This window comes from Taudactylus pleione, unplaced genomic scaffold (genome assembly GCF_031769625.1).
Source record: "Taudactylus pleione unplaced genomic scaffold, aTauple2 ptg000061l, whole genome shotgun sequence".
Classification (NCBI taxonomy): domain Eukaryota; kingdom Metazoa; phylum Chordata; class Amphibia; order Anura; family Myobatrachidae; genus Taudactylus; species Taudactylus pleione.
The window spans coordinates 16,748,716-16,892,894 of record NW_028284463.1 but is presented as its reverse complement, the minus strand read 5'-3'; the positions used below and the strand labels follow the sequence as shown (position 1 = coordinate 16,892,894).

The following is a 144,179-nucleotide window of genomic DNA, read 5'->3' as shown; positions in this document are numbered from 1 at the left end:
CTCACTGTGTCATGGCTGCCTCCTTTGAGCTCTACACCAGAAGCCCCCCTCACTGTGCTCATGGCTGCCTCCTATGGGCCCTACACCATCAGCCCTCCTCACTGTGCTCATTGCTGCCTCCTGGGCGCTCTACACCAGCAGCCCTCCTCACTGTGCTCACGGCTGCCTCCTATGGGCACTGTACACCAGCAGCCCTCCTCACTGTGCTTATGGCTGCTCCTATGGGCTATATTCCATCAGCCCTTCTCACTGTGCACATGGCTGCCTCCTATGGGCTCTATTCCTTCAGCCCTCCTCACTGTGCTCCTGTCTGCCTCCTATGGGCTCTATTCCATCAGCCTTTCTCACTGTGCTCATGGCTGCCTCCTATGGACCATACACCAGCAGCCCTCCTCACTGTGCTCATGGCTGCCTACTATGGGCCCTACACCAGCAGCCCTCCTCACTGTGCTCATGGCTGCCTTCTATGGGCCCTACACCAGCAGCCCCCCTCACTGTGCTCATGGCTGCCTCCTATGGGCCCTACACTGTCAGCCCTCCTCACTGTGCTCATGACTGCCTCCTGGGCGCTCTACACCTGCAGCCCTCCTCACTGTGCTCATGGCTGCCTCCCATTGGCCCTACACCAGCAGCCCTCCTCACTGTGCTCATGGCTGCCTCCCATTGGCCCTATACCAGCAGCCCTCCTCACTGTGCTCATGGCTTCCTCCTATGGGCTCTATTCCATCAGCCCTTCTCACTGTGCTTATGGTTGCCTCCTATGGACCTTACACCAGCAGCCCTCCTCACTGTGCTCATGGCTGCCTCCTATGGGCCCTACACCAGCAGCCCTCCTCACTGTGCCCATGGCTGCCTCTTATGGGCCCTACACCAGCAGTTTTCCTCACTGTGCTCATGGCTGCCTCCTATGGGCCCTACACCAGCAGCCCCCCTCACTGTGCTCATGGTTGCCTCCTTTGGGCCCTACACCAGCAGCCCGCCTCACTGTGCTCATGACTGCCTCCTATGGGCCCTACACCAGCAGCCCCCCTCACTGTGCTCATGGCTGCCTCCTATGGGCTCTACACAATCAGCCCTCCTCACTGTGCTCATGGCTGCCTCCTATGGGCCCTACACCATCAGTCAGCCCTCCTCACTGTGCTCATGGCTGCCTCCTATGGGCTCTACACCAGCAGCCCTCACTGTGTTCATGGCTGCCTCCTATGGGCTCTACACTAGCAGCCCTCCTCACTGTGCTCATGGCTGCTTCCTATGGGCTATACACTAGCGGCTCTCCTCACTGTGCTCATTGCTGCCTCCTATGGTCTCTACACTAGCAGCCCTCCTCACTGTGCTCATGGCTGCCTCCTATGGTCTCTACACTAGCAGCCCTCCTCACTGTGCTCATGGCTGCCTCCTATGGGCCCTACACCAGCAGTTTTCCTCACTGTGCTCATGGCTGCCTCCTGGATGCTCTACACCATCAGCCTCCTCACTGTGCTCATGGCTGCCTCCCATTGGCCCTACACCAGCAGCCCTCCTCACTGTGCTCATGGCTTCCTCCTATGGGCTCTATTCCATCAGCCCTTCTCACTGTGCTTATGGTTGCCTCCTATGGACCTTACACCAGCAGCCCTCCTCACTGTGCTCATGGCTGCCTCCTATGGGCCCTACACCAGCAGCCCTCCTCACTGTGCTCATGGCTGCCTCTTATGGGCCCTACACCAGCAGTTTTCCTCACTGTGCTCATGGCTGCCTCCTATGGGCCCTACACCAGCAGCCCCCCTCACTGTGCTCATGGTTGCCTCCTTTGGGCCCTACACCAGCAGCCCGCCTCACTGTGCTCATGACTGCCTCCTATGGGCCCTACACCAGCAGCCCCCCTCACTGTGCTCATGGCTGCCTCCTATGGGCTCTACACAATCAGCCCTCCTCACTGTGCTCATGGCTGCCTCCTATGGGCCCTACACCATCAGTCAGCCCTCCTCACTGTGCTCATGGCTGCCTCCTATGGGCTCTACACCAGCAGCCCTCACTGTGTTCATGGCTGCCTCCTATGGGCTCTACACTAGCAGCCCTCCTCACTGTGCTCATGGCTGCTTCCTATGGGCTATACACTAGCGGCTCTCCTCACTGTGCTTATTGCTGCCTCCTATGGTCTCTACACTAGCAGCCCTCCTCACTGTGCTCATGGCTGCCTCCTATGGTCTCTACACTAGCAGCCCTCCTCACTGTGCTCATGGCTGCCTCCTATGGGCCCTACACCAGCAGTTTTCCTCACTGTGCTCATGGCTGCCTCCTGGATGCTCTACACCATCAGCCTCCTCACTGTGTTCATAACTGCCTCCTATGGTCCCTACACCAGCAGCTCTCCTCACTGTGCTCATGGCTGCCTCCTATGGGCCCTACACCATCATCCCTCCTCACTGTGCTCATGGCTGCCTCCTATGGGCTCTATTCCATCAGCCCTCCTCACTGTGCTCATGGCTGTCTCCTATGGGCCCTACACCATCAGCTCTCCTCACTGTGCTCATGGCTGCCTCCTATGGGCTCTACACTAGCAGCCCTCCTCACTGTGCTCATGGCTGCCTCCTATGGACCCTACTCCATCAGGTCTCCTCATTGAGCTCATGGCTGCCTCCTATGGGCCCTACACCAGCAGTTTTCCTCACTGTGCTCATGGCTGCCTCCTGGATGCTCTACACCATCAGCCTCCTCACTGTGTTCATAACTGCCTCCTATGGTCCCTACACCAGCAGCCCCCCTCACTGCTCATGGCTGCCTCCTATGGGCCCTACACCATCAGCCCTCCTCACTGTGCTCATGGCTGCCTCCTGGGCGCTCTACACCAGCAGCCCTCCTCACTGTGCTCATGGCTGCCTCCCATTGGCCCTACACCAGCAGCCCTCCTCACTGTGCTCATGGCTGCCTCCTATGGGCACTGTACACAAGCAGTCCTCCTCACTGTGCTCATGGCTGCCTCCTATGGGCTCTATTCCATCAGCCCTTCTCACTGTGCAAATGGCTGCCTCCTATGGACCTTACACCAGCAGCCCTCCTCACTGTGCTCATGGCTGCCTCCTATGGGCCCTACACCAGCAGCCCTCCTCACTGTGCTCATGGCTGCCTCCTATGGGCCCTACACCAACAGTTTTCCTCACTGTGCTCATGGCTGAATCCTATGGGCCCTACACCAGCAGCCCCCCTCACTGTGCTCATGGCTGCCTCCTATGGGTCCTACACCAGCAGCCCTCCTCACTGTGCTCATGGCTGCCTCCTATGGGCCCTACACCATCAGCCCTCCTCACTGTGCTCATTGCTGCCTCCTGGGCGCTCTACACCAGCAGCCCTCCTCACTGTGCTCATGGCTGCCTCCCATTGGCCCTACACCAGCAGCCCTCCTCACTGTGCTCATGGCTGCCTCCTATGGGCTATATTCCATCAGCCCTTCTCACTGTGCACATGTCTGCCTCCTATGGGCTCTATTCCTTCAGCCCTTCTCACTGTGCTCCTGGCTGCCTCCTATGGACCTTACACCAGCAGGCCCCCTCACTGTGCTCATGGCTGCCTCCTATGGGCCCTACACCAGCAGCCCCCCTCACTGTGTCATGGCTGCCTCCTATGAGCCCTACACCTGCAGCCCTCCTCACTGTGCTCATGGCTGCCTCCTATGGGCCCTACACCAGCAGCCCCCCTCACTGTGCTCATGGCTGCCTCCTATGGGTCCTACACCAGCAGTTTTCCTCACTGTGCTCATGGCTGCCTCCTATGGGCCCTACACCAGCAGCCCCCCTCACTGTGTCATGGCTGCCTCCTATGGGCCCTACACCAGCAGCCTTCCTCACTGTGCTCATGGCTGCCTCCTATGGGCCCTACACCAGCAGCCCCCCTCACTGTGCTCATGGCTGCCTCCTATGGGCCCTACACCAGCAGCCCCCCTCACTGTGCTCTTGGCTGCCTCCTATGGGCCCTACACCAGCAGCCCCCCTCACTGTGCTCATGGCTGCCTCCTATGGGCCCTACACCAGCAGCCCCCCTCACTGTGTCATGGCTGCCTCCTATGGGCCCTACACCAGCAGCCCTCCTCACTGTGCTCATGGCTGCCTCCTATGGGCCCTACACCAGCAGCCCCCCTCACTGTGCTCATGGCTGCCTCCTATGGGCCCTACACCATCAGCCCTCCTCACTGTGCTCATGACTGCCTCCTGGGCGCTCTACACCAGCAGCCCTCCTCACTGTGCTCATGGCTGCCTCCCATTGGCCCTACACCAGCAGCCCTCCTCACTGTGCTCATGGCTGCCTCCTATGGGCACTGTACACCAGCAGCCCTCCTCACTGTGCTCATGGCTGCCTCCTATGCGCTCTATTCCATCAGCCCTTCTCACTGTGCTCATGGCTGCCTCCTATGGACCTTACACCTGCAGCCCTCCTCACTGTGCTCATGGCTGCCTCCTATGGGCCCTACACCAGCAGCCCTCCTCACTGTGCTCATGGCTGCCTCCTATGGGCCCTACACCAGCAGTTTTCCTCACTGTGCTCATGGCTGCCTCCTATGGGCTATATTCCATCAGCCCTTCTCACTGTGCACATGGCTGCCTCCTGTGGGCCCTACACCAGCAGCCCCCCTCACTGTGCTCACGGCTGCCTCCTATGGGCCCTACACCATCAGCCCTCCTCACTGTTCTCATGGCTGCCTTCTGTGCACTCAACACCAGCAGCCCTTCTCACTGTGCTCATGGCTGCCTCCTATGGACCTTACACCAGCAGCCCTCCTCACTGTGCTCATGGCTGCCTACTATGGGCCCTACACCAGCAGCCCCCCTCACTGTGTTCCTGGCTGCCTCCTATGGGCCCTACACCAGCAGCCCTCCTCACTGTGCTCATGGCTGCCTCCTATGGGCCCTACACCAACAGTTTTCCTCACTTTTCTCATGGCTGAATCCTATGGGCCCTACACCAGCAGCCCCCCTCACTGTGCTCATGGCTGCCTCCTATGGGTCCTACACCAGCAGCCCTCCTCACTGTGCTCATGGCTGCCTCCTATGGGCCCTACACCAGCAGCCCCCCTCACTGTGCTCATGGCTGCCTCCTATGGGCCCTACACCATCAGCCCTCCTCACTGTGCTCATTGCTGCCTCCTGGGCGCTCTACACCAGCAGCCCTCCTCACTGTGCTCATGGCTGCCTCCCATTGGCCCTACACCAGCAGCCCTCCTCACTGTGCTCATGGCTGCCTCCTATGGGCTATATTCCATCAGCCCTTCTCACTGTGCACATGTCTGCCTCCTATGGGCTCTATTCCTTCAGCCCTTCTCACTGTGCTCCTGGCTGCCTCCTATGGACCTTACACCAGCAGCCCTCCTCACTGTGCTCATGGCTGCCTACTATGGGCCCTACACTAGCAGCCCCCCTCACTGTGCTCATGGCTGCCTCCTATGGGCCCTACACCACTAGCCCCCCTCACTGTGTCATGGCTGCCTCCTATGGGCCCTACACCTGCAGCCCTCCTCACTGTGCTCATGGCTGCCTCCTATGGGCCCTACACCAGCAGCCCCCCTCACTGTGCTCTTGGCTGCCTCCTATGGGTCCTACACCAGCAGTTTTCCTCACTGTGCTCATGGCTGCCTCCTATGGGCCCTACACCAGCAGGCCCCCTCACTGTGTCATGGCTGCCTCCTATGGGCCCTACACCAGCAGCCCTCCTCACTGTGCTCATGGCTGCCTCCTATGGGCCCTACACCAGCAGCCCCCCTCACTGTGCTCATGGCTGCCTCCTATGGGCCCTACACCAGCAGCCCCCCTCACTGTGCTCTTGGCTGCCTCCTATGGGCCCTACACCAGCAGCCCCCCTCACTGTGCTCATGGCTGCCTCCTATGGGCCCTACACCAGCAGCCCCCCTCACTGTGTCATGGCTGCCTCCTATGGGCCCTACACCAGCAGCCCTCCTCACTGTGCTCATGGCTGCCTCCTATGGGCCCTACACCAGCAGCCCCCCTCACTGTGCTCATGGCTGCCTCCTATGGGCCCTACACCATCAGCCCTCCTCACTGTGCTCATGACTGCCTCCTGGGCGCTCTACACCAGCAGCCCTCCTCACTGTGCTCATGGCTGCCTCCCATTGGCCCTACACCAGCAGCCCTCCTCACTGTGCTCATGGCTGCCTCCTATGGGCACTGTACACCAGCAGCCCTCCTCACTGTGCTCATGGCTGCCTCCTATGCGCTCTATTCCATCAGCCCTCCTCACTGTGCTCATTGCTGCCTCCTATGCGCTCTATTCCATCAGCCCTTCTCACTGTGCTCATGGCTGCCTCCTATGGACCTTACACCAGCAGCCCTCCTCACTGTGCTCATGGCTGCCTCCTATGGGCCCTACACCAGCAGCCCTCCTCACTGTGCTCATGGCTGCCTCCTATGGGCCGTACACCAGCAGTTTTCCTCACTGTGCTCATGGCTGCCTCCTATAGGCTATAATCCATCAGCCCTTCTCACTGTGCACATGGCTGCCTCCTGTGGGCCCTACACCAGCAGCCCCCCTCACTGTGCTCACGGCTGCCTCCTATGGGCCCTACACCAGCAGCCCTTCTCACTGTGCTCATGGCTGCCTTCTGTGCACTCTACACCAGCAGCCCTTCTCACTGTGCTCATGGCTGCCTCCTATGGACCTTACACCAGCAGCCCTCCTCACTGTGCTCATGGCTGCCTACTATGGGCCCTACACCAGCAGCCCTCCTCACTGTGCTCATGGCTGCCTCCTATGGGCCCTACACCAGCAGTTTTCCTCACTGTGCTCATGGCTGCCTCCTATGGGCCCTTCACCTCCAGCCCCCCTCACTGTGTTCCTGGCTGCCTCCTATGGGCCCTACACCAGCAGCCCTCCTCACTGTGCTCATGGCTGCCTCCTATGGGCCCTAGACCAGCAGCCCCCCTCACTGTGCTCATGGCTGCCTCCTATGGGCCCTACACCAGCAGCCCCCCTCACTGTGCTCATGGCTGTATGGGCCCTACACCATCAGCCCTCCTCACTGTGCTCATGGCTGCCTCCTATGTACCCTACACCAGCAGCCCCCCTCACTGTGCTCATGGCTGCCTCCTATGGGCCCTACACCAGCAGCCCCCCTCACTGTGCTCATGGCTTCCCTACACCAGCAGCCCTCCTCACTGTGCTGATGGCTGCCTCCTATGGGCCCTACACCAGCAGCCCTCCTCACTGTGCTCATGGCTGCCTCCTGGGCACTGTACACCAGCAGCCCTCCTCACTGTGCTCATGGCTGCCTCCTATGGGCCCTACACCAGCAGCCCTCCTCACTGTGCTCATGGCTGCCTCCTATGGGCCCTACACCAGCATCCCTCCTCACTGTGCTTATGGCTGCCTCCTATGGGCCCTAGACCAGCAGCCCCCCTCACTGTGCTCATGGCTGCCTCCTATGGATCCTACACCAGCAGCCCCCCTCTGTGTGCTCATGGCTGCCTCCTATGGGCCCTACACCAGCAGCCCCCCTCTCTGTGCTCATGGCTGTATGGGCCCTACACCATCTGCCCTCCTCACTGTGCTCATGGCTGCCTGCTATGGGCCCTACACCAGCAGCCCCCCTCACTGTGCTCATTGCTTCCCTACACCAGCAGCCTTCCTCACTGTGCTGATGGCTGCCTCCTATGGGCCCTACACCAGCAGCCCTCACTGTGCTCATGGCTGCCTCCTGGGGACTGTACACCAGCAGCCCTCCTCACTGTGCTCATGGCTGCCTCCTATCGGCCCTACACCAGCAGCCCTCCTCACTGTGCTCATGGCTGCCTCCTATGGACCTTACACCAGCAGCCCTCCTCACTATGCTCATGGCTCCCTCCTGGGCACTGTACACCATCAGCCCTCCTCGCTGTGCTCATCCTGCCTCTATTAGCTCCAGAAACCGAATATAAAACCTCTTGCTGTTACCATCTATGGCGCCTGGTAGGAGAACCTGCACCACAGAGAACAAGCGGCTGATTTGTGGACATGCCGTGACTGTTATTTTAACATGTGACCTCATTATGTAATAAACTGCTATTGAATGTAAGAAGGTCTCTGCACTACTGGGCTGTGTTTTATTCCTCGTGGTCACATTAGTAATGAGAGAGGGACATATCATATAGATGAGTACGACAACCACAGAGAACATATAAAGGAGGAGGAGGAGCAGTATATTATATTGGTGGGGAAAAATATATATTACTCACTGTGGACTATAAAGGGGTTTCTTTCATGTCACTTATGAATATAATCACTAGGGTGTATTGTTCATTGTTGCATATTGTTTCCATACAAATATTACAATGTATTTACGGTCCTACCTTGTAAGGATACAGGTAATCTAGGAAGGCGCCTGTGTGGTGACAATACCTATTATCTAATTGTCATTATACGCATAGATTACAAGCACAGTGCATAGGCAAACGCAGCGGGGTTTCCGGTTGCCTGGAAACCCCCCTCCCCAGCCCACACCATGACCACAATAGAAATAGTAATATATAATTTTACTAGTGCTGCATGTGCTTCTCAGTATCACAAATTAAATAATTAACACCACCCTGTGGATCTTTTAACATACATCTGTGCACCAACTAGGAGATCTGGAAAACATGCACTGTTAGGGGTGCACTGCTATAGACCATCAATATGGTTAATTATTAATACCATGTAATAATACACTATCCAGTGCATGACGAGACCAATATGTACATATATGCCCAGGGTAGTGCTGGGTTCTTCTGCTGCTGCTCCCCCAGACTCCCGGACTTGTTCCAATGCTCTGGAATGGAGCCCACATCTGAAATAAAAACATTCAGCTCATATACAATGGCTTACTGTGATCACTGGTCCTGTATATGCTGGAATTATCATGACACCCTATACACTATGTATGACACATATTAAAGCTGGTTAAGTGCTACTTATGCCCACTTCATGGACTGGGCACACTCGCTCTAAAGTCAATCATTTGGAAACCCCCCTCTAGAAATCCTGCGTTTGCCACTGCAGTATAATACTGGAATATGAAGTATAAAACACAGTACAAATAGACAAACTCAGATCAATATATACAAAATAAGTATGGAGCAGGACTATAGGGATGTAGTCAGGATTCCGATGGTTAGTTGCCGATGGTGACAATACCGACAGCGGCATCCTGGCGGTTATAATCCCAACAGATTCCAGTGTTGAGTATTAGGGTTAGGCACTAGGGAGAGGGTTAGGGTTAGGCTGCAGGAAGGGAAGGTTAGGGTTAGACTGTAGGAGCTGTTGGTAAATGTTAAGCTGCAGGAAGGAAAGGTTTGGGAACTGATGCGGGAAGGGATGGTTACGGTAAGGTTGTGGAAGGAATGGGTTAGGGTCATGCTGCAGGATGGGAGGGTTAGGGTTAGTCTACGGGAAGGGAAGGTTAGGGTAAGGCTGTGGGAGGAGACAGGGTTAGGTTGCAGGAAGGAAAGGCTAAGATACTGTTGCGGGAGGGGATGGTTAGGGTTAGGCTGCGGGACAGGAGGTTTAGGCTGCGGGTAGGGAAGGTTAGGGTAAGGCTGTGGGAGGGGACGGTTTGGGTTCGGATGCAGAAGGGTGGATTAGGATTAGCATACTTACCAATATCCATTGGGATTTTGATCATCAGAATGCCGCTGTTGGTTTTCTGACTGTCGGCAATGTGACCGTCGGGATCTCATATCCAACCTGGACTACTGTATATAGATATATATATATATATATATATATATATATATATAAATTCAATAAAGGGTTAGTGAACAAGATAGAATAAAAATTAATATGACAGCAAGCGAGCGCCTCTCTAGCCTGGCACCTCCCTGCAGTGCATGCTGTGCTGTGTGTTTTACCCCGGCCCCCAAGAGGGAAATGTGTGTGAGGATCACAGAGAGACAGAGGGAAATGTGTGAGGATCACAGAGAGACAGAGGGAAATGTGTTAGTGTGGGGGGGGGGGGTCATTTACATAAGCAGAGGAATGTGGAAGATCACTGAGAGAAAGGGGAATATGGGGGGGATCGCTGAGAGAGAGAAGGGAATGTGGAGGGATAATTGAAACACAGAAGGGAATGTGGGGGGTTGCTGAAAGAGTGGTGAATGAGGGGGAGATTGCTGAGACAGAAAGGAATGTGGGGGATCACTGAGAGAGGGGATTGTTGAAAGGGGTATATGTGGGGGGATTGCTGAGAGAGAGAAGGGAATGTGGGGGGATCACTGAAAGAGTCGGATGAGGGGAAGATGATTGCTGATAGGGGACTATGTGGAGGGATCACACAGGGACAAAAGACTAATCGAACCATCTAGTAGCTGGTTCCCTCCGAAGTTTCCCTCAGGATGGCTTTGCCCTTCTTCTCCACGGGAGGTTTCTGTCCTCCATGAGCTCGCCTTAGGACTCCTGCGTTACGGTTTGACAGGTGTACCGCCCCAGTCAAACTCTACCTGGATCACTGACACACAGAGGGGAATGTGGGGGATCACAGAGACGGGAATATATGGAGGGATTGCTTCGAGAGATGATTGGGGGGATCGCTGAGAGAAAGAAGGGACTGTTTGTGTGTGGGGGGGGATCATAGAGAGACAGGGTATGTACGGGGATCACTGACACAGAGGGGAATGTGGGGGGATCGTTGAGAGGGAAATGTGTGGGAGGGGGGTTGCTGAGAGAGAGAATTATATAACAGCATTATAAGGTTTTATGGTGACACAAAGCAGATACACACTGAGGGCTTGATCCGGAGATGGACGCAGGGTCAGTGCCGCACGCAGTTGGCCGATGTTGTAAGTCGCATGCACCTCAGTCTCACTGCGCCTGCATCCACATCTGTTCTGCGCCTCCCTGCAGTAACCATCAGGACGCAGGCGCAGTGAGACTCCGATTCATGTGATGTACAACATCGTCCGGAATATGGATGTTAGTGGGCGTTCCTAGGTAGCTTGGCAGAGCAGCTCACACAGGACGCCATGTTCAGACTGGGAAACTGCACCTGCCATAGGGCTGATGCAAGCTTTGATGGTGCAAACGATGGTGGCGACCAATGGCGATGTCTATGGACGCACCGAGACGGATTTGCACAGCTGAAAGTTGGCATCTCACTTTGATCAGAATTGGTCGCATCATTAGCATAAAGATCGTCAAATGTCCCTGCTAAAAATGAAACACTTGCAAATTTGCGCCAATATACACGCAGGTAGACGGTCTCAAGTCTTTCATACCTTCTTGGCTGTTAAATCTGATTACATTTGGTTACAAATGTAAGCAAATAAAAAAAAACACTGTGAACAGTGTGCGTCCCGCTATATTTGCAATTTCATGCATTGTTGAACGGGGTAATATTACTTTGTGGTGATAAAAGCTGAATCCATCACCGTGGATATATATATATATATATATATTTATATACAGCTGGGCCGCTGATTAATGTTATGACTGTGACTGACAGTTCTATAAAGGTTCTGCAGAAAAAAAAACAGACTTCCTGATAATATTAATAGTTTTCACCAACCCTGGTATTCAGGGGGAGGGGGACGTCAGAGCCAAATATTACTTTGTCCACAATCTATAATGGACCAGAGAAGGAACATGAAGGGTCAGATTAACAACCGTCACTTTGGTTTAGTAAATGTCACTAACGTCACAATATAACAGGACTGATAACAGCGTTGGGGTTTCAGTTGTCAGTCTCTAGCTTTTGACAGGTGGGGAAGTTTGCTGAGGCCTGGAGGGTGGCCGGGAGCACAAGAGGAGGGGGCTGAAAGGTCAGATAAAATCTGCAATTGGTCAATTGCATCTAATAGTCATGCCATTAGGTGCACATACAGAAAGAACAAACCAAGACAATGCCAGGAGCATCTGCTAATACTATATGTGTATATACACCAATCAGCCATAACATTAAAACCATCTGCCTAATACTGCGCAGGTCCCTCTCATGCCACCAGTAAAGTTCTGAACCCACGAGGCATGGACTCCACAAGACCTCTGAAGGTTCCCTGTGGTATCTGTCACCAAGATGTTAGCAGCAGATCCTTTAAGTCCTGTAAGTTGCGTAGTTTGGCCTCCATGGCTTGGGGCTTGCTTTACCAGCACATCCCACAGATGCTCCATCGGACAGAGATCTGGGGAATTTGGAGGCCAAGTCAACACCTTGAACTCCTTGTTCCTCAAATTATTCCTGAACAATGGCCCTGATTCAGAGCCGGACGCTCTGACCAGAGCACTCGCTCTGAATCAGGGCCCACCTCCATTAAAATGGAGCATCCTCCTGGACGCTCGTATAGCTGTGGGTCACCACCCACAGCATATACGAGCGTCCAACAAGATGGTCGCGATGGTCTTGAAAATCGCGACCATCGCACTTGCGAGTGAAACCCTGTGGTCGGGTTTCTCAACCGCAAGGCCAGGAGTGATTTTGGCTCTATCAGAGCCAAAATCACTCCCACTGACATCACTAGTGATGTCAGTGGGGCCGGCTTCAGACGGTAGGCGTTCCCATAGGAACGCCTCCGTCTGGCAGGCACGCCCACCAAAGGGGGTGTGCTGTCAATCAACATCGACAGCACGCCCCCTTTGGTGTGAGACCCGGAGCGATGGAAAGTCCTTCGCTCGCCGGGTCTCGCGCATGCGCACGACGGAGCTCCCTCTGTTGTGCTCATGTGCAGTGGGGAACATCGACCCACTTGCGAGCGTACTGTCACTCGCGAGTGGGTCTGAATGACCCCCAATATTTGCAGTGTGGCCGGGCACATTATCCTGCTGAAAGAGGCCACTGCCATCAGAGAATTCCACTGCCATGAAGAGGTGCACTTGGTCTGAAGGTAGGTGGTACGTATCAAAGTAATATCCACATGAATGACAGGATCCATGTTTTCCCAGCAAAACATTGCCCAGAGCATCACACTGCCTCTGCCAGCTTGCCTTCTTCCCATAATGCATCCTGGTGCCAGGTCAATGACGCACATGCATATACACGGTTGCCCAAATTATGTAAAAGAAAATGTGATTTATCAGACTAGGCCACCATCTACCATTGCTCCATTATTCAGTTCTGACGCCCACGTGCCCATTGTAGGTCAGCATGGGCACTCATCTTGTCTTAGCTCTTACAGCCTGTGCATTCATTAATACAAATTATGACACAGTATTAGATTGCTTTGGGTGAGTCTTCTCATTACACCATCTCCTGGCAGGGCAGCCAAGCTGCAATAAAAATTACAACTTTTATAATGTTATACGAGATAAATAAAGCTCTACCTGTATGTGTCCTTATCTGTATATATGTACTGCCTTAAGAAATCTCATGTGTGACCAGATAAATGTATACAAAGTGGGAGGAATACCTGAGTTCATAAAACCAGTATTTACAGTATAACAGGGCCGGATTGCCCATCTGGCAAATACCCGATGGGCCAGTGGTCCAGCGTTAAACCCTGGCTGAGCTGCTTCACCTCCCGGCGCTTTGCTCAGCCAGGATACTGACAGACAGGGGAGTGGCGCGAGGCCAGGCCCCCGTGGCATGCGGCACGCCCCATTGAGATGTAACTACACCCTTTTAAGGTGAGGCCACTCCCCTCTTGTGGGCAGGTGCGCGTCTGTGGCGTGCTCGCAGGGGGACTGCCAGCAGCCCCAGTTCGTCCCTGCAGTATAACACATATTTGCCTACTCTTCCAGAAGGTCCGGGAGGCTACGGATCTCAGGAGGCACTCCCAGAGGCCCTGGAAGAGTGAGCAAGAGCCATTTGCCACCCACCCGCGGCCGCCCACTTCAAGAATGAAGTGGGCAGTCCAGAAAGCCAATGACACGGTTCGTGCTATCTTGGACCTGCCCCCCTTCGCAATGCCATTAATAATTGCATTGTGTTAGGGGTGCACTGCTATAGACCATCAATAGGGTTAATTATTAATACCGTATAGTAATACACTATCCTGTGCATAAGGAGACCAATATTTTCATATACGTCCAGGGCAGTGCTAGGTTCTACTGCTCCCCCAGACTCCCAGACTTGTTCCCATGCTCTGGAATGGTGCCCACATCTGAAATAAAAACATTCAGCTCAGGCAGGGTGGCCCTACTGCCGCATATAATGGCTTACTGTGATCTCTGGTCCTGTATATGCTGGAATTATGACACAATATACTTTGTATGACACATATAATGGCTTACTGTGATCACTGGTCCTGTATATGCTGTAATTATGACACACAATATACTTTGTATGATGCATATTAAAGCTGGATAAGTGCTAATTATGTCCTTTTCATGGACTGGCCACACTCGGTCTAAAATCCAGCATTTGGAAACCCCCCTCTAGAAATCCTGCATTTTCCACTGGGTGCAGTGTCTCCATCTGACCATGGCCTCCTATGCCCGCAGCTATGCGTCTGGGAATGCAGCTGCTTGTGTAAAACGCCCGCGGCACTCTCATAACATGCCCATGTTTGGGTGAACTACTAACCACCCCCAACCACTGCCCAGGAATGCCCAGCACTTTTCCGCACCATTTCTGATAACGACCGTCCCGATCGCAACATCTCCTATGAGCGTACATGCGCAATAGGGGTTTTCAGAAACTTTCGTACATGTGAACATCGGCGTTGAGTGCGGATTGCTTGATGTGATTCAGAATCAGGCCGTGTATGAGAGAAGTTCTGAAATTGTTACATGTACAGAATAAGCACAAAAAGGAATATACCTGGCACCAATCTTGTATGAAATTAATTTAGGAAACTAAGATTTAAATTAAAGAACTTAGAATGTAGAAAGACAATCAATTTATTGCTGAGTCTGCAGCTCTCTCGTTTGGAGATCTACTCAGAAAAACCTCCTAGCCTTAAAAAGTAAAACAGAAAAAGAGAGAGAGAGCGCTGAAGTCAGCAATTAATATTCCTATTTTTAATTAGTACATTCACATATAACAAATGCCGGCCAGCAAAATACAATACAATAATTAGTTAATAATCTTCATCAAAAATTGTATACCACACAGATAAAAAAAACTCATAGAGTCAACAATAAAAAACCCCTTTATAAAATGAGGAGTAATTAAACTAAAACAAATAATAACTGTTATAAATAATTGTCTCTTTTTAGTAGTGTCTATCCAAGATTAGCCACACAAAAATTGCAACAATGTGCAAACAGCAGTTATAAAGATACTTGTGTAGCAATAAGATTCCTTTTTGTTCTAGGATGAGTTGCTACACAATATTTAGCTCCTGCTGTTTGATCTAGTGCAGAGTTTTCTAACAACACTCGTTATACGTTTGAAATAATTAAACTGTTTCACCTGAGAATCAGCTTGAAGCGGCTTGATGATTTTTATGGTGTTTGCAATATTGTTCTCATTTGTGTTTCAGATAAGCACAATGTTCAATATAAATAGACAATCAATAGTCCCATGATTTTATATATAGATAACTGTTAGGTTGTAGCGTTGCCTAAAACAGTATCGTACAAAGCTCCTGTAGTATATAGCAACTCATCCTAGAACAAAAAGGAATCTTATTGCTACACAAGTATCTCTATAACTGCTGTTTGCACATTGTTGCAATTTTTGTGTGGCTAATCTTGGATAGACACTACTAAAAAGAGACAATTATTTATAACAGTTATTATTTGTTTTAGTTTAATTACTCCTCATTTTATAAAGGGGTTTTTTATTGTTGACTCTATGAGTTTTTTTTTTATCTGTGTGGTATACAATTTTTGATGGAGATTATTAACTAATTATTATATTGTATTTTGCTGGCCGGCATTTGTTATATAAATATGAATGTACTAATTAAAAATAGGAATATTAATTGCATTTACAGAATAAGTAAATCATTATCAGATTTCATGTTAGACCAAGAATTTTTAACAGCGGAGCTGAAGCTGCTGGGTTAGGATTATCTGAGCCCCTCAGAACCCGCAGGACCCTAAGCAGCAGCCTGGGTTGCCTTATGGATGATCTGGCTATGAATCTCTATATAGGGATCAATGATTGCTGTATGGGCTGCCATTTCTCCTCCATTCACCTGTGAAATGGAGGAGGAGGGATGTAGTTAAGATAACTACAGCCGGACACTGCTGAAATCCTGGTGCCGGAATGCCACTACCCGGGCAGAAGACCGGCGCCGGAATACCGACAGTAGTAGTAGGCACTAAGGGGGCAGGGTTAGGTTTAGGCACTAATGGGGAGGGTTAGGGTGGGGGGGGGGGTTAGTGTTAAGATACAGAAAAGGAGAGTTATGGGGAGAAGGGGGATGGTTAACATACCTACAGGACTCTTGTCGGGATCCTGAGCATTGTGATGCTGCTGTCGGTATATTGACAGCTGGCGTCCCGAGTGCCGGGATTTCATACCAATTCCGATGAGAGGCGATTTTCTGTATTCTGAGTTTGCAATAAACCACAGGTTCTCAAACTCGGTCCTCAGGACCCCAAACAGTGCATGTTTTCCAGGTCTCCTCACAGAATCGCAAGTGAAATAATTAGCTCCACCTGTGGATCTTTAAAAATGTGTCAGTGAGTAATGAATACACCTGTGCAATTGCTGGATGATCTGCAAAACGTGAACTGTGTGGGGTCCTGAGGACCGAGTTTGAGAACCACTGCAATAAACCCATCCATGGTAACCTCTCCAGCTACTGTGGAACTACACATTCCAAGATGGTCTACTCCACAGGTTCTCAAACACGGACCTCAGGACCCCCAAACAGTGCATGTTTTCCATGTCTCCTCACAGAAATGATTAGCTCCACCCGTGGATCTTTTAAAATGTGTCAGTGAGTAATGAATACACCTGTGCAATTGCTGGGTGATCTGCAAAACGTGAACTGTGTGGGGTTCTGAGGACCGAGTTTGAGAACCACTGGTCTACTCTACTGGCTACGCTTGAACATATAGATACTGTGCACGTTTTAGAGGGTGCATATATCAAAAACTTGGTTGAAGGCAACTTTCCACGTTGTTAATGACCACTGCATCTCTGCTCCGGACACCCATGCACTTTATTTAATTGCATACACCTGAAAACACAGCGGAGGAACTGTACGCTTTCTGATGAATTTCAACATATTCCCATTTATTCCTGTCAACTGTAAATCAGCCGTTAAGGTTCCCTCAGTTACCCCAATAATTACAGAGCCACACAGGAGGTCTGGAGACTTGAATGGTTTGTCAGAGATTCTGCCCACAGTCTTTGTACATTTATATATCATAATATGTTCCCTGCAACTGATGAATGTTCTCCTGCAGAAAAACAAACATGTATGAAAGAGCTGTGTAATTATAGGGAAAAAAGCATAAATACAGCTCTGCATTACCGCTAACTGGCATACTGCTTGTATATAAATAACATATTTTAGTTTTCCAATTAAACCTTTCGACAGCTGCAATAGAGTTTCTCATTAAATACAGTAGCAAAGGGTGAACTTAACGCTCCCTGAAATGGGTAAACAAAATGCTTGTCCTTCCTAACGAGGGTGAATCACATCACAATCTTGTAGCTCCAAACACCATTAGAAGAGAATTTAAACTTTAAATGTGTACCTTGAATATACATCCACCAGGCACTAAATAATCAAATAACACTAACTAAAGCCTGCATATAGACTACCTGTACAACATTACAATTCATGTTAGTCCAGAATAAGTACTAAGCAGCATATATACTAGCAGTGCCTAACCATTGTTTCATAATAGCTGTGTCATTATTCATTTTATTCAGTGAAGCAGAGTGATTATTTATTTTATTCAATGACAAGTACAGTTCTTCTATTGTGGCTGACCTGGCACGTGGAGAGATAGGGAGGGAGGGAGGGGGAGAATTGCATCAGTGTGGGACACATGACAAGTAGAGCACCCACCCCGAAAGCTATTTCATCCTACAGGGTTCATCTCATAAATGCCTACCCTCCTGGAAGGTTAGGCACTTCTACCGAATTCTGGACCTGATTCAGACCTGCTAGCTAGCAAGCCATCGCTCTCTGCTGGTGATGTTTGCAAATGTGCACATGCTTCTAGTTCGCAGTGTGCGTGTGCAAACTAGTACAAGCGATCGGGATGTGCTCGCTCACCCTGCAAAGACAGCCCAGAGGAATGAGTGACAGGAGAGGCCGTTTGTGGGTGGTAACAGGGGCGGGGCAGTAGTAACGGGGGAGTGGAGTTGCGGATGCAGGCGTGTCTGTTTTTAAACACCGTTTCAGAGGCGTGCTTAATTAACAGCCAGTGTTCTAGGACACGTCACTTGCTAGAAATATACACTGAGGTGCTCGCAGTGCTTGCAGCAGGGTATAGTCAACCTCAAGCACTGCAATCGCAACCGTTGGTGCTCAATGTACCAGTGGTTTCATGCACTTCCAGGAGATGACGTACGCAAGTGGGCGTCTATAAACAAAAAGTGATCACTCGCCAAAACAAAGTGGCAGTGCTTATGATTTGCCCTGCGAGCGGCTGCCTTGATGTCACTTAGCCGAATTTTCATACGCTCGGAGCGCGCAATCGCATCTAGCGAGTGGGTCTGAATGAGCTCCTCTGTCCACTTCCTAGTGAAGTAGGCAGAGTGGGGAGAATATTAGCGGGGATCTGCAGGTCCGTGTGTTGGGGGCGGGGCCTAATGACACAATTCGGAGAATTGCTGCATTTAGCCCCACCCCCTATTTAAAATAGTGGTGAGGGGCGGGGCTTAATGATGCAATTTCAGCCAACCCACCCTCAACTCCGCCCACCTGCTTTTCCTCCCCGGGGGGACAATTTTGAAGTCGGCAAGTATGGTTCACCTTGATGTGGTGGTGGGTGAGCTCACAGGTTTAGCCAAATATACGCTAAGAACCACAATTATACTATGTTGAGAGTTTATTACCATATATCTGTTTTGACTATCAGTGTGTGCACTAGCATCTTCTTTTTACTGCTTGGCACTACAAGTCTCAGCATGGTAGCACCGCTCATGTTTAAAATGCAAGTGTCATGCAGATCGAGCGATTGTTTGCTGTTGTGCATACTTATGTATCACAGTGCACGTGCGCAAAGGCAGCTCTACAATCGCACTGCAATCACGCAGGCCATGGAGACCCATTACACAGTGATTGAGCATTTGGGGGTGTTGACGGGGGGGAGGGGTGGTTGGCGAAAATGCAGGTGTTCCTGTCCGTTTAAATGCCGTTACATGGGCGTGCATAAATTAGCCACTGTGAGTGCATATGCAGGTCTGCGTGTCATTAGAGCCCCCTAGGCTGCCGATGTCCGTCGATGTTACCGATATTTACGCGGGTATGCATCGTCACACACAGGTAAGAAGGCAGCAGTGGGCGTCTTTATGCTCGGGGTGATCTTTGCTAACATTAGCATATTTTCACTGCTGCGTTGAATATGAAATCGCGGCTATGATCGCATTAGCGCCTGTCTCTGATTCATGCCCACAGTCTCTCCCGATCGCAATTGAATCATTGAGTGTACGCTCTGTGTAACACATGCACTGTAGGGGTAACGCATGCACTGTAGGGGTTTTCAGGACTATTTGCACATGCGTAGCTGCAAATAATCGCTCAACTACGTGCATATTGGTATTGCGTGCAGTTAGAATGCACCCCTGAATCAGGCCCTTTGTGTTTAAAATTAGGGTGTGCTGTCCAGCCCCTAACACCTAATCCAAAGGTTCTCAAACTCGGTCCTCAGGAACCCACACTGTCACAGTTTCCAGGTCACCCAGCAGGAGCACAGGTGTAGTCATTACTCACTGACACATTTTAAAAGATTCACAGGTGGAACTAATTTTTGAACTTGTGATTCTGTGAGGAGACCTGGAAAACATGTACTGTTTGGGGTCCTGAGGACCGAGTTTGAGAACCTGTGGTTTATTGCAAGACTCAGAATACAGAAAACCGCCTCTCCTCGAAATCGGTATGAAATTCCGGCACACGGGATGCCCAGGGCCGGTGCTTCCATTAGGCAGAATTAGGCAGCTGCCTAGAGCGCCGGCACCTGAGAGGACGGCAGTGAGACTGTCAATACAGTAATTAGAGACATCCTTTTACTTAACATTGGTGGCTTACAGGATGCGTGGCCACCGCCCCCACACTTGTCAGCTACTGTCTGGCTGAGACTGCAGTGCAGACATGTCACAGTCTGACATGTCTGTGCACCGCGGCCAGCAGCAGCAGCAGTGCCCGGCCTCCTTCATGCTATGCAGTGCATGGTGGCAGCTCCCTCCCCCGGAACCAGCCACCAATGTGCTGCTTACTCTGCTTTTAGTGTGTTCCTTCACCCAGCCCTCCGGAGGCTCCACCCATTTATGGTCGTCTAATGGATTCCTCCCCTGCCCAGTCCCCAGCCATCTCCGTAGGATGAACCCAGGATTCCTGCAAAGACAGGTAAGTATCTGTGGAGGATGGGGGCTTTATAGTTTTATATGGGGGATTGCGTATATATTAATATTATTTGGGGGTGTACTAATGTTGCTTTAAAGGGGGGTGGGTGTATAATAATAATGTGTGGAGTGGGGGTGTAGGGCATAGTGTTATGTTGTGTGCAGGGCAACTGGGTCCGGCTACCAGCTGATGCCGTTATTATTTTATGCTCTGGGGGAGGGCGCAGTAAGGGAAGAGGCACGGGACAGCGGAGGGTGCCGAGACACCTAGCACCGGCCCTGGTCGTGTGGGTGCGTGGGGGTGTTTTGTGGAAGATGAGGAAGGGGTTATATGATATCAATGTTAACCATACTTATATACTGTGTATATATATATATATATATTGTGTGTATATTCTATATATATATATATATATATATATATATTCCAGTAGGAGGTGTGGCACTCATTGCCTATGGTAAATGATCCACCATGCAGCTACATTTCAGTGCTTTATTAATATCTGCACCAAAACGTCCCAATGTATCTGCTGCATTGTGGATCATTTACCGTAGGCCGCAAGTGCCGCCCCTCTTGTTGGAATATGTTATCTTCATGGGTGCTGGACGAAGTATTGTCATTTTCCTGTGAGTGCCAGACTTGTTGGACAAAACGTCCAGCACAAACATTTCATATCGTTTTCTGTGCGTGGTGCCCTCACAGATCAAAGTCATGCAGAGACCCCACAAGTGCGGCGCTCACATTATTCTACATTTATTTTATCAAGCCCATAGCGCTGCACTGGTGGGGTCTCTACATGATTTTGATCTGTGTGGGCATAACGCACAGAAACCTGTATGAGTGACCAAGTGATGTGGTCAGTCTCTTCTTACTGCTGTCCGCCACTTTGTCCTAACATGTAGACTCCTCCTCACCTCCAGCTAGAAATCTTACCACAGCGTTTAGCATAAGATATCCGTGTATCTGGACCACAGCTACACCAGTCAGGATCAGGGAAGAATTTTTTTTTCAAAAGTTTTTTTCAAAGTCAGGGTGGGGGATGATAGGCAAAAAAATTTGCCTAGGGCACCATGACACCTTGCACTGGCCCTGGGGATTCCAGCTGTCAATATACTGACAGCGGCATCCCGATACTCAGGATCCCGACAAGGGTCCGGTAAGTATGTTAACCGTCCCCACTTCTCCCCTTAACCCTAACCATCCTTTTCTGTATCCTAACTAACACTAACTCTCCCCCTATAACCCTCCCTGTTGGTGCCTAAACGTGACCCTCCCCCCTTAGTCCCTAACCCCCACGCCCCCCAGTGGTGCCTAACACTAACCCACCCCTGGGGGGTACCTAATCCTAACCTCCCCCTACCCTAACCCCCCCCCCCGTGCAATAGAGTAACTGCACAAAAATCTGCATTTTGCTGCAGAAATTATGGTCGTAGTCTAAATTTCTTCAAGAACATCTGTAGCAACAGTAACAATTACAGATTATAACGGAAGTAGAGACGTATCATAGCAAAAACACAATACATTTATTTTTCTTAATGAAATAAAAGATAAAGTCCAGTTATACATTTGATTTGACATGTTATACAATGCTTAAAGAAATAACAGTCTTGATGATAAAAACTATTCAAGGTGTGATAGCTGTAACTGAGGTGTAGACCAATACTATCAGATGTAATTCAATTGTTACCCAGAGTTGTGTTCCTTGTGTTCATCCAAATGGTTTTCGAACCTTTTTCCAGAACCTGCACTGATGAGACCTAGGGCCCTATTCAACATCGGGGGCCTCACAGCTGGGGAGACTTATCACCGAGCAATCCATCATTGTTCCAGTGCACGGACAGCTGCTCAGAAAAGCAGCTGTCCCCGCGGTTAGTAGCACAGGTACAGAAGTGGCTGCGCTACTTACCTGTCCCCTGTCGCTGCTGGTCACACATGCACAAAGCCGCCGGGGAGTCAGTGAGGAGGCGGTGGAGGGATCTCTTTGCATGCCCGAACTTCTTCCCATAGGAAGTAGCAGGGCAACAAGAACAAGCGCAATCTGAAGAAAATTTCAGTTTTCGGAGTATGCTGAATGTCAGGTGGTCCTAGTCGGACCCCTGATGATGAATGACCCGGTAACCTAAATATGCAGAAACTAGCGTTTCCACATGGTCACCGAGCCATTTTATGTATGATGAATAGGCCCCCTAATGAGATTGGGACAGTAGCATGCCAGCTGAAATGACAAGTGTATCTTTTTTCTGTGTCTGTCCATTAAAGACTGTGGGGTTTATATAGTAAAGAAGCAGTGTAAATGATATTACTGTTGCAGAAAGTACAGTATGCATCTAGTGTGATTATAGAAACATTATTGTGGATTTAATGGAATGTATGAGTGCTAAGGTGTTCATAGGGGAGATGAATGAAACCTTGGAGAGATAAAGCTTCTAGCTACCAATTATCTATCTAGTACAGTCTATTAATTGGCAGAAGCTGATTGGTTGCCATGGGAAACTTTTCCACTTTATCTTTCTTGAAGGTTTCATACATCTCCCCCCGATGTGAATATTGTATTGTTGTGTTTAGAACCAGTGGGTTTAATAAAGGATGTAGAGAGTATAGCGTTTGTCTTATAAAGTGTATGTTCTTAATGTGGTGTCCAGGAGTACTATTGTGGATTATATACAATGAGCAGGGAATGCAGAGTGCGTGTTTAGTGTAGTATATAGGGACGTGGGGTTAATATGTAATAAACATTTAGTTCAGTCTGGTAAGCAGGTCACTTGCAATCAGTATGGGTAATTTGCTCTATTCCATGACTGTCTGGCTAAATCTTTATTAGACTTTTGATAAATAGCCGTGGGCACTTGATTCCCTATCATTATTATGTAATTGGCTGCTGTGCATCAATAAATACGGTGCAATGCTTCTATTCATGCCTTGAGCAGCTCTCCATTTGCCTGTAATGGATGTGTTTGCCTCCTAAAGATGGAGACAAAGGGCCTGATTCAGAGGCACTCGCTATTTGCGAGCGCTCTCTCTGAATCATGGTGGATTTAAAATAAAAAAAAATCCGCCTCCAGGCCGCTCGCATAGCTGTTGGTGACCACCCACAGCTTTTGCGAGCGGCCTGGCGATGGTCGCGATTATCGGGCTTACAACGAGACCCTTGTGGTAGGGTCTTGGTTCCCGCAAGCCCGAGTGAACTTCCTGCTTTAATAGAGCAGGAAGTTCACTACTGACATCACGAATGATGTCAGTAGGGCCGCCCACAAACGGCAGGCGTTCCTACGGGAACGCCTCCATTTGACCAGCCACCCCCCTCCCCACCTACAAAACAGGGCGAGCTGTCGATCAACATCAACAGCCTCCCCGTTTTGTAGCGAGCCCCGGAGCGAGTGAAGTTCTCACTCGCTCCGGGGCTCGCGCGTGTGCACTGGCGGACCATCGACCCGCTTGCGAGCGCTGTGCACTCGCGAGCGGGTCTGACTCAGGCCCAAAGCCTAGAAATGACACATTTGTGTTTTCGTAATACAGGTCTGTAAAATGAAATCCTGCAGATTCAGCACCAGACATGCTGGACAGCTCCCAGACTACAGAGTCTATTGGCCACTTGATCTCTGGAGATTGTGGGATCTATTTAAGCAGTATTAGGAGTGGGAGACAAAGTGATAAGGTGCCAGCCAATCAGCTCCCAACTGCCATTTTTCAAACACAGTCTGTGAGATAGCAGTTAGGAGCTGATTGGCTGGTACATTATCACTTTTCACTCTGTCTCCTAACACTGCTTAGTAACTAGACCCCTGTGTGTCTAGTTGCATTCTATTACATATGTCGATTTGAAACTCGCTGGAGACTTGGTAGAAGTTCGCCAGCTTTTCAAAATTGGAGGCTATTACAATCCCCTCTGTAGACCTGATCCAGAGGTGGATGCGGCCGCGGCTGTTTCTTTTCGCAGTCGCCCCTCTGCCCCTTTCTGCAAATGCTGCTACAAAGTCCTTCCCTGGAGTACATCTGTGCGTATGAGTGTGCAAGGACGGAGACACCCACTTTGGGTGTCCATAGGCGCCGTAACACCGCCCCGGTGCATTTTTCAATGCCAGCATCGGTTGCGCCATCGAAAATTCCACCAGACTTATAGCAGGTGCAGTTTTAACATCTGAGTATGACCTCCAAAGCGAGCGATTGAGCATCTGAGTATGCAAACACATCAGCCACACGCCTGCGACACCCCAGTAATACGCCCATAAGACTGACCATCTCCAGGCGTCTGGTTATCCACCACCCGGGAACGCCCAGCACTTTTCCAAGACATCGCTGATACCGTGTGTTTTAATTGCAACAGCGCCTTTGTGCATACACCCTGTGTAACGCATGCACCGTATGAGTATTTAGGGTTGTGCGCAAGCGTGGCAGCAAATAATCAACATCCGCATCGCATGTTCCCTGATGTGATTTATCTGATATCTGGATTTACATCACAAAAACCTCCCATTACAATAAGGGTGTATAGACTTTTCCATACACTGCACGAATCTCACACTGCGCTATTCATTACTGGAGCTTTTTCCAGTTCTATACAAAATATGGAGCCGATTTTACAGATTAAATAATAATAAACATTTTCTGAATGTGAGAGCCGAGTTCTCTTAGTAAATCCTGCTGGCTTTTATTCCACTTTGTATAATTACCTTCTTTCATAGTGTGCAGCAGTATGATGTAATAAAGGACACAGACAGGCTGATCAGAGTGTAACTATATAACACCTGTGGTGACTGGGTACAAATGTCACAATTTATAAAGTGAATGTTCCAATGTATAAACTGCAATATAATTGCAAAACACATCATTCATATTGACACAATATATAACTGTAAAATTTTTTGTTTGTTTCAATGTAGATATAATTGTACTACTTTTTTTTGTTTCTAAAGGTCTCAAGGTTCAAGTGTATTGTTTTGTGCTGTTCTTTCATGCAGATAATTAAATATATCTCAGTATTATGTATGTGTAATCAGTGGCGTCCCTCGCCACGGTGACATCCGGTGCGGGGAGGGATGCCATGCCGCTGCAAAAGGGGGTGTGGCATCGGGAAGGGGCATGGCTACGCGGCCCGAACCCGGTCCCCGGCCCGTGGTTAAACTTATCAATGGGGTGGTGGGGTGTGCAGGAGGTACGGGCACGGGCAATGCCAGCTCCCTCACTGTGACAGGAGCCGTGAGCTGCACTTAATGCTACAGTGCAGCACTCGGCTCCTGTCACTGAGGGGGAGTCCGCAACTTGGTGTCACCCCTCGGCAGGTGACACCCGGGTGCGGCCCGCACCTCCTCGTGACGCCACTGTGTGTAATACTCTGTATTAATCCATGTTTTAATTCTGGGTAATGTCAGTCTTGTTACATCCATTATGTAATAGAAAAAAATAATATTTTTGTCAGGAGGAAAGATGGCTAGATTGCAGTATACAGGTTCCTTCCCTAAACTCAATCTGTAGTCTATAGGTCGGTCTTGTTGAGCAAGGAGTCAGTGTCTGGTGCCATGGGACAAAAGGCCTGATTCAGACCCGCTTGCAAACGCTATGCACTCGCAAGCGGGTCGATGGCCGGGCAGTGTGCATGCGCGAGCAAGAAATCACTCGCTCCGGGGCTCGGAACAAAACGAGGCAGCTGTCGATGTTGATCGACAGCTCGCCCCGTTTTGTAGGCGGGGAGGGGGGGTGGCTGGCCAAACTGAGGCATTCCCGAAGGAACGCCTGACATTTGAGGGCGGCCCTACTGACATCACACGTGATGTCAGTAGTGAGCTTCCTGCTCTATTAGAGCAGGAAGCTCACTGGGGCTTGCGGGAACGAGACCCTACCACAAGGGTGTCGTCGCAAGCCCGATGGTCGCAACCATTGCGACCATAACCTGGCCACTCGCAAAAGCTGTGGGTGGACACCCACAGCTTAGCGAGCGGCCAGGAGGCCGGTTTAAAAAAAAAAAAAAAAAGCGGCTGTCCAGATTCAGAGCGAGCGCTCACAAAGAGCGTCCGGCTCTGAATCAGGGCCAAAGAACGTGGGCCCCCTTTAGGAAGGGTATTTTATTGCAGGTAACTGAGCTGTCTCTGATTGGCTGTTTTTATATTGACCCCCCCCCAAGTGAGTACTTTATATTATGTCGAGTTAAAATAAGGAAATAAGGCTCACGTTGCATTTATAAAGCTTTATGTGGGAGCACGGCCAGTGCCTTGTTGCCTGTTCATTGTAACTGGTTTTGTGCACAGAGATCTAAATATGTGGAACAGAAAATACTATAAGCTGTAAAGGGTACAGACTGAGCACATCAGGAGGTGCTCTCAATTAAATGGGCACCATGGTTGGTGTAGTAGTTAGCATTAATGCCTCACAGCACTGAGGTCTTGGGTTTGATTCTCACCAAGGCTTTAACTGCGTGGAGTCTGTAATGCTTTCCCCTTGCTTGCATGGGTTTCCTACCACAATATAAAAATATACCAGTAGGTTAATTGTATTCTGAAAAAAATAAAATAAACTAGTGTGTACGTGTGTGCGTATGTGCGTATGTGGTGGGGAACATGAATTGTAAGCTCCGCTGTGGCAGGGACTGGTGTGTATGACTAAATATTCTCTGTAAAGCCCAAGTGAACTTCCTGCTCTAATAGAGCAGGAAGTTCACTACTGACATCACGAATGATGTCAGTAGGGCCGCCCAGAAACGGCAGGCGTTCCTTCGGGAACGCCTCCGTTTGTCCAGCCACCCCCCCTCCCTGCCTACAAAACGGGGCGAGCTGTCGATCAACATTGACAGCCGCCCCGTTTCGTAGCGAGCCCCGGAGCGAGTGAAGTTCTCACTCGCTCCGGGGCTCACGCACGCGCATTACTGGCCAACCATCGACCTGGTATGCGCTTGCGAGCGGGTCTGAATCAGGCCCTAGGTCATTACTTTTTTTTGGCACCCCCTTTACTCCATCTATCTACGGGCTGCAGAGACCAAACATCTGCAAAATGACTGGAACAGGAAGAATGTAAAATAGATGAAATAGGGACAGTTGTCCATGTGCAAATTTGCTGCACATCCACATGTGTCTCTAAATATGACCCATCATCTGACTCCCGACTCAGCGAGGGAGGACAGTAAAGGTTGAGCTGAACCTGTAGAACTGGGGCTTTTTGGATTTTTTTTGGGGGGGACTGAAATAATTCCACTTGTGAAAATGTTGTTAAACCTTCCATGTTGAGATCATTGTCCTCTAAGCAATGAGAGATGTGCAATATCCTTACGGCTTCCATAAGATGACTTGTTCACGGGACAGAAACTGACAGAGAAATGTAATTGTCTATGTTGTGGGAATACATCATGCTTAGAGAGGTCTCTTGGGTGGGCACAGAGCATATTCTGACAGAAGGGCTGACCTCGCTGGTGGCGTGCCTCTCACCTCTCCTCTGCTGCTGCCCTGGACAGACAGCCTTAATCAGATGTCTCTTGAAGGTGTCACTTAAGACAATGTAAATAAATGGGTTTATGCAGCTATTTGCGTAGCCAAGGCTGATCGCTACGTTGTAAGCGTACAGGAATATCACCGTAGGATCCTCTACTTTCAGGTGCACCAGCTGCAGAATATAGTACGGAGCCCAGCAAATGAAGAAGGCGGAACAAATAGTGACAGATGTCCTAGTGATCTTCTTGGAGCGGACTCGGAAATTCCTTTGGGGTAGAGGGACCACCATGCACGAGATATGCTTCTGGATCTTAATGTAGACAACGCAGATGATGAGGAGAGGGATGACGAAGGCCAAGAAGAACTGATAGAGAGTGTACCAATAAATATCAATCGACAGGTTGGGCAAAATGATGCCGCAACCGGCATTGCCATCTGGAAGTTCAATAAGTTGGGTATACATGAAGACGGGGATGATGGTGATCAGGGAACAGAGGCACAACATCAAGATGACCAGGGCTGCTGCACAGGTTGTCCTCACATACGAAGAGCGGATGGGGTGTACCGTGGCAAGGTAGCGGTCAATGGACATCGCAGTAAGGATATAGGTGCTGGCAAACTGGCTGTTGGCATCCAAAGCCGTTATGAGCGTGCACATGGTGGCACCAAAATGCCAGACTCCATTGCCCAGTAACTGGTGAATTAAAAACGGCATCCCAAGCAAGAAGAGGAGATCGGTGACCGACAGGCTCACAATGAAGATATCGGCAATGTTGTGGTTTCCCTTCGGCTTTTTGTTAATGGTGTAGATGACAATGCAGTTTCCAATAGTGCCCACCAAACATATGATGCCAAAGATGACCGGAAGGATGATGCTGTCATGGTCTTGTCTTCTACTGAACACTGCAGAGACAAAGAGCAAAATGTTTATTAACAAGGGCCTATGACCTTGATGAACTTATTATCTGATTAAATGATAGGTGCACAAAAGTGCTGTAACCCACAGCAACCAATCAGATTGTAACATTCATTTTTCTATTAGAGTTAGATAATTCAAACAGAAATCCCTTGAAAAACCGAGTTACCCTTTTTTATATACATAAATCATTGTGGCAGGCCCTGGTTTGTTTCTTCAGGCTGCTATTAATCATTTATAACTCTGCACAGCGTCATGTGATTACCATGGCAACCACAGTCACAAGGTACATGATGTAGAACGCTCCTCTGACCTATGTCTGCTTTGTGTACTGTAAAATCCGCTCCTTTCTTCTCCTCACCCCTGCCATCACATTACATGCTGAGAGCTATGAGCACCTATGTGTGACCAGCAGCCTTATTGGTTTTTTTTTTTTGCAACCTCCAGAGAGATTTTGAAAAATAGATAATGAATTGTAAGAGGATGGCTAAGATTGATGCATGCTTAAAAGGTTTGTGTGGGATTGCTGTTTTAAGGTTTGGTTGTACACGCCTTTTGGTTGCTATGGGTTACAGCAATGGTTTTGAATAGCCTTCACACCAAATATCATTAATATCCCCCGATCTATTTATTGTCTATAACTGTACACATCACAAAACCCTGTAAAGAAAATATAGATCTACTGTACAGAAATCAGGATATGTCTGTAGGCCCAATAATGTCCACTGCTGCCAAACCCACGTTTTAAAACACAATCAAAGTCACTGCTGGCAAATTAAGATTAAGAGATCAAGTTAAGAATTTAGCTTTAGTTTTGTTGGCTTGCAGTTCCTTCTCTCTGCCACTAGGTCTACCAGTGCTCTATAATCTATGGAAACCATTTTGTGGATGAAAATTAAGTATACATCACCAGTTGTAAGTTAGACCCAATATGATGAAGAGGAGAATATTAGTGAATAACAAAATAATATACTGTAAGTAAAATAAGTATTCATGATTAATCATAACCAACAATTTCAGATAAAACAACCATTTTAATGCATTTTATACATCATACTAAAGCAGAGCTATATCTGAAACAAGCAGAGGTCGGTAATATGTACTGCCTTGTGTTTCCATGGATTACAGCTCAGTTCAGTCCATCCAACCTACCAAGTCACTGACTTGCATCCATAAGTAAGCTGTAGTATTGCTCTCTTCATCATGGTCAGCAAACATTAAGACTAAAATGCCACTTTATGACAATCACATGTGTGTACATATATTTAATGTACGTGGAATTTAAAGATATCTTACATTGGGGAGTTTGTTCAATTTCAATGATATTTCATTACATTTCAGTGCTAAAATAATGCCTGGCTATAAACAGAATTTGCAAAGGTTTGATAAAATTATGAATATGATAGACAGCATGAAATTATACATTGTGCTAAAGTTTTAACATACACAGAGAAATACAATTGTATTTTCCCAAGACTGCTTGTCATATGTATTATGACATATATTAGCTGTCATCTGGATTCGTTAAAACATGCACCAGACTTTCATGTACAGTCTAGAGTCAGTGACAACTTTTCACAAGCAGAAAACAAATAGCGAGCTCACATTGATGGCTTCGTTTAGATTAATATGTGACAGCTCCTGTGACAACCACGGGGAACTTGTGTCAAACAGGATACAGTCACACGAGCTTATTAGGTGCATGCAGGTATGTAAAAAATATGTATATGTCGAAGTTATTTTATACAATACTCAAATGTGACAAAGGAACTATCACACTTTTTATGATTAAAATTCATACACAGTATGTAGTTTTTATCTCCTGACAGTGCCGACAGAATGGGATATTGTACATTGTCTCGTTCTCCAGATAATTTGAATGTTCCAATATTAAACCCCTGACAGGTACCAGGAGGGAAACATTCTTCAAAGGAAGGAAAGTATTAGAACACAAGGACATGAACTGACACTGGAGGGAGGGAGAATTCTGAGGAGAACTGACTTCACAGAAAGGGTAGTGGATATATGGAATAGCCTCCCATCAGAGGTGGTAGAACAGTATAGCAATCTAAACATAAAACAAATTTACAAATGGAAATTGCGCTCTTTCTAGGACAAAACACAATAATGCAACCTTGTATTAAAATGCCATCCAACAATGGATACTGTCCCCCAAAGAGATATCTCAAGGGAACGTGAAGAAGGAGTATTTATTTTGTCACTGAAGAAAATTGACTACAAAACACTGGAACTTTGGGGGACAGTATCCATCGTTGGATGGCATTTTAATACAAGGTTGCATTATTGTGTTTTGTCCTAGAAGGAGCGCAATTTCCATTTGTACATTTTTTTGGGGTTAAATATTCAGTGTTGGTGACACTTTCTGGAATTTTTGCTGCTCCTGGTATTCTGCGCAGAAAGGATTATATATTTGTTATAGCAATCTAACCATGCTTGGGATAGACATAAGGATGTCCTTAAAATGAGCTAAGGATCAAATAGGATTTGAGGTTACCATATAGGTAAAAAAGGGGCAGATTAGATGAGCCAAGTGGTTCTTATCTGCCATCAAACTGATATATTGGTTAGGTGTTATTGCTGGGTACACACTAAACAGATATATCTGTAGATGGAGTGATCTGCAGATATATCTGTAGATGATGGTCGTTCATACACACTGAACGGCCATCATCTTCCAGGCAGCAGCGCGTCCTACTGGCCGTGGGGGTGTGGTCAGGGGCGCATCCGCCCCCATCCCCGCGGCTGCCGCTGCATGTGTACTGGCGGTACACACCGTCCGACGGGCACCAGATATTTTGGCCAATGCACTTTTACTAGCAAGCAATCACCTGTAGTGTGTGCACTCCCAGATTTGGGGTGCAGACCTGCACTCGCCACTCCCAGCCATGGGGTGCATGAGAAAGCTTATGTGGTTAATTTTTAATTAACCTTTTGTGATCATAGCTTTCTCATGCACCCCATGTGCAAACTCGTTTATAATAACCTGTGTCAGCTGCCTTTTTGGTAGTATGACAGAAGCTATGTTTGGTGACTGTCTTGCCTTTAAAAGCCATTAGCTGGCAGGTGAGCTTTAAACCAGGTAACATTTCTTCAGTTTAAACTCTGTGATAGCAGCTACCAGGTTTCCATCAGTGTGACAGATAGTATAGGACCTGCAGAGAAGTGGGGTCCCGTGATGTGGGCTGCAGGCTTAAATGCATTGATCAATCCATGAACCAAAACCCCATTCTCAGGGGCTGAGGAGCATTAGTTGAAACAAACGTCGGGCGGCTGCAGCCGCTGCTGTAATCACCATTTATGACTTTGTGAATAGATACTTGGTCATCTATATGTGAGTGCTGGTCCTATTTTACTTTTTTCATTGCTGGGAAAAGTGAGTGTGTATATATATTTTTTTTAGGACCCTGCACCCCCTTGCTGAAATTTGAGTGCTGTCTCTTATATATACATTGAAATATCTATTGGGAATATCTGATCGGATATTAAACACCCCTGAAGAAGTCAATGTTTGACTAAACGCGTTGGTTGATAATGCAAAAGTGACCGAATGTGGGCTAACTTGCTGTTAAAGAGCTCATACTCCTGAAGGGGATGGACATCAAGTTATTAACATCTAGCCCATAGAGGCCACTCTGCATGTGTTATGTAAGATTTTTTAACTTTTTATAATAAACAATCATGAATCAAGTATACAGAAACTTCTTTTTGGGTGAACTCTGGTGTGAGGGTCTCATTGTAGAAGCAATAAGAAGAACCTTATCCACCAACTACAACAACTAAAAGAACACTGAAAGATTTAACAGGACAACTAAGCTATTGAACTATTATAAACAGTCTGTGTTGGCACACCTTAAGACGCCTTGATCCATGAAAAATGTTGGCCCTGACCTGTCAAAGGACTTAACTTGGGGAAGCAGCCTATACTAAAGAGTTGTATTGGATGTATTGAATGTTATTGAATATTTTGAGTACAATTCTACTACTATTTTTAGCACATTGCAGGTATTGCACTGTGTTATGTGTGTATATATAGATATATATGTGCTCATAAATTAGGCTACATAATCAAGATGTATCTCTTGATATCCAGCATGTGGGCCTAGATGTACCCACAAAATAAGTAACATCCACCATATCGCTTAGGAACAAAAGATCATTATTGAAGCTGCTTTGTGCCTCGTACCTCTGAGAGGTCATCGCTGCACTTTCATAAACATAAGCTTCAATTTCAACCTAATTTACCAGAAAGAGCAGCATTTATATATATATATAATTATATATATATATTTTAAACATTCACTTCTGTAAGCCCCCTGCCAGCTATGTTAGCAATATTCTCCTGTAAATTGCCTAATTAAAGCCTCTTTGAAGCGCACGTTCTGCGCGGTGGCAGCTGTACAGGAGCCGGGCGCACTGACGGGCGATGTACTACTACTGAACAGGGACCTTTTTTCATTAAATATTATTAAAGGTCAGACATCCTGAGAGGACTTTTCAGATGGTAACATCTGTCCCGCCATCGCAGCTATTTGCTTTTATAGCTTACCAGGGGCACTGTGTAACATTTCCTGATATAAATGGACGGCAATAGAAAAGCACAATGTTGTTTTATGTAAAGGTTAAACAACAATAACAACAAAAAATATATAACTTTTGATATGTGGTAAATCAGTATAGCCTATGGAGACAACTCTCCTCCTGATACGAACCATACTAAGGGGGCTATTTATCAAATAATAATTGCGTGATATTCCTTAAAAACACCAGTTTTCGGGGGATATCAGCAAATATTAAGCATCTTCGGAATGTATTATGGAGGATCCTCAATTTCCAACAGCAGCCGCAGCCCCTATAGGTTTCTATAGGGTCGGCTAGGCTGTCGGATTCACCAAGTTCTGGATTGCAAAGCCCTCTGGACTTTGGCCCTGATAGGGTAACACTATCTCCAGATGGCATTACCTTATAGTAGCTATGGACTGCTCATTTGCTACATGTTCTGTAGAGGAAGCCGGAGACTTCCTCTCCGTTGGTTCTAGGTGACGCAAGCACCGGGCGAGAATGAGCATTGGCTGCTGGGGACCTGAAACAGGAAACAGTGTGATATGCTATTACAGTAAAGTACAGCGGGTGGAGCAGCTATGCCTGGGATCCCCAGCTGTGTTACCTGTAGCCAGGGGCGTTTTAAGAGAGGAGGGGGCCCGTGTGCACTCCTCGTGCGGGGCCCCCTCCTCTCTCCCTGGTGGCTGGCAGCCGACCACCGGAGCATTAGTATACTCCGGGCACTAGAGTGTGCCCGGAGTCTAGTACGAATGCGCAGAACGCCGAAAAAATGGCCATGGCGGCCATTTTCCGGCGTTCTGTGCCTGTGCAGTAGACTCCGGGCACACTCTAGTGCCCGGAGTATACTGCGCATGTGCAGAATGCCGGAAAAATGGCCGCGGCGGCCATTTTTCCGGTGTTCTGAGCAGCAGTGACACCCGACAAGGGACCTCGGACAGGTAAGTTTAAAAAAAATATGGGTGCAGTGTGTGCGCCGCGGGGCCCCCCTGGACCCGTGTGCCCCGCACACACTGCACCCATTATAGATACGCCACTGCCTGTAGCCGTGCTGTATGTGTACTGTAGAGGCTGCTGCTCCAAGTGCAGGATGACTCCATCCGCGCAGCCCTCTTCAGTACAGCATTTTGTAATCCGTGTGAGATACAGTCTGATCGTAACGAAGCAGAAACTATACAAAATATTGTAAATCAGTGGTGAGACTACAACTCCAATCATGCTACATTGGGCCCTTTAAATCCCATTGTGGAAGTCCCAGGGGCTCCTCATTGGTTAGCTGGAAGGGGGGGGGGGGAGGTTGAGTTTTCCATTCATTAATTACAATATAATGGTGTCATCTGTTTGTGCTTGGCACTGGACACGAGCTTCATGTATCTTCATTGAGATTATTGGATTTCCCTCATCTCAGAGACATTGATCCCTGTCCTCAGATGAGTATCAATAAACAGCTGATTTGTGCACAGAATGTAGCGATATAGAATGCATCTGTCTGTATATCAGATAAGAAGCCTCTATGGATAAGACAGACTGCAATCTATTACAGGTACAGGTTGAGTCTCCCATATCCAAAATGCTTGGGACCAGGGGTATTTTGGATATCGGAATATTCCGTAGTTTGGAATATTTGCATAAAATAATTACATTTCTTGGGAATGGGACCCAAATCTAAGCACAGAATGCATTTATGTTTTATATACACCTTATACACACAGCCTGAAGGTCATTTTATACTATATTTTTAATAATTTTGTGCATCAAAAAAAGTTTGTGTACATACATGAAATTCCTTTATGTGTCATATACACCCTATACACACAGCCTGAAGGTTATTTTATACTATATTTTAATAATTTGTGCTTTAAACAAAGTTTGTGTACATTGAACCATCAGAAAGCAAAGACTCAACCTGTATTATTATGGAGTTTGTATACAGACGTAGAGTTAGGGGAAATCAGCAGAATAAAAGTCACATGTTGGCACAGCTGTCCGTATGGCAACGTGCGGGCAGCTCGGCCAGGGTAGTACATGCACCTGCTATACTGAAGGCAGCTGCAGTAGTAAAAGCACCTGGGTTACTCCAGGAGATGTGGCTGCAGAGTGACGGTAAAATGACACTACACAGCTCATACACAACATAGGGCTGGATTCAGAGATGGGCGCAGAACACATCACGGCTGCATCTTTGGGGTCACCCCCTTGGATGGTGCCATCGAGCAGATCTGCAGCGATAGATAACGCGCGGCGCCCGCCATCCACACCTCCCTATGCCCGGAAAGACTGGGGGCTGCCCAGCAGCTCCCAGTGCTGGGCAAGCTCCAAGTGTTTAGAGAAGGGTGGTGTGGGCACAAGGTCATGCTCCCTTTCACGCGGATTCATGAGGATTAACTAAGTGCCGTACCGGGTGTCACCACCCATAGTGACGCCACTGGGGCTATCTGTTGGATGAAGAGCGCTCTGCGCTTCCTCTATACATGTGAGTCACAGCCGGCAGTCTCTAGGACCTGCCATGGCTCGGTCAGAAGGTCTGATCTTCGCCATGCACTACTGTGCATGTGCAGCTTCTCAGCACATCTTCTCCGCGGCGTCCATGATGGACAGACGTGGCCTGAGACTCTCCCCAGCGTTACAGCCATACAAGGCCCCACAGGTGCCCCAAGCACCCTGTACCACCACCACTTGTCTAGAGAAGCACAGCGCCATACACCACTAAGAGCCGTATTCAATATGAGCCGAGCCACGATGCTTTTTCGCTGCCCGGACTTTCTGCCTACTTCGCCGGCGGAAAAGTATCGCGCGCGTGCACGCTTTACCCCGTATTCAATATGAAAGTACGCAAAAACGGCATCCGCCAAACTAAAACAGGCGGAGAGTCCTGTCAGATTTGGGGAAATCAGTCTGACACCCCCCAAAAGATGCTCTGACATGGGGGTTCCCTATGATACCCCCCGATTTGGCTTGCAGGAGGTATTTTGTTTTTTTAAACGAGATCAATAGCTGCTAAGTAGCGTTTTTTCAATGCATGGTGCAGAATAGTATTCAGGAGTATTTCTTTCTGAAAATAACTTATTCCAGCAAATTTGGGGTACTTGAAAATGGGGGTCTGCATATTTAAAAGTTGCTAAAGTGTAGTTGTAAAAATCATGAAAAATCCACCTGCTGCAAGCACCTGCAATCAAAAAAACACCGGGGGCATACTTGGGGACTCCCCCAGAGTCAAGTTTGCTAGTTTTTAACTTTGTACCCCAACTTTTTTTTTTGCCCCCTTTTTCAAAGTCATTTTTTGGGTGGTCCTTAAGTGTTTTTTTTATTTATTTTACACAGTTTACCTTTGGGGGACTGTCTGAAGGCTGCAGGGGGGTTCCCGCAACGTTGCACCCCAATACCCCAATTCTGCACTTTTTTCCGCCTGCTATTCAGAGGCGAAATTTTTTTGCCTGGTACATTGCATTGGCTTTCTGCCTATTACATTGCATTGGCTTTCTGACTATTACATTGCATTGGCTTTCTGCCTAGGCGGAAAGTCCTTCAAATTGAGTACGGGGTAAAACCAAAACAGGCGAAAATGATGTCACCCGCAAAAAAGTTTTGCCAAAAACACGCAAAAATGGCTTTTTCGCTCCAAATTGAATATGGGCCTAAGGCTCAGATTCCACCTGGCGCACTACAACACTCAGCATACACATTCACTCCAGGCTGCATCTAATACCCACTTATTTGGTGCCTGGTTTATCTCTGTGTCTACAGCCACCTGTATTTATGCCTGATTAATAGCCCTAAGAGGTGGTTAAGCTGTTTCACGTGTGCAATAACCACCACCAGCATCTTTGCTGCGCACTTTACCAATTCAGCACGCACCACCAGCACTCCCAGGGCTCAGATTACTGTCAAGAGCCCCAACTCTGCTAATAGGTTACGTACCATCACTGTGTTGTTATTTTAATAAAATTAATAAAGTTTTTAATATCCGTTAAAATCCAGTCATTTTTGCAATCCAAAACTCAAAATTTAGATTTAAAATCCGAATTCCGAACCGCGGATAGATCAGCACTGAACTCGGATCTGTCCGGATTCACGAAAATCGGGTGTAGCAACCGATTCGTTGTGTAGCATCCAACAGAGAGGTGAATTATTTTTATAAAATGCTGGAGGTTGCAATACATAACACCGGCTGCAGTAACAATGGTCTCATCGGTGGATATATAGCTAAAGCAGACAAAATACGTCTCTGAGTTTGCTGCAAGAAGGAATTATTACCTCTCAAATTTAATCTAACAAAATCAATATTGTTCTATTTTAAAAGTTGTCTGTGAATTTTTGTTATGAGACAAGTTTATTAAGCTGTCAGGGAGGACAAAATGGATGTTCCCCAGATCAGGAGCCGGCTATGGTTGCCACGGTTACCACACACTGCAAAGTCCCAATAATATAGCTTTTTCATAATGTAGTATAGAAATGTAATGCAGGTATTAGAGGGGTGGCCCGCACCAGTCTCCTGTTACAAGGCAACATTTGACAATCATTTCTTACTAGCTACTGTCCTAGTGGAGTCTGGAGTACTACAAACTCCATAATATAATGATAGTAACATACATAATGTGACAGAATTTCCCTCACAGCAAGCAGCCTTATTGTCAGTGGATAGAGTTTAGATGCAAAACACTGATCTCTAGTAGATGTGTTTGAAAACATTATTATGAAATATAGACTAGCTTAGATTGTCAGCAGCCATAAACCACAATAACACTGTCTTAAAGAATATCAATAACCTAGTCCCCTTAGGGAGAGCTAACTGCCTTCTTCACCTCTCTGAGTCAAGCAGGCAGCTTGGCTGCAGCAGCATATCACTTTGACTGTAGCAGCATAACTCTCAACAATACACAGTCCTTGCACTAGGGATAGTCATCGAAGGGTCCCCCATTAATAGTGACCATCGATGGCAGGAAGCTAATTGACTGGGAACCATTGTCATCAGACACTAGGGATGGCCATCGACCATCGATGATTAACAAACATTTGTGGTTAACCATCGATGTTAATTTTGTTAATTTTGACAAGGATTTTTTTAAACCTAGTTTTAGTCTTAACTATCCATTACACGATTCACTCCATGAGTGATATTGTGTAGTGTGTCCTCGTCAATGGTGTGCTCGATGTCCTTAACGACATTGAGCACACACACTGAACCATATATCGTTCAGTGCTGGCACCCTCCCTCATCCCCGAACCCCGAACATGTCCACCTAACAGACCTGTCCATGCGCGCCCGAATGAGCAACAATTGAATTGCTCGGTCGGGCGCCATCTAGTGGCCACCTGCGTGCAACACACTTGAATTCCTCCCATAGAGGTGAGGAGCAGCGTTAGCCTTTTATAGATAGATAGATAGATAGATAGATAGATAGATAGATAGATAGATAGATAGAGCACAGAAAATCAGATTAAATAGTAATTATAGCAGAAAAGAAATATGTAGTATACACAGTAGAGAAGTGTACTGACCCCCATGTTTTGGTTTTGGATCTGGATTCATCTTCAAGTTTTGATTTTGGATCTGGATTTTATTATTTTTTTAAAATGCTAAAATGTTTAAATCATGTAATTTTTGCAATCCAAAACCCAAACTTTGGATTTCAAATCCGAATTCCGAACCGTAGAAAGATCAGAACTGAGATCTGTCCGGACTCACGAAATTCAGGTGAATTCGTATTTCTGGAGAACTGAACCGCACATCTCTAATACACAGTGTTGAAAACTGGGGACGTTTCCCAAGGAAATACTTTAAAACCTGATATTGTCCCATGAAATGCTCATTATGATGCGGCCACGCCTCTAGCATACCACAGCCACGCCTCTAGCATACCACAGCCACGCCTCTAGCATACCACAGCCACGCCTCTAGCATACCACAGCCACGCCTCTAGCATACCACAGCCACGCCCCTGCCCAATTTTGAACAGGTCCAATTATGGGATATATCAGGAGACATATTAGCATGAACACGCTCTATTCTCGGCCAAGGCTAGCAAGCCCAATCTGCCTCTATGGGCGCACAGGGTTGTAAGCGTATAGAAGACGTGATATAAGATTTATTAAATGTTAGTGTATATGTAGCTTTAAGATGACTAGACGGATACAGTAAAGAAAATGCATGTCACTATTATAAGTAAAATAGTAGAAAAACAAGTTGTTTACCAGACAGCTTGGAATAGAAAATAAGCGGTATCATGGGTGGAGGCCATGGGCAGTCTAGGAAGACCAACCCAAAAGATGACCAGATGGCAGGCCAGCAAGAAGTCCCAAGAACATGCATCATAATGCACATATGCTTATCTTATCTGTAGGTCCAAGTTGTTTGTCTGTACAGTAAAGTAGCTGTGTCATGCTTGATTGTCCTATAAATAAAGCCGCGCTAGGGTCAGGTCTTTAGAACGGTCTGACTAGTGCCACGTTGTGTCCACATCGTTCTCTGAGTCTGGTTTGTTCTCCAACCGCGGTTGTCTGTCTGCTTGCTAAGTGTCGTAAGCTTCCGCTGATCCTGAACACATCGAAGGTTGTAGTACTGCGGACGGCATTACGCTGATGGGGTTCCATACCCGAATCAGAACCGGTGCACATGCCCAGCTCAAACAAATGCAAACTGTGCCAAAGCAAAAATAAATGTACGTCCATCTCTACCTCAGCCCCAAAATGGCGTCAACCTTTGGAAACTATTTTCTATAACATTGTCTCACCTACATACTATGGAATTGAGTTTATTCATCCTCCACACTGCTGTTGGCATGTTCCGGGCCTAAAAATGTTCATTATTGTCCCATTCGGGGATGAATATGTCAAATGAAACAAAGAAACGATTCACAGCCTGTGAATGATGCACAGCTGGCAATTAGCTGTAACTGTGAAAATTGCTGAAACAACATTGTACAAAATGGCCGCAAATTATCTGTATAGGTCTCATACGTGCCGGCGCTAGAACATTATTATCACCAGTCTCTACCGCCTCTACGAGGAAAGATTAACGCTTGTGTATCCATCTTGTGGCAGCCTGTTACAGGCTCATATGGCTGCAGGATAACTTTTCCACTTAAATAAGAAACCTATAGGTCAGAGGTTCCCAAACTCCAGCCCACGTTTTAAGGCTATCCGTGCTTGAGCACAGGTAACTTAATTAGTACCTCAGTCAATTTGATTTAACCATCTGGACTCAAGCATGGATATCCTTAAAACCTGGACTGTAATGGCGGAGTTTGGGATCCTCTGTTATAGGTCACTACATATGTGTACGTTTTGGGAGGAGAATGTACAGAATGTATAGAATGTTCATAATGATAAAGTTTTCCCGCCCCTGCCAGAGAGTTGCAGAAACTCAGGGCTACAATAGCAATGGGGTGGATAGGACTACAGCCCCAGGCCTCAACATAAAAATAGGCCCATTATTATGAAACCACAACACCATGATGACACCCAGCTGACCACACAGTCGGCCATAAATCATATCTATTAAACTTGTATTGCTATGTTCCTCATAAAATAGGTTAGGGAGACATTGGGGCTGATAGGGTAGGGGTGTACACGCCCACATGGCACAGACCACACCCACACAGCACTGGTCACACCCACATGCCATTGGTCACACCTCCATAGCACTGGTCACACCCACATGCCATTGGTCACACCTCCACAGGACTGGTCACAAGGCCTGATTTAGGCATGGATGCTGTAGCTTCAGCCGCTGCATCTTTGTATGCAATGGTTCTGCTACAATATTTAAAAGCCACAGGAGGCGTCTTAAGTAATAAGATGCCCACTGCCTGCTTCTCTGACCTGATGCTGCATTCAGAAACGCAGCCATTGAATCAACTGTGTGAACATTGGATTACGCAGGATGGCTGGTGTTTTTACGCTGCCGGGGCCAGTGAAGACACAGCCACTGGCCTCAGCACTCCCAGAAAGCAGGACACTTTCTGCGCGTATTTCCCCTTTAAATTTTAGACAGGGAGCTTCGGCCGCCTGCACCACACACAGCAGGGTAGCCTGCAGAGGAGAAGCACTGGCGCCGTCATGTCGCCGCGGTTGGTGCTGAACATGTGGAGTTCAGCGCCACCGGACCTAGTAAGTAAGCTTCGGCTCACTGCGACACATGTACTCCATTGAGCGTTATACCTAGTGCTTTTTCCAGATTTTATTCCCTACCACCAGTTCCTGCGCCATTGCTGGTGTCTCCCCATTTATAAATGAATCTTGGTACTAATATAAAATGTAGAAACCAACGTACAATGTAGACTTCCGACCTGGTGGATCTTATAGAAATTAAACTCCTATCCTGGTAAGTACTGTAATATAGAAAGTAAACTCAAGTACTGGTGGCTAGTGTAGAAAATACACTCCAGTTCTTGTGGCTAGTGTAGATAGTAGACAGTCCTGGTGGCTAGTGTAGAGAGTAGACTCCAGTCCTGGTGGCAAGTGTAGAAAGTAGACTCTAGTCCTGGTGCCTAGTGTAGAAAGTAGACTCTACTCCTGGTGCCTAGTGTAGAAAGTAGACTCTAGTCCTGGTGCCTAGTGTAGAAAGTAGACTCTACTCCTGGTGCCTAGTGTAGAAAATACTCTAGTCCTGGTGCCTAATGTAGAAAGTAGACTCTAGTTCTGGTGCCTAGTGTAGAAAGTAGACTCTAGTCCTGGTGGCTAGTGTAGAAAGTAGACTCTAGTCCTGGTGGCTAGTGTAGAAAGTAGACTCTAGTCCTGGTGGCTAGTGTAGAAAGTAGACTCTAGGCCTGGTGGCTAGTGTAGAAGGTAGACTCTAGTCCTGGTGGCTAGTGTAGAAGGTAGACTCTAGTCCTGGTGGCTAGTGTAGAAAGTAGACTCTAGTCCTGGTAGCTAGTGTAGAAAGCAGACTCCATATTGAATGCTCCTCCTGCTGCATAATTGATAGGTATGACTATTATTGATAATGATTGATTAGAGGTGAATGCAACCCATAAAAGTAAAAAAAAAAAGTCCCCAAAATTTCCCCAATATGACGTCATCTCCTCTTACCACCCTAAGAGCAAGCTTGTACGGCTCTCTCACTAATCCAAGCTTGATAGCACTTTTGTAGAACAGCCCCAACATTCTAAAAGAAAACTGCTTATTAAGTGCATATAAAATGAACGACAGGCATAGCAATCATAGTACCTAACAGCATCCTTTTAATTATAGTAATGATTGTTTTCAGAATACTTTTGCCTAAAGCTTGAGGGAGATATAACTAATACATCTCTTTGTTTTCCATGAAAGATTATAATTGTTTTAAAGAATAAAACCACTGGAATCCCTTTCAATATTCCCAGGTAGTGTAATGAGGCTTAGGTCTACACAGCAAGTCATACAGATAAGAGAGGCACAGCAAACAAGATATTTATCTAATCAGTTTTGTACATATTAAAATTTGTAATTAACAAGGGATTAATTAATTACATGACATTGGGGTCTGTATAACGTCTTGTTTTCACTTCCTTACAAGAAAGGCTGGTTGTTCAATTAGCTTTAGACCAAATGTGGATTACTAATGACCATATGTTGCAGCTTCCAACTTGCTCTAAAACACATAACCATAGTAAAAGAACTGCCGCACTATATTATTATAAGTCATTCAGGTACAGTTAATGCAGTATTGCAGTATCAATATTTTTGTTTATTTACATTTTTGTTTAAATTGTCTTGCTTGAATATATAAAACACCTGAAGCCTTATTGACCATACACTGCCATTTTTTAAGAACGTTATTAGAAAAAATTAAAGAACAAATCATCCAATTTTTTTATTGTGTAAATTGGATTTATGGAGCAAAACCTCACATTATTACCTGCAAAGTTTTTGGTTTAGACATAAGGACTATTTAATTTGAATAAATTAGTCCTAATTTCGTATGGGGTAATTCTTAGTACATTGGGCTTGATTCAGAGGTGGGTGTTCACAGCGATGCTGCATCTTTGGATGTAGAAGCTATGCTAACATAAACTAACGCGTCAGGAGGCATTTGATGACAAAAGACGCCTCCTGCCTTCATCGCAGATCTGAGTGATGCGTTCAAAGACCCAGAATAGGATCACCATCGCGACCATCAGTCATCGCCCATCCGGGGACAGGAAAGGAGTTGGAAGATGCAGACCCCGGTACCCATACAAAACGCTTTGCCGCGGTTTTGTAAAACGGCCCCCCGTTGCCGCCACCTCCCCGCACCCAAACTGCCGCAACATGTCAATCATGCTTCAACTGTAAGCAATCTCGCAGGAACCATTCTGCACACGTGCGCTCCCACCACCATCGGCAATGTACGCCAACAATCGGGTTTGGGTACATCTCTGAATCAGGCCATAGCTCGATCATATCCATAATGCCCAGTTGGGGATGAAATGAGATACCTCACAAATACTATGGGGCATATCTAATTAGCACCCCGTGGCTAATTGTCGTGCTGGTCGGGATTCAATTAGTGAGGATTCCTCGCGCAAGTCCCCACTGTCGAACTTTACCTCGCACCTCATGGAGGAGCGAGGTAAAAATCAGTGGAAAACCGGCCTATTCTGTCTCGCGCGAGAGGTAAAAACACACTGATGCCGCAGTTCTTGCGGAATCAGTGTGTTCACGTGTGTGAGACCCGAATTGACGGTGCATGGAAAAAGCTTAACCCCGCGCTGCGGGACTTTGGCCGGCAATTAGTCGCGAGTGAACTCCCGCGGCTAATTGGATATGCCCCTATATGTAGAGGATGAACAACATTCTTAAACACAGACTATAATGACAATTTTGACTTCAGCTATGTAAATTACCCTTCGGATGGTTACAATTTTTGATCTGAATTGTATTAGAGTATAATATCTTTCTTACAATTTCCTCTTTATTGAGATATTTGTAGATAATTTCAAGGTCACAAATATATATACGTCATACTTACCTACCTTTATAAATCTCTTCCCGGGAGAAGCCCGAGTAAAGGTGCGTACACACTGGGCGATAAAGTGGACGACTGAACGATAACGATATCGTTATCGTTCAGTCGTCCACTTTATCGTCCATTTTTAACCCCAAAAAGATGAACGATAACGACGACGCGCGTTCCTGCGGGTCGTTCGTCATTATCGTTCATCGGGCTGACATGCAGGCCAACCTGACGATCTCGTCAGGTTGCTGCATGTCAGGGAATGGGGGAGAGAGCCCGGCGCTGAACGATATCGTTAATGATATCGTTCAGCGGCTGTGCTCAATGTCATGAACGACATTGAGCACAGCCTGCCGGGGACAACACTACACGATATCGCTCAGGGAGCATATCGTGTAGTGTGTACCCACCATAAGAGAAGCAGCAGGGGGCCATTGGGGGCGGGGCCTAACGATTTGCGTCATTAAGCCCCGCCCCCTCGCGGCAAAACTGCCGTGATTGGGTCAAATTTACATAGGGGGCGGGGCCAAATGCTGTGATTCATGCAGAATCACATCTTAAGCCCCGCCCCCTTCACGGAGACCCGCGATCGCCGCTGGTATTCTCCTCATTCTGCCCACTTCACTAGGAAGTGGGCAGAATGCGGGAGAAATGCCTACCCTTCCGGGGGTGCGGGGGGTTACCCGAAAAATCGGGAGCCTCCCGCGAAAACCGGGAGGGTAGGCATGTATTATATACGTTGAATTGCACATGCCCCTGTTCAAATATATTTATCAGGTGAGGCTATTTGATTTTGGTGCTTATATGGTATGTAAGACTTGTTTTGTATTGATTGTTGTATTTTAATAAGTGTGTATAATGTATAGGATTATATAAATGAGACCATCTTATTCAATACACTATTTGGTGAATAGATTGTAGTATCTCTACATATTTAAGACTCAATTTGCAATCATGGGACAAAATGCTCAAATAATAAAACATAGCATGTCAGTAAGCATAGCGGGGATCCTACCAAAACCCAACCAGATCCATCCAACTATGCCCACATCTTTACAAAGTCTTTCCTGGTCTGTTCATCTAAATTTTTAGGAGGTGTTAAGAACATACTTGCCGACAATCAGCTCCAGGATTCCGGGAGGGAGCTGATTGTCGGCTAGCAGCGGGGGGCGGGGCCGGCTATTGGGGGCGGAGCCGGGGCCGGTCAGGTTGTTTCTCATTGGGGGTGGAGCCGGGGGCGGGACCGCACCTTCGCGTCATCGTGGCTCCGCCCCCTCTTCACAATGCCGTTATTTTCGGTGTAGTGAAGCAGGGGGCGGGGCCACGATGACGCGATTCAGCGCGAATCGCGTCACCGCCCTCCCCCCGCTGCGGGGGGTTATAGTTGTTTCAGGGGGGAGGTAGGGAGGGTCAGAGACTTCCGGGAGGCTTGCCTGCCTTTCCGGGGGGCCGGGAGCAGCACCCGAAAATCGGGAGGCTCCCGGCCAAATCGGGAGGGTAGGCAAGCCTGGTTAAGAAGGATGCCAAAAATACCACTTTCTACTTCAGGGTCCATAGGGTATCCACAGGATACCTTGGGGTATAGGTGTGACGTCAGTCGCAGGGCACCAAAGAGTTAAGCTTTCAGCCTCCCAGGATGCACTAGGTCCCCCTCCTATACCCCGCCCCCGAGCCAAGGCACCTCAGTTTAGTTTGGTGCCCGGCCGGAGTCGGGTGCACCTGTTGGAGTGGGGGCTAGAAGAGCCCCTGAAGCTTATTCTTCATGCAGCTGTGGCTGCACAACTGGATGAACAGCATGGACAGTCAGTCCTGACGTCCATGCTGTCTTCCCTACACCCCGCCGGTACCAGAACGCCGGTACTGATCCGGGGATGCTGGTGGGCGTCTGGGGTCACAGCTAGCGGTGACCCCAGATGCTCCGGACCATGGCCGGATTCAAGGGGGACAGAGGTAAGCAGCGGGGTCCCGCGGTGGGTCCCCGCTGATCACATGGTCCTAAGTCCCCAGGCAGGGGGCTCCCTGGGGACTGGCTGCAGCGTGGAGCCAGGCGACCAACCTGCGCTTCCACTACCCCCTGGGACAGCGGACCGCAGCAGAGCGGTAGCGCTGCGGCGTCCCAGGGGTTAAATGCATGCCAGGGGAGCGCGCCTTCCCTGTCTCACAGCCGGCGCCTCCCCCGCTGCACACAGCCCTCTCTGCATGCTGCCGACTGGTCCTGTGGCAGCGCTCCTCCCCCAGGCCAGCCTCCTCTCTGCTCCTCGGCGGCCATCTTCTCCAGAACGCATGGTGAACGCTGCTGGAAGCGCTGGAAGGAAGCATCGTGGTCTGGGTCCCCCCGCATACCTCTCCTCCGCTGTGGTCAGGTCTGTGTATGCAGCGCTGTGTCCTACCAGGCCCTGTGTCTGTGTAGTTGAGTGATCAGCGCTGTTAGTGCAGGAATTGTTATTTTTCTGCATTGTATGTGACTGTGCTAGCGCTGCTGCCTGTAATCTTTTCTTCTCTAAACTGTCAGCTTTATTACTGTCCCTGTTCTTACTGCTAAAGCCCTTGCGGTGCGGTGCTGCAGGGTGGTCTCTCGCCTATTTAATACTTAATTGGTGAGAGAGGTCACATACGTGGTGCCATCATGTCTGAAAGTGATTTTCCCCTCCGGCTACAGTGTACCACGTGCAAAGTACCGTTAGCGGAGGGGGAGGGTAGCGCGGAGGGCCTTTGCCGGCAGTGTTTGTCCATGGCGCGGCCTATTACGGTTACAGCACCGGTACAGGAGCCGCCCTGGGCTTGTTTCGCTCAGGCGTTAACAGCTTTAGTGGGCCAGTTAGCTCCGCAGCCCGCGTTTACTCCGATGGGTTTGTCCCAGCAGTCTGTGGTGTCGTCACCCATGCAGGGGTTCCCACGACAATTGGTGGTACCCCACAGTCTCCCTATTTCCCCGCTCCCGGGTTCTCAGGAGCCAGCGTGGGTTAACTCCCTGACGAGTTCTGTACAGCACTTGTCGGATGTGTTGCAAGGGGAGTCTGTGATGCGGTCTCATAAAAGGCCGGTGGCGTCTCTGTCCGCTCCTTATGAGGATGACGAAGGGACGTCTGATGATGGGGAGATTCTAGATCCTTACGATCAGGAACCTCTCCATACTAAGGACGCTGATGCTAAGTCCAAAGTATATATTCCTGGACTTATTCGGGCGGTCCGCACAGCCTTGGTGATTGAGGACGAAGTTCCCCCAGCGGCTAAATCTAAGTATGCCTTTTTCAAAGATGTGAAGGGCGATGCCACAGTCTTTCCTCTTTCGGGTCAGTTGGTGGACCATTTAGAGGAGGCGTGGAAACAACCTGGCAAAAGATACCAGCCGCAGAGACGCCTGGCGGTGGCTTATCCGTTCGCGGATAATTATTTTGCGAAGTGGGAATCCCCTCCACAGGTGGATTCTCACGTGACCCGTCTTGTCCGTAGTGCCACATTGCCGATGCCATCCATGTCCTCCCTTAAGGATGCTACGGACCGCAAGGTAGAAATCTGCCTGAAGTCCGCTTATTCCCTTGCAGGGGGGGCAGCACGGCCGGCTATGGCCATTTGCTGGGTTGCCAGAGCGATGGAGCGCTGGGCGGATTCATTAGAGGCTTCTTTTGAATCCGACTGTCCGGCCGATCAGGCGGAGTTGATTGGCAATCTCCGTGATTCGGCCACCTACATCAACGAGGCGGCTCTAGACATTAGTACTCTGGTGTCTAGAATTTCTTCAGCAGCGGTAGCTGCTCGTCGCACCTTGTGGCTGCGATCCTGGAAGGCGGACGCAGATTCCAAGAAAGGTCTGGAAGCGTTGCCGTTTACCGGAGAAGTTCTCTTCGGTCCGGATCTGGATAAGATTGTGGCCACGCTGGCGGCAGCCAAATCTGCCTGTCTCCCGTCGGCCGCTGCTCCTTCTGGTTCGGGACCATCGTCCTTTCGGTCATCTAGGGCCCAGGGCAGGCCCAAACCACAGTCGTTTCCTCGACAGGCTGGCCCTAAGAAATCGGTCAAGCCCCGGAAGCAGGCATGGAGTACCAGACGTCCGGCCCCCAAGCCAGATGACAAGCCTGCGGCCTGACGGTCCGGGCCTCCCTTTGGGGGATCCCAGGGTGGGAGGCCGCCTGCTACAGTTCGCCCAGTGTTGGTCGACTACTACGACAGACACTTGGGTTCTGGAGGTGGTTTCCCACGGATACGCCCTCTCCTTCCGGCACAGACCCCCGGCTCGCTTCTTCACCACGGGTCTCCCATCAGACCGGAACAAGGCTACGGAGCTGCGGAAGGTATTGCACACTATGCTCCAGGCTGGAGTTATAGTGGCGGTTCCATTCTCCCAGAGGGGCCAGGGTTTCTATTCAAATCTATTTTTGGTACAGAAACCCAATGGGTCATATCGTCCGATTCTCAACCTCAAAGCACTCAACAAGTCTTTGCGGGTCCCGAAGTTTCGGATGGAGACCCTACGGTCCATCATTCTGGCGCTGGAACCTGGGGACTACTTGGTGTCATTGGACATACAGGACGCTTACCTGCATGTCCCTATTCTTTGGCGCCATCAACAGTTCCTCAGGTTTGCAATCAGCAGCGACCACTTCCAGTTTCGGGCGTTACCTTTTGGCCTGGCAACAGCACCACGTGTTTTCACCAAGGTGATGGCGGTCATGGCGGCTTCTCTGCGGCTGCAGGGAGTCCGCATGTTGCCGTATTTGGACGACCTGTTATTGGTGGCAGGATCTCCAGAGCTCCTGTTACGCCACTTGGACCTGACCATTGCACTGCTGCAACGGCACGGCTGGCTAATCAACTGGCAGAAGTCCACTCTAATCCCGTCTCGGAGGATTCTGCATCTTGGAGCCTTATTGGACTCGGGACAGCAAAGGATCTTCGTGACGGAGGACAAGATCTCTGCTTTACAGTCAAGGGTGCGCAGTTGTCTGCACAGCCGCCGGGTGTCCTTACACTCGGCGATGAGGTTACTGGGCTCCATGGTGTCGGTGTTCGACATGGTGGAATACGCCCAGTTTCACTCCAGACCTCTGCAGCACCTGATCCTGTCCAAGTGGAACGGGCTGACTCAGTCTCTGAAGTCCCAGACGATTGTGCTCACCCAGGAGGTTCGCCTGTCCCTTACGTGGTGGTTATAGACGACCCACCTCAACAAGGGACGTCCGTTCTGGGTTCCAAATTGGGTCCTGTTGACAACGGACGCCAGTCTTCGGGGCTGGGGAGCAGTTTCGGGTCCACACTTGTTCCAGGGCAGGTGGACGCCGACAGAAGCGGAGCTTCCAATAAATATCTTGGAACTCCGTGCGGTCTTCAATGCTCTCCAGCAGGCACAGCGGTTTCTCCAGGGTCGCCCGGTGCAGGTCCAGTCGGACAACGCTACCACCGTGGCCTACATAAACAGGCAAGGAGGAACTCGCAGTCGGGCGGCTCTCGTAGAGGTCTCTCGGATCCTGGTTTGGGCGGAGCGCAATCTTCCGGCCATATCAGCGGTTTTCATCCCGGGAGTGCTCAATTAGGAGGCGGACTTTCTAAGTCGCCAGGACGTTCATCCGGGGGAATGGTCCCTGCACCCGGACGTTTTTCAACTACTGGTGGACAGGTGGGGTCTTCCAGAAATCGACCTCATGGCGTCCCGGCACAACAACAAGTTGCCGGTGTACGGGTCTCGCACAAGAGACGAAGGGGCGTCTCTGGTGGATGCTCTGTCCGTCCGGTGGACGTTCCGGTTCGCATACCTGTTCCCTCCGGTCTCCCTTCTTCCACGGGTAATCCGGAAATTCAAACAGGAAGGAGGGACGCTCCTGTTGATAGCTCCCGCGTGGCCCAGACGGCACTGGTTCTCAGACCTTCAGGATCTGTCCGTGGACATTCCTCTGCGGTTGCCGCTACGACCGGACCTTCTGTCTCAGGGTCCTTGCCTTCACCCGGACCTAACTCGGCTGTCTTTGACGGCGTGGCTGTTGAGACGGCCATGCTGAGGTCCCGGGGGTTTTCCAGCTCTGTGGTGCGTACCATGTTACGAGCTCGGAAACCGTCTTCCGCGAGGATATACCATCGCGTGTGGCATACGTTCTTCCAGTGGTGTCGACCGAGAGGTTATGCACCGCGGGAGTTTCGTCTGTCTCGGATTCTCGCCTTCCTGCAAGCGGGACTAGATCATGGGCTTCGCCTTGCTTCTTTGAAGGTACAGGTTTCGGCCCTATCTGTCTGGTTTCACCGTAGGATTGCTACAATCCCGGATGTGCGCACCTTTATGCAGGGTGTTCTCCGCATTCAGCCGCCCTTTGTTCCACCTGTGGCGCCTTGGGATTTGGCTGTGGTCCTGAGGGCTCTCCAAGGACCGCCGTTTGAACCACTGGGCTCAGTGGATCTTAAATGGCTAACAGCTAAGACTGTTTTCCTTCTGGCCATTGCTTCGGCCAGACGTGTTTCTGAGTTAGGGGCTCTTTCTTGTAGACCCCCTTTCTTGGTTTTTTATGGGAACAGGGCAGTGCTCCGCACTCGGCCCGAGTTTCTTCCCAAAGTTGTTTCCCAGTTTCATATTAACGAGGAAATAGTTGTTCCGGCCTTTAACTCACCGGGTCTTTCCGTGGGTGAGGCCTCTTTGGATGTTGTGCGGGCCTTAAGGACTTATGTTGACCGCACTTCTTCGTTTAGGAAGTCGGACGCTTTGTTTGTCCTCTTTGGCTTCCGTAAAAAGGGTTGGCCTGCTTCAAAGCAAACTTTGGCAGCCTGGATCCGTATGGCTATTTCTGAAGCTTATCTTCATGAAGGCCTACCGGTCCCTCCTTCTCTGAAGGCTCATTCCACTAGGTCTGTGGGTCCTTCGTGGGCAGCTCGACGTGGTGCCTCGGCAGTTCAGATCTGCAAGGCTGCTACGTGGTCTTCTGTCCATACCTTCGTGAGGTATTACAGGTTTGACACCTTCGCCTCTCAGGATGCTTCCTTCGGGCGGCGGATTCTCCTTTCTGCACAGGAGCGTCCCCACCCTTAAAGGATACTGCTTTGGGACATCCCCAAGGTATCCTGTGGATACCCTATGGACCCTGAAGTAGAAAATATGAGATATGGTAAGAACTTACCCTTGTTATCTCTATTTCTACGAAGTCCATAGGGTTCCACAGGACTCCCGCCCTGTCGCACCTGTGCTGCAGATGGGCTTTGCTCTGGTCACCGGTTTTCCGTCTCCCTCTGGTGAGAATGTGATTCTTGTATGTGTCCAGATCTTTGTTCTCTCTCTTCCTTCTCCTCCTCCGGCCTATGGCTTGGTAACTAACTGAGGTGCCTTGGCTCGGGGGCGGGGTATAGGAGGGGGACCTAGTGCATCCTGGGAGGCTGAAAGCTTAACTCTTTGGTGCCCTGCGACTGACGTCACACCTATACCCCAAGGTATCCTGTGGAACCCTATGGACTTCGTAGAAATAGAGATAACAAGGGTAAGTTCTTACCATATCTCATATTATTTACTGGTTCCAATCCTGGTCCAGTGTATAACCAAGTGGAAACCAAATGGGGGAATCCTTTTTGCCGAAGTTAGACTGGAATCTACTGTATTAACACTTGTCATTGTGCATTATATATCTTACAGGGTAATTTCTGCTTAATATAATATAGCTATGGAATACATCTAGCTAACAAACTTATCTTTTTTATAAAGTTAACGTATATAACTATGTGTTGTGTTTTTTATTAATGTGTCTATAGAAATTAATGTTTTGCAGTGGTTTTCTCTAAAACCCAATTACATGTTAAAGCACTGTCAGAATACTGTAACTATTGATTCTTCATCTAATGAATGTCCTTATATCAGTTAAATGCTCGGGGCTGGGACACCCTGCAGCTAATCAGATTATCTTTATGTTCATAATAACAGTATTGCAGGAAACATATTAAACTTTCTATCGCCAGTGACCCATAAACTTAAACTAAACGTAACTAAAATAAATACACGAGACCAAGTTATGCATTTTAAAATTAAATGGTCAGCTTTATTTAGTTACAATGGTAGGTATGGTGGCAGGAGAAAGAATGGCAAATAACCAGCGTCCACTTGTCTTAGGCCAAAAAGATATCACAACTCACGAGGGCCAACTATCCCAGACAAGGGTAAGTGTGATCTTAAAACTTGCAAGGGCCAACTATCCCTTTCAGAGCAAGTGATGCGGCCCCAACACCCATGCCAATGCACCATACAGCCTGCTCGGTCGAGAGGTGCGGCTGACCCCAATAGGGTGAAATCAGCCTATCAGTGCATTGAAGGGGTGTGCACCGCTCATACTGCCGCAAGATGGACGTTTCAATATTGCCGGTCTTTCCCTGCTATGACATAAGCCGACACAAGACACAACACATCCTCCCACATTACACGCCCCCTAACCTCTCATCCTATCACCACATCCTCCCACATTACACGCCCCCTAACCTCTCATCCTATCACCACATCCTTTCACATAACACGCCCCCTAACCTCTCATCCCATCACCACATCCTCTCACATTACACGCCCCCTAACCTCTCATCCCATCACCACATCCTCTCACATTACACGCCCCCTAACCTCTCATCCTATCACCACACCCTCTCACATAACACGCCCCCTAACCTCTCATCCTATCACCACACCCCCTCACATTACACGCCCCCTAAGCTCTCATCCCATCACCACATCCTCTCACATAACACGCCCCCTAACCTCTCATCCCATCACCACATCCTCTCACATAACACGCCCCCTAACCTCTCATCCCATCACCACATCCTCTCACATAACACGCCCCCTAACCTCTCATCCCATCACCACACCCTCTCACATTACACGTGCCCCTAACCTCTCATCCTATCACCACATCCTCTCACATAACATGCCCCCTAGCCTCTCGCCCTATCACATCTGCCTACCGACTGTCAAACAAAAAACAAACATCTTTAACTTTATTAACCCCCTCTATCCCTGACTAGAAGTTTATGTGCCCTCGGTTCTAGCCCAAACCTCCGTTATATTTGTTGGGCTTAATAGAGGGCACTTTCCAAGTGAAATATGTCCAAGGCCAACTGTAGGACTGTTCCAGGATAACCAAAACAGAAGTAGAGTTCACACCAATGATATAGCTATAGTCATGTCCTTGTCATTATAAAGTGTTTTCTAGCTATAACATTATAATTTTATACTGAAAACAACAACACTGCCCCCTTCAGATCAAGCAATAAAAAACTGGCTTAAAGGTGCATTTGTCATCTAGAGTTTGGAGGCAGCCATTTTGTGGGCTAAACCAATATCCAAGAAATTTCACTCAGAACTTGTGACATCATTGAGGCATGAGGCACAGTGTAGGTAGCCATTTTATAAATTGAACATTACCAAGATTCATAACAATGCAGCCTCTCAGTTCGCTAGAAGCTAATGACATCACTGAGATGCATTGCAGGTAGTCATTTTGTGGACTATACAGGCCAATATACAGAAAGATGCTTCCTAGCGGCATGCAAGTGATATAGATGTTTGGCCATGTTATGGGAGCCACATCACATTGGAACATTGCTTCAGAAGCGCTTGGCTAGGCTCACCTCTGCTCCCCTAGTAAAAACCCCACTTGAATGCCATGCACACCTACCCGCTGTGGCATTGAAGGGTCAGCTGACAGTGGGTCATACTTCCCAAGTGTTCTGGAATGAGTAAAAATGCTGAACCACGAGATGGCAGCACAGTCCCACCTAGATTTGTACAGCTACATTGTACAGTAGAGGCAGCCATTTTGTCATGCATATTTTTTTGAACCAATATCACTGAGACACTTTAGTATGACATTTATAATCTCTTATTTTCATTTAAACTTTTGAATTTCAGGTCCCGGCCACTGTCATGTATACCCTAATCTATACCTATAGAAATGTGTTTCTGGCTGATCGGACCCAAATTACTAATTATGGAGCGGATTCAGACCCGCTCGCTAGGATGCGATTGCTCATAGCTGATGATACTTGCAATCTGCGCATGCGTATGTATCGTAATGCGCATGCACGAACCACTGCAAAAGATCGGGAAGCGCTCGCTCGCCCGGCATAGACAACCCATCTGAATGAGTGACAGGAGAGGCCATTTGTGGGTGGTAACAGGGACAGGCCACTAGAAACGGGGGAGTGGAGGTGTGAGCGCAGGCGTGCCTGAGTGTTTCAATGCTGTTACATAGGCGTGCATAATTACGAGGCAGCGTCATAGTACACGTCACCTGGTTGAATTTCACACTGAACTGATCGCAGTGCTTGCGGAAGGGTATAGTCTACCTCAAGCGCTGCGAGCACATCCGATGGTGCTCGATGTACCAATGGTTTCATGCACTTCCAGGAGATGACGTGCGCAAGTGGTGTCTTATGAATGGCTGGTGGGCGTCTGCATACACAAAGTCATCACACGCCAAGACATAGTGGGCGTTCTAATGCCTCGCCATGCGATCGCCTGCCTTGCTGGGCGTGCGCTGGATTTGCATACGCTGGGAGTGAGCAAACGGATCTAGCGAGCGGGTCTGAATGAGCTCCTATGTTCTAACAATTATTCACAGTTTTCGAACACCTTGCCAGGCTTGAGGTGGCGTGAAGTAATATTTTCTGTGTGGTGTGAAGCCCATAATTAACTTCTCCGTTCTGGCAGCGTTTCTTCCTCTCCTCTCCGTCCACGCAAGGAGAATCTCGGCATGCCCAGGGCAGGATGCATTAGTTGTCATGGCAACTGAGTTAGTATAAAAATCCAAAAGTTATCTGTGCCACACAAACGTATTAAGCAATAAAAATGAGGTTCTGAAGCTATGTGGCTATGAGCAGGAGAATAAATGGCTTTAATTTTAGTATATAAATGATAATGGGACAGGATGTACAATTTAATTTAAATTTAATCTTTCATATTCAGTTTTTACTGCAAGAGAGGCAGTGTTTCCCAAACTTGGTCCTCAAGGCACCCTAACAGTGCAGGTTTTAAGGATATTTGTGCATAAGCACAGGTGACTTAATTAGCACCTCAGTCAGTTTGATGTAACCATCTGTAATTAAGCATGGTAACCTGGACTGTTAGGGTGCCTTGAGGACCGAGTTTGGGAAATTCTGATTTAAGGTCTATAATGTATATTACTATTATTATTATCATAGGCGTGTGCAGAAACCGGCACAGTCCGGCTTTCTAAGGCCCTGGACATGAGTAAGAAAGACGACAAGCCGGCCAATCACTTTGGAAATACTGACATCTGGATGCATGGTGATGGATATTAGTTCCGCCTACAATATAGCTGTGTCCCTGGGAAAATGGCCACCACAGAGCGGCACTCTGGAAACTACAGAGAGGTAAGTATACCTATATATAGGTACAGGGTGTGAGGCCTGGGCCCCCCTGGACCCAGGGGCCCGTGTGCACCGCACACCCTGCACCCATTACAGATGCGCCACTGGGCTACCTTCACTGTGTATAGGCGAGAGGTGCACTTTAACGGGGAAACAGACAGAAATGGCTATTTAATTTAACAACTATTAATAACAGTATTATCGGGGCAAGGCCGCCATCAGGGGGGCTGCTGGGACTGGAGTCCCGAGCTCAAACAGGGAGGGAGGCCCGCCCGCCCACTCACTGCCCAATCCGACCCACCTGCCGGCACCGCTGACCGCAGTGTAATAGATGGGTATTTTAGGGGGATGGCGCATGACATCATGATGTAACACAGCACCATTGACGTAACACAGCACCATGGAGGAGCTGCATCACGTGAGGAGTAGGACTTGGATGGAGCAACAAGAAGATGGCTTGGGCTGGAGAACAGAAGGGGGCTGGATGGGGACACAGAATGGGAGCTGGCTGGGGAGATAGAAGGGGGGCTGGCTGGGGACACAGAATGAGGGCTGGCTGGGGACATAGAATGGGGGCTGGCTGGGGACACAGAATGGGGGCTGGCTGGAGGCACAGAATGGGGGCTGGCTGGGGAGATAGAAGGGGGCTGGCTGGTGAGATAGAAGGGGGCTGACAGGAGACATAGAAGGGGGCAGGCTGGGGAGACAGAAGTAGTCTGCGCTGGTGACACAGAATGGGGGCTGGCTGGGGAGATAGAAGAGGAGCTGACAGGGGACACAGAAGGGGGGCTGGCTGGGGAGACAGAAGTGGTCTGGGCTGGGGACACAGAATGGGGGCTGGCTGGGGACACAATGGGGCTGGCTGGTGACACAGAAGTGGTCTGGGCTGGGGACACAGAATGGGGGCTGACTGGAGGCACAGAATGGGGCTGGCTGGGGAGATAGAAGGGGGCTGACAGGGGACACAGAAGGGGGGCTGGCTGGGGAGACAGAAGTGGTCTGGGCTGGGGACACAGAATTGGGGCTGGCTGGGGACACAGAATGGGGGCTGGCTGGGGACACAGAATGGGGGCTGGCTGGGGACACAGAATGGGGTCTGGCTATGGACACAGAAGGGGGCTGACAGGAGAGACAGAATGAGGGCTGGCTGGGGACAAAGAAGGGGGGCTGACAGGAGACACAGAAGGGGGGCTGACAGGGGACACAGAAGGGGGGCTGACAGGGGACACAGAAGGGGGGCTGACAGGGGACACAGAAGTAGTCTGGGCTGGGGACACAGAATGAGGGCTGGCTGGGGACACAGAAGGGGGGCTGGCTGGGGACACAGAAGGGGGGCTGGCTGGGGACACAGAAGGGGGGCTGGCTGGGGACACAGAATGGGGGCTGGCTGGCGACACAGAATGGGGGCTGGCTGGGGACACAGAATGGGGGCTGGCTGGGGACACAGAATGGGGGCTGGCTGGGGACACAGAAGTGGTCTGGGCTGGGGACACAGAATGGGGGCTGACTGGGGACACAGAAGGGGGGCTGGCTGGGGACACAGAAGGGGGGCTGGCTGGGGACACAGAAGGGGGGCTGGCTGGGGACACAGAAGGGGGGCTGGCTGGGGACACAGAATGGGGGCTGGCTGGGGACACAGAAGGGGGGCTGACAGGGGACACAGAAGTAGTCTGGGCTGGGGACACAGAATGAGGGCTGGCTGGGGACACAGAAGGGGGGCTGGCTGGGGACACAGAAGGGGGGCTGGCTGGGGACACAGAAGTAGTCTGGGCTGGCGACACAGAATGGGGGCTGGCTGGGGACACAGAATGGGGGCTGGCTGGGGACACAGAATGGGGGCTGGCTGGGGACACAGAATGGGGGCTGGCTGGGGACACAGAAGTGGTCTGGGCTGGGGACACAGAAGTGGTCTGGGCTGGGGACACAGAATGGGGGCTGACTGGGGACACAGAAGGGGGGCTGGCTGGGGACACAGAAGGGGGGCTGGCTGGGGACACAGAAGGGGGGCTGGCTGGGGACACAGAAGGGGGGCTGGCTGGGGACACAGAATGGGGGCTGGCTGGAGCTGGAGAGGCACTACAAGGCTGGATTCACAGAAACACCGGGGAGGGGGGCTCTGTTTATTTTGTCAGTTCCGAGGGGTCGGTGGCATAGCTAGAACTATGGGGCCCCATGGAAAATTTGATATAGGGCCTAGTTATGCCCCTGGATATTATTATTATTATTATTATTAAAAGTTATTTATATAGTGCCAGCATAAATTCGTCCTTGTAGAAATTCCCATAATTCCCAGATTTCAGCCCGTTGGAAAGTTTTAGAAAATAATCTAACACTTATACTGTTCTTCTTCTTAGTATTAACAACCCAGATATGCTGTAATCTTTTTATGACCAAAGAGAAAAAATAATTAAAACTAAGAATGAGGAGCCCAATCCCCAGCCAAGATAATATACCCCAAACAGTAATGCATATAACATGATCATCACATGCACATAGATTGCAGCCTTCATGTCTTTAGAAACACTTTAATCTATGTCCTGAGGTTTATTCTATGCTCTGAGGAATACTGTAAAAATCAATGCAAATCCTCTTCTCTGCTCTCCTTAAATTCTCAGCTTTGAACATCCAGAAAGTCACAAAGCAAAGTGGAGACCTCAGTGGCAGTGAATGGGTTAATCAGGATTTTCTGCTACCGATTCCCCTTGTGCTCTACTTAATAACTCACAATTGGAGGATTTGAGATTAGAGAGGCGCAGTTACGAGATGAAAGGTGTTCTTTTGCATGTACTTATAGTTAAAGCTTTCCCCTGTTAGTATGAGAAGGAGATGGGGGATGTCTGTAGCCGCTGTGAGTGGGGTCTTGCGGGACATTTACATAAAGAAAATTCTCCCTGCGGGGAAAAAGGATTCAGGTCTCCTAGGCCTGTGTTCTATTATTAGTTTCCTGGGTGAGGTCGACAGACACCATGTCAATATCCGCAGAATGTCGACATGTTTACAGTGTCTACATCTGGCATGTGAAAAGCTGACATTCTGAGGATGCCGGCAATTGGGGTTAGGCACCACAGGAAGGATTAAGGTTAGGCTGCGGGGAGATGTTAGGGTAAGGCTACGGGGGCGGGGGGGTTAGGGTTAGGCATTAGAGAGAGGGGTAGGCATTATGGATGGGGGTAGAATACTCATGCCGACATATCATTCACGTAGACATGCTTCCTGTTGACAGTTCCACCATGTCGATATTATCATGTATAACTGTGAACCAATCATACCACACCCAGGGGGACATGTTCTAAGCCTTGGAGAGAGATAAAGAGGAGAGTGATAAACTACCAACTAATCAACTCCTAACTGTAATTACAGCCTGTAGCATGACAGTTAGGAGTTGGTTGTTTGGTACTTTATCTTCATCCAATTTATCTACCCCCTCCCACCCTTGGCATGGTCATTATGCTGTTTCTATGAACCGAGTCAGGAACCAAAATTTGTGGTTCCATGTCTGACCATTGGGCCCCCTGATTGTCAGGACATCCTCACAAAAAAGCTATGAGCTTAAAGGCACACATCCACTAGACGATTTATTTGATCGATTGAACGATATCGTTATCGTTCATAAATCGTTTGCAAATCGCTTGCAAAAATATCTTAAACGACCAGCGATGCGCGCTCCTGCTGGTCGCTTAGACATCTATCATTGTGCAAAGTTGCTGTACAGCATGTTAGCAGATGACTGATTGTGCCTTCACTGACCGACTGCTCGTTCAGTGCTCGTTCAGTGCAGGCTCATCACACAGACACAAGACTGCACGATTACAATGTCGTAATCGTGCAGTCTTTTGCCTGTCATTTAGTGGATGTGTGCCTTACCTGTATTTGTGTAGCATATTCAGTCAAATAAAACCCCTAAATAGAAATTGAAAGAAATAATTTCTTCTTACAAGAACAAAAGATACTGAACTGTACTAATTAGAACATCGTACAGTGGCTATAAAACTATTCCCACATCATCATTTTTACATTTAGTTTTCTTACATTATGGAATGAAAAAGGATTAATTTTGGAATTCTCACCACTGATTAATACAACAAATTAAAAAAAAAAAACACATAATAATTGATAATACATATTCAATGCCTTTGCTAATATAGCCTTAATTAAACCATAATGCAGACAGTTGTCTCCTTAGGGGTCTATTCATGATGTTAATTATCGGGGTCCGATAATTAACATTCTAACTTGCAGCGGAATCCGGAGCAAATCAGCATGGCTGTGGCGCAGTGGCAGCTGATTCGAAAACCATCTGTCCGGCGAGCGGCTTCACTGCTCCTTTCGGAGAAGTGAGGCTACAGGTCACGCATGTGCACAAGAGCCCGATGTCTGGCGGAAGGAGCCGGACAGGGGCAGAGGGATCCAATAGTGGGTTACGAGCCGGAGCGGGAGCATTCGCCATCTGAAGATGACAAATGCTCCCGCACTCAACCTCTGAAGCTTGATGAATTCTCTCCCCATACTAGTCTATGGGGACAGCGGGCCATTGCGCCAGTGGAAGGTAAGTAGGAGATATCTGTGATACTAGTGTATGGGGACAGCGGGCCATTCTGCCAGAGGAAGGTAAGTATGAGATATCTGTGATACTAGTGTATGGGGACAGCGGGCCATTCCGCCAGAGGAAGGTAAGTAGGAGATATCTGTGATACTAGTGTATGGGGACAGCGGCCATTCCGCCAGAGGAAGGTAAGTAGAAGATATCTGTGATACTAGTGTATGAGGACAGCGGGCCATTCCGCCAGAGGAAGGTAAGTAGGAGATATCTGTGATACTAGTGTATGGGGACAGCAGGCCATTCCACCAGAGGAAGGTAAGTAGGAGATATCTGTGATACTAGTGTATGAGGATAGCGGGCCATTCCGCCAGAGGAAGGTAAGTAGGAGATATCTGTGATACTAGTGTATGGGGACAGTGGGCCATTCCGCCAGAGGAAGGTAAGTAGGAGATATCTGTGATATTAGTGTATAGGGACAGTGGGCCATTCCGCCAGAGGAAGGTGAGTAGGAGATATCTGTGATACTAGTGTATGGGGACAGCGGGTCATTCCGCCAGAGGAAGGTGAGTAGGAGATATCTGTGATATTAGTGTATATGGACAGTGGGCCATTCCGCCAGAGGAAGGTGAGTAGGAGATATCTGTGATACTAGTGTATGGGGACAGCGGGTCATTCCGCCAGAGGAAGGTGAGTAGGAGATATCTGTGATACTAGTGTATGGGGACAGCGGACCATTCCGCAAGAGGAAGGTAAGTAGGAGATATCTGTGATACTAGTGTATGGGGACAGCGGCCATTCCGCCAGAGGAAGGTAAGTAGGAGATATCTGTCATACTAGTATATGGGGACAGAGGGTCATTCCGGGAGAGGAAGGTAAGTAGGAGATATCTGTGATACTAGTGTATGGGGACAGCAGGCCATTCCACAAACAGAAGGTAAGTAGGAGATATCTGTGACACTAGTGTATGTGGACAGCGGGCCATTGCGCCAGAGGAAGGTAAGTGGGAAATATCTGTGATACTAGTGTATGGGGACAGCAGGCCATTCCTCTAGAAGAAGGTAAGTTGGAGATATCTGTGATACTAGTATATGGGGACAGAAGGCCATTCCGCCAGAGGAAGGTAAGCAGGAGATATCTGTGATACTAGTGTTTAGGGACAGCGGCCATTCCGCAAGAGGAAGGTAAGTAGGAGATATCTGTGATACTAGTGTATGGGGACAGCGGGCCATTACGCCAGAGGAAGGTAAGCAGGAGACATCTGTGATACTAGTGTATGGGAACATCGGCCATTCTGCCAGAGGAAGGTAAGTAGGAGATATCTGTGATACTAGTGTATGGGGACAGCGGGCCATTCCGCAAGAGGAAGGTAAGTAGGAGATATCTGTGATACTAGTGTATGGGGACAGCGGGCCATTCCGCAAGAGGAAGGTAAGTAGGAGATATCTGTGATACTAGTGTATGGGGACAGCGGCCATTCCGCCAGAGGAAGGTAAGTAGGAGATATCTGTGATACTAGTGTATGGGGACAGCGGACCATTCCGCAAGAGGAAGGTAAGTAGGAGATATCTGTGATACTAGTGTATGGGGACAGCGGCCATTCCGCCAGAGGAAGGTAAGTAGGAGATATCTGTGATACTAGTATATGGGGACAGAGGGTCATTCCGGGAGAGGAAGGGAAGTAGGAGATATCTGTGATACTAGTGTATGGGGACAGCAGGCCATTCCGCAAACAGAAGGTAAGTAGGAGATATCTGTGATACTAGTGTATGGGGACAGCGGGCATTCCGCCAAAGGTCAGTAGGAGATATCTGTGATACTAGTGTATGGGGACAGCGGGCCATTCCTCTAGAGGAAGGTAAGTAGGAGATATCTGTGATACTAGTGTATGGGGATAGCGGGCCATTCCTCTAGAGGAAGGTAAGTAGGAGATATCTGTGATACTAGTATATGGGGACAGAAGGCCATTCCGCCAGAGGAAGGTAAGCAGGAGATATCTGTGATACTAGTGTTTAGGGACAGCGGCCATTCCGCAAGAGGAAGGTAAGTAGGAGATATCTGTGATACTAGTGTATGGGGACAGCGGGCCATTACGCCAGAGGAAGGTAAGCAGGAGACATCTGTGATACTAGTGTATGGGAACAGCGGCCATTCTGCCAGAGGAAGGTAAGTAGGAGATATCTGTGATACTAGTGTATGGGGACAGCGGGCCATTCCGCAAGAGGAAGGTAAGTAGGAGATATCTGTGATACTAGTGTATGGGGACAGCGGGCCATTACGCCAGAGGAAGGTAAGTAGGAGATATCTGTGATACTAGTGTATGGGGACAGCGGGCCATTACGCCAGAGGAAGGTAAGTAGGAGATATCTGTGATACTTGTGTATGGGGACAGCGGGCCATTCTGCGAGAGGAAGGTAAGTAGTAGATGTCTGTGATACTAGTGTATGGGGACAGCAGGCCATTCTGCAAGAGGAAGGTAAGTAGGAGATATCTGTGATACTAGTGTATGGGGACAGCGGGCCATTCTGCGAGAGGAAGGTAAGGAGATATCTGTGATACTAGTGTATGGGGACAGCGGGCCATTCCGCAAGGGGAAGGTAAGTAGGAGATATCTGTGATACTAGTGTATAGGGACAGCGGGCCATTCTGCGAGAGGAAGGTAAGGAGATATCTGTGATACTAGTGTATGGGGACCACAGGCCATTCTGCAAGAGGAAGGTAAGTAGGAGATATCTGTGATACTAGTGTATGGGGACAGCGGGCCATTACGCCAGAGGAATGGTGGTGACTGAACAAGTCTTTTCTTTGAAATGCACGCTAGGGAGTCTCCTGTGTGTCTCTATGTAAAATTTCTAAAACTTCGTAAGAACTGAAGGTGTTTAGTGTGGGAAAAGGTGGTTTGATGAATAGATATTTAAAAGGATAAATTAAATTTACAATTTCCCATGAAACGTGTCCATAAGAGACAGTAATCCTGCAGTTAGGTATGGGATGCCGGCACTCGGGATTCCAATTGCCAGAATTCAACACTGGTCTCCAGACAGGGTTAGGATACCCAGCTACCTTGCATGGTGAGTGACCAGTGGAAATTAGCCGACACTATCCAGCAGGGCCGTAACTAGGGTAGTGTGACCAGTACCATGGCAAAGGGCACCGCAGGGCAGGGGGTGATGTTTGGACCTGTCAATTTTCCTGATTATCATCATTCTCACCTCTAGCTTCCTCTTCTTTTATCCCCAGCATCTTCTGGCCTCCCCTATGTCTTCCTTGGCCCTTCTCCATTAGGCCATGGCCCTTTTTCAGGTGTACTATCTTATGTCTCTATTTACAAAATGGGGTGGGTGCGCCAATGCTCTCGCTGGCACAGGGCACCAAAAAGTCTAGTTACAGCTCTGCTATCCAGGAAGTGTTGCAGCAGTGTGCCCACACATACCAAGCCTGGGAGAAGTGGTTCCAGGTACCAGTGTAGGAGCCTGGGTGAAAGTAAGCAGTTCCAGGTGCTGGTGAAGGAGCTTGGTGATGGCAGCATGTTACCCGTTCACGGCACAGTGGGCAGAGTTAGTAACAGGCGGTTACTGACGGTAAGAGGGAATCCCTAATACCCCAAGGCCCAGCGGGATCAAAAATTATCTGTGATCACCTGGTGAGGTGAGGTCATTCGGTCACAGCCGTCATCTAGCAATGGGCAGAATAAGGCACAATTGTTACTGGGATGGATGCGAGGCCTGTGCCACGTCACTGAACAGAGGTTTTCTAGTTGCTGCCACTGGGAGATGAAGGGGAATCCAGAATCTCCTTCTGTTAAGCAGCAAATAAGATATTGGGGCCTATTCATCAACACTAAAATAACGGTTTTAAAGGACATTTTCCTTAATTACCATTTATTTAGTATTCATGAAGACATTTAACACAGGAGATATCACTGATATCTCCTGGTTAAGTCCGCCTGCTTTAATTTCCACACTCCCCATACATTAGTACATTAGTATGGGGATGTAGAATTTAGGCTATTCATCAAATTCCCAAAAATATGTATTTTTGGAATTTGATGGTGTTACTATCCGCCACTCTCAGGTGGCGTACAGCGGGATACCCTTACCTGCTTTCAGCTGGGCAGGTCCTCCTCGGCTCCTTCCGTCGCTCTGGTCCCTTCCTAGGCTCTGGCTGCTGCTCTGTGTTCTCACAGCATTGCGGCTGTGAGAACAAAATAAAGTTTAAAAAAAAAGAATCTTCAGCCCCCTCTGCCTGTCTGTGCTGTCTGCTGCAGACCGGGACCGGGCGGGAGGTCGGAGTCCGTGGCTACAGCCGGCCAGGTATGTGAAGGGGGGGAGAGGGGGGTGGACACAGAATTACCGCAGCTGTAGACAGTGCTGCTCATGCGCCGCTTTTGTGAACGGAATGGTGAATGTGCAGCACTGATTACAGCTGCGATACGGTAGGTATAGGCAGGGAAAAGTATCTGTTTCCCGAAAAGCTGTCATCGCAAAAATGACAGCGTTTCGGAATAGATAATTATGGGGAGGAGGAATGATGAATTCCTCCGGTAATCAGGTAGAACTCCATGCCAGTTCTAAGCCTAATTACCTCCAGAGAAATTTGAGTTATAATGAATAGGCCCCTTTATCTTTTAAGCGCAGGAAAACTAGAAAACTGAAATATCTAAATATAGGTTGTCCCAGATGGTACCAGTATGGGGGGGGTCTCTTTAGTAGGATTTGGGTATCCAAGAATAGAGAAGAGAGACTGCTCCAACCTGCGGTCATTTCGCGAAATTCCATATTTTAGTAGTACTAAAGTCTGTGAGCAGATAAATTATAAATTAATGTATATTGGGGTTTTCAGCAATATTACCTGTTTCACGGGTCTCTACCGGCCTCCTCATATATGGAAATGTACCTGTAGTGCGAATCAGATTGCGTTGTGTAGGTAAAATCATTCATTAGGCAATACCGGGGCCAAAACTAGGGGTTTGCGAGTGGTGCTGCCTCCCAGGGTAAAGGGTCCTGGCGGAGGCGCCATTGCTGCATTTGGCTTGCAGTGTGCCTGGGGAGGCATCCTGCTGCCACTAGACCTGTAGCTCTGCTCATGCACGTACTCTGCAGCCTTTTCTATGGTGCCAGGTGCCCACCCACCGATCCCGTGACATCACAATGTCACACAGAGGGAGCAGGGCCTCCACACGAGGAAGAAGGCTGCAGGGAGCATGCCCGGAGCGTCCTCTGCAGAAGCTCTGCTGGTGCCAGGCCGGCACAGGGCTATGTTACGGCACTGGACAATACAGTTTAATTCTGTTTCTATGAGAAGAGATGTTTAAGTTCCAAAGTGGGTGTGAATTAATCTACAACGGGTCACTCTGTAATGCTGAGCTTTTAGGTGAAAAGGGCACTTGCTCGGGAGTCCTATAACATTTTTATGGCAACTCTAACAGAGTTACAGTGTACCATGGCAGCAGGGGCGTTTCTAGAGAGGAGGGGCCCATGTGCAGTCTCCGACATGGGCCCCCTCCTCTCCGCCCGACGGCCGGCAGTGCACTGAGCTGTGCGCGGCCAGCACCGAAGTTATAGACTCTGGGCACTAGAGTGTGCCGAGAGTCTATAGTGTATGCACAGAACACTGGTAAAATGGCCGCTGCGGCCATTTTCCCTGTACTGCGCATGCGCAAACGATGGGAAAATGGCCGCCACGGCCATTTTCCAGTCGTTTTACAGGGCCAGACGCCAGCGCCGACGTGGGACTCTGGAGAGGTAATATTATGGGTGCAGGGTGTGCGGTGCGGGGCCCCCCTGGACCCAGGGGCCTGTGTTCCCCGCACACCCTGCACCCATTATAGATATGCCCCTGCATGGCAGAGATACTGCAGGAGAAATAGACTATGGGACAATAGCATCCCGGGCGCTTTACAAAAGTATCCCGGGCGCTTTACAAAAGTATCCCGGGCGCTTTGCAAATCTGTGTTTTATGGTAGAGTGGTCAATAGAAAATCATTATTGGGAAAACTGATCTGAGATCTCACCATGGCGGATATTTTTCATACATATGGGGATTAATATGTATTGCAGAAAACCAGTGCTGGCTCTATAATGGTTTATACTTACCTATCCATAGTCCCTCGGCGGCAGTGAAAAAGCTGCACAAATCACTGGTAAAATGGTTTTGCAGCCAATTTCCCGGCGATCTGCGCATGTGCAGTAGACTCTGGCATAGTGCCAGAGTCTACTGGTTGTTCTGCAAATGGGCCCACCACTCACTTAATACGCCCCTGCGGTAAACCTCAGAAAATGGCAGTTTTCAGAGGTTTGACAGCATTGTTTACGTTGATAGATCCCGCCCCTAGCGGGGGCGGCATCTATCAATTGGAGTGGGAGACCCAGGTAGAGAGGAAAGAAGACCCTATGTTCTCCTTAAACCAACTTAATGCTAGTCTAACACTGCTCATCATCTCAGAATCCCTACCGGGAAGACTGCTCGAAGTAGTAATACACAGACAAACCTGGTGGAAAACCCCCTGCCGTCTGTAAGATACCTGGGGCTTAGGAGAACATTTCTATAACCACAGGACAATGACACCAAGCATAGAGCAAATGTTTCACCCCATGCAAAATCTCTGGCATGATGTGAAAATCTCCGTTCACCAACGATTCCCATCCAACCTGACTGTACACGATCAACGGTGCAAAGAATAATGGGTGACAGTTCCCGTGTCTCGCTGCGGAAAGCTGGATGGGACTTTCAAGATAGATTCACAGTTTCAACGTGGTTCTAGAAAGCGTAAATTTAATTTATTCAGATTATAAACATTTATTTATACAGCGCGAGGAAATGACATTACGCTCCATAATTGGAATCAATTATTACCCTTTTTTTTTTTTAATTGTGATTAGAGAAAGTCTTTAGGCGACATTACAGCGTTTTGTTTTGAACCGTGGTACATGCCTGGAAAATCCATTTTCATTATAAGAGTGTAGAAATGTGAAGATTGCCAAGCTGCATTATTATTTAGATATTGTCTGAGACTGTCAGGATAATAGCAGCGCATCAACATTATTTTTTTAGGTTCACTTTTCCATATTCCTATTATGTTGTCTTGGGGAGATCTGTATTGTTCCTCTGCTGCACTTATGAGAGAATAATCGATCACAGGCCAGAATGTGCTCTCCTCCTCCCCCGCCATTGACTGTTCTGTCTCACTCTTTTGTCTTCTATATTGTCCATTAAGAAAGCAAAAAATAGTTGTCCGCACTTATCCACCCTGCTGCAGATCGGCCTGTATCTGGCAAAGTGAATGTATGAGGTATTAGTTCATATTTTGATAAAAAAAAATGTAAGCTCGCAACCCAACATCAAGGGTCCTCAATATTTACAAGAACAGAGGCCCTAGAGGGAGGGGGAGCGGGTACAAAATTACTCAGGACTTGTCATAGGGGCCTGGGCCAGCTATGGAGGAGAGGAAATGCCCTCCTCTGCTGGTGTGGCCTTGCATCCTGGATTTAGCCCATACAGCTGCTCCTTCCGGGAGGGAGCAGCCAGATCGGCAGGACAGGGGTGTGTGGCCGAGACAAGGGGGAGTGGCCGGTTGGGTGACATCACTTGTGGGCGTGGCGGGGGCGGAGTCACGCAATCGCGTCAGTTTGGCCCCGCACCCGCTATACAATGCCGATAAAATAGGAATTGTAAAGCAGGGGGCGGGGCCAAAATGACGCGAATCGCGTCACTGGCCCCCCCCGCTGCGGGGGCTGCAGGGGTTATAGCCGGGGGGATGGGAAGGGTGAGCGGCAGCCGGGATAATTGCCTGCCTTCCCGGGAGGTCGGGAGCGGCACCCGATTTTCGGGAGGCTCCCGACCAAATCGGGAGGGTAGGCAAGTATGATTTAGCCCTGCCCCACTGTATCACCCGGGACCCCCATATGTCTCGCTGGCCCTACACCACGGATATAGGGTAGGATGTGCGAATGGTGCCATGGGCCAGGGCGCAGGGCCCTGGGAGTTGTACCGTTGCTGCCTCATGGCCTCTACCTCTATGTAGCAGGGTGCCTGGGGTATCTAGGGGTCCGAGCGGCCCTGGCAAAATAAGGGACTGCCAAACACACACACGACTGCCCCCCTACACATGTCACTTTAGGCTCCCCCTGTGTCATTACAGTCTCTCCAGTTTCCCCTGTGTGACTCTAGGGGATAAATTTACTAAAGTGAGAGTTTTTAGAAGTGAGTTTTAAAAGTGATGTTGCCCATAGCAACCAATCAGATTCTACTTAACATTTAACTAGCACCTTCTAGAAGATAATAGCTAGAATCTGATTGGATGCTATGGGCAACATCACTTTTAAAACTCACTTTTAAAAACTCTCACTTTAGTAAATTTACCCCTTGGACTGAAGGCATGAAGATGCACTGCTGCACCCAATAGGTTTTGCTTGGTACTGTGGAAATATCTCTCTTCATAGTTGTTAAGCACCAATGGTAACACCACCGATGGCCATTCCTTGAAAAAAAATAATCTTTGGGTCCCCCCTTCATCAAAGCTAGGGGGCCCATTAACAATTCCAACCCAAAAGGCCTCTTAGAAAACAAGGGTTTTCAGACAATAGACATCCCTTCATTGCAAAACTCAGGATTGAACACCTATTGTGGAAGACAGCAGACAAGAGAAACTATCCAACATGAGGGAAAATGCATTATAAAAAAAAACCTAATAAACATTAGGGGTAAATCATATGCCATTTCAATTAGGGAGACAAAAAAAATAGTTTTCTTTAAAAAAAATTATGTATTTTGTAATTTACGATACTTACCATATGCTAATAACAAGTAATTGTAGCCTTTAATGTTAACTAAGCAGATAGATAGTGCACACATTACTGCATTTACAAGCATAAAGTTTAGCATCTAAGTAATTTTCATAAATGCTAATTATTTTGCTGCTTATGCATTTTAAGTGTAAATTATGTAATATTTGCACTTTCTGTCCACTTAGTTAACATTAAAGGATTAAATAAATGGTGACTATCATATGGTAAGTATTCTAAATGGAAAAAAATATATATACTTTTTCATTAGTTTCTCTTACATTCATTTATGTTGGTGACGGTATAAAAGAGCACGATATTCCATCTACTAGTACTCTTTGATAAAGCCCCTATATGTTGGGGCGAAACGAGTCAGAGGATCCCTCATTTACAGCACCTTTTGACCTGACTTACTAGACACTGGAGTATCGTATTGGATACGGACCATAAAGGAGGGCAGGGGCTCATTGCATCTTCCATTTTGAGCATCATGACACTGGAGTGTCGTGCCGGACATAGACCTTGCATAAGAACAATATACGGTGTTTACAAGAAATTCCGGAGGACGCCAGCCGGCGGTAAAGCTGAACATATGGGAGTCCGCTGAGCAGGACTGCCTGATCTAGGCAATTATCTAAAATAAATCACACAGGTATATTAAATGTGGCTATAACCTGTGATACCAAGAGCCTCACTAACCTGTACCTATGTCTGTTGCTTATCTGGAACGATCTATATGTATGCGATTTCCACAAATTTTTTTTGCATGAGACAGTCTATGTTCATATATACACATGTGGAGCATCAACTATTTACTAGTAACATCTAAACGGTTCCATCAGGAGGTGCTGATGGACTAATTTTTCAATTCATTTGAAATTTGAAAATATGTAGATCGATTTTTACAAACTGTGGGCCTGATTCAGAGGCACTCGCAAAAAGCGGGCGCTCGCTCTGAAACAGGCGGGCGCTGGTTTTTTTAGGAGCGGCCTCTTGGCTGCTCGCATAGCTGTGGGTGACCACCCACAGCTATAGAGAGTGGCCATGATGATGGTCGCGATGGTCAAAACCATCGCGACCATCTGACTTGCGACGAGACCCTTGTGGTAGGGTCTCGTGGCCGCAAGCCCCAGAGAGCTTTCGGCTCTAATACAGCCGGAAGCTCTCTCACTGACATCACTGGTGGCGCCCACAAACGGCAGGCGTTCGCTTGGGAACGCCTCCGTTTGTGAAGCCACCCCCCGGCCACGCCTACAAAATGGGGCGAGCTGTCAATCAACATCGACAGCCGCCCCTTTTGTAGTGAGTCCCGGAGCGAGCGCACTGGGTCACCATCAACCCGGTTGCGAGCGCTCAGCGCTTGCGACCGGGTCTGAATCAGGCCCAGTGATCTTAGTACATTAGTATTTCTAAGGGAATTGCATTAATTGTTTTGTTATATATGTATATTTCTATTTATATGTTGTGATTAAATTTTAAATTTTGGGAAACCGGACTGCTATTTGTGTAAATTTATATTTTCTGCCATCTCACAAATTGGTTTTATCAATAAGCGCAGTCCTATTGTTAGTCTCTAACATTAATGCTATTGGCTCTATTTACAACAATCCGCATTAAAATGCAGATTGTAGTGTGATATTACCGACTGAATTTGCATTGCGAATTCAGGCAATATCACAGGGATTTACTATGATAAAGCTCTGGGCCTAATTCAGACCTGCTCAAAGCGGGTCGATTGTAGCCCAGTGCGCATGCGAAAGACGGAGGCGGCTCCGTCGTGCGCATGCGCGAGACCCGGATAGCGACAGCCAAGCTGTCGCTATGGGTCTCGCTACAAAGGGGACGTGCTGTCGATGGTCAGTGACAGCACGCCCCCTTTGGTGGACGTGCCGGGGGCCCAGACGGCCAGGAGGCCGCTCTAAAATTAGGAAGGACAGCCCTGATTCAGAGCGAGCGCTCTGTCAGAGCGTCCGGCTCTGAATCAGGGCCTCTGTCCCTACGAATCCCCTCCGTAGCCTTATCACTGTATTTTTCAGAAAAATACAGTGACAAGCTACCGCGCATGCACCGATTGGCTGCCGCTACCCCCCGTCCCCTAAGTTTCACTTACCTCTAGTGATCAGTACTCCGGGGATGTCCTCCGTGTCTCCATTCAGATGGTCTCCCATCCTGCACTGTGACCCGGGCAGGATGGGAGACCAACTGACCGGAACCACGGAGGACATCATCGGAGCTCGATCACCGGCCCTCGACTCTGGTAATTTTTTTTTTTTTTTTTTAGCAGTGGTCAGCTTGTGGTCTGTTTAGACCACACAGCTGATCACTGGGGCTGGCTCCGGTAAGGGGGAGACCCTGGATAACGACACAGGGCTTCCCCCTGAATTTTTTCACAATATATTTTTAGTAAATTCCAGGCAGATCGCATTTCCCATTACAATTATGGGAAATGCGATCTGATTACTAAAAATATGTGATAATTAGGGCTTGGAGTAGAATTTTACAAATTCTACTCCAATTGCCCTTTAGTAAATGTAACCCTCCCCTTTTTCCACTAAGGGGTCACCAGGTTACTAACTCCCATGTTGTATAATGTACCCACCTTTAACCTCTCTCTAAGTGGTGTACCATTATTTTATCAGTGCCTCCACCCAAGTATTGGTTATCGGTATGGGCCTACTTGGGAAAACCCATAGTATATATATTGGACTTGCCTATGTAAGCCCAAGGATACACTCAAGTATTAATATTACTCCCTATAGTGTAGTGTGTAGAAGGGGCATGTTAGTTGAAAACAATATTATAACACAAAGACATCTGTTCCTTATTCTTTTTGGATGCTTGCATCATACCTCCAGGTAAGTAAACACAATTACATATAGATATAACGTTCTTTATATTGACGAAATTCCAAGTAAATAAGAACATACATTCACCTCATTATATGACATAACAGTGTACTGTGTTGTATATTGACATACATATGATTATCTGAACAATGCAGTAACATCATGCATAAATAATAACAATATATCAGTATAGATTTCCTCCTAAATACTAAGTTCTAAAAGACCGGTTGCAGTTCCTTAGTAAGGTAAGTATTTCACGTGAATAGAACACTCTTCTCTCCTGAATGTTAATATTTTTGTTTCATTTTTTTAGAGATAACAATATATTTAACCTAAGATGCAGAAATAGTTCCTGTGGATCTCTGCTATCAGAAGCCAAAACTGAATAGTTACTTTACTGTGTGATCAAATGTCAATATACCAGTTTTCAGCTTTGTCTGAATAAGTGCAGTAAACTGTTCTCTCCCCCAATTCTTTAGTCAGTCTGGTATTAATGAGAGAGCATTAGAGATATAGGGGGTCATTCAGACCCACTCGCGAGCGGCAGTACGCTCGCAAGTGGGTCGATGTTCCCCACTGCGCATGCGCACGACGGAGGGAGCTCCGTCGTGCGCATGCGCGAGACCCGACGAGCGAAGGACTTTCCTTCGCTCGGAGTGTCTCATCAAAGGGGGCGTGCTGTCGATGGTGACTGACAGCACGCCCCCTTTGGTGGGCGTGCCTGCCAGACGGAGGCGTTCCCAAGGGAACGCCTACCGTCTGAAGCCGGCCCCACTGACATCACTAGTGATGTCAGTGGGAGTGATTTGGGCTCTGATAGAGCCAAAATCACTCCTGGCCTTGCGGTTGAGAAAATCAACCGCAGGCTTTTACTCGCAGTTCCGATGATCCATCATTTTGCACACTCGTATATGCTGTGGGTGGTGACCCACAGCTATACGAGCGTCCAGGAGGACGCTCCATATTAATGGAGGTGGGCCCTGATTCAGAGCGAGCGCTCTGGTCAGAGCGTCCGGCTCTGAATCAGGGCCATAGTACATGAGGCTAGTAAGTGCAGGTAACACGGCCTGCTCTTGGTGTGACTGCCCAGCTCTCTCACTATACCGTAGCTGTATGTGTACAGTACATATGATTTACTCACTGACACAATAGTGCTGAACCTCTGCTGACTGCTGCTGTGTACAATACCAGGATATCCCTCTTTACTGGGCTGGCAGGACTGGCTATTTGCTGGCAGCTGTCCTCTATCTCCTACCTATGCCCGATCATCTGAAGGGGCCTTTACTCTATTTCCAACCACTACCTGTTAGTTACAGGTAGAAGATATCTGTTAGTATTTTCTGTCTTTAATATTCACTGAAGAGAATGTGAAAGGACTCGCCCCAATTTCTTCCCTAACTGTGCCCAGGGTAATTTCCCCTATTACATCCAAATGCCTCCATGCTCTCCTCACTTGTGCTGCTGCTAAGCTCTGGGTGAGGGCAGTGTAAGTAGACCACTCACTAGTGGTAGGGCGCCACAGCCACTGCCAACCTACCCCCAGCACCTGCCTTGCTTAGGGCTGGTCCACCCATTTTCAAAAGCCCACCGGAGCCTTCATCTGATAGGATAGCTAATCAGCTATCTACCCCTGGTCACCGGATGCTATACCATGCTGCATCTTCATTGCCAGCAGCTTCCACCATTGCCACTGCTCACCAGCCCAGGAGATGGCTTTTTCAGAGCCGCCTGCCAGGGTGCCCCTGTCCTGTACCCACTCCTGACTCACATCAGCACCGACAGCCACCTTTCTGGCAAGGCAGGAACCATTGCTTCTACCAGCTTCCATGCTCCCTCTCCAAATCCACCCCCCTGTGCCCAGGAGCCTATCCACCACTCAGCTGCCACCTGGGACACAGGGGGTGAGCACTCCAGCGCCCTCTCAGTCTACTGGCAGCTCCTCTTATGTCTCTCTCTCTGTCCCTGCCCTTATTTTTTCTAACAGGAACCTAACCACTCCCAGCTAGATCACTCTGCCTCTTCTACTAGTGTGAGTGTATCCCATACAATGAGTCACATCCCCACCAAAGAAAGAAATACCATATAAACTTCCTGTAAATACACAAAATAGATATACCTGTATACATAAATTATAGAAGGGCTATGTCATGAATACAATTAAATACATATACTTTACATCACAAATTGTACATTTATAAATATTACAATCATTTATGAGTATAGTACTTATTTTAACCCTTAACCAGGGTTACACAAATATAGGTGATACTAAAATAATGTGAAAAGGGTGTGAATACACCCTTTTCACTTTATTTTAGTAAAAAAATGTTAACAAATATGAGATAAAGGGCTCTATTTATTAACATTATTTTGACTAAAATAAAGTGAAAAAGGGTGTTTTCACACCCTTTTCACATTATTTTAGTATCACCTATAGTTATTACAGGGCAATTGGAGAAGAATTCATAAAATTCTACTCCAACTCCTAAGTATCACTTATTTTTAGTAAAGCAGATCGCATTTCCCATAATTGTAATGGGAAATGTGATCCGACCAGAGTTACTAAAAATAAAATGTGAAAAAATATCGGGGAAAGCCCTGTGATATTAACGCCACCTGGAGTTGGCGTTATCCGGGGTCTCCCCCGGTTACCGGCCTCCTGCCCTGCTCTAAAGGGGAGAGCAGAGCTGGGAGTCGGTCCCAGTAATCAGCTGTGTGGTCTAAACAGACCGCAAGACCGTGATCGCGGGGGCGGGGCTTAGCGCCGGGGGGGTAGCAGCCGCGACCGGTCGGCGCATGCGCGGGCACTTAATCACGATATTTTTTGCAAAAATACTGTGATAAGGCTCCGAAGGGGATTTGCAGGGACAGAGCTTTATCGCAAGCTCTGACCCTGTAAGGGATTTGTAGTAAATCCCTGTGATATTGCCTGAATTCGCAATGCGAATTCACTCGGTAATATCACACTACAATCTGCATTCAATATGCGGATTGTAGTAAATAGAGCCCAATGTGGTATATAAGAAGGCATCATTAGTAAGTATAGAAAGTGCTATGTTATGTAGCTTGTGTTGGTGTCCAGAAACCCATCTGAGAAGGAGCTGGGTGCCTGACAAATGCCATCCTGACCAATGTTTAGAGATATTCCTGCCTGGAATGGCACCGTGTGGCCTTGTAGCGCTGCTTCAGTTTGTGGAAAGGACAGGCACACACTAGGGATGGCCATCAACCATCAATGATTCGAAATCATCGATGGTTTATGGCTGATGGTGAATATTTTTACCATCGATGGCTAAGAGCCAGTGGTTCAAGTGGGAGCCAATATTTTTTCCCCTGACGGAATGGAGCTTAGCCCCGCCCCTGATGCTGCTAAGCCCCGCCCCTGTGTTTTTCCCCCACCATTTTCCCCCGCAACGGTGGCCATCGAGGGTTGCAAACCAACGACGGTTCACCATCGACAATTTATGTGACATTGGTGGAAATCACCGATGGATCCATCAATGGTAACCATCGATGGACATCCACCAATGGCCATCCCTAGCACACACCCTGGAGCATCTGGGCTAGCTCTGTACCTTCTTCTGCCAATAGCCCCACCCACTTACGTACTCTGGCACTGCCTATACCAACATCTCTGCTTCAAACAACACTGACATGTAGCTAACATCAAATGCGCTCACCTAAGCAGACATGTCAGATGGGGTTGGTTTTTAAGCTATACCCAGATATCCCTAAATAGGTTTGATAGATAGTGTTTGAAAACACAGATGTTCTAGGTGATGAAAACGCTTAAAAAGATTCTATTTTTGTGTCTACATAAGACATTTATATTTCCATGCAGCTGTTACCCTGGAAAGAATGGGATTAACTGAGCGCTGTCTTATTTATTTTCTGTTTTCATGCCAAACACCGTATCTCCTCCCCTAATGAGCTTCCTGCCCAGTTAGTTGTTCAAAGTAGTATTCCCATTGGCAGGGGGGAGGGGGGCAGGGGATGATCGCAGTCGGTGATACATGGCTCTGCTTTTACACTGAAAATTAGAATTTAGCAAGTACACGCTCCTTCCCAACACTAAATCTCTCTGCACATTTTAAATCTGCCCCATCTGCAGAGCAATATCTGTTTGCCAAAGTGCAAATGGCTCCTTTGTCTTTTTTACTTTCTCCTAACTCTGAATTAGAACCCACCGAAGTGCTGTACTGGGCGAGAACTGACCTCATAACTGAGCGACATGAAATCTGCAGCCTCCAGGTTAAGACTCGACCCTGATGCTACACGTACTGTAACATCACAGCACAAACTCAAGTCAAAATGAATCCTCATTTACACATTCACCCAACAAGTTCAGAGAACCTAGTAGCATATGGAGGTCTGATAGTCACAACTTTGGACACGGCCATATTGAAATTCACGTGCACGTGGTCAACTGTGATGCTAAACCATTTTTGGGCCTAGCTGAGAGTATCGAGCTTAGGGGTTGATGTAGCAAGCAGTGGAGAAATGGACCAATCAGCTACATGGTAGTATTTATCAAGTACATTCTATGACATGATATGTAGAAGCTGATTGGTTGCTATGGGCATCTTCTCCAGTGGTCCAATTCTCCACGCTCTTCATTGCTTAACACATTATCCCCTTAGGGGCGTATTTATTAATATATATGGCCTGCTCCCGATAATAATGATTCCTTATCTCTACAATTCTCACCAATAAGGAATCCTTATTCGTCAGTGCTGAAGGAGACCCGGCCTACATGTTCAAGATGGCCGAGACGGCACTTAGGGGGTTAATCCCTCGTGCTGCATTGGCACTAGGTGCCATGTACTGTAAATGTACATGTAATGATGTGTTTTAGGCTGTGTTTAATGCGCTGCGTGCGGTTGTAGAATTGTGGAAACACGTTCAAAATAATGCATGAACTATGCACATATAGGGAGGTATTTTGTTCTAGAAGGCATTGACATTTGAAAATAGATTGTTCATGGATATTCTCACATAGAAAGTGAGATGGTGATTATCCGGAATCGTCCGGCGGTTGGAATCCCGACACCAGCAGCCCGGCAGCAGTGGAAATCCTGATCGTCTAAAGGTAAGTACTAACTAACCTAATTTCTCCCCCCTAACCCTCCTTTGGGGTGCCTAACCCTAACCTCCCCCCCAGTACCTAACCCTAATCCCCCCTCTAAGTGCCTAAACCTAACCCCCCCTTCCCCGCTGCCTTCATTTAAGTCCCCCGGGGGGGTGCCTAACCCTAACCTCCCCCCGGAGGTGCCTAACCCTAACCTCCCTTCCCCTAGCCTAAACCTAACCTCCTGGGGGTGCCTAACCCTAAGTCCCCCCCGGGAGCCCTAAACCTACCCCCCCCCCCGCGCGGCTGTCCGTGCCCGGCGCCCGGCATACCTTCGATCGGGATGCCCGGCGTTTGTCTAATGACAGGCGTCGGCATATTGATGCCTGTCTTTAACCCTAGCCGGGATATGGCAGTCGGGAAGCCGGCTGCCGGAATTAGGTCTGCCGTCTTCCCGACTGCATACCGATTATCCTGACCTAGTAAAATGTCTGGTGTGAAATGACCAAGCCTTGGATTACAGTCGAAGCACTCCAGGGGTTATTCATGTTTCGCGGAAGGTCTCTAAGAAGGTAGAAATCAGATTCAGTTTTAGACAAACTGGTTGGGGTGGCGTATGTATGAAAGGAGAGAGGAAGCTGTTCTGCTCCTTTGAAATGTAAGCTGTGTTTATATTTTTGTGAGATTGTTGGCTGATTGATATGCGAGTCCTAGAGGTACAGGTATATGGGGGAGGATTACAACATGCTGTATTGAGTCTTCTGACTATATAAAGGGCTGATGTGGCTCTGTAGGCTATAGATCCGTTGCCTGTGAGAGAAGAGAATACTTCTGAAGAATATGTGTATGCTGTGATTATCGTTTGAGCAATCTACTTGATCCAAGACGCTTTCATCTGCTGTATCCTGTGACCACTAGAATAGTGCTAAACGCTGTTCCGTTCTCCGACTGTTGTGGATTGAGCCCAGTGTCTCCAAGCTGAAACCCTTTGACAGTTACCCGTGCAGACTGATCCAGAGCAAGGGTCCAAGCTGACACTACACATGTGTGCACATACATCATCCGTGCACGTTACACATAATTATTATTACCAGTTATTTATATAGCGCACACTTTCCGCAGCACTTTACAGGGAATATCTGTCTATTCACATCAGTCCCTGCCCCAGTGGAGTTTACACTCTATATTCCCTATCACATGTACACGCACACACATGTACAGGGTTATTTTTGTTGGGAGCCAATTAACCTACCGGTATTTTTTTTTTGGAATGTTGGTTACCGGAGTAGCCGGACGAAACCCACGCAAGCACAGGGAGAATATTTACATACTCCAGTTAGGGCTGTAGAGGGAATTGAACCCATGACCTCAGTGCTGTGAGGCTATAATGCTAACCATTACACCGTCTGTGCTGCCCCGCAATGCCTGAGCACAGTGCGGCTCTGTAGTGCAGAGCGTGTTTTCATGCGACTCTTTCCCTTAAAATGCGACTTATTTGCCAACCGATGAATAAGTCGCACAAGCAGCTTCTGCTGGTTACAATGACATGCGGCATGCCTATAATCTGTGTGCCACTGCGGTTATATCTGCATGCGAAATGCTACATTACAGTGTTAATGGCTGTCAGTGTCGCTTCGACATCCAGCGGCGCATGTGCGAGCGGGCAGCGGCGCCCTCTTCCAGTAAATACTGCAAATGTAGCCCGTAGGCTGTAATGGGCTAACGCCAACTAAAGAAGCCGTTAGCTGCTGGGGCCAAGCTTCATAAATTCGACATCTTAGTAACATCTATTATGTCGACACTAAAGCAACAACATTCATAATGTCACACTAGAGCAACAACATTCATTATGTTGACACTAGAACAACAAAATTCATGGTGTCGACACGAGAGCAACAACATTCATGATGTCGACACTAGAGCAACAACATTTATATTGTTGACACTAGAGCAACAAAATTCATGGTGTCGACACTAGAGCAACAACATTCATGATGTCGACACTAGAGCAACAATATTCATAATGTCGACGCTAGAGCAACATCATTCATAATGTCTACACTAGAGCAACAACATCCGTAATGTCGACACTAGTGCAACAACTTACATGATGTCGACACTAGAACAACAACTTACATGATGTCAACACTAGAGCAATAACATTCATGATGTTGACACTAGAGCACCAACATGCATGTTGTCGGCACCGGCACTAGAGCAACAAAATGCATGATGTCGGCACTAGAGAAACACCATTCATGTCGGCACTAGAGCAACAACTTTCATAATATCGACACTAGAGCAACAACATTCATGATGTCGACACTAGAGCAACAATAATCATAATGACGACGCTAGAGCAACAACATTCATGATGTCGACACTAGAGCAACAACATTCATGATGTTGACACTAGAGCAACAACATTCATAATGTCGACGCTAGAGCAACAACATTCATGATGTCGACACTAGAGCAACAACATTCATAATGTCGACGCTAGAACACCAACATTCATAATGTTGACACTAGAACACCAACATTCATAATGTTGACACTAGAACATCAACATTCATGATGTCGACACTAGAACACCAACATTCATGATGCCAACACTAGAACGTCAACATTCATGATGTCGACACTAGAACATCAACATTCATGATATCGACACTAGAGCATCAACATTCATTATGTCGATTCCAGAGCAACAACATGCATGATGTCGACACTAGAGCATCAACATTCATTATGTCGATTCCAGAGCAACAACATGCATAATGTCGACACTAGAGCATCAGCATTAATAATGTCGACACTAGAACACCAACATTCATGATGTCGACACAAGAACATCAACATTCATGATATCAACACTAGAACATCAACATTCATAATGTCAACACTAGAACACCAACATTCATAATGTCGACACTAGAACACCAACATTCATGTCGATACTAGAACATCAACATTCATGATATCGACACTAAAACACCAACATTTATAATGTCGACACTAGAGCCTCAGCATTCATGTCGACACTAAAACACCAGCATTCATGATGTCGACACTAGAACACCAACATCCATTATGTCGACACTAAAGCAACAACATTCATGATGTCGACACTAGAACACCAACATTCATGATGTCGACACTAGAGCAACAACATTCATGATGTCGACACTAGAACACCAACATTCATTATGTCGACACTAGAACACCGACATTCATGATGTCGACTCTAGAGCAACAACATTCATAATGTAGAAGGTAAAAATTTAGAAATCATAAAATGTTGACCCCTGGAAATGTCGTAATTAGCATTAGGGTAAGAGTTAGCGATAGGGTTACCATTAGGCTTAGCGTTAGATTTAGCGTAAGGATGAGCGTTACTATTAGGGTTAGGGTTACCGTAAGAGATAAACTCACAGTAAAAATATACTGTTGACATGCTGAATGTTGACATGATCAATGACATAACGACCATGTTCATATTCTCATGTCGGACTAATAAATGTCAACATTGTGAACGGAGACATAATATACAGGAAACCGAGCTCACCAACTCGCAGTACATCCTCACCCCCAAGATATTCTATTACTGCCATTGGGGTCTTTAGTACACTAATCATCTCCACATTGGACAGACACTTCGCTGTACATGGTATGGCACAGCTCATTTTACAGATCATACAATGCATTTTATGAGCCTGGAGTTTAAAGGGTTTGCTGATGGTTGGGTCTTTCAACAGGTTGCCAGCAGTCCTTTGTACCCACAGTCCAACGGCCTGCGAAAGAGCCATATTCTGCCAAACATCTACTGGAAAAATGGACCCGTGATGGCACCGATATCTTTGCAGCACTAATCAAAGTAAGGAACACACTCGGAGATGGTTTGCCATAATCAGCTCAGAAGTTATTGTCGCTGTGTACCAGATCACCCATTACTGTGACTAGGCCCCAGTTACTGCATGGCATTGAAACACATGCAGAAGATGCCCTGATGACAATGCTAGTAGGTGACGTATCACACTATGATGTAGCGGCAAACTGACTGGCTCCACTTCACCCTGGTTAAATTGTCCGGGTATGACTAATTAGCTATGGTAAAAAGAATGCTCACCCAACCCAACAGTTATGTTATCTCGGTCAATGGCAGCCCCTACGAATGCATAAGAGGCACCAAATACTAATGTGCATTATCCACCACACAACAACACTCCGGGTCGGATTAAGGGAGGGGGCGACAGGGGCGTTTGTCCCTGGGCCCCCACTAGCAGCGGTGCAGCCTGCACCAGCCGCTAGTGTCCCCGACGCTTGTGTAGTGTAGACCGCAGTGAGCGCGGCCATGCTACACAGTTCCAAACACACAGCCACTGGCGGCAGCTGTGTGCTTGTTACAGCAGCCGATGAGAGCCAGACAGACTCTCATTGGCTGCTGCGTCCACGGAGGGAGCCGGATGGAGCTCACTCATGAGCTCCGCCTTCCGGCTCCCCCCGAAGCGGGTGATGGGAGAGACGTCATGACGCTGACGTTTCTCCCATAGTGCAGTGGAAGAGCCGGGACACGGAGCAGGCAGCGGCGGTCGCGTTAGGAGTGGGGATTCAGGTAAGTTGTGATTTTTTTGTGTGTGTGTGTTTGTAAAAGGCACTGCATAGGGGTTGGCCGCAACAGGGGGCACTGTATAAATGGACACTGCATAGGGGGGGGGCGCTACAGGGGGCACTGCATAGTGGGGCTGCTACAGGGCTCAATGTATAGGGGGACCACTACGGGGGGGCATTATATAAGCACTGCATAGGGGGACCACCACTGGGGGCACTGCATAAGGGGCATTACTACAGTGGGCACTGCATAGGGGGGACCATTACTGGGGACACTGCATAAGGGGCACTGCTACTGGGGACGTTGCATGAGGGGGCCCCCACAAGTTTGTTGCCCAGGGGCCCCCACAGACCTTAATCCAGCCCTGAGCACACTGGCACATGCCCTCCTACCTGCCCTACTCTACATGAATCAGCTCCCAGCATCACAAGGTCTGACAGGGTATCAAGGCCAACCCCAAAGCTCCAGGACTGTGTCGCGTGAGCACCATCCACAAGTGGCCACAACCCTTGTTGTTTACCCCAACCCTGAAATACCCCATTGATTTGTTGTTCCCTTTCTATCACAGTTCACGTCTTAAGAGGAGGTATGTAGATGTGCACTGTGCCAGGGATCACAGGGGCTGACATCACAGACATTGGTTGGAAGTCGGAGTTTATGGGTTCTATGTACTAAGCCTTGGCAAGAGATAAAGGGCTGTATTCAGAGGCGGCCGTACGGTCTACGACCGCACGGCTGCCTCGATGTTTGTCTAGTGCGCATGCGCACGAGGGAGCCGGTTCCTTCGTGCACATGCGTGAGACCCGCTATGACCGACAGCGCTGGTCGTAGCGGGTCTCTTTCCAAAGGGGGCGAGCTGTCGATGTTGATTGACAGCTCGCCCCGTTTGGAAGGCGGGCCGGGGGGGTGGCAGCCCAAACGGAGGCGTTCCCATGGGAACGCCTGCCGTTTGGGGGAGGCCCCAATGACATCACTAGTGATGTCAGTAGAGAGCTTCCGGCTCTGACAGAGCCAGAAGCTCTCCGGGGCTTACGACAAGTGAGACCCTACCCTAGGGTCTCGTCGTAAGCCCCGATGGTCGCGATGGTCAATGACCATCGCGACCATCAACCTAGCGGTCGTTAGAGCTGTGGGTGTTAACCAGCAGCCTAACGACCGAAACAGAGGTGGCCGGTCAGGATGCAAGCGGCCGCCTAGTTTCTGAGCGACCGCTTGCATCCTCCGACCGCCTCTGAATGAGGCCCAAAGTACCAACCAATCAGCTACTGTCACTTTACAGACTCTAGGGTCTATTTACTAAGCCTTGGATTGAGATAAAGTGAACGGAGATAAATGTACCAGCCAGTCAGCTCCTAACTGTCATGTTACAGGCTGTGTTTGAAAATTGACAGTTAGCAGCTGGTCGGCTGGTACTTTATCTCTCTCCAAGGCTTAGTACATTGCTCCCTATTGGCACAACTGTCACAACTCTCCTCACTCTGCCCACTAGGGCATCACTTGATTGTATAGGTTTCACAGTGGCAAGCGTAGTTTTAGACATGGCGTGATGTACGGTTTCTGATTCATTTGAAGGTCTGATCTTTTGAAGCTATCTCCCTCCGGCCAGACTTTGTACTGTACTTTAGATTTTTCTCAGTAGAAACCCTGGTAAAGCTTTTGGAACGGAAATTATTATTTATTGTTGCAGTGCAGGTTTGTGTTTGGTAAGGAGTTAAAGTGTGGTTCCAACCTCCTCTCATACGTAAGCTCCTATTAAATGGACACAACGACTCATTCCCACCGCCTTTATACATGTATTAAAGATCTGGGAGACATAGAAGTGGCTCCAATACATAAGAGTTTAATGAAAAGCACATTATCCACTTCACTGATAGACAAAGCCAGACTGAGAGGCTGGTGAATAGGAGGGCACCATTCTTAGTGGAGGGTAAAGCACGGCGTGTATGCGTCCATTGGAGATGTACTGAGATGTCAGTATAAGGCTTCAGTAGTTTCTAGGAAGGGCATTCTCAGTGATAGAAATGTACTGCCGCTTTTAAAAATGAAAAAAAAAAAAGTTATGTGTGTGTGTGGAGTTTATATGTTCTCCCCGTGCTTGAGTGGGTTTCATCTGGGGCTCTGGTTTCCTCCCACAAACATACTGGTAGGTTAATAGCTGCTGTGTGTATGTTATGCCCATGTAATAAGGAAAATATATTTCACTGGGGAAAGAACTGATGTTGGGGACACAGAAGGGGGCTGCTGGAGCTGGGGACACAGAAGGGGGCTGCTGGAGCTGGGGACACAGAAGGGGGCTGCTGGAGCTGGGGACACAGAAGGGGGCTGCTGGAGCTGGGGACACAGAAGGGGACTGCTGGAGCTGGGGACACAGAAGGGGACTGCTGGAGCTGGGGACACAGAAGGGGACTGCTGGAGAGACAGAAATTAGTTTGAAGGTAAGCAATTTGCTGGTGCTGTCTGTGGCGGGGAATGCTGTGAGGTGTGTAATGTACTGTGATGTGTATATTGAAGGGGGGGGGCAATGTGAGTTGAATAGTGAAGGAAGGGTTAGGGTGCTGTTATGTGGTGATTATTGAAGGAAGTTGGGAGGTGCTCTGATATAGTAAAGAGGGAAGAGTGCATTGAAGTGGGGAAGTGCTGCGAGAGGAGAACAGTGAAGGGTGCTGTGCCCAGACCTGCCTACAGACACTTGCCTTGTCACCCACAACATCTGCCCCACATACTCACCCCATTACCTACCAGACCAGTCCCTGCATACTCACCCTCTCATCTACCAGACCCTGCACACTCACCCTGTCACCTACCAGACCTGTGCCCAAAGACTCTCTCACCCTGCCAAACACCAGACCTATGACACAGCTTCAGAGAAAAGGAAAAGTGTTGTTCTATGTGCAGTGCAGAAAAAGTAGGCAAATATTAAACTTTTAATAATATTCTGATATTTGTAGTTTGTTTCCCTAAGTGTCTGAAACAAAACTACAATTGTCCCGATTCCTAAAAATGGTCCCCCGAAATGTTTAAATGATTAGCCTTAACTTCACTTGTGATGAAAATCTTTGGAAGGCTAGTGCTGAATCATGTAAAGTCTCATTTCGTAGTAGATTTTGACCCGTGGCAGCTTGCTTTTAGGGCGAATCAATCAACGGAGGATGCAATCCTAACTGTTTTACATCAGGTGCAAGCCCACCTAGAAACTAGGGATACCTATGCAAGGATTTTATGTGTAGATTTTAGCTCAGCATTTAACACTATTGTACCTAGTGCTTTGATTACCAAGTTGTTTGGCTTAGGCCTAAATGGGTTTACCTGTAGATGGTTGCTAAGTTTCTTATCTGACAGGCCCCAAGTGGTCAAGTTGGGGAAAACTAGCTCCAAGGAGTTGGTGCTGAATGTTTCGAGTCCCGCAGGGGTGTGTTTTGAGCCCTGCTCTGTATTCTTTGTTCACCCACGATTGTGTGTCCCAGTCTCGGTCCATTAAGATCGCGAAATTTGTGGACGATATCACTATCGTTGGTCTAATAACCAACGGGGATGAACTTGCTTATAGAGCTGAGGTGGATAATATGTGTGAGTGGAGCAGGGGAAACGGTCTCCTTCTAAACACGATGAAAACAAAAGAACTGATTATCGACTTTAGGAAGTGTGGTGCTCCTATAAGGGCCCCGGTGTGTCTAGGCGGTTTGACCATTGAGATAGTACCCTCCCTTAAGTTGTTGGGGTTTTATGTCTCGAACACTTTGTCATGGTCCTTAAACTCAGCCTTCTTGGTTAAGAAGGCGTACCAACGTTTGTTTTTTCTGCGCCGTTTGCGATCTGCGTGTGTGAGTAGGGGAACCCTTTTAAATGTTTACCGTAGCATCGTGGAAAGCGTTTTGACTTATGCTATTGTTGCTTGGTACGGGAACTGTACTGTGGCTGAGCGGAGGGCGTGGAATAGGGTGTTTGGAACGGCTAGTGGAATTATTGGAGTGGTGCTACTGAGCACACAGGAGATATATGAAAAAAGGCTCCGGAAGAAAACTAGTTCTATCTTAGCAGATTCCGGCCATCCTAATCACGTTCTTTTTGAGAAATTGCCATCAAAATAGGCGTTTTAGAGCGTTGCGTACTCCCACAAAGCGCTTGCACGATAGTTTTTTTCCTGCAGCCGTGCGTATGTTAAACGGTTAGCTTAAGTAGTTTTATGGTGTTGTATTACAGTGTCATTTTGCTGCCTGTTCTATTATATGGTATGTGTTGTATTGTTTTTTCGCTGGCATCACTCGTGCTGTCAATGACAAATCAAGAAGAATTTATTAAAATTAGTAAAAGTATTAATTATGGATATAGTTGGATGAGGCACTCGGAAATGTCTCACACAGGGTGCTAGTGAGTGGGGAGTGCTGTGAGGTGGTTGTTAAAAGGTGCAGCATGACGCTGTGTGGTGGGGAGTGCTGTGTGGTGGCAGTGAAGGGGAGAGTGCTGTGTGGTGGACAAGGGAGGGGAGTGCTGTGTGGTGGCAGTGAAGGGGAGAGTGCTGTGTGGTGGACAAGGGTGGGGAGTGCTGTGTGGTGGCCGTGAAGGGGAGAGTGCTGTGTGGTGGACAAGGGAGGGGAGTGCTGTGTGGTGGCCGTGAAGGGGAGAGTGCTGTGTGGTGGACAAGGGAGGGGAGTGCTGTGTGGTGGCCGTGAAGGGGAGAGTGCTGTGTGGTGGCCGTGAAGGGGAGAGTGCTGTGTGGTGGCCGTGAAGGGGAGAGTGCTGTGTGGTGGACAAGGGAGGGGAGTGCTGTGTTGTGGCCGTGAAGGGGAGAGTGCTGTGTGGTGGACAAGGGAGGGGAGTGCTGTGTGGTGGACAAGGGAGGGGAGTGCTGTGTGGTGGCCGTGAAGGGGAGAGTGCTGTGTAGTGGACAAGGGAGGGGAGTGCTGTGTGGTGGCCGTGAAGGGGAGAGTGCTGTGTGGTGGACAAGGGAGGGGAGTGCTGTGTGGTGGCAGTGAAGGGGAGAGTGCTGTGTGGTAGACAAGGGAGGGGAGTGCTGTGTGGTGGCCGTGAAGGGGAGAGTGCTGTGTGGTGGACATGGGAGGGGAGTGCTGTGTGGTGGCCGTGAAGGGGAGAGTGCTGTGTGGTGGACAAGGGAGGGGAGTGCTGTGTGGTGGCCGTGAAGGGGAGAGTGCTGTGTGGTGGACAAGGGAGGGGAGTGCTGTGTGGTGGCAGTGAAGGGGAGAGTGCTGTGTGGTAGACAAGGGAGGGGAGTGCTGTGTGGTGGCCGTGAAGGGGAGAGTGCTGTGTGGTGGACAAGGGAGGGGAGTGCTGTGTGGTGGCCGTGAAGGGGAGAGTGCTGTGTGGTGGACAAGGGAGGGGAGTGCTGTGTGGTGGCAGTGAAGGGGAGAGTGCTCTGATGTGGACAGTGGGTGCTGTTAGGGGGGCAGTTAGGGAGTCAGTGAGTGAGCTGTGAAGGGATCAGTGTTATATGGTGGAACTGACAGTGAGCGAGAGCTTTTAAGGGGTTAATGAGAGACAGCTATGGAGGGGGCAATCATTGATATATGCAAGGAGGACTACATGAGATGGCTATGAAGGGGGCAATCAGGGAGATATGCAAGGGCAATGAGACAACAATGGAGGGGGCATTATATGGAGGGAGGGGGTGATGAGACAGCTATTTAGGGGGCAGTAATATAGATATGGGAAGGGAAAGGGCAATGAGAGAGGTCCATGCATTCTAATGCTTTATTTTGGTTGTCAGTTGCAGATTCAGGGGGAGGGATATAAATTATTTGACAATTTCAAATGCAGGTAGTTATTCCCCATCTCTTTTCCAGACAGGTCTGAAACTTACCAAGTTTTAGACAACTACCAACGGAGCTTAGAACATCAGCTGGCAGGTAGGACATAAATTTAATTGCCTTGGTTATTGTATCTATTCCATGCCCTCAGTGAAAACAAGGATGTGGCTTGTGGGTATGGCATTCCTTGTGAGGCCACGCCCCTTGCTGTGAGTACGCACCCACTTTTTCCTTCAGTGCGCACAAGACTCCCCCTGCCCCACACCTTCCCCTATCATGGTGCCCCCCCTGTCAGATTTTTCTGTATCCGCCCCTGCCCCCCACCCACCATTTTTAAATAGGGACCTAAGATAGTGCACCTGAAAAAGGTCCATGGCCTTATGGGGAAGGGCCAGGGAAGAGATAGGGGAGGCCAGGAGATGTTGAGGATAAAAGAAGAGGAAGCTACAAGTGAGAATGATAGTAAACAGGAAAATTGCCAGGCCTAAACAGCGCCCCCTGCCCTGCGGTGCCCTGTGCCATGGCACTGGTTGCAATACCCTAGTTACGGCCCTGATCGTTGGTCATTCCGAATAATCAGATGGGCGGCAGGTTACTTCTGTTCTTTTAAATTCCTGGAGCACAGCATCTTGTACCTGGTGGAAGGGGTCATGTTGGAGTCTCTCTCTCTCTCCACATATATCTGCACAATGACTGATAGAGTCCAGCCTAGAGATGTACAAGAATAAGTATGAACTAATGATGTTTATATTGATAAAAGGATTTATAGGAAGATTGGGGAGGATTTAATGGATGAAGGAATTGTCGGCTACAATGCGGAGAGCATGGCTGCTACAGATAGATGTGATATATAACGCTGAGGCGTTAGTGATGTATGGATTCTGGTGGCCAGTGTGATGGGATTACTGTAAGCCCTGTGATTAATGGGAGAAGTGATAGTCAGTGATTCTATGGCTATGGATTGTAGATGGGAACAGGCATGAGTACCTGCTAAGGTTAATATGTTGAATGTATGTTATGGGGACAATGATGATTGTGATATTGTTACTGTAGGTTTGTACGATTATGGAGCCTATTAAATATGTGTGGGATATTCCCCAAAAACAGACTTTTTTGGGGGGTACCTGCAAATATTAAGTATCTCTCAGATGTATAATGAAGGGATCACAGAAGATATTTCCGATACCTGCCATGGTTCCTCCACTGTCGTCTGCAAATGCAGCCCCCATAGGTTCCTGTGGGGGCCGCAGTGCTACCGGACCAAGCTCTGGAATGAAAAGCACTCTAGTGCTTGGCCCTGATAGGATAGCGCCATCTCATTATGGCGTTACCCTATAATAGCCTATGGGCTACTAATTCACAAATATTTTAGGATCCCCCTCAGTCAGTGGCACCCGCCGAGGGGTGACCCCAAGGTGCAGACTCCCCCTTACTGACAGGAGCCGGGTGCTGCACTGTAGTATTAGGTACAGCACTCGGCTCGTGACACTGAGCGAGCTGGCCAGCATTGCACACGGGTACCTCCTGCACCCACCCCCAAGTAATAGGCACGGGGGTTTGAGCCGCGAGGCCATGCCCCCTGCCCGCGTGGCCACCCCCCCTTTCAGCTGCACCATCGCACTGCTCCAAGCTGTTTGCCAGGACAAGCTCTTATATATTGAAGCCCTTCTGCAGGAAAGAGAAACTTAGTAAATTTGCGTTAATTGTTTGGTTTTTTTACATTGCAAATCTGGGAAAAAAATATTTATCACATCTGCATTACAAATACAAATTGTGATAAATATGCCCCTATATGACGAAAATCTGGAAGAGCGAAACATATGTAATGTATATAGACAATATGGTGACTGTGAGCCAGATTCACTACCGATCGCAGTTGCTTATACGCACGCAATCGGACGATTGTCGCGTACCGCGCACTAATCGCAGTGCGCAACCGGCCCCTGCGATCGGGACTGCGATCACACTGGCTACGCAGACCCATTGCAGAGTGATGACAGGAAGTGCCGATTGTGGGTGGTGGCGGGGGTTGGCCGAACGCAGGCGTGCCGGTGTGTTTCAACGCCGTTGCAGGGGCGTGCATAAATTAGCCACTGCAATGCCATACGCAGCCTGAGGTCTCATAACGTGCGACAAAGTTAGCATTCCAGAGTGAGGTCTGACCTGCATTAGCTGTGCATATGGGTCCGATGTTACTCGATTGCACCGATGTTTTCGCAGTCTTGCTAACCATTACGGATGTGCGTGTAGGTGAAGTGGGCGTCCTTATGTAGTGGTGCGGCACCATTGCGATCGTCATGGATTAGCATACTATCGCAGTTGAACTGCATGCGTACGCTATATTGCGATCCTTAGTGAATCAGGCCCTGTGATACTTGTGATAGTATTGCACACAGGGCACACTGGTTTATTGTGGTATATGTTTGTATTCACACAGTAGTGTAGTTATACATACTTGGAAACAATCATGTTTGTAAGGTTTGTGGCTCTGCACAATGGGAGTTTTAGTTAATCAGAGTCTGATTACACTGTACAACAAATTAATACTTCTAATTTGTTTCCTTTCTAAAAATAGTCATACATTACTAATAGTCATACATTACTAATTTGAGGTCAAGAAAAACAAATGATTTCAGAATGTTTTTACTAGCTCTATTTTTTGAGCTACACTACTTGCTCTATACTGTATGTACATTAGTAATATAGTCATAGTGAAAAGCTATTTTAAAATAATCTGATATTTTCTTGATAGAAAATAAACAGTTGTTTTAATTCAATCAATCACAAATAAGAATACAAAACGAAACAAACATACAGCATACGAACAAACATACAGCATACGAACAAACATACAGCATAGGAAACAAACATACAGCATACGAAACAAACATACAGCATACGAAACAAACATACCACATAGGAAAGTACTATCTAATATAGTGGCCTATTCATGGGGGTGCTTTCTCTTTGCTTGTCGCTTGTACTCCTCTTCTGGGGCATCTCTTGTCACTGTCCAACAGTAGTGATCACCTACCCTGATATCTTTGTTCCATTGCTGAAATGTCTTGGTGGAATCGCTCACTATGCTTGTCACTCAGTGCACCACAGTTATCTTGTGAGGGTAATCCCGTGAATCGCATATATTTGAATAGGGGAGGGGACAAATAACCGATTCATTTAATTGGGTCATTAGGCCCCGCCCCCTCTGTGCGGAACGCAGATTGCTGGTAAGATTGTCTCCATTCTGCCCACTTCACTAGGAATACCCCTACATCGTCATAAATGGGCTATATCTCGGAAACATTTTCATTGTTGTGCAGTGATATCGACAGTCACAATGTCAACAGCACATGTCAGTGTTACGGTAAGGTTTAGGGTTAGATTTAGGCTGCAGTTAGTATTAGGATCTCAATGATGTAGCACGACCTTTAACAAAGTAATTTTTGAGCAGGAAAGTATTTTATAAGTTTACTGAAAATCACCTTTGCAAGTGGTTAATTCATGACATTAGTTGTTAAATGGTCATTAGTGTATTTGCCTCACTATTAGCCCCTTTGGTAAATTAACACGTCATTTTACATCTTTTGAAACTGCAAGTGATCAAGTAATCAGCTTAAAAGTTATAGAATACACACCATGAAGGTCATAGAACCAGGATGGTTTGATTTAAATCTGACCCTGCTTGAACAGTTTCAGCATCTCAACGTGGACCCAAATGAAATATGAATATGTATTTCTACATTAGCAAACCTTCATGATTATTATTATTATCCTTTATTTATATGGTGCCACAAGGGTTCCGCAGCGCCTTACAATGTACATAAACAAATGACCACACAAGACAGCAGTTATTAACAGTACAAAAGGGATGCAATCGGGAAGCCGGGTGACATTATACCGACAGCCGGCTTCCCGACTGTCATATCCCGGCGAGGGTGAAATGCCCGGCGTCTAGATGTAGATGCTGCTCATTTCACCGATGCCGGGAGACCTGCGCCCGGCATCCCGATCGAAGGGATGCCGGCGCCACGAGTGGACAGCCATGGAGGGGGGAGGGTTAGGTTTAGGGCACCCAAGGGGGGGGGGACACTTAGGGCTAGGCACCCCCCCGGGAGGGATAGGGTTAGGCTAGGGAGAGGGAGGGTTAGGATTAGGCAACCCCCCGGGGGACTTAGGTTCAGGCAGCGGGGAAGGGGGGGGTTAGGGTTAGGCACCTACACGGGGGATTAGGGTTGGGCACCCCTAAGGAGGGTTAGGGTTAGGGGGGTTAGGTTAGTCTATACTTACCTTCCAAACAATCGGGATTTCCAGCGCTGTTGGGCTCACGCTGCCGGGATCTGTGCGAGTGTCAGGCTGCCGCTGTACCGATTCCGTACAAACAATTCAGGACAGATACATGATTAATACATTGCTGCATAACACTTAAGCTGGGCATACACGGCCAGATAAAATGCCTGTCAAACCAACAGACATTTTATCTGGCAGCCTGCCAGCCGCAGATGTCCGCGGCATACACTGTGAGATTTCTCCCACGGTGTATTAGCCGACATATGCGCTCCGCCCCTGGGGGAGGAGACATTTCCCTGTTCATTCCATGGGAAGGAACACAGGAGATGTCTGTCTGTCGCGGCTGGGCATACACTGCCCGATGCGGCCGACAGTTTACCGGTAAATATCGCATCGAACGGGCATGCTGGACAATTCGGCATGCCCGACCGAGCAATATTTAACCCTCGGTCGCCCCCCCCCCACATGCTACAATTATCGGGGCGGATCGCCTTGATAATTGTAGAGTGTATGGCCAGCTTTAGATAAGCAGTATGGTGTCAGCAGACAAGGGTTAGGTGCTGTTCTATATTAAAGTATAATTAAGTGAAGGAGAAGCACATGAGGGAAGAGGGCCCTGCTCGTGAGAGTTTACATTCTAAGGGAAGGGGCCGACAGACAGGGGTGACACAGATGAGCTGGATAGGAGGGTTACAGTAATATAACATCTGTGGAAAGGTGATATAGTTTATATATCACCATGATATAGTTAAGCAATTGCTCTGCCTTGATCTTAGCTGGATAAATGGATTGCTAGCACAACCCAAGTTGCAAAAATAGAATAACCATTTAATAAATAAATGCCAACAATTTTCATTAGGCAGTTTTTCAGGTCCAAAATCTCTTATATCCTGTGCCAACACCAAAATACAAATGACAAAATGGCCGAGAGGGATCTGAGCATAATAAACTGGAGGCATTTTTACTGTAGCTCATTAATATAGCAATTATCTGCCATCATTTGCAAGATAAAAATTCTCAGTGAGCCCAGGCTCTATCATGAAATCGCCATTATTTGTAAAGTAAGAAGAAGCATCTTGAGTTACCAGCAGATGGAGTGCCCGTGCCAGTCAAATTGGAGTCATTGCAGTCACATGGGCCCAGCTGGACCCCATTCTCCAGCTCCGCCATGTTTATGGAGCCCTAAAACAAATAAATCCATATTTGGCACTGGTGGTTTCCAATTAATCACAATCACATTTTGTGCAAACATGTCCTTATTTAACGCACTTACCAGCCCCCTCCAATCCCCCCCCCCCCAATTTCACTCCCTAAACACAATGGGTTGTAAATACAAAGTGCATTCCAGTCATTAAGAACGAGCATGATGGTGTGCATGATGAGCCGTTGAAGACAAAAAAAAAGAAATGTGCAATGAGAAAAGTCACGAAACGCGTTGGTATCTAAATCTACAGATGCCCCCTAATCTCAGCCTTTACTTTGAGATGGAACAATATTCTATAATAAATGATTTAACCTCTGCGTTTAGTGTGCAATACGTTTGATGTGTGAGAGGAGGAAAAACAATCTCTTGTGTGGACATTCCTGCTATCAGGGAAATGTATTTATTTATCCAATTTCATACTGGGGATATAGGATTGACCGGCATAAAAATATGTCAGCAGTCAGTGAGCGGCTTCTAATGGGTTTTCTGAGTGAAGGCAGTTTAATTTGACAGGTGTAATGACACTTTGAAAGTAACAAAAATAGTACTCCCCTATTAATAGAATGATCTTTCTTTCCTGAAGGATTCGATCATAACATAATAGCGAGATATAACCACAACCAATCATGTAATCCGATTACATAACAAATAATGTTCAAATAAAGTTCAGATATAAGTATATTCTGTTTTTGTCTTTAAAGTGTTTTCTTTATCACTTCCACCTGGATAAATTATCGGGGTTGCCCCCCACACATTTAACTTACAGTTTAACGTTAATATATTGGCATATCAGGAGTTTCTTTTACGTCAAGATAACGACCATCACCTTAAGGTATGAATTAATTTCAGGGTTGTCCCCCACATATGTGCTGCACATCAAGCCTAGAGATATCGCTAGCGATCTGTAGTAAGTTAATGAAGGATGAAGCAGTGATCGTTCCATCGTTCAATAACTCGTTCCAGTGTGTACGGGCAATCCCCGTTCAAGGGCATTCGTTCCGATGTTGGAACGAATGCCCGTCGCTCAAGTGTGTAGCCAGCTTTTAGATCCTTCTCCCGATTCAATAACCTTTTCTTGGATTTGCCTTAAATATCCTCTGATCTTCATGAGGAAGCTTTTGTTTGAAAATGCAAAAGAAAAACTATGGAAAAAAAACCGTTGGACCTATCCCATTGGATTTATTTTGAAATCGATCAATTCATTATGTCGACTGAAACATAAACTGAGTGCGCTAGAATTTATTATGGTGTTTACGAAAGGGCTGAATTAATTAATCAGGCCTAGGCGGGTATTTGACAGTGATTGCAGAGTGTTCCGCGTACATCAGTGATAAAAATATATATATTTTGTCTCCATGATGTCATAAAAAATGTTAAATAATGAGAATACATGATATAACCCATGTATTCATACACTTGGCAGTGATAAATCCATGTTCCCTGATCATCTATTTTCAGTTGGCAGCCTCAGCCTCTCCTGGCTGACAGTGGTAATGAGGAGCTGTCTCTAAGTGGATGCTGGTGATCTTTATACTGTACATACGGCAGCAAACTAAAATAAAGAATCTTTATGCACCATGGATATGGTTAGAGCAGGGTTTGCAGACCTATAAGGTGGGTGCTGCCAGAGAAATGCTGGGCCAGATCCATGGGACTGCCCGGGGTCAGACGTTGCAGCTGGGCTAACCTTGCCTCCAAAGATTAATCAGTTAATTTGGAGTTGTGCACCTGTATTTCTTCTTTGTGTATATATCAATGGTCTCCACAGGTAGCACCTCCAATTATATATATATATATCTGTCCAGAATGTGCAGTCTGAGATCTATTTTCTCTGTAAACTAATTAGTGCATTGATTTGCACACCTGGGAAGCCTGAGCCACTTCCCACTCAGACTAGCACTTCTACAACATTGGTTACAGCATGTAGTCTGGCAATGTAATATGCACACCAGTCAGAGGCACAATAATAGGTAAGTCCTGCTAATATTTAGACTGTGTAGTGCAGCTTTGGTTCATTTTTGGGGTGTGGGTCCCCCTAGATTGCTTTGCTGATCTGCTTCAGGGCACCGCAGTATAACACATTTTCCTTTAACACATTTTAATACCTCACTGTCTGTTTCCTTTATATATATGTATTTCACTTTTTTATTTTTATGCTTTATATCCGGCCACTCTTAACACTTCACTTTTCTTATTAGAGCGGTGCTTTGGGGTGGATTGGCTGGGCTAGTTTGGGGGTGTCCTGTGCTCTGGATTTGAGCCTTAGTATGTTAGGGACCTGCCCTACAAGAGGTTACCCGGATATGGTGGGCAGGCCCATAAGCTTGGCCAAGATTATGCCAAATACCTCTATTGTATTTACTGCAAAATGTATTTATTTATATATAATCAGTTAATTTGGAGTTGTGCACCTGTATTTCTTCTTTGTGTATTTATCAATGGTCTCCACAGGTAGCACCTCCAATTATATATATATATATATATATGTCCAGAATGTGCAGTCTGAGATCTATTTTCTCTCTAACCTTGCCTCCCCCTCCCCCTCCCCCTGTTATATTTTCCTAATGTCCCTGGGACATGAGATACATCTGAATAGGCTGATGTCTAGGCAATGTATCCATTGTGCGCAAATTCTGCAGCGAGCAGGGTGTTGCTTCCAATGACATCCTCTTTCCAATACAAAAATAAAACTGAATTGAATTCTTAAAAAAATAAAGAGAAAAATTAAGTAAAGACACATTTTAGTTGAGAATACATTTTGTTGCTCACAGTACTGCCTATTCCTTGACTTGAATCGGTGAGCCAAACTTTCCCAGAATTATGCCAGCACTCAGCATGGTGCGGTGAGCAACATTTCATACATTTTCTCATTTGCCAAAACTGTTTTTTTTTTTTTTTTGTTGATATCCCTGAAAAAAATGAGACGATTTTTCTATATATCATATCATAACTATGTTTTTTTCCAGAGCTTACTTCCAGTTTCAGGTAAAGCACAAAACAAAATCTTCTAGGTCCAAATCCAAGTCTTTTTCTTTCCACCTCATTGAAGACTCATCGTGTAAGCCATAGACGTCTGGGCATTGGTGAGCACACTTGTGATGCACTTTGTAGAGCTCTGACATATAAATAGTTTCCTAATTCCTAATAAAGTTGCAGGTTGGTGCCATTAACACGAAAAATCACTGTGAGGTTACGGTGTGCAAATTCCCTCCCCCCCCAAATTGCTAGACAAGTGTGCAGCTTTAATGATCTCAGTATTCCGTTTTCTTCAGTCAATCCCCTGCATTGTGTTGTCTCGGTGACTTTCTGAATCCTCTTGTCATTTCATGCTCGGATAGGGTAAGTCATTTGTAAGACACTTTAAAGGTGGTGGGTATGCAAATCCCAGAAGCTGAATAGGACCTTCCTACCTGTTCATCAGTCTGACTCCTCACATCCAATAAATGTGCCTTTGTATCGTCTGTAGCAGAGGGTCTGATCGGTCTATTTAAATACCCCCAGCTGGCAGTAATTAACCCCTAGACTGCTGGAGGACTATAACCGAGGTATTAACAACTTCATGTAGGTTATGACTGATGCAATGCAACAGGACCTCTAATGAATGTTGTAGTAGTAGTAATAATAATAATAATAATCTTGTGATCACCAGCTGACTTCAGCAGTGGTGGGAGATAATAATTCATATTCCCAACATACCAGTATCTGCGTCCCCATACAGTACTCTGAATTACAGCCCCAGTAAATACCTTGAGAGGATGCTGCTGGCTGGTCCTCTGCTCTCCTCTGTGAATGGAAAGGAGCGAGGGAGCCCTCCAATCACTGCACTACTGAGCCCACGATCAGGGTTTTGTGTGATCCTGGGCAGTGTAAGATGCAGACAGCCAATGACTGTACACAGTCCTACAGCCACCAGCATTACGAGAAGCTCATTACACGCATTCTCCATGCTACGGTGCCAGCTGACGACTGAACTTGATGCAGCTGATGGAGTTGGTACAGTGGACGAGACGAGGGGAGTGACGTCATTATTTAAAGCCATTTTACATTTGCCACCAAAATATAATTTTCTGTCACCTTAATCCTCAGGATATTTTCAGTTTTTAACGAGAAGCTGCAAGATTTAAAGAGCACCTGGGAGTTTGCGTCACTATTGCTTATCCTCCAACATGACCTCTCCCATCAGGTACAAAATGCTCTGCTCCTGGACTTCTCACCTAATTTATGATTGCAGTCACCTGTGTAGAACTAGTTAATTGATGAGACAGGTGTTTCACCACAGGTGGCTGCAATAAAAAATTAAGAGGGAAGTCCAGGAGCAGAGCATTTTGTACCGGATGGAAGGGGTCATGTTGAAGAGTCTGTTATTGTGGTCACCATATAGACTCCCCCCGGGCTCTCTGTGCCTCTCCAGCCTCATGCCGCCCCTGTGTCTCTCAAGCCTCATGCCACCCATGTGTCTCTCTAGCCTCATGCCACTTGTGTTTCTCCAGCCTCATGCCACCCTTGTGTCTCTCCAGCCTCATGCCGCCCGTGTCTCTCCAGCCTCATGCCACCCCTGTGCCTTTTCAGCCTCATACCACCCCTGTCTTTCAGCCTCATGCCACCCCTGTGTCTCTCTAGTCTCATATCACCCCTGTGTCTCGCTAGCCTCATGCCACCACCGTGTCTCTCCAGCCTGATGCCACCCCTGTGTCTCTCCAGCCTCATGCCACCCTTGTGTCTCTCCAGACTTGGGGATATATTTACTAGTGCAGGTTTTTAGAAGTGGAGATGTTACCCATATCAGCAAATCAGATTGTAGCTATTATATTCTAGAAGGTGCTAGATAAATGTTAACTAGAGTCTGATTGGTTGCTATGGGCATCATCTCCACTTCTGAAAACCTGCACATTAGTAAATATACCCCTAATGCTCTCCCTATGTCTCTGCAGCCTCATGCCCCCACTTACGCAGATGCTTGGATTTGCAGTCGCGGGTAGGCGGATTACCGTACAACTCTGTATCAGATCCTTTGTTCTTCAAATTGCTTATTACCAAAAATTCTGTCCCTCCAGAATAACACGTCCTGTCTTCTTCCAGCTCAAAAAAACCTTATGCCAATAAAAAGAAAGTTGATTTATATGAAAGAGCTGCTAGTAACATTTAGTAGCCATGTAAATTTCAGGAACGTGTCAGAACTAAATAGGGATGGCCATCGACCATCGATAGTTAGAAATCCTCAATGGTTAACTGTCGATGGTTTTGCCATCGATGGATGAGTGGGAGACGATAGTTTTTTCTTTTTTCCTTGACAGGACGGAGCTTAGCTCAGATGCCCCCGGTGGTCGCTAAGCCCCGCCCCAATTTTTGATCGGCCCGATGTGCCCCAAGCTGCGGTGGCCATCGAGGAGTGCAAAATATCGAAGGTTCACCACAGATGGTTTTTGTGCCATCAATGGTAATCGTCGATGGTAACCATCGATGGACACCCACGCTATTGGCTATCCTTACAACTAAATATAACTGGGAACTGAGGGTCTCATTCAGGCCCGCTCGCGAGCGCAGGACGCTCGCAAGCGGGTCGATGGTACCCAAATGCGCATGCGCACAACGGCGGCTGCTCCGTCGTGCGCATGCGCGAGACCCGGCGAGCGACGGGGAAGAAGTCGCTCGGGGTCTCGCACCAAAGGGGGCGTGCTGTCGATGGTGAGTGACAGCACGCCCCCTTTGGTGGGCGTGCCGGGGCGTGGCTGCCCAGATGGAGGCGTTCGCATGGGAACGCCTACTGTCTGGGTCCGGCCCCACTGACATCACTAGTGATGTCAGTGGGAGTGATTTTGGCTCTGATAGAGCCAAAATATACTCCAGGGCTTGCGGCAACGAGACCCTACCGCAGGGTCTCGTCACAAGCCCGATGGTCGCGATGGTCTTGACCATCACGACCATCATCATGGACGCTCGCATAAGCTGTGGGTGGTAACCCACAGCTATGCGAGCATCCAGGAGGACGCACCAAAAAAAACCAAAAAACGCCCTGATTCAGAGCGGGCGCTCGTTCAGAGTGTCCGGCTCTGAATCAGGCCCAGAGGACCTTATTCAGCAGTGCAGGGTAGTGCACTGCTGAACGCAGAATCCCGATGATCGTGAATCTGCGCAGGCACGTGACCCATTCTGCGCATGTGCAGAATGGGTCTGCAATCCCGCACGGAGACTGGCGGCAGACTGTCAGTGATTGACAGACTGCTGCCATTTGTGGGCGGCGATGCCCACCCTTTCCCAAAACGGAGGTGTGTTGCCGCTGTTGGAGGGGAGGGAAGAAGCCAGATTTTCCGCAGAGTATCCGATGCTGCGTTGGACAATGCAGCTCGGATACGTAATGTAGCAGGAGGCGTGATGCCTCCGGCTACATTACAATATCTGAACAGACGGAATTGCAAAGCTGCTCGCGAGCAGCTTTGCGATTCCGTCCGTAGCTGAATCAGGCTGTGACTGCAGAAGGTTTTTTTTTTACTGCGCACAGCAAACTTCCTATAGTTGAGTCCATTGCAGGAAACATGGGATGACAGTAAAGTATCCTGTATTCTGTTGAATATACAGTAACAAATATTGCAAGTTCTGCCAATGTATAAAAATGTGTATTTACTATTTAGTTATACATCTGAAATATAGTTAGTTCATCTATAGTGCAATGCAACTTTTTGGGGATGAATGAAATATCAGACTGAAAAATATATCTGTTGTAAACATCAAAGACGTATACACCATACTATTATTAACTATAGTTTTCATACCTGCATCCAATAGGACTTGTACTCCATTTGCTACACACCATTTACCCCCAACAAATGGAATCTTTTTTAGCCCTCTTACCCATGGTATCAGGGGCTGGCTGGCAACATTCTGCCTTGGGGCAAACACAAGCAAGTGGCCCCAGCTCATTGCAATGGAAAATTGGATATGGTTAAAAAGAAAACACTCTGTAGCTGTGGTTTATATAATGTGGGTGTGGTGTAAATAGGCAATGACATATGAGAAAAACTGTTGTCAAAAATATAATATAATACAGAAAACATTACGGTGACTGCCATATAATACAGAGAACATTACAGTGACTGGCATAAAATACATCAATGACCACCACATAATGCACAAAGCATTAATGACCACCTTATAATACAGAATCAGTGACAACCATATAATACAGAAAACATTACGGTGACTGCCATATAATACAGAGAACATTACAGTGACTGGCATAAAATACATCAATAACCACCACATAATGCACAAAGCATTATTGAACACCTTATAATACAGAATCAGTGACAACCATATAATACAGAGAGCAAAAGTTTCCACAATATAATGCAGAGAGAATCGATGACCCCATATAATAGAGAGAATCAGTGACAACTACATACTACAAATAGCATCAGTTAAAAATAAAAAATTAAACCAGTGCAGTGCTGGTGTGAAAGCAAACCAGGGCCGTAGTGTCACTATCTGCCAGCCAACACTGTGGTCATGTGGTTCATTCAGTCACTCTGTGCACCAGCAACCAGCCCAGTCAAACATCTCAGCTGCATTGCACTGACACAGTGCCAGCCCATTGGCCAGCTCAGCCCAGACCAGTGTTTCTACATAGTTGTGGATCTACTCGTGTCTCGCTCCGATTCCATGGACATGCACTCCAGTCCGGCATCAGTGGTCTGTGCCAGTGAGGCAGTCTTATGCAAAACAAAGATCCCTGTGCCCCAACTGACCAGTCCAATACTACCCATCTTACCAGGCTCCTCTGCTGGTGCACCCTCCTACCATTACCTGTGGTACATGCTGCACCTGTCCGCTCTCAAGCTGTGCCCCTGCCTTGTGCTATCCAGTGCTGTGCTGGGGCTGGAGTTTGGCGGTGGCCGGGCCCTCACCGATGTAGTGCAGACAGTGGGTCTCTGGCAGTGAGGTAGTGTGGGCTGGGTCCGCGTAACGCCATGATGTCACGCGGTGGCCGTGCAGTGATCCTCTTGCAACATGTTTTGCAGAGGCACAGTAACAGAGCTCAATGCCAGTATTAGTGTTATTAATACTAGTTTGAGCCCGTTACTGAGCCACTGTAAAACATTTACCTGTACAACTAGCCTTTGCGATGGATGGACCGGATTTTATGGGACCAGCCGCGCCTTGCAGTAAATCCGGATCTGATGTCGGCAGTGCTGGCGGCCCCACATTTGTAGAATTGTACCGGCCCGGGGGGCAAATGGCACCCTGCCCCCCGGCCCAGTCCGCCCCTGCATAGTACCTGGATCATTTGAAACATTCATGCTATTAAAACTTTGGAGGCGAATTAGTACAAAATGAATTCCCAATTACCAGTAAAAACACAACTCTGCCAGCAATATGGCTTTTTCTCGCTACGCCCTCTACATCAGGGGATCGCCGCTGTTAATTAAGGGCCCCATTTAATGATGATACATAACCCTTTAGCACTCACTAAAGGGCAGGCTTGCTGACTTTGTGGCTGCCCCTTCCGGGTGGGAGCAGCCATATTGGCATTACAGGGGGGCGTGGCCATCGTGAGGAGGCGGGGCTGGCTAGGTGATGCATGTTTGTGGGCTGAGCGGGGACGGGGCCATGCGATTGCGTAATTTTGGCCCCACCCCCGCTACACAATGTCAATATTGCAGGCATTATGAAGCAGGCATTGTGAAGCAGGGGGCGGAGCCAAAATGACGCGATTCGGCGTCACGGCCCCCCTCGCTGCGGGAGTTTCTAAGGTAAGTGTGGAGGGGTTAAGAGGGGTGGGCGGCAGCCGGGAGGATTGCTTTCCTTCCCGGGAGGTTGAGTGTGGCACCCGGTTTTCGGGAGGGTAGGCAAGTATGCTAAAGGGGTTATGTCATCCTTTCAGTATTTAACAAACGGCGGTAATCTTCCGGCTTTAGCGAACCCTTCCAGGCACTGCCGGGTCCCCGCCGGTTTAAACAGTCGTGCACATGCGCAGACTGACTTTTGCGCATAACATAGAAGCCTGTTGCTGGCAGCTATAAGGTGAGTGTAGAACGCCGCTGATGAGGGGGACGTCGCTGGTGAGGTAAGTAATGATGAATACACGTAGCGTATTTATTTTTATCACTGCGATACTAAACAAAATATACCGCTGGTATTTAGGTTTGTTGATGAATGGGGGCAATAAGTTTTATTTTTATAAATTGTGGCAGCAGATGATTTTTTTTTAATTATTACCATAATAGTCAAAAAAAAAAAAAAAAAAATCAACCTTAGCGTGTATATTAATAAATAGGCCCCTATTCATAATTTCCTACTCTTCAGAAGCGTCTGGGAGGCTTATACATTTCTGGGGGAATCCCATGGATTCTCAGGAGAGCAGTCGCCCTTACTTTGTGGGTTAAGTGCTTGCATCATCATAGCCCGGACCCCTCTGTGTGACGTTGTGACTCGCGCCATTCCGTATCGGGGTGCTTGGACAAATTATGTGATTTGCCCCCCACCCACGCAGTCACTGCCAGCATTTCCCTTTATGGAGAAAGAACAAAATGTATGACCCTACGTTATAGAATCAGAGTATAGGAACGGAAAGTAAGAATTACAAGAACCAGTTATTGGGCAGATGGTCTAGTGTTCATTCTGGTATGCAGTCAAGACGCTGACGGTCTAAATGCCGACCGTTGGCATCCCGACTGTCTAATCCCGGCAATGGTCTAATGACAGGCGTCAAAATTCCGACGCCTGTCATTTAACCTACTCCGGGAGCCCGACGCGCATCCCAATCGAAGGTAAGCCGGGCGCGGACAGCCACGGAGGAAGGGTTAGGTTATGGGCTTCCGGGGGGGACAGGGTTAGGCACCCCCCTGGGAGGGTTAGGCTAGGGGAAGGGTTAGAGTTAGGTACCCCCAGGGGGAGGTTAGGGATAGGCACTCCCCCGGGAGGGTTAGGATTAGGCAGCGGGGAAGGGGGGATTTGGTTTAGGCACTAGGGGGGAGGTTAGGGTTAGGCACCGCTAAAGGATGGTTAGGCAGGGGTTAGTTTAGTTAGTACTTACCTTTAGCGCAGTCGGGATCGTCACTGGTACCGGTCTTCCGGCATCGGGATTTGAACCCATGCATCCGGTGGTAAATCATACCAATCCCTTCATTCTAGCACCCTACACCTGTCACAATCCGTGCAGTTCCATTTTCCTGCCTGGGGTGTCACTCTCTGCTCTGGTGCTTCTATCACGCTCTGGTCTGTATCTCAGCAGTTTGTTGCATCAGCTGAGTGTGCTAGAAGCACCAGAGCAGAGAGCGACACCCCAGGCAGGAAAGAGGAACTGTACGGGTTGTGACAGGTGCAGGGTGCTAGAATGAACACTATGGTCTATACCGAAAAACAGAGGTGAATACATACATGCCTACCCTCCCGGAAGTCGCCGGAGGCTCACGATTTTTCGGGTAATCCCCCGCACCCCCCGGAAGGCACTTCTCCCGCATTCTGCCCACTGAGATTTTCTTGCAGATCGGCGGGTCCGCGTGTAGGAGGCGTGGCCTAATTACAAGATTCTAAGATATTTGCGTCAATTGACCTGCCCCTTATTTAAATATGGGGCTTTCATGGCAAATTGCACGACAGGGCGGGGCTTAGCTACGTGAGCTGTCCGGTTCCGCCCCCAACTCCTCTCATCTGCTTCTCCTGGATGAATCTTTGGTAGGGAATATTTGGTAATCTTATTTTACGGAGCTATATGGTGCTATGTAGAGGGGTTGTTATTCCTATGGTCAGTAAATGTTTGTTTGATATGTACAGTATGCTATGCTTAATGATTTTAAAGAGGCTCCCCCCATGTAGCATTTTAGTAAATGTTGATGGATGCTCCATACACTCAGGCCCTGATTCAGAGCCCAGGGCGTCTTTTTTTTTTTTTATGGAGCGGCCTCCAGCTAATGCGAGCGGCCAGGATGATGGTCGCGATGGTCAAGACCATTGCGACCATCGGGCTTGCGACGAGACCCTTGTGGTAGTGCTCTAACAGAGCCGAAAGCTCTCCCACTGACATCACTTGTGATGTCAGTGGGGCCGCCCCCAGACGGTAGGCATTCTCATGGGAACGCCTCCGTCTGGGCAGCCACTCCCCCGGCCCGCCCACCAAAGGAGTGTCACTCAACATCGACAGCACGCCCCCTTTGGTGCGAGACCCGGAGCGACGGATTGCCCGTCGCTGTCCAGGTCTCGCGCATGCGCACGACGGAGCCTGCTCCATCATGCGCATGTGCTCTGGGCCACAATCGATCCGGTTGCAAGCGCTCAGCGCTTCCGACCGGGTCTGAATCAAGCCCTCAGCTCTGTAAAATGAGGAAGACAAAAAGGTTCATCTATAATTCCGAGAGTTTGATTTTGAAACTTCATTAAATAAAAAAGAAAAATGATTTCTGGAGATAGGAAGATCCTGCTGAGGGAACAGACGGGATATTTAGACTGACGTTCACAGAGCAGCAGTGACTCAAACACAGAGTGATAAATGCTCCTCACATTATCCTGCTTTCACATTGAAGAGAAGTCATTGCTCTGCGAGTGTTCTCGTCTCGCAGCCATTAACCTCCCTGGATTTCTCAAGCAGCAAACTACTGCTCGAGAGACCGGGGCTTTCTGTGTACATTCATTTACCAAACAAATGACAAAAAGATAAACTGGCCATATAACCTTCTGCTGCAGTATAATGTAAGAGAAAGGCCGCTGGGTGTAAAGACAGCAATCGTCCCTGAACAATTTTGCACAGTCTATATTGCTATGTAATGCATAACTCCTACATTCATAGGGGACAGTCTGGTGATAAACCAGTGAGCCACAATGGCGCTATTTACTACCAGGGGTGCAAAGTGCACTAACCCATACCAAACAGTTGCAGTCAAGTGTAATGAAAATTGGCCGCTATGGATTAATGCTTGTGCACCTATATGTAAGTAACTAGTCTTCCGTGAAGTAATCGAATTAACCATTGAATATTAATCTCGTCGTCATTGCCCCCCCAAAGAAAATAAACCAAAAAACAAAATCAATTACTCTAAAATGGGATATAATGAACCTAAAATAGTGCAAAATAAAATGATATAAAGCCTCTAAAACAGTTTGACCTTTTAATTTAAGTCCCAGGAATTTAAAACAAAAGTACTGATACGAAGCACATTGATAAAATAGGTCACAAATTTGTGTCAGAAAGACCCTGGAATGTGGGGGGACTCATCCTCTTAGCTGTGGTTGGAGGCTGCTTTCCTGGAGGTGCGGAGCCTATTGAGGCATTGGCCTTCACCAGGCTGCTCCATAAGGAGGATTGGACCGTTGCAGGACCTCGCAGGTTGCACCCCCAGGCAATCCAGAGACATGATTTAGGGAGATTGGAGGAGAAATACTGGAGAGGTATGAGGCACTATGGCAGCGGTTCTCAAACTTTTTTGAATCACGGCGCCCTATAGTATCAGCATTGTTTTCATGGCACCCCTAAGTTTGAATTTACTAAATTTTTTTCCTGAATCTCTCAATAGCAAAGTAGTAAAGTGAAGTAAATTGTGCTGAGCTGTCATCCTTGGGTTCAGTTATGTGGAAGTGGACAGGTTTTCACTTCTGTTTGTGCACATATTTACATTACATTGTCCTTTATATAATTTGATTTGGTGCTGGACCACAAACCTGAGTCACCCCTGCAAGTGTCACTCCCGAGGCACCCCAGGGTGCCACGGCGCACAGTTTGGGAACCAATGCACTAGAGAATGGTAGGATGAACTGAGCAGGCAGCACAGGATGCTGGAGCACTGCACACTGGTTATAGCGTGGAATGCTGGAGCACACTATACAGAGGTAATGCAGGAAATGCTGGAGCACACTATACAGAGGTAACGCAGGAAATGCTGGAGCACACTATACAGAGGTAATGCAGGAAATGCTGGAGTACACTATATAGAGGTAATGCAGGAAATGCTGGAGCACACTATACAGAGGTAATGCAGGAAATGCTGGAGTACACTATACAGAGGTAATGCAGGAAATGCTGGAGCACACTATACGGAGGTAATGCAGGAACTGCTGGAGCACACTATACAGAGGTAATGCAGGAACTGCTGGAGCTCACTATAGGGAGGTAACGCAGGAAATGCAGGAGCACACTATACAGAGGTAATGCAGGAAATGCTGGAGCACACTATACGGAGGTAATGCAGGAACTGCTGAAGCACACTATACAGAGGTAATGCAGGAACAGCTGGAGCTCAGTATACGGAGGTAACGCAGGAAATCCTGGAACACACTATACAGAGGTAACGCAGGAAATGCTGGAGCACACTATACAGAGGTAATGCAGGAAATGCTGGAGCACAATATACGGAGGTAACGCAGGAAATGCTGGAGCTCACTATACAGAGGTAATGCAGGAAATGCTGGAGTACACTATACAGAGGTAATGCAGGAAATACTGGAGCACACTATACGGAGGTAATGCAGGAAATGCTGGAGCACACTATACGGAGGTAACGCAGGAAATGCTGGAGCACACTATACAGAGGTAATGCAGGAAATGCTGGAGCACACTATACGGAGGTAACGCAGGAACTGCTGGAGCACACTATACAGAGGTAATGCAGGAAATGCTGGAGCACACTATACAGAGGTAATGCAGGAAATGCTGGAGTACACTATACAGAGGTAATGCAGGAAATGCTGGAGCACACTATACGGAGGTAATGCAGGAATTGCTGGAGCACACTGTACAGCGGTAATGCAGGAAACGCTGGAACACACTATACGGAGGTAATGCAGGAACTGCTGGAGCACACTATACGGAGCTAATGCAGGAACTGCTGGAGCACAATATACGGAGCTAATGCAGGAACTGCTGGAGCACAATATACGGAGGTAACACAGGAAATGCTGGAGCACACTATACGGAGGTAACGCAGGAAATGCAGGAGCTCACTATACGGAGGTAATGCAGGAAATTCTGGAGCACACTATACGGAGGTAACGCAGGAAATGCTGGAGCACACTATACGGAGGTAATGCAGGAAATGCTGGAGCACACTATACGGAGGTAATGCAGGAAATGCTGGAGCACACTATACAGAGGTAATGCAGGAAATGCTGGAGCACACTATACGGAGGTAATGCAGGAAATGCTGGAGCACGCTATACGGAGGTAATGCAGGAAACGCTGGAGCACACTATATGAAGGTAATGCTGGAAATGATGGAGCACACTATACGAAGGTAATGCAGGAAATGCTGGAGCACACTATACAGAGGTAATGCAGGAAATGCTGGAGCACAATATACAGAGAGGCTGCATGAATTGCTGGAGCACACTATACGGAGGTAATGCAGGAAATGCTGGAGCACACTATACGGAGGTAATGCAGGAAATGCTGGAGCACACTATACGGAGGTAATGCAGGAAATGCTGGAGCACAATATACAGAGGTAATGCAGGAAATGCTGGAGCACACTGTACAGCGGTAATGCAGGAAACGCTGGAACACACTATACGGAGGTAATGCAGGAACTGCTGGAGCACACTCAGGGGCGCCGAGAGGGGGGGGGGAGCAGGTACAAATTACCCGGGCCCAGGCTTGCTGGAGGGGCCCGGCGGGGCCCTGGTCCGGCACCGCCCCCCCCTCCCTCCTACATCACAGCAGCCCAGCACACTCTGCTGTGTGCTGGGCTGCAGTGGGAGACTGCTCGCAGCAGCTGGAGCAGTCTCCTATGCCTATGGGGGGAGCGATCATGAACCCCATTGGCTGTGCGCCAGGCTGAGGGGCTCACAGTGCCCCCCTCCCAGTGAAGCGGCGCTGCTAAAATGTTTTTTTTTATTCTGTGTTTTTTTCCTAAGGGGACGTGGCCACGCCCCCCCTGATTAGGCCACACACCCTGTCACCCGGGCCCGCCGCGGCTCTTGGCTGCCCTGAGCACACTATACGGAGGTAATGCAGGAAATGCTGGAGCACACTATACGGAGGTAATGCAGGAAATGCTGGAGCACACTATACGGAGGTAATGCAGGAAATGCTGGAGCACGCTATACGGAGGTAATGCAGGAAATGCTGGAGCACACTATATGAAGGTAATGCTGGAAATGATGGAGCACACTATACGAAGGTAATGCAGGAAATGCTGGAGCACACTATACAGAGGTAATGCAGGAAATGCTGGAGCACAATATACAGAGAGGCTGCATGAATTGCTGGAGCACACTATACGGGGGTAAAGAGGAAATGCTAGAGCACAATATACAGAGGGACTGGAGAAGACACAGAAGTCTTTGATTAGGACCAGATCCGGCCCTAGGCATACACAAACTAAGCAAATGCTTAGGGCATTTGGAATGCCTAGGGGCATCCAAGCGCGCCTAGGATTGGTGGAGATTTGGTGCAGGCACTGCCGGAGGCACGGCCGAAGACTCGGGCAGCTACTACTGCCGCTGCACAGAGTCCACGATCGGAGCTCAGCTGACAGCTCCGAGTGGACCTGGCAGCAACAAACAGTGAGCGGGTAACGGCGGAACAGCCAGCAGCAGTTTTAGGGGGCGGAGCACCTGGACGGTGGCTAAAGGTTAGCCCTGGGCCGGCTCTGAGGCGTCACACAATCAGAATGAGCTACTGCGCATGGGCAGAGGCTCATGAAGGGCTATAAGGGAGTGCTGCTGCACCATAGGCCTTTGCGGAGCTCAGAGTAGTGAGTTACACCTTATGGCTCTGGGCTCCGCCTCCAGCAATCATCACACACAGCTGCAGCCTGAGACAGGAAAACTGTGTCCGCCGCCCGTGGCTAGCTGGACCTTGAGTCGGAGAGCTCTGCAGGCTGCACTCAAGTAAAGTAAGTTTGAACCAGGGAGAGGGCCAGGGTGCTGTGGTGCTCATTGATGGGAGAGGGATGCTCTGCTGGGATAAGGGTGGTGGGTGAGGGTGGGTGCTGATACTGTGCTATGCTGGGATAAGGGGGTGCTGTGCTGGGTGAGAGCCCCTTCCGTGAGGCCACGCCCCTTTTCAGGATCCCACGGGGAGGGGGGGCACCACCCACAATCTAATTTGGCTAGGGCCAGATCTGATTAGGACTCCCAGGAAGGTAAACAAAGATCTGGCACATGACTACCAGTTGACATTCCACACTGATTGTTGCAATATTCAGGGACAGTGGGATACACAGATGCTCCCCAGTTCAATATAACACCCACATATAATATTAATTCATACAAGTTAACATTCCGACTCGTTAAGTTAATTTAAACACTTGGAAATGTGGTACCCCCAAATTTGTGCCCAAATAGGGGTCCCTTAATTTTTAATTATATATAGATATTACTGCCCCATTCACTATAGTTGCAGGGCTAGTGAACTTTGGGCCTGATTCAGACCCACTCGCAAGCGGCTGTCCGCTCGCAAGTGGGTCGATGTTGTGCTCTGCGCATGCGCACGACGGCGGGAGCTCCGTCGTGCGCATGCGCCAGACGCGACGAGCGAAGGACTTTCCTTCGCTCGTTGTGTCTGATCAAAGGGGGCGTGCTGTCGATGTTGATTGACAGCACGCCCCCTTTGGTGGGCGTGCCGGGGGTGTGCCTCCCTGACGGGGGCGTTCCCACGGGAACGCCTCCCGTCAGAAGCCGTCCCACTGACATCACTAGTGATGTCAGTGGGAGTGATTTTGGCTCTGATAGAGCCAAAATCACTCCGGGACCATCGCGGCCATCAAACTGCACGCTCGTATAGGCTGTGGGTGGTGACCCACAGCTATACGAGCGTCCAGGAGGACGCTCCATTTTTATGGAGGGCGGCCCTAATTCAGAGCGTGCGCTCTGCTCAGAGCGTACGGCTCTGAATGAGGGCCTTTGATTGACCCTTCTCCTGTCAGTCCCTACTGAGCATGTGCAGACAGGGGGGAAGAATTAATCTCTTGGACAGTAACCCCTTTTTGCGGGAAAAATCACCCCCACTGATTGGTAGCCTGGGTGTCCAGGCAGAGGACTCTGGGGGCGGTCTGTGGGGGGTCCCCTTTCCACTCAGGGATTCTGGACAAGCAGGGGAGGAGAGGTGGATAGGGGTTTAAAAGAGCCATACCTGGGGGAGGAGTGGAGTGAGGTGTGAGGATCTTTCTGTGGAGTGCCCTTGGATTTGTGGAATATGGGCAGAGTGTGTTCACCCCTTGGTTGCCCTGGATTACAATTAATGTACTCTGTAGCAGAGAGGAGTACCCCAGTGGAGGTCAGAGCTGCTGTAAATGTGCGTGACTGGCCGATGTTGCTCGATGTTACCGATGTGTACACAGGACTGTGAGATCTTGCGGATGTGAGAAAGCGGTAGTGGGCATCTCTTTGCTGGCTGAGCGGTTGCAAACATTAGCAAATTTTCACAACACAACTGTGTGCGATTACGCAGATGCGATCGCCATAGGGATCCGTGCTGAATCAGGCCCTTATACACTATGGGCCTGATTCAGAGCCGCTCGTAAGCGGCCGCTCGTTCGCTCCGAGCGATGTTTGCACAACTGCGCATGCGTATGGGTTGCAATACGCATGCGCGAACCAGTCATTGCGGTCGGAAATTGTGTGCTCGCAAAATAGCGAATGCCTGCTAATTTGAGTGACAGAATGAGGCGTTTGTGGGTGGTAACAGGGGAAGGTGCTTGATAACGGGGAGTGGAGATCCGAACGCAGGCGTGCCTAACGGTCAAAACGGGCGTTTTAAGGGTGTGCATAATTAACAAAGCAGCGTCATCGACCACGTCACTTGGTTGTCTTTTAGCCTGAACTGCTCGCATGATTGCGGTAGGAAAATGCTACCACAAGCACTGCGAGCAGTTCAGATGCCTTTCGATGTACTCGATTAATCTAATAAATAGCGGAGATGACGTATGATGCGAGCGGCCAGGGGGCGTTTTTTAAAAAATAGCGAGCGCATGTTTCGTTCGCTCGTTCAGACATAGAGGCGTCAACAGACCGCAAAGAGCGAGCGCTCTATTTAAATATCCGGCCCCTTTTTCTGAACGAGTGAGCGCAAATAGCGTCCGGCTCTGAATCAGGCCCTATCTTTTCAGGTATCAAGTACATAAGACAGTTCCCTGTCTCTGGTGACTATTGCGTAATACAGAACTTTGATGGCTAGAGGACAACACACACCCTCCTGCCTTGTGCGTAGTGTACAATACAAACCATTAGTTGAAAGTTAAACCTGTGTACACTTCATTATGTGAATATAAATACATGGACATATAGTATGCAGGATCCCGGCAGTTAATGATGCAGGTGTTCAGAATACTGACAGTGACATCCTGACAGTTAGAATCCTGACGCCCAAAGGTAAGTTCCCCTACACCAAGCATGTCAAACATGCGGCCCGAATAATCATTTTATGAGGCCCACCAGTGTGGGCCCACATATATATAATATGCGGCCCACACCCCTGCCACGATCGGAGCTCAGCTTCGATCAGGCAGTGTTTACTTTATTTAAAGCTGGCAACACTGGTCTCTGAAGCGATCAGAAACCTCGGATCGCCCGCCTCAGAGGCCAGCGTTCCCAGTGATGCAGATGAGAGGAGCCTGCGCCTGCCGCTCTGGATCTAATTAGATCCAGTCAGCGGCAGCGTCTACGCTGGACAGTGGGAGTGAAGACGGCGTGGACTGGAGCGGTGCCCAGTGGCCATCGTGAAGAAAGGTAAGTACTGCACAGGTGAGTGGGGCCTGTTCTATACTGGGAGGGGGCACAGCATAAGGGACATTACTGGGGCACAACATAAGGGGCTCTGCATAAGGGACATTACTGGGGGTCTGCATAAGGGGCATTACTGAGGGCACAACATAAGGGGTATTACTGGGGGCTCTGCATAAGGGGCATTACTGGTGGCTGTGCATTAGGGGCAATACTGGGGGCACTACTAGGGACATTACTGGGGGCTCTGCATAAGGGGCATTACTGGGGGCTCTATATTATGGGCATTACTGGGAGCTCTGCATAAGGGGCATTACTGGGGGCTCTGTATTAAGGGCATTACTGGGGGCACTAGCGACATTACTGGGGGCTCTGCATAAAGGGCATTACTGGGGGCTCTGCATTTGGGGCATTACCGGGGGCACTACTAGGGACATTACTGGGGACTCTGCATAAGGGGCATTACTGGGGGCTCTGCACAAGGGGCACTACTAAGGACATTACTGATGGCTCTGCATAAGGGGCATTACTGGGGGGCACAACACAAGGGGCATTACTGGGGGCACTGTATAAGCTGCACTACTAGGGACATTACTGGGGGCTCTGTGTAAGGGGCATTACTGGGGGCTCTGCATAAGGGGCATTACTGGGGCACAACATAAAGGGCATTACTGGGGGCACTGCATAAGCGGGACTACTAGGGACATTACTGGGGGCTCTGCATAAGGGACATTACTGGGGGCTCTGCATTAGGGGCATGAATGGGTGCACTACTAGGGACATTACTGGGGGCTCTGCATAAGGAGCACTACTAGGGGCATTACTGGGGGGCACGACATAAGGGGCACTACTAGGGACATTACTGGGGGCACAACATAAGGGGCACTGCATAATGGGCACAAATTCAGGGGGCATTGCATAAGGGGCACTACTACAGGGGGTGAAAATGCTAGACGTAATGCAAGGTAATACAAGACGTCATGTCTACTACAGGGGGCACTGCTTTGGTTGTTATTAATAATAAACCTTTCAATATTACATATAAGACTTTTTTTTTGTTGTTGCGGCCCACACACTGATAAGACCATGAATATTCGATCCGGTTGGTGTTTAGAGTTTGACATGCCTGCCCTACACTAAGCCCTAACCCTCCCTCCCCCCAGCTTAACCCTCCCTCCCTGCAGTCTCACCCTAACCCTCCCCCTAGTGCCTAACCCTACCCCTAAACCTAACCCTCATACTTATCTGCCGGGACTGCAGGCACCGGGATTCTGGTGCTGGCATTCTCACGCCTGTCGGTATTCCGGCACCGGGATGCTGAGCGCTGGCATTTTGGGCGCCAGGATCTCACCTACATCCCCTATGAACACATGTCTCCAAATCGCATTATCTGCTTGCTATGTACAATACGGAATGGGTTCGATTCCCGTCAGCGGCAGCCCGACAGGAGCAGAGTGCGAAGCAGCAGAAGCCCGACAGCGCTGGAAATCCCGATCGTGGCTAGGTAAGTATCTGCTAACCTAACCCCATTAACCCTAACCCTCCTTAGGGGTGCCTAACCCTAACTTCCCCCCCAAGTGCCTAACCCTAACCCCCCCTCTAAGTGCCTAACCCTAACCACCCCCTTCCCTGCTGCCTAAACCCCCGGGGGGGTGCCTAATCCTAAGTCCCCCCCGGGGGTGCCTAACCCTAACCCTCCCTCCCCCTAGCCTAACCCTAACCCTCCCGGGGGGGTGCCTAACCCTAAGTCCCCCCCGGGAGCCCTAAACCTAACCCTCCCCCCCAGCGGCTGTCCGCTCACGGCGCCCGGCATCACTACGATCGTGATGCCTGGCGCCGGTCTCCCAGCGTCGGGGAAATGCGGGCGTCTACATCTAGACGCCCGGCATTTCACCCATGCCGGGATAAGACAGTCGGGACCGGCTGCCGGTATTTAGGCAGTCGGCTTCCCGATTACTTCCAGTACAATACAAACCCGCTTCCATGCAGCTAGTCAGGCGCAAACGTAGGTTTTCTAGAGGGGGATTTCCAAATGTTTGATATTAGAGTGCAAAGTGCAGTGTATGTAATACATCAGACATATAGAGGGCCTGCAATCACAGTAGATATGACAAAAGGACTAAAGTCGTGAGTCTACGGAAGCGACAGAAGAACCGAGCACCCACCCTGGTCGTATATGTACACAGTGATCTCCTTATATGCTGGATAGTGATAGTACTGTAATACAGTTTTAATAATTGCCACTGCCCAGTGGGGCAACATCGAGTCGGTTGCGAGTGCTCATCGCTTGCGACCGAGTCTGAATGACCCCCTCAGTCCTCAGGGTCACTTAACAGTGCATGTTATCCAGATCTCCTAGTTGGTACACAGGTGTATCCCATTAGTGGCTGACACATTTTAAAAGGTGTGGTGCTAGATGTATTTCGTATTATGTCTCCACAGACATACAGCAGGATATACGTACCCCTCTAACATGTATTCTAGCTGTAATAGATTAAGACGCAGTAGACAAACACACCAAACATAACATTATCAATCTACTGTATGCATGCTTGCCAAGGTATGTATAGCAAGGAAGTGGATGGCAACAAATGGCCCAAACTTAGGGACATGGCTCTCGTTGGTTACCGCAGTCGCTGCACATGAGAAATATGTGTATATGGCCTGAAATGCAGAGAAAAAGTACTTTGGCATCTGGGCGAGATGGCTAGACTCGCCTTACAGCCGTCAAAAGGGGGGATCTCTCAATCTAATCTGTATATGTATTAGGTAAAATACATATGTCTATGCATTTGCAATGTAATTAATGTGTATCGTTTTCCAGTTAATTGCCCCTATACTACACTCTGCTTGTATGCCACACTTTCTGTACCCTGTAATGACTATGATTCATATTGATCTGTGTTACTGAAAGGACTGAGACCACACATGTACCAGTATATATTTATCTCTCTTTTATTTCGTACCAACATGTTTTATTAATAATTGTAATATGTTCTTTTGTCTTAAATATACATATACATCATACATGCCTGCTCTCCCGATTTGGTCAGGAGCCTCCCAGCCCCCCGGAAAAGTAGGCATGTCTCCCGGCCCCTCCAGTCCCCCCCCGCAATACACCCAAACAACCTCAGCAGGGGGGCTGATGACACGATTCTCGCTGAATCGCGTCATCATGACCCTGTCCCCTGCTCCACAATGCCGGAAATATCGGCATTGTGTAGCGGGGGCGTGGCCAAAATGACGCGAGTTAGCGGCTCCACTCCTAGCACCGCCCCTAAACAGGAAGTCTGGTTCTGGCCACACCCCCTGTTGACAGCCCCGCCCCCTGCTAAGCCGACCTGGCTGCTCCCTCCCGGAATGGGTAGCCAGTTTATCGGCAAGTATGATACACATACATAATATAACAAGTAGGAGACAGAACTTTTTAATCACACACTCTCCCACCTCATGGTAAGATGCCTGTCTCTTCTTACTCGTAGCTGAACTCGTCCTTTGAGTCAGATCCACACACACAGTAGATTGGTTTGGAGAAGCTGCTGCTGCTGGGCATTGACAGCTCAGTTCCACCCCTTATACTGCATGGGGGGCTTCCTATCCGTACCCTTGTATTTGCCTTTGCTAGTGCATAATACAGACCCCTGTTTGCAGTGACTAGTATGCAATACAGAACTTGCCTTCCTAAGTATAACACAGACCCTGCTGCCTAGCAGACATTAGATAATGCAGACCCCATTCACTGGTTGCTAGTGTACAATACAGATATCCCTTCCTGGTGTACCATGTAGACCACTGTTTCTGGTGGCTAGTTTATAATCGAGAACATCACCATTAGGTGCTACATAGGACCCCTTACAAACTTTTGCTATGGGGCTTTCAAATACCTAGTTATGCCCCTGATTGTAAGCTTGTGGGCAGGACCCTCTTACCTATATATCTGTCTGTTTTTACCCCATCTATTACTATTTGTTCCCAATTATAAAGCACAACGGAATATGCTGGCAATGATGTATCTATAATGGGTGCAGGATATGCGGTATATATAGTTATACTCACTTTTCCGCAGTCTCAGGAGTCCTGCCAGCAGCATGGAGCTGCAGAGCAGAAGAAAATCACAGGGATAATGGTGCGGTGGCCATTTTCACGGTGATTTGTACATGTGCACTAGAGATGTCCCCGGAATTAGGCACAGACGCCATTTTCCCGGAGAACTGCAGTAGACTCTGGCACCAATACAGTGTCTGCTGCGCTGCCAGAGTGGAGGGGCCACGTAGAGGCTGCACATGGTCCCTCACCTTTCTTAAACCGCCCCTGTAAGCTGGCGCTATATAAGTAACTGATAATAATATAATAATAGCTATGTATATGTTTGTATTGTCTGTGTGCTACACATTTATTAAGATAAATTTAAGGGTGAAAATCCTGCGTCTGCCCCGTAGAATTGTAACTAATAATGATCTGCAAATGAATGCTGCATATAAAAGTGATGAGGCCACCAAGAACCATTATAATACTGAGAGTTTGATACCAAAGTTTCACTGAAATGTCTTTGCATTCTGGAGATGGAAAGATCCTGCAGGGGGAACAGACGGGATTCTAAGAATGACTTACACAGCGCGGCAGTGACTCAGCTCCAGCGTGAAAACAAAATGCTCCTCAAATTATCCAGATTTCACCTTGAAGGGAAGACAAAAAGGCATTAATCTGCGAGGGCTCTTGTGATGCAACCAAGAAGCTGCGTAGATTTCCCAAGCAGTGCGTAACTATTGCTAGGGTCATGAGGGTTATGCAGTGTTTCTGTGTACATTCATATATACATACATACATACAGTACATTAATACATACATGCATGCATACATTCATACATGCATGCATACATTCATTCATACATACATGCATACAGTACATACATGCTGTGGCAGTATCACCAGAGAGCAGCAGATTCTGTGTGGGGCAGGAGAGATACGCCCACACAGAGAAGAAAAGGATTCTGGGAAGAGGTATAAGGGCTGCCGAGTGAACTCGGGGCCTGATTCAGAGCCAGACTCTATTTGCGCTCGCTCGTTCAGAAAAAGGGGCCGGATATTTAAATTGAGCGCTCGCTCTTTGCGGTCTGTTGACGCCTCTATGTCTGAGCGAGCGAACGAAACATGCGCTCGCTATTTTGTAAAGACGCCCCCTGGCCGCTCGCATCATACGTCATCTCCGCTATTTATTTGATTAATCGAGTACATCGAAAGGCATCTGAACTGCTCGCAGTGCTTGTGGTAGGTTTATCCTACCGCAATCATGCGAACAGTTCAGGCTAAGAGACAACCAAGTGACGTGGCCGATGACGCTGCTTTGTTAATTGTGCACACCCTTAAAAAGCCAGTTTTGACGGTTTGGCACGCCTGCGTTCGGATCTCCACTCCCCGTTTTCAAGCACCACCCACAAACGCCTCATCCTGTCACTCAAATTAGCAGGCACTCGCTATTTGGCGAACGCTTGATTTCCGATCGCACTGACTGGTTGGCGCATGCGCATTACGACCCATACGCATGCGCAGATGTGCGAACATCACTCGGACCGAACGAGCGGTCGCTTATGAGCGGCTCTGAATCAGGCCCTCTGTCCAGGGAGGACTGAGGCAGACCAGTCAGACAGAGCTCACTGTGCTAGCAAGCCAGTGAGGGCCAAGAGGCCTGAGCCTAAACCTGTGAGATACAGTGAAGGCTATCCAACTCTGGGACTGAGCTATGGTACCTGCAAGGAAGCAGGCCAGAGACTGTGAGAGGCGGCAGCCAACAAGCTAAGGAAGTTATACCAGGCCAGGAGGCCAGTGTCCAGTCCTGCATGTGGCAGGAAGGACCACCAATCTCAGAGCCTGTGAGAGACTTTCATGCAGAGTAGCTGCTTCTGTAGAGAGGGTTCAAGAAGTGAGCTAGTGCCCTAAGAAAGGGCTAGGCATTTGTTATTTTCTGTTTGTCCCTGATTATGCTGGAAGTAAAGCACCACGTTCATTTGTTTTACTGGAATGCCATGTGTTGTCTAATTCTGCACCTAATCACTGCACCACTGACACTAGTCTACCAAGCTAATTACCCCAAGTATCACAATGCATACAGTACATACATTCATACACACATACTGTGCATTCATACATACATACAGTACATAAATACATGCATACAGTACATACATTCATACTGTGCATTCATACATACATACATACATTCTAACATACTGTACATGCATACAGAACATACATTCATACATTAAATACATACATGCATACAGTACATACAGAAAATTATTTATTTATTAACAGTTATTTATATAGAGCACACATATCAAGCAGCGCAATACAGAGAATATCTCACATTCACATCATTTGCCAAAAAGATGAACAGCCAATAATAAGGTAACATGAAACATCCAATATAAATGTAAAACCCTCCAAAGTAGAATAGTGTTAACCTAAAATAATGAACAAAGGGCCTGATTCAGAGCCGGTCGCTATTTGCGCTCGCTCGTCCAGAAAATAGGGGTGGCTATTCAAATGAACCGTTCGCTGTTTGCGGTCTGTTCACGCCTCTAGGTCTGAACGAGCGAACAAAACTTGCGGTCGTTTTTTGGGAAACTACGCCCCCTGGACGCTCGCAACCTACGTCATGTCCGCTATTTATTAGATTAATCGAGTACATCGACCAGTGTATGAGCTGCTCGCTATTCTTGTGGTTGGTTTTTGCTACCACAATTTTGCGAGCAGTTCTGGCTAAAAAAACCCAGTGACGTGGTCAATGACGCTGCTGTTTTAATTATGCACACCCATAAAACGCCCGTTTTGACCTTTAAGCATGTCTGCGATCGGATCTCCACTCCCCGTTTTCAAGCACCTTCCCCTGTTACCACCCACATACGCCTCATCCTGTCACTCAAATTAGCAGGCATTCGCTATTTTGCGAGCACATGATTTTCGGCCGCACTGACTGGTTCGCACATGCGTATAACGATCCGTACGCATGCGCAGTTGGGCAAACATCGCTCGGAGCGAACGAGCTGCCGTTTACGAGTGGCTCTGAATCAGGCCCAAAATTCAACATTAGTATGGAGCCTCCAAAATACATTTGGTGAGTTAATTTAAGTTCCAGAAATGTAAACTGTCCACAGATCAAATTTATAATAATTAGCACATGTAAATATAAAGCATTTTAATTAAAATAGTTCAACTTAATATTGAGTGTGGCACACTGAGGATGGTAAAATTCAGAACAGTGATAATCTCTAATTCAATATAACTCATAGAAATAATTCACTAGTGGTTACTGAATAATACAGACACAACTCTTTGCTGGCTAGTGAGCAATACAGATACCACTCTCTGATGGCTAGTGAGCAATACAGATAACACTCTTTGCTTTCTAGTGAGCAATACAGATACCACTCTCTGCCGACTAGTGAGCAATACAGATACCACTCTCTGCCAGCTAGTGAGCTGCCGCTTAGTGAGCAATACAGATACCACTCTGCCGGCTAGTGAGCAATACAGATACCACTCTCTGCCGGCTAGTGAGCAATACAGATACCACTCTCTGCCGACTAGTTAGCAATACAGATACCACTCTCTGCTGACTAGTGAGCAATACAGATACCACTCTCTGCCGGCTAGTGAGTAATACAGATACCACTCTGCTAGTGAATAATACAGACCCAACTCTGGCGAATAGTTTACCTTAGATCATATTTGCCAACTGTCTCATTGTCAGGGAGACTCCCTGAAATAGCAGAAATCTCCTCGTCTCCCTGAAGAGTCTAGTAATCTCCCTGATTTCACCTTACCCCCATTATGAAGCTGCTATATACAAAAGAAACAGAGATATATACAATCAAATAAGATCATTAATATCATTTCCCTGCATTGGTTATAAGGCACAATGATCCCTATGGCTACATGCATTTTCTGAAAAGTATCAGTGTGTTTTCATCACCATATAGATCTTACTAACTACTTTGGGGCTCATTTACATGTGGACGTAAGTATTATGACACGCCTCTCAGATGTAGCAGTACACGCCCACTTTACACCCACGTTCATAGGTGCTGCTTTCACAGTCTCTCTGAAATGCATTTTCAAAAGTAGGCAAGATATCTTAGATGTTGTATTCACTAGTGGGCAATAGACAAGTGTATAAGCGAAAGAGTGCACTCAGGTTAATTTTGTACAGAACAACTTTTGTACGTTTACTGTTCTTACCCTTCGTCGCCATCCATCAGTAACGTTCTTGACAGCTAGCAAAAAAAAAATATGTATAATTTTGTTTCTGTTGGAAAGACGAAGAAAATGTACGTCAGTCACTTTTTTTTCCAATAAAATTGTCTGAGACAAGTATTTCCAAGGATAGTTACAATATCTCTGTGATATTGTCGGCTTCTATTAACCTGAGCCATCCCTGGGTTACAGAATTCAGTCTCCTTTTGTGCTTTGAACTTCAATTAGCTGATGGAGTGCAGCAGAACCTCAGGCACAACCCCTTCCACCTGGTACAAAAGGCTGATTCCCACTTCACATACTATTGTACAGTTACCTGTGCTGAATGAATTGGTGTTTAAAAACACCCTGGGTATACATTATTGAATTCAGCTAAGGTATTGGCAGTAGTGAACTGTGGGCCTGATTCAGACCCGCTCGCGAGCGCTGAGCGCTCGCAAGAGGGTCGATGTTGCCCAAGTGCGCATGCGCACGACGGAGGCGGCTCCATCGTGCACATGCGCAAGACCCGAATAACGACGGCCAAGCCGTCGTTATGGGTCTCGCACCAAAGGGGGCGTGCTGTCGATGGTGATTGGGAACGCCTACCGTCTGGGGCTGGCCCCAATGACATCACTAGTGATGTCAGTGGGAGTTCTTTCGGCTCTGATAGAGCCAAAAGCACTCCAGGGCTTGCGGCAGACGAGACCCTACCTTAGGGTCTCGTCGCAAGCCCGATGGTCGCGATGGTCTTGGCCATCGCGACCATCAATTTGGCCGCTCGTTATAGCTGTGGGTGGTCACCCACAGCTATGCGAGCGGCCAGGAGGCCGCACCAAAAAGTAAGAGGGCCGGCCCTGATTCAGAGTGAGTGCTCTGTCAGAGCGTCCGGCTCTGAATCAGGGCCTGTGTGAGAAGTCTAGGAGCAGAGTAGGAAGCATTCAGTTTGGAGGGTAAGAGGATTTCATACTGTGACAGCTCACACTGATAGACGTTATTATGATGCACCCTGATCACCTTATGGACAGACCAGACAGATACCATTGCCGTAAACAGGGTCTCTCAGATATCTCCTGCTTACCTTTCTCTGGCGGAATGGCCCGCTGTCCCCATACACTAGTATCACAGATATCTCCTACTTACCTTTCTCTGGCGGAATGGCCCGCTGTCCCCATACACTAGTATCACAGATATCTCCTACTTACCTTCCTCTGGTGAAATGGCCCGCTGTCCCCATACACTAGTATCACAGATATCTCCTACTTACCTTTCTCTGGCGGAATGGCCCGCTGTCCCCATACACTAGTATCACAGATATCTCCTACTTACCTTTCTCTGGCGGAATGGCCCGCTGTCCCCATACACTAATATCACAGATATCTCCTACTTACCTTCCTCTTGCAGAATGGCCCGCTTTCCCCATACACTAGTTTCACAGATATCTCCTACTTACCTTTCTCTGGCGGAATGGCCTGCTGTCCCCATACACTAGTATCACAGATATCTCCTACTTACCTTCCCCTGGCGGAATGGTCCGCTTTCCCCATACACTAGTTTCACAGATATCTCCTACTTACCTTTCTCTGGCGGAATGGCCTGCTGTCCCCATACACTAGTATCACAGATATCTCCTACTTACCTTTCTCTGGCGGAATGGTCCGCTGTCCCCATACACTAGTATCACAGATATCTCCTACTTACCTTCCTCTGGCGGAATGGCCCGCTGTCCTCATACACTAGTATCACAGATATCTCCTACTTACCTTCCTCTGGCAGAATGGCCCGCTGTCCCCATACACTAGTATCACAGATATCTCCTACTTACCTTCCTCTGGCGGAATGGCCCGCTGTCCCCATACACTAGTATCACATATATCTCGTGCTTACCTTTCTCTGGCGGAATGGCCCGCTGTCCCCATACACTAGTATCACAGATATCTCCTGCTTACCTTCCTCTGGCGGAATGGCCCGCTGTCCCCATACACTAGTATCACAGATATCTCCTACTTACCTTCCCCTGGCGGAATGGCCCGTTGTCCCCATACACTAGTATCACAGATATCTCCTACTTACCTTTCTCTGGCGGAATGGCCTGCTGTCCCCTTACACTAGTATCACATATATCTCCTACTTCCCTTCCTCTTGCGGAATGGCCCGCTGTCCCCATACACTAGTATCACAGATATCTCCTACTTCCCTTCCTCTTGCGGAATGGCCCGCTGTCCCCATACACTAGTATCACAGATATCTCCTACTTACCTTCCTCTGGCGGAATGGCCCGCTGTCCCCTTACACTAGTATCACAGATATCTCCTACTTCCCTTCCTCTTGCGGAATGGCCGCTGTCCCCATACTCTAGTATCACAGATAACTCCTACTTACCTTTCTCTGGCGGAATGGCCCGCTGTCCCCATACACTAGTATCACAGATATCTCCTACTTACCTTCTTCTTGCGGAATGGTCCGCTGTCCCCATACACTAGTATCACAGATATCTCATACTTACCTTCCTCCGGCAGAATGGCCCGCTGTCCCCATACACTAGTATCACAGATATCTCCTGCTTACCTTCCTCTTGCGGAATGGCCCGCTGTCCCCATACACTAGTATCACAGATATCTCATACTTACCTTCCTCCGGCAGAATGGCCCGCTGTCCCCATACACTAGTATCACAGATATCTCCTACTTACCTTCCTCTGGTGGAATGGCCCGCTGTCCCCATACACTAGTATCACAGATATCTCATACTTACCTTCCTCTGGCAGAATGGCCCGCTGTCCCCATACACTAGTATCACAGATATCTCCTGCTTACCTTCCTCTTGCGGAATGGCCCGCTGTCCCCATACACTAGTATCACAGATATCTCATACTTACCTTCCTCTGGCAGAATGGCCCGCTGTCCCCATACACTAGTATCACAGATATCTCCTACTTACCAGTGGTGTATCTATAATGGGTGCAGTGTGTGCGGTGCTGGGCCCCCAACCGGGCCCCCAAGTCCAGGGGGGCCCCGCACCGCACACACTGCACCCATATTTTTTTTAAACTTACCTGTCTGAGGTCCCGCGTTGGGTGTCACTGCTGCTCAGAACACAGGAAAAATGGCCGCCACGGCCATTTTTCGGTGTTCTGCGCATGCGCAGTAGACTCCGGGCACACTCTAGTACCCAGAGTCTACTAATGCTCCGGTGGCTGGCCAGCCGCATCAGTCGGCTGCCTGACACCAGGGAGAGAGGAGGGGGCCCCGCACGAGGAGTACACACGGGCCCACTCCTCTCTTAAAACGCCCCTGCTACTTACCTTCCTCTTGTGGAGTGGCCCGCTGTCCCTGCATGCCCTCTTCATTGACAGACCACTTCTCTGACAGTGCAAACAGAGCAATTATGATCCAGTAGATATATATATATCTCATGGGCTGTATCGATTGGAAATCGGTCCAAGATCATTCCCTAAATATCGAGAGATATATTACTGGTTTATTATTATTATTATTATTAGCTTTTATTTATAAGGCACCTCAAATTTCCACAGCGCTGTACAGAACAAACATACAAAACCGAGTAACAGTTTAAACAAATGGCCCGCTCTATTAGAGCAGGAAGCTCAGTGGGGCTTGCGGCAGACAAGACCCTACCACAAGGGTCTCGTCGCAAACCCAATGGTCGCAACCATCGCGACCATCACCTGGCCGCTCGCAAAAGCTGTGGGTGGTCACCCACAGCTTAGCGAGCGGCCGGCTTAAAAAAAATAAGCGGCTGCCCTCATTCAGAGCGAGCGCTTGCTTTTTGCGAGCGGCTCTGAATGAAGTCTACAGTCCTGACAGTTGAACACAGTGTCGATGTTGAAAGCAGGGAAGTAATTTTTGGCTACTGCGCATGCGCCATAGCCTGTACTGCACACGCACGGTGATCGCGTTGAGATGGCGGTCACTGCACAGATTTGTTCGCAAAGTGAGTGACCGGTAATCGGCATTTGGGGGAGGTAGTGGGGTGGTGGCTACAAAAATGCCGGCATACTGGGACCATTTTCATGGCATGCCCTGGTGACCTTTGCCAAATTCGTAGCACAGCTGCAGAAGGCACGGGGTCTTAGGTAAGACAAACATTCTCAGACATCATTGGTTTTGCTCAGGTTTGATCTGCGACTAATGTTCCTGATGTTTCTTCTTTTGAACGCCAGCGGCAGATGTGAGGCGACGGCAGCTCTGTACACAAGATATCAGTTAAATAATTTGACCATTTTCCTCAGAACCGCTGCTTACGGAATCGCAGTCGCGACAGAGTTTGCATACACCCATGAATCAAGCCCATATACAAATGTTATCGCATTGATGACATTTTAACAAACTCCATGTCCCTTTTATTGCCAGCGCCATAGGTTGCCTGGCGTACAGTAGCATAGAACATTGTGCATTGGTTTGGATAAGAGGGGTCTGGAACGTGCATCTATCCAGATCACGCAGGACCCTGCTGCAATGAGTCATTCTCTGCAGAGCTGTGATGTGACTCATCCTGAGATCAAAGCCTTTTACTTTCTGGCTCAGGGAAGGCTGGCAAACATGTATAACTGCTTCTGACAACAATAGGAACGTTCACTGGCAAACCTAAAACAATCAAGGCTCATCCTCTCCATCTATTCCCAATACGGAGGGCTCAGAAATACCAGTGCTGGGAAATCCCTACTTCATACAGTGTTACATATTAACCTTTTCCATACTATAAGGTATTAGAGGGCACATTTGAATAGTGTAGACAGGGCCGAAACTAGGATATCTGTCACCTGATGCAAGGCAGCAATTTTGCGCCCCCTCCCTTCCCGTACCTGGATTTTGTCCTTGCTCCTCCATAAGGCAGTACACTAGTCAAACATTACTGGTATAGTGACTAACATTATTCCACACACCATAATGCCCATTACACATTATGCCACGCACTGTAATGCCTATTACCAAAGCACCACTTACATATTTGCCTGACACCATTTTATGCCCCACAGTAAGGCTTCTAATTAATTTAAAATTACCTGCTCATTGTCAGGGGTTTTATGCTCATTACCAGGGCTTCCAGTCTCGTTGCCAGGGGGTTTCATGCTTGTTGTCAGGGGGTTTCATGCTCATTGCCAGAGGGTTTTATGTTCATTGCTAAGGGGTTTATGCTCGTTGCCATGGGGTTTCATGCTCGTTGAGAGGGGGTTTCATGCTCGTTACCAGGGGGTTTCATGCTCGTTGCTATGGGGTTTATGCTCATTGCCAGGGGTTACATGCTTGTTGCCATGGGGTTTATGCTCGTTGACATGGGGTTCATGCTCGTTGCCATGGGATTACATGCTCGTTGCCAGGGGGTTTCATGCTCGTTGCCAGGGGGTTTCACGGGAGAAGATGTAGCTTTCAGCATCTTCTCCCGGCACTTGCGCTGGCCTAACAGCCACTAGAGGTCCAGTAGGACCACTAGTGTCTGTCTCCTCATTGGCGGCGGCCATTTATGGATGTTCGTTTTCAGCAGAATCCATGCAGACGGCTAGTCCGCATGCAATCTGCTGAAAATGGCCATAAAAAAATGGCCGCCACCAAGGAGTAGACAGACACTAGAGGTCCAGTAAGGACCTCTAGCATCTGTCTCCTCCTTGGCGGCGGCAATTTTTCGATGGCTGTTTTCTGAATCTGCAGTTCCCAAGCCACTGTGAGTCAGCCCTTTTTTTTTGTGGAGTACACCATGGTACGTGTTTTGCAGGGATAATTAGTTTATATGTTTTAGCGACTGTCTGTATTTATGTTGTGAGGACTTTTAACTTCTTTCTAATGCGTGGGAATCGCCGTATGTACTTATAGTGGCGAGTTTCACTAAAATGGCGCTGGGCGGCCAGTCACAAAATGGCGTTTCATTGCCATTCGCAAAATGGCAGTGCGCAGATCTAATTTTAAACCGATCCTGTCTCAGCCAATTATACGGCTTCAACGATATGTATGTACGTGTTTGCACACATGCACATGTATGGTTCCTGTGTTTGTGCCCAGCTGTGTGTGTCTTTGTCTGTGTATGTGCGTGCATATCTGTGTGCCAATGTGTGTGCTTGTCTGTGTGTGTGTATGTGTATGTATGTGTCTGTGCGTAGGTGTATGCATGGGTGTGTGTGTGTGCCCATGTGTGTGTGTGTCTGTACGTGTGTGTGTGTTTAATGCTGATAATGTTATTTAACTTGCTCATGTTATTGTATTTTGATTTAACCAATTATTTTGCATTCAGCCCCCAATAATTAGGTATCCAACTCGCCACTAGTTGCGGCAGTGGATACATAATTACTGAAGCAATTCAGTATTGCTCCGGCACTGGGACAGCTGCCTGCAATACCTAACACTGCAACTTCAGTACTTCACTACTACCTTAGTACTTCAGTAGCAGTCAGTGGGGTCACAAGGGGGGTGTGGGCTGCACCTGGGTGTCAACCGCCGTGCGATGACACCAAGGTGCTGTACTGTAGCATTACGCGCAGCGCTCGGCTCCTGACACAGTGAGGAAGCCGTCACTGCACGCAGAGTGGTCCCGGGGGACTGACTGCACCTCCGGAACCCTCGGAGTGACTAAAACAGGGGGTTGGGCCACGAGGCTACATCCCTACCCACGCTCCCTGCCCGTGAAGCCACACCAGTGGCGTAACTAGGGCAGGGCGAGCAGGGTGCGTGCCCTGGGCGCCGTGGGAACGGCGGCGCGGGGGGGCGCCACCGGCCACGGTCCGGCCCGCCCTAGTTAGCCACCAGTGTAGCGCCGACTGCAGTGAGTGCGGTCAGCGCTACACATTTACACAGGACCGGCGCTAGGCTTCCAGCGCCGGTCCTGTGCTGCACACCTGAGCCCGTTCCCTCCCCCTGAGCGCTTGCCCAATAGCATCAGGAGGCGGGCTCAGGCTGTGCATAACACACGCATCGCCGCCAGCGCTGGCGGCGATGCGTGTGTTAAACAGCAGCCAATGAGAGTCAGATAGACTCTCATTGACTGCTGCAGCACCCACTGCAAGAGCTGGACTTCGTCCGGCTCCTGCAGTGGGTAATGGGACAGACGTCATGACATCATGACATCGGGAGGCCTGTCGGGCGGCGGGAGCGGTGTCGTGGTCCGGAGCAGCAGCGTGGATTCAGGTAAGTATGTTTTTATATATTTTTTTTTAAAAACCTGTCAGCACTACTGGGGGCACAACGGCGGGTGGCTACTACTGGGGGCACCATTATTGGGAGGACCTCTACTGGGGGGGCTATTACTGGGGTCACCATTATTGGGAGGACCTCTACTGGGGGCACTTAATCGGGAGGGGTGAACCCCAACTGGGGACCACTACTTGGGGGGGGAACTACTACTGGGGGCATTATAAAAGGGGCCTACTACTAGGGGCACTGCACTGGGGGGACCACAACTGTGGGCAATAACAGGAAGGACCACTACAGGGACCACTGGATAGGGGGGGTCACTACTGGGGGCCTGCATCAGGGGGACCACTACTGGGGGCACTGCATGGGAGGGAGGGAGACTACTGCTGGGGGCACTATATAAGGGGCTTACTGCTAGGGGCACTGCGGGGACCACTACAGGGGGCACTAGATAGGGGGGATCACTACTGGGTGCCTGCATAAGGGGGACCACTACTGGGAAAACTGCATGGGGGGACTACTGCTGGGGGCACTATATAAAGGGCACTGCATAGGGGGGGACTACTACTGGGGGCACTATATAAAGGGCACTACTGGGTGCACTGCATTGTGGGGACTGCTACTGGGGGCACTGCATAAGGGGGAACACTACATAGGGCACTGCATTTGGGGGGACCACTACTGGGGGCACTGAGTAAGGGGAACTAATTGGGGGCTGTATAAGGGGGACCACTACTGGGGATACTGTATAAGGGACACTACTATGGGCCTGCATAAGAGGGACCACAAATGCATCCTGGGGGTACTGTATAAGGGATACTACTGGGGTTAAGGTGCATATGGATAGGAATGTTCAGCGTGAAAATAAAGGGGTGTGTCATGTTGACATGCCCCATTTTTAAGTGACCACGCCCATTTTTTCCCCGCGCACACATATCGGGTTGTTGGGGGGGGCTCCCTTTTCAAATTTGCCCTGAGCCACTGAGCCACACCACTTTTTTTTGCCACGAACCCCTCCTCGCACTGGGTGTCAACACGCATCATAAAATCATGAATCACATCATAGCAGCATTGCTCCCTGCTTTACCTGGCTGGTAATCTTGGCATTGTACAACAGGAGCCAAAATGATGCAATTGTGCCATCACATTCCCCTGCAAAATCTTACCTATGACACCTCTCCCCCCCCCTCCACTCCCCCCATGCCTACTTGGCTGCCCCCCCCTACAAAGTCAGCAAGTATTCGCACATAGAAGGACACCCCCACGAATGCTGCTTTTGCTCCTGCAGTTTTCAATACATACAATTTGCCATACGAACCCAATGTTTTTGACCTGTTGTTAGAAACTGTATAACCGATATCAGACTCTCTGACAGACTCCTGGAAGACAATAGTAAATAAATATGTCAAGAGGCAGTTGCTTGTTCAATAAATAACTTTTTGTGAAAGAATAATTAAATTCAGAACTGTCAAAGGCCAGAAAAGTCAGAGGAATGACTGAGGGCTGCTCTGGGCTGCAATATACCGTTGTTATTGATATGGCAAGTGTGTGACCTTTCAGTGATGAATTTTCATGCCCTCTTTGGAGAAATATCCAACACAGAAAGCCGAGAGGAGACCTCTCATTCAGACTTATTAGCTGCTCATTTCTTTCTAGACGGACCTTGTGGCATCAGCGTTCCCTGACCTGAATTCTGATTGACCCTTGTAACCAATATGTCCTTTGCCGTAGGAGGAAATGAATTATCCTTAACAAAGTTTAATGAAGAACTAGTATCATAATAATCATATGTTTTTTTAAATTAGTTTCTTAAGTGTCTATAAATTATAAACAGGCCACAGATTAAGTCTAGCTATCATCTCAAGGAACCATGATTCACTTATGAATGACTAATGTATTTCCCATTATCTACTGTACTGTTCAGTGTAAGTTAAATATATTATTTATTACAATAAAACTTTAGGTGTTTGCACACAATTATACAGTGTTAACAGTTGTGCAAAGAGAACCATAAGTTAAAGCCTCCTTCATTAAGAAAAGTTACCTATGTTTTATTTTAATCATGGGCTTGTTTAAGAACCTAGGGCCTGATTCAGAGCCGGACGCTATTTGCGCTCGCTCGTTCAGAAAAAGGGGCCGGCTATTTAAATTGAGCGCTCGCTCTTTGCGGTCATCTCCGCTTTTTATTAGATTAATCGAGTACATCGAAAGGCATCTGAACTGCTCGCAGTGCTTGTGGTAGGATTTTCCTACCGCAATCATGCGAACAGTTCAGGCTAAGAAACAACCAAGTGACGTGGCCGATGACGCTGCTTTGTTAATTATGCACACCCTTAAAACGCCCGTTTTGACCGTTTGGCACGCCTGCGTTCGGATCTCCACTCTCCACTCCCCGTTTTCAAGCACCTTCCCCTGTTACCACCCACAAACGCCTCATTCTGTCACTCAAATTAGCAGGCACTCGCTATTTTGCGAGCACACAATTTCCGACCACAATGACTGGTTCGTGCATGCGTATTACAACCCATATGCATGCGCCGTTGTGCGAACATCGCTCGGAGCGAACAAGCGCGCCGCTTACGAGTGGCTCTGAATCAGGCCCCTAGTCTAGTGAATGAGCGCAAATGTACTGTAACCCATAGCGACCAATCAAACGTTAGTTGCTATTTTTCTAGTACACTAAGAAAATGTAATCTTACATCTGATTGGTTGCCATAGATTACAATGGAGCACATTGTGCCGGGTTGGGCATGGGTTGCCGGCAGTCGGGATCCGGGTCGGTCAGAATCCTGACACCAGGATTCCGACAGGGTTAACATACCGACACATGTTGGTCAGTATGCTAACCCTCCCCTTCTCCCTACCCTAACCCTCTGTTCCTGGTGCCTAACCCTAACCTCCCCTCCTAGTGCCTGAAGCTAACCCCCCTCCTCATACTCTAAACCTAACCCTCCCCCCTTAGGGCCTAACCCTCCCCCTAATACCTAACCATAACCCCGCACCCTAACCCCCCATACTTACCTCGGGATGCCGAAGGTTGGTATTCTGGAGTCGGGATCCCGAGTCCCGACTGCTGTCGGGGATTCCGGCACCGGAATTTAGACCGTCGGGATCCCGGCAGCTGGGATATATAATCGGATAAGCATTTTGTCGTTTTGCCCTGCTCTTCCATAATGTTAATATATGGACTGCCCAGGGAGTGCTCTTATTCATAGACAGCAGCAGCAATAGTGACAGCTCTTGCTTACAAACAGCAAAAATAGTTGCAAGCATTTGTAATTATACTAATTGTCAACAAAATGATGTATAATTGATAGTTAAGAATAATAGCTGTTACCGTACCTTTACATTTCATACTTTATATTACATATGACCTGTTCATTGATATTTCTTAAACATTGCTGGAAAGTATTGCATAATCAAATTGGTAGCCAAAACTGCAGATCCTCATGCATACATACTTACTTTGCCCAGACCTCTATACACAGTGAATTGGCGAATCACACATCTCGTGGCACATTGAACACTGTACATATTGGCCCTGATTCAGACCCGCAGGCAAAACTTTGATTATCGCGACCATCGGCCTTGCGACAAGACCCTGTGGTAGAGTCTAGGCTGCCGCAAGGCCGAGTGGACTTCCAGCTCTAATAGAGCAGGAAGTCCACTACTGACATCAGTAGTGATGTCAGTAGGTCCTCCCACAAATGTCAGGCGTTCCTAAGGGAACGCCTGCGTTTGTGCTACCACCCCCCCCTACCCGCCTACAAAATGGGGCGCAGCACATGCGCAGTGGCCAAACATTGAGCCGCTTGCAAGCGCTGTGTGCTCACGAGCGGCTCTGAATCAGGCCCATTGCCAGCGGCACAGACCCCTTTGCTGACAGCACAGACTCCTTGAAACTTTTTATAGGCTCTGTGACAATTTGCTCAGGCCCCAGGGCATACAGGACAGATCCCGTGGCACACAGGACAGAGCTGTTGGTCAAACAATTCAAGAGAATATAGGCCCTTATTCAGCAGTGTACGCTAGTGATCGGGATTCTGCCCAGGCGCCTGACCTGTTCTGCGCACACATACTGGCAGTAGACCGTCACTGATTTACAGTCTGCTGCCGTTTGTGGGCGGGGAGGGGGCGGCGATGGCCTCAGTTTCCCAAAATGGATGCGTTTTGCCGCTCTTGTAGTTGTGTGGGAACTGGTGACAATAACCGTCTGGGTGGGTCCACCATCTAAAGGTTAAGGGAAAGTTGTGCTTTTGGTCTTAATTTCTGTATTTTTCCAGTTCGTCATTTGTTACACCTCCATATTTCCTTCTCATCCCAATTATGGTTAAGATTAAGGTTTATTATACACAAATGGGGGAGGGAGGGGTATCATAAGTCATCAGCCCTTGGGGCATATAAATTATAACTATGAATATGTCTGAAATTTAAATGTTTCAATACTTTGAATGGTTACAGCTTGAATAGCTCTATCCATGGTCCATGATTCTCTTGATTGGCTATAAGTTGGTTTATCCCAGTGAACAATCTACTGTAATGCTCTGATTGGAATCGGTACGAAATCCCGATGGACGGGATGGCGGCTGTCAGTACACTGACAGCGGCAGCCCGATGTATCAAATCCTGACAGGGGAACGGTAAGTATTGTTCCCTTGTCCTAATTACCCCCTATCCCTCTTATCCTGCACCCTTATACTAACCCTACCCCGCACCCTAACCCTCCCCCCTTAATGCCTAACCCTAGCTGCTGGCTGATACCTTTCCCCGGTTTCCTTACGATCGGGACGGGATGCCGTCTGCCGGGATACCAGCGTCTGTATCCTGAGTCGTGACGGGATTTCTGCGCCGGTGTTGTCTTGACGGTCGGAATTCCGATGCCAGTGTTCCACCCGGTTGTCAGGATCTTAACTGGCAGCTGGAGGCTGGAGCTCACTCCTGAGGCTTAAGGTAAGTATTCTGTTTCTTTTTTTGTGTAAGCAGCTTCACTACAGGGGGCACTACTACAGGGAGCATTACTATTTGGGGCACTACTACAGGGGGCATTACTGCAGGGGGCATAACCACTGGGTCATTACTATTGGGGCACTACCACTGGGGACACTACTGCAGGGGGCATTACTGCAGGGGGCATAACCACTGGGTCATCACTATTGGGACACTACCACTGGGGGCACAACTAATGGGGGCATTGCATAGTGGGCACTGCATAAGGGGCACCACTCCTGGGGGCAATGCATAAAGGGTACTACTACTGTGGGCTCTGCATAAGGGCACTAGTACTGTGGGCACCTACACTACTGAGGGCACTGCATAAGGGGCACTACCACTAATGGGGGCACTGCATAAGGGGCACCACTACTGGGGGTATTGCATAAGGGACACTACTGCTGAGATATGAGATGCGGATTGTGATTAATATGCCCCATATGGGTGATATCAGGGCCGGATTATGGGCGGGGCGATAGGGGCGGTCGTCCAGGGGCCCCCACACATAGAGGGCCCCCACACAAATTCAGTGTAGTGCGGACCGCAGTAGTGTGGTCTACACTGCACACAAAGCAAAGAACACACTACCGCCGGGTGCCGGTGGTGGTGTGTTTGCTGTTACTACAAACACACCGCCGCAGACACCCGGCGGCAGTGTGTTTGTTTTGGCAGCCAATGGAAGGAGCCGGGCTGGAGCTCACTCATGAGCTCCGCTTTCCGGCTCACGCAGTGGGTGATGGGAGAGATGTCATGACGTCTCTCCTCGTGACATCTCTCCCATAGACTGCCTACCGGAGGAGCTAATAGCAGCAGTCACGGCAGGAACGGCAGGATTCAGGTAAGTGTTTTTTTTTTTTTTTTTATGTATTTGTAAGGGGGCACTGGCACTGCATGGGGGGCACTACCTAGGGCACTGCATAGGGGGGCCTCTACTGGGGGCACTGGCACTGCATGAGGGGGCCACCACTTGGGGCACTGCATAGGGGGGGGCTCTACTGGGGGCACTGGCACTGCATGGGGGTTGTACTACGGGGGACACTGGCATTGCACAGGGAGCCAATACTGGGGGCACTGGCACTGCATAGGGGGGCCACTTCTGGGGGCACTGGCACTGCATAGGGGGGGCTCTACTGGGGGCACTGGCACTGCATGGGGGTGGTACTACTGGGGACTCTGGCATTGCATAGGGGGGCCACTACTGGGGGCACTGGCACTGCATAGGGGGCATTACTGGGGGCACTATATAAGGGGCCTGCATAGGGGGGCACTACTGGGGGCACTGCATAAGGGGAACTACTACAGGGGCACTGCATAGGGGAGCATTACTGGGGGCACTATATAAGGGGCCTGCATAGGGGGGTCACTACTGGGGGCACTGCATAAGGGGAACTAATACAGGGGGCACTGCATCAAGGAGCATTACTGGGTGACTATATAAGGGGCACTGCATAGGGGCGTCTACTACTGTGGGCACTATATAAGGGGCACTGCATAGGGGAACTACTACAGGGGGCCTGCATAGGGGGGACCATTACAGGGGGCACTGCTACTGGGGAGATTGCATAAGGGGCACTACTACAGCGGGCATTGCAAGAGGGGCATTACTACTGGGGGCATTAAGGTGCATACAAAGAAATAAATGTTCCTAGGGTGACAAAAAATGGTGGCATATAGGGGCCCCAACAAGTTTGTTGCCCAGGGGCCCCCACAGACCTTAATCTGGCCCTGGGTGATATGTACTGGAAGCTCTGGAAAGTGATAAATTGGAGAGTGATAAACTACCAACCAACCTGCTCCTAACTGTCATGTCACAGGCTGTGATTGAAAAATGAAAGTTAGCAGCTGATTGGTTGGCAGTTTATCACTCTCCAATTTATCACTTTCCAGAGCTTAGTACAGCTGCCCCTATTGTGACTGATACTGTTCGGGTGTGGCCACCCAGCACTGACCACACCCACACAGCACTGGCCACACCCACACAGCACTGGTCACAGCACCTCCCCTTCTCAGTATAGGGCCTTGAATAATATCAGCCCTAGGCCATTGTGACCCTTAATACAGCCCTGGGTTCACCTAGTGTTAGCCCCAAATAGGCCCTGCCTTCACATTACTAAAAGCTGAGCAAAGTGAACTGAGGGCCTGATCCAGAGATGGACACAAATGCCGTCACGACCGTCTTTGTATGCAGGGGCTGTGCGAAAATGTGTAAACGTCTCAGCTGCTGGAATCTGTATTGAGACACCGGCGGCGGCGCAGATCTGCCATTTGTTTACAACCATTGGGTGCACATCGGCAGATTTTTGGACTTCGGAAACCCTATGGTCACCAAGAATAGCCGATGGTACTAAGACGCCGGAGCCATTTTGACTGCATATAGGATTGCAGTCGTAAGCTGTGACACGCCCCCCAAAACGGTCCTGACACGTCTGCATTTGAGCCACCACCCCCCCTTGCCACCCACAAATGGGTCCCGTCTGTCACCACTTTGCTGAAAAAAAATCCTCATCCGTTCCTGCGCCGCATACGCAGTGCGACTCCAACGCATGCGCAGCAGTAAACACAACGTCCATTTGCGAAAACATCGGAATAGCGTCCGTCTCTAAATCAAGCCCTGAGACGCGTGTCACACTTCTGTGACTGTAGTGTATTTTATAGTGCATGTTCCATGTCTATATTAGTAATTATATAAATCTCTTTATTTTCCTGTCAGCCCCATCTACCTGCGCATCTTAGTATTGATTACCTTAATGATCTAGTTTACACCCATCTATGCTAATGTTATTAAAAAGAAAAGAAAATCTGCAATAAAACCCTGGAGAAGGAATGGTAAATTATGCAGGTTACTAGAAATGTCCGGTGCCTGTTATCTCACACAGCACATTACAGACTTTTATTTTCATTTTCTGCCTGCTGGGGATTAATGATTAGTGCGCCTAACTGCTGAACAAGGCAGCTATATGTACATCCAGCGCTGTCATTTTTGTCTGCCCGCCGTGGAGAACATCGATCGGTCCAGCCATATTTTCCCATTACTTGCTGTTCTCAATGTGGGAGAAGAAAGGGTGACTTGTAAACACTCATTTAAAGAGATGCTATGTTGGAACATTACAAATGGTAATAACAATAGGGACCATTTAGTAAACTCATTATTTTGCTATTATGCTGCTAAGTAGAGTGGCGCAGATTGCTGGAAAGATGTGCCACGGCAGGAACATTACCCTGATAAAGCTAAGGACATGCTTGTCCTAGAACACCTAGGCCAGGCATGGTAAGGGATGTAACTACGGGTGTGCAAGCGGTTCCATCGCCCGGGGCCTCACAGCCCCTGTTTTTGGATTGCAGGGTTCCTGGAACCGAACCCTACAGCCATTTTCGCCATTGCAGAGCTGCCTAGAGTATCCTTTGGACGCAAAGAGCATGCACCCTGCAGACTGTACAGCCATGGCCAAAAGTTTTGAGTATGACGCAAGTATTGGTTTTTACAAAGTTTGCTGCTTCAGTGTTTTTAGACCTTTGTCAGATGTTACTATGGTATACTGAAGTAAAATTACAGGCATTTCATAAGTGTCAAAGGCTTTTATTGACAAGTACATTAAGTTTATGCAAACAGTCAATATTTGCAGTGTTGACCCTTCTTTTTTAAGACCTCTGCAATTCGCCCTGGCATGCTGTCACTCAACTTCTGGGCCACATACTGACCGATGGCCGTCCATTCTTGCCTAATCAATGCTTGGAGTTTGTCAGAATTTGTGGGTTTTTGTTTGTCCACCCGCCTCTTGAGGATTGACCACAAGTTCTCAATGGGATTAAGGTCTGGGGAGTTTCCTGGCATTGGACTCAAAATGTCGATGTTTTGTTCCCGAGCCACTTAGTTATCACTTTTTACCTTATGGCAAGGTGCTCCATCATGCTGGAAAAGACATTGTTCATCACCAAATTGTTCTTGGATGGTTGGGAAAAGTTGCTCTTGGTACCATTCTTTATTCATGGCTGTGTTCTTAGGCAAAATTGTGAGTGGTGCCACTCCCTTAGCTGAGAAGCAACCCCACACATGAATGGTCTCAGGACTTGAGCAGTGGGCCTGTATCAGACCCGCTCGCAAGCGCATAGTGCTCGCAAGCAGGTCGATGGTGGCCCAGTGCGCACGCGAGCCCCGGAGCGAGCACAAAAAGGGGTGGCTGTCGATGTTGATTGACAGCTTGCGCCGTTTTGTAGGCGTAGCGGGGGGTGGCTTTACAAAAGGAGGCGTTCCCATGCGCATGCCTGCATTTTGTGGGCGGTCCCACTGACATCACCAGTGATGTCAGTGGGAGAGCTTCCGGCTCTTTTAGAGCCAGAAGCCCTCTGGGGCTTGCGGCACGAGACCCTACCACAAGGATCTTGTCGCAAGCCCGATGGTCGTGATGGTCTTGACTATCGCGACCATCATCCTGGCCACTCGCAATAGGTGTGGGTGGTAGACCACAGCTATGCGAGCGGCCAAGAGGCCGCAACTAAAAACACCAGCGCCCGCCCTGATTCAGAGCGAGCGCTCGCTTTTTGCGAGCGCCTCTGAATCAGGCCCAGTGTGCACTAATTTTAATTGAGAGTGTTTTAATAAACTTTTAATGCAGTATGGAGTGCCACTTTCTGTTTTATTTTTACTAGATTTTTCTACCCGTGGGATTCAGGATCCATGCATGCAGAAGGGAGCAGCGGTCCGTTACTTCTGTTTGGACACTAGTGCTTAAAACACCATTGCACAAGTTGTAAGGTGTTGGTGAGATGAACTGCACACCATGGGGCATATTAATAGACTGCGAGAATAGCAGAAAAGCCGCACCTGCAAGGTTTTTTCTGCAGGTGCGTTTTTTTTGCTATTCTTTTAGGTGTGTGTTTTGTTTTAAAACACGTGCCAGGAGGTTTTCATTTACGCACCTCATGGCAAGCGTGATTTTTCATAAAATCGTTGATTTTAGGAGAAATCACCGAGACTTGCTCTGACACCCTGGTGGCACCCCCCTGAGGACTAATTAAGCTATTGGAAGTATCCAATTAGCTTAATTAGTCCTTCATTACTTACCTTCTGCAGCACTGTCTTCTGCATCTTCTTCTTCATCCAAGCCGGGTCTTCTGCAGCAGTCTGAGTATGTCAGTGTGTGTGCTGTATGAGAAACCGAAAGATTACATAAGAAAAGAGGTGGGCCGGCATGTATGTAAATTACTTGTTGGAGTTAGCCTATGGCAAGCAGGGGCGGGTTTGTAATAGGAAAATTATATAAAGGGCTAGAAGTGTGGGCCAAAGCCTCTTTGTTCCAGATTCCCCACCCTCCCTCCCCTATAAATTTTGGTATGTTGTTGTGGGGTTGTTTACGTGTGGCGGGAAAGAACGACAGGTCACCAGTCCGGTTGATTATGATTTAAGGGCGCTCCCTTCGTTGACTGGTAGTTGGCTGTAAAAACCTAACGGGGGGCAGTATCATCACCTAAACAGGTGGGTATTCAAGCTGGAGGGTGAACGTTACCTTTTGTTGATGATATGATTTACATGGTTATGTGTATGCACTCTGGGCGATCTACGCCTGCTATGCCTGATGTTGTTTGTGTGTGGGCATAGCAGATTTGGCTGATTTCTGGCCGTCCTTTCTTTGCCACCATACATCCTTAAATGAATAATAAATAAATAATAAGTTATTATTGCTCCAATAAATTGCCATCAAGTTATCTGCCAACTCCACGTCTCAGTGTCTTTATTTTATTTTAGTACGATAAGTGGTTTGCACACATGACACACCTCATCCGATAGAAGGTTTAGTAAGTGTGTATGATTGTGTGTGTATGAGTGCTGTGTGCGTGTGTCCCTGTGTCAGTGTGCCCCCCCGAGTCTCACTGGGGTCCCCACGGAATGGGCGCTTGGAGAACTACATCTCCCAGCAGCCCTTGCCCCTCCCACCATTCCCTGGGACTCCCAGCAGGCCCCTCTCCAGTAAGAAGCCGTGAGCCGTGGAGAACCCCGCGCAGGTAAGTGTTTTTTTTATTTTTTATTTTATGCGGCGCGTGGTTTTCAATGATGAAAACCCAGCATCCATTTAGCCCAATTGAACATGCCCCTATATTTCTTATAACAGTTTGATTCTGACCAGTGCCTGACTAGTGCCTGCCAATAGTTTTTTGTGATAAAATATATATATATATATATATATATATAATCTGTGACCAAATAACCTTGCCTTGCCACCCAATCACAGATTAGTTTTCATTCCCACTGGACCTTGGGGTATTAGGGATTACCTCTTAACGTAAGTAACCACCTGTTACTGACTCTGCAACTGCGCTGTGGACGGGTAACACGCTGCTGCCACCAAACTCCTACCCTGGGCACTTGGAACAGCTTCTTTCGTACACCCAGACACCTACACTGGCATTTTGAACCACTTCTTCCAGGCTCCTACCATCGGTACCTGGAACCGCTTGCTGCTGCATATGCATAGACAAGCTGCAACAATACCTCTTGTTTGATATCAGCTGATACTCACTAATCCCTCGCAATGGACCAGGCCCTGCATGGTAGTTGACAGAGGGCTTGAGCTTAGAGATACTGGGCTCAATCCAGAACAGACGGAATAGCATTTGGCACAATTCTGTTGTCGCAGGATTCAGATGTAGTCGTTGTAAAGACAAAATGTTTATTGCTCAGTCTTCAAAAAGACATTTCCTCTTGACTTAAGAGGGTCAGCATACAGATGTTCACAGCAGTGCAATCCTTCTTGATGTTCAAAAAGATACACACAATCCAGGCTCACAGGCCTTCTTTCATGTTACTCCAATACACATTACCACAAGGGGTAAGTTAGCCCTGTGGTCTTACCCAATCAAATTAAGTGCATGTGCCTTGCATGCCCAAGACATGCTCACCTTTAACATTGTCCCTAATGGACAGTGGTGAGTGGTCATTCCTCTGTGCCTGAGCCCACCTGCAGGGCTCATTCCTGCCCAGGCACCTTCAAGTCAAGGATGAAAAAAGTTCCCTCCAAAATGTACTTCCAGAAATCTGCTAAGAGACCAAGCCTGCCACCTCTAGCCTGAATCTGAGTTCCAGAGATGGGCAACCAAGATCCCCAGGTAGGGTTTCTTGGCCACGGAGGGGAAACTCTTTGGAGCTCCCTAAAACCACTTAGCTGGCTGACTATGCACCTCCACATACCACTTTCAGGCATGAGGTTGCATGGTAGAGCAGTTCATTTCACAGGAAGGGGCTGGGAGATCCAGCAACCCCCACAGAGCCGTGGATCCCCTGAGACTTCAAGGGAAACAAAGGTAAGTGCAATTTTCTTTTAAATTATACATTTGAAATACATTTAAACCTTTTTACATTACATATAAAAATATACTCTCCCCCTGTGCCCACCATCAGGCTGTTACAGACTGCAGCACTGCGGCTCAGGACCTGCTTTCCTGGCTCAGTGCTGCACATACCTGTGGTTTAATACTGTGTGCCCGGGGCGTGGCTACGAGGAGTATGTGAGTGCACGCAGCTTGGTGCTCTCTCCTATATCAATTATCCGGTCCGCATATCCTGCCAGCTCCCCCGGGATTTTCGATTGCCTACCTGGCTGGCTGAAGGTGCAGTGAGTGTGGTGCACTGCCTGTCTGCGGCTCCGGCGGCTGTTATACCCGGCAATCCGAATCCGAGTGCGGAGGGGCCTGGTCATGTGTCCCGCTGGCGCCATCTTCCCCCAGAGCGTGGTGTCCCGGCGACTGTCTGACTTGGAGACCCAGAGACGCTTCTCATCGGCGGCAACAAGCGGAGCAGTCATATTAAAGGAAGGTATTCCTGCTGTGGCTGCGTGTGTGTGTGGCTTCCTTCATACCCTGCATATTGGATTTGAGATCCCTGTCAGTGTGCAGCGCTGTTATCTCCCACGCAGCGCTTCACAGGCTATGGTTGCCTACCCTTCACTATACCACCTGGCAACTGCTGCTATTGCCACAACTTTCCTCTGTGTCCCATACTATTAAGGAACAGCAGTCTGTACATTCTTTTTCACAGCACTAGTATCTGTGCTATACAGTAATATACACCCAGACCCTCTCCTGGTATACAATCTCATGATGGGGAAGAATTCCGCGGCTGCGGCGAAGCTGGAAAAATTCTCCAGGGTACCCCCTGCTCAATCCACTTCTACTGCACGGGGTGACAACTCTCCACCTACATCTCCAGCAGAGTCGACAGTGTCGGCTGAGTCATCTAATGCTGCGCTGCAACGCGTTCCCGAGGCAGTGACTGCCTGCGAGACTAGGCTGTCAGAAAAAATTGGTAAAGTGCAGTCAGATCTCTCAATTATTCACCATGACCTGCAGTTAGACTGGCCCGCACTAATGGTCCCTTACAATGGAACGGGACTCGTGTCTCTGTGTTCCCGGATTTTGCTATGGAAATACAAAAGGACAGGGCCCAATTTATCCCAATTAAAAGACGTCTTCGTGACCTTAACATTTCCTATGCCATGATATACCCATCTAAACTCCGTGTTGTGGCAGATGGGGAAAGCAAATTCTTTATGACTCCGAGGGAGGCGGCGCTGTGGCTGGATCGCCGCAGACCCGCCAGAGAAGCATTGGCTAATGACTGAATCTGTGTTAGTTTGTGCTAGATTAATCCCTTGCCATTGCACGGCCATTGCCTATTCGTTGTGTTTTATACGGTTCGTCAAACAATGTTCCGTTTTATATGTATAGACACAATAAGTATATAGACGGGTATTCTGGTAACAGTGTTGTATACTTACGGTCCTATATCCGACATTCAGTGATATATAATGTCCGGGTGGGGTAGCTATTTTGACCATCTTTTGTGTGCCTAATTTATACAATCTTTTAGTGGTGGAGTAATATGTGTCGCTCAGCTAGTTAGATGTCGACTATTTATATACTGTAATTTTTCAGATGTGTGTTTGTTCCCGGGGAATGACTCCGTATAAGGAGGCCTCCATGTGCCTTGCTCTATTGCCATTATATATTTTGCTTCTTGTTTCTTACTTTTTGTTTTTTAGTATGGTGATATATATATATATATATATATATATATATATATATATATTTTTTTTTTAATTGTATTGCCTAGTTTAATTTGATAGCGTGGAATAGGGCGTTCTGGTATAAGGTATGCCTAAATTGGGTCTGGTGTACAGGGTGGGGGGCGGTTTGGGGGTTAGGCCCATATTAGTTGGTATGGGAATTTCTACTACGTTTTTGTGTGTAATGGTTTTCTTCTGTTATGTGTGGTACCATAGAAACCTTCTCCGTCTGTTGCCATGGCTGTTTGAATCTTTTAAAGAACATGTCAAATGACGGACTCGCAAAAGGTTAATATTCTCACTTGGAACATGAGGGGTTTAAACGACAAAGTCAAGAGATCATTGGTGATTCGACAATTGAAACAATATGCTTCAGATATAATTTGTTTGTTGGAAACTCACTTAGTAGGGGGGAAATTGTTGTCTTTGAAAAAACCGTGGATAGGCTGGACATATCATTCTACACACACTTCTGCATCCAGGGGCGTGTCCATATTAGTGCGTAAAACTGTCCAGTTCTCTATGGAACAGGTGCAGTGTGATGCCTGGGGTAGATATGTGTTCTTAAAATGTAAAATTAACTCTATGTCTATACTGCTGTTGGCATTATATATCCCTCCACCATACTCGCATGAAGTTCTAAAAAAGGTGGCTGAATTTATGGCCTTATTCCCGGACACACCTGCTCTGTGCCTGGGAGATTTTAATAATATACTAGAACCATTGTTAGATAGGCATAGCAGGTCTGCTCCAGATATACGGTGGAGGGGCGCTGGGTTTTCAAATATGGTCCGGGGAATGGGCTTGGTAGATGCCTGGAGGACCAGATATCCTAAAGTGAAACAGTACTCATGCTTCTCATATACGCACTCCTCGTTCTCCAGGATAGATATGGCTTTGGTTACAATAGGTTTGCTGCCAAGGGTTCATAAGGTTATATATGAAATTAGGGGTATATCTGATCATTCCCCATTGACAATCAGTTTGGATATGGAGGGTCTACGGGGTCAACAATTCTGGAAATTTAACCAGTTCTGGCTGTCACGAATGGGCACTAGAGCAGAGTTGGAGGCCGCGTGGACAGAATTTTTTCTATTAAATAGAGGACCTGTATCCGTTGATGTCCTTTGGGATACATTTAAGTCATTTTTAAGGGGTTCTTTAATTCAGAGAGTTGCTAATTTAAAGTCTTTTTATAAAAAAACAGAATTGGATCTGGAAGCTTCCTGCAAATCATTAGAATTAGCCTATATATCTGATGAATCAGAAACAAATAAAAAAGCATGGTGTGAGGCCCAAAAACTATGGAAGGATTGCTTATTGGATAAGGCCCAATATAAAATTCTATTTAACTCGCATGTACAATATGCAACAGGAGATAGACCTGGTTCGTACTTGGCTAGTTTGGCTCGAATAGAACAGAAGTCATCTAATGCTGTGGTTGAACTAGTTGGTTTAGATAACGCTGCTTTTGTGCGCACCCCAGAAATTGTGGAGGAATTTGTTAGGTTCTATCAACAACTATACAAATCTAGGTTAGCATATACGCAACCAGAAGTGCATGGTTCCCTATCTGACATTCCATTGCCGACATTGTCTCCAGAGGCGAGGGTTTTTTGGATGCTCCCTTGACACTGGAGGAAATTGAGGTGGCATTAAACTCATTTCCCAGTGGTAAAGCCCCAGGTCTAGATGGGATCCCCCTCGAAGTGTACAAAAAACATAATAAAATACTTGTACCCCATTTATTTGATAACTTTAATCAAATGTATATAAACAATACACTACCTAAATCAATGTCCGAGGCTTTAATAATTGTCCTACCCAAACCAGACAAGGATCCTACCAAGCCCGGTTCCTACAGACCTATATCACTCCTTCCAACAGATGTAAAAATCTTAGCAAAAGTACTGACCTCCAGGATTAATCAAGTTATAACTCAACTGATTCATCCTGATCAGACAGGCTTCATGCCTGGTAAGTCTACGGCAGTCAATTTACGTCGTTTATTTACACATTTACAATTACAAAGGGCAGACGCACAATCATCTGTTATTGTCTCATTGGATGCAGCTAAGGCGTTTGATTCGGTCGAGTGGTTGTTTTTGTGGGAAACTATGGAACGCTTTGGTATTGGTCCGGGATATATTAAGTGGGTAAAACTTTTATATATGAACCCTGTAGCAAGGGTGTCGGTAAAGGGCTTCACCTCTACGGCATTTCCATTGTATAGGGGAACAAGACAGGGTTGCCCTCTGTCACCCATCTTGTTTGCTATGGCTATGGAGCCTTTGGCATGTATGATTAGAGGTCACTCAAACATTTACGGGTTTCAGCTAGGTCCTAGGGTAGATAAAATTGCATTGTATGCTGACAACATATTACTATTTATTTTGCGCTATGAGATCTCTATGCCCACGGTCCTTGAAATTATCGACTTATATGGGAAATACTCAGGTTTACTAATTAATTGGGACAAATCTTGTATCCTTCCATTCAGGGGAACCTGCCCCAAAAACCCTACTATAGATCTTCCCCTGAAGTGGGTGGACTCGTTTAAATACTTGGGTATTTGGATTTCTAATACACCGCAAAAATATTTATCTTTGAATGTACAACCGCAGATTGAATACCTTAGGTCCCACGTCCCGGTATGGGGTAAATTGCCATTAACTTTAACGGGTAGAGTAAACATAGTCAAAATGGTCCTCCAACCTAAAATTCTGTATATTTTGAATCACTCTCCAGTATATATTCCCCAGAAATTTTTCAAACAGATTGATGGTCTATTGTCCTCACTACTATGGGTCAGTAAGAGAGTTAGGATTAAATTAGACACTCTGACCAGATCCCGTGACAGTGGTGGCCTGGCATTACCCCTTTTTAAATTATACTACTACGCTGCACAACTATCTCATATATGGGAATGGTTAAATGATAAAAGTTCTGAATCCCTGCCTGCCCTTGTAATGGCACAGTCCAAAACAGGTTTAACGCCATTAAGCCTACTACTGAGTGATAATATACATATAGTGGATATCCCTTTAGTTAGGCAGGCCATCACTATTTGGAGACTTGTTTCACGTATAGTGCAAGCAGAAGGCATAGATCCAGATACCCCGCTGGCTCATGCTAAGTGCCTCAAGGAACTTCATGCCATCCAGGTCGGAGAAGCTTGGGGTCAGTGGAAGGTAGTATCTCTGGGACAGATATTTCAGGCGAGTGTCTTAAAATCATTTTATCAATTGCAGCTAGAGTTCGGGGTCCCTAATCATTTTTTCTTTCGCTATCTACAGCTCCGGCATGCTATTAATGCCCAATTCTCTGAGGTTCCTTTATCCATACAGGAATCTCCTATTAAAACTCTATTACTATCGGTCAGTTCTGGTCGCTTGATATCTGTGATTTATAATAACTTACTGAGCAAGCATCATAGGTCTGATTTGGTATCCATAAAACAACAATGGGAAAACGACATTGGGGTACTGTCGGAGGATGATTGGAGCATAG

At 48.0% G+C, this 144,179-nt stretch overlaps 1 protein-coding gene across 2 annotated transcripts; it reads right to left on the bottom strand.

The window, feature by feature from the left end:
* Positions 1-27,220: 27,220 nt before the first annotated feature.
* LOC148535122 (melanin-concentrating hormone receptor 1-like) lies at positions 27,221-96,399 on the bottom strand. Of its 2 annotated transcripts, none has more exons than XM_088464943.1 (3): positions 96,352-96,399; positions 92,487-92,583; positions 27,221-28,660 (listed from the first exon to the last, which is right to left on the bottom strand). In XM_088464943.1, the coding sequence occupies exons 2-3, from the start codon at positions 92,569-92,571 to the stop codon at positions 27,621-27,623; spliced, it is 1,125 nt and encodes a 374-aa protein (XP_088321069.1). In that variant the 5' UTR covers positions 92,572-92,583; positions 96,352-96,399; the 3' UTR covers positions 27,221-27,620. The 2 variants fall into 2 exon arrangements, with proteins under 2 accessions (XP_088321069.1, XP_088321070.1); XM_088464944.1 differs by lacking the exon at positions 96,352-96,399 and adding an exon at positions 95,579-95,651.
* Between the last annotated feature and the right edge of the window lie 47,780 nt (positions 96,400-144,179).

What these genes read in the sequence shown, in the direction of transcription:
- LOC148535122 (XM_088464943.1), bottom strand. Translation starts at nt 92,571, where the DNA reads ATGGCGGAGCTGGAGAATGGGGTCCAGCTGGGCCCATGTGACTGCAAT. An exon ending in CACGGGCACTCCATCTGCTG is followed by an intron (nt 28,661 to 92,486) that starts GTAACTCAAGAT and finishes TTGTCTCTGCAG; the next exon opens with TGTTCAGTAGAAGACAAGAC.